We start from the raw sequence: 144,179 nt of genomic DNA on the forward strand, positions 1-144,179 counted from the left end.
CAAATACAAATTAACAAAGACTCAGTTGATATTTCCCATATTAAAAATCACCCATGGAGAATATTCTATGTAATGTCCCAGTGATTTTGCTAGAGACAAATGACACAATGACATTTTCATAATTTTATCAACTTTTTTGTCATTTGAAACTTAGCTTCAGGACTATTTTGATGATAATCAGTCCATGTCTGAAGCAAATGAACCAATCTGAAACACTGTCCAACAGTGTATCTATTGCACAATCAGATCTTCTGTATCATTATGCCATACCCCTGTATTATTATTCCATTCCTTTGTTTTTTTCGTCTCTGTATTGTATACAAAAAGAAACCTTTGTACAGACCGTGAGAATTATACACTAATAGAATACTTGATAACATACCTTTGTTTGGAGTCCAGTAGGAAGGATACAATGTCAAAATTAGCTGTATAATGAAATTACACAATAATTATTATGGGAGGTTACTGAGCAAATAAGATGAAAATGGTGATGTCATTTCCCAAACAAAGCTTATGGTAGCAAGAGGGGCCATGTGTATTCATCACACAGGGAAGTTGAGGACTTTGTATTTGATGAGAAAGTTATTGTTAAACAAAACAAACAAATCAGATTTTTTGAAGATGTTTTGTACCAAGTGTTATAATTTTGAAAAAGACATAAATTCTGTTGTATAAAACTATTCTGACTTAATGAGCCCAGTCAGGGAAGTTCACCGTTTCAGAACTGAAGTCCTAAGGTATCACAATAATATGTTTTCATGATGAATACAATTCCTTCTGAAATGAACTATTACTTGTCATATAGCTGGGATATTGCTGAGTGCGGCGTAAAACAAGAAACCAAACCAGAACCAACCTGTAACGCGAGCTCAGTTGGACCAATCTTCGGTTGACATGTGGAACATCATCGCCCAGGTTGTTTTCAACCACCTGGTGGCTTCAATGCACTGCTGCTTCCTCGCCTGTATCAACATAAATGGTGGTCACACCCGATATTGACATTGTTAATTAAGTTGTTACCCCACCCATCTTTTAGGGCGTGTCACTGGGTCTCTCTCAATGAATTTGTCATGGTACGCCATTGATCAGACGAATGACCAAACATTATGTTGTTATTTTAAATAAAATAACATTTTAGTTGATATCTAAAGGTTGTCTTACTACATTTTACGGTCCAGGGTAGAATAGGTCTTCAGTAACCCATTCTTGCCGTAAAATGGGTGGTCAGGCTCGCTGACTTGGTTGATGCATGCCATCGTATCCAAATTGTATTGATCGATGCTCATGATGTCCTTCATTTGATTGTCTGGTCCAGACTCGACTATTTACAGACCGCAGTCATATAGCTGGAATATTGCTGACTGCGGCGTCAAACAACAAACAAAACAAAACTATATTTTACTAACAACAATACCTTTACTTGTTAGATATGTCTCCTTATCCTAACATGTTTGTTCTGGAGGGAAAGACGGAGCGAGTGAGTTGGGTTTGATGCCAGTTTGAGCACTATTCAAGTTATATCACAGAGTGTCAGCTAAATGAGATGGGGGCCTAGTGGTTATAATAGCTACTTGACTGAACTGACTTTGGGAAGTGTAGGTTTGATTGTGGCCCACTATTGTGTCTATGTCCCTGATTTCAGATCTAAGTGAGCCTCAGTTTCACTACATTTGCTAAATCTCTAGATCTGTCATGAAACTGACATTTTGTGTGTGTGATCTCTTAGATGTGTCCACAAGCGTTTTCACTTAAAATTTGTATGACATTTATGAAGATCCAGGTTAGAATTAATCTTTAGCAACCCATGCCTCATTAGAGGCAACTAATGGGATCGTCAGGCTCGATGATTTTATCGTATCCCAATTGCGTGGATCGATGCTCAAGCTCTGATTTGTCTGGTCCAGATTTGATTATTTACAGACCTTCGCCATATAGCTGGAATATTGCTGTACAGCATCAAACAACACACAAACAAAGAAACTTGTTTGTAGATTATTCAACCCTATGCCATGAAGAAAATGGTTAAGGGTATATTGTTGATGTACCACCCTGCCTGCTGTTGGCCAATCATTAAGATAGATTCATTCTGTTCTATTTATTTTTTAATTTCAAGTGCAATCGGAGAATAAATGCGATAATATTTCGATTAATATTAATAAAAAGGTGGATATGCGTTTTGGTGACCTTTTCAGCATCAGTTTCTGACTCTATGACCTTTGACATCCACTCATTGTGCAGTTCGAGTATATCATGAAAAAGGCACATGCAAATTGTTCCATGGCAGACATGTGAATAATGTATAGTGAGAATGGGATCATTACATGTATATTTGTCGTTTGATTTGTGGCTAATTCTGACTGAAACTGGGGCTTTTGACCAGCTCGTCACTCACTAAGCTTGTAGTGACATTTACATCTTTCAAGGACAAACAATCGGTTCGCGATATTCGACAAAATTTCAGGCATATTATGTTAGAGTATTCGTTATATCACATATGTATGATTTTATGAAGCAAAGCAGTCAGGAGGTTTTAAACAATCCGATGGGGTGAAGAGACAGGTAGATTTCCGCTTTAGTAAACCAAACAATCTATACATGTCTGTGTGTGGACGTGTACTGTTTCTCGACTTTGTCACCTGTTTACAGTTTAGCCTTCTTCTTGTGTGACAGCTGGCACATCACATGATAGGGGTGCATCAACTGTTGAGACAGGCAGATATCACTGCCGTGATCACATCCTTGTCCGTGACGCCCCGTCGACTCCTATACATATGTACGCTCAACCTTCAGCCGGCGTTATCAGCTCGTGCGAGCACATTCACCTCTCCATGTGTTGCCAACAGTTAATATCTGAAGAGAAAGCCAGGGTCGATATGTAAACTTCACTGTGGTGTCCACCTTGAGTTGACTACAGCGTGACAGCTAGAAAAAAAACAACAAAAAAACTTTGTCATACACAGATTTGAAACTACGAAGAACACAAGTTAGTTATATATATAAATTATTTGTGTATACTTCGAAAGGAGGACGTATCTTCAGCTGTGAGTGTCGCCACCTACTCGAGTCGGATGTTTTAAGTGTACGATAATACACGTCAGAGGGTGTTAAATCTCATAAAAAGCGAGGGAAGTGTTTCATTTACTTATAAACCGAAAAAAATAAAAGGGAACGACATTTATCAACGATGATATTTCAAACGTACTTTTCACGAACATGGTGAAACGGACGTAAAATGTCTCTTGCTGGTGTAGATGTACTTGAAAAGGAGATTCTTGGAAAGTATTGTGTTTATCGTCGCCTCTGCAGCCTAAATTTAGTGGTTCGCTCACCGTGGGCTGCAGATACGAAGGTTGCAAGTTCGACCCACTGAAATCATTCCGGTACTACGGTGACGTACGTTCCCTGTGTAACGATAAGATTTAACACGATTGGAGAACAATAGCATTTCGTCACTGGAGGTTTATGAGCGAGACCAGATAACGTCTGAACCATGCACGGATCGCGAAGAAGTCAATTAACGCCTCGTCCAGCCGGCGAATGGACAACCCGGGGATGGAACCAGCTGGACACAGTGTGATGGATTGCAGGCATGCTGAGAGCTTGACCAGCGCATATATTTGGGACTCGTGTGTGGTCACAGAAAGCCACCAAGATTAGTGACTCACCTGTTACAATACACCCTATTGTCATCCCACAATATAGTGATTTATGTAGAAACAGCTGGTGTGTAGCACCTGCACCCCTCAATGTATGTATACATGTACTTCCATTACATACTGTATATGAGGCTAGTACTAGGATATATATCTGAAAAGAGGTGATGGTAGTGGCGTTCAAGAGTATTGCACTTATGTAACAGCGCCCTCGTGTGTGTTAGACTAACGCTTAGTCTCTGAAACTTTACAATTTTGATAGAAACAAGTAACTCCTTTTGTATTGAAAATGTGTCCCAGTGAGATTGGAGATTGAGGAATATCTAGACTTGCTTCATTTAGGGCTTTTACATTACAGAAAAGGTTGGACGGAAGGGAGAGTAATATGGTTCGGGGATTGTGAGACATTCTAGAGTGTGTGTGCGTGTGGCTGCTTCTACAAGTATGGACTAATGCCGATTTTATAGTGCTATAGCCCACTGAGATAAATACCACAGTTTAACATGGGTACCCCACTGAGACACGGTATACTGACTCCAGTTTTTGTTGGGTTCCCCTAGTGCCGAGCGCCAAGCAGGGTAACAACAAGTTCTATCAACTAGACCACGAAGGAGGCCCTGAAACAAGGAGCACACTGGTTACAAAACTATATTATCACTATTGTTGTTGTGATAAAGTTTTACATGTGTTGATACATATGGGCGTCTATTCAGTCCACATTGATTGAAATAAAGGTCACCAGTACACGGTAATAGTCAAATACTTCGAAAAGGTCATTATTTGCATCTGACGTCACACAGTGGTGTACGAGGAATGGCGTAATAAATGAATGCGTTGTGCTCCACATATCTAATTAAACCGATCTAATTCGAAATGTACAAATTGCAGCGCCATCTGGCGTCCTCTATCGTGAATGTTGTTCTTTAGCGTTTGGTGTCCTATTGTGTACACATGCATGTTCTTGTTTCAAATGGCGTCTTTTACGTCATGGTTGTTATTATTTGTTTTATACTTGAGTTTCATTATTCTTATGACATTTATCAGTAACATTTAATACTTTATTCGTAACATTTTGACTAATGTTGCGTACTGTATTTTGTCACCGAATGATCGCTCAAACATACAAACAACATTGTCAATACTGACAAGGTAGACACAATTTTGTGGATAACAACTTCTTTAATACTGTAAAAAGCGACGTTTCGGTATAGATCCTTATACCGTTGTCAAGCAAGACTGAATGAGGGGCAATGTACAGAATATATATAGTGGATGGAGGATTAACAGTACCACAATTGCATACATGAGTGGGATAACATGAGTAAGTGTTGACAACAGAAGGGTATAATGCTGTCAACATGATGGACAGAGAACACAGGTGGAAGCCAATGGGACGTGAAGCCAATTATACATCGCATTTTACAGTATTAAAGAAGTTGTTATCCATGAAATTGTGTCTACCTTGTCATCCGTCAACTTCTAAGTAATGCATATAAAACAATTTACAATCAACACTGCGACAGGTGAATACGTCCATGCTGATTAGCAGGTGATGCAACAAGTATACATGATACAGCATCACCTGCCTATCAGCTGGAGAATGCATATCCCGGTGCTTGGAGGAACATATTTACTGTAAGACTTATCGGGAGAGTGAACCTTTCCCCAGCCTGTCAAGGGGATTACATAACCGCCCAGAGGACCTTGACCCTGACCCTGACACCAACAGGCCCACAACAGATATCGACGTCAAAGAGACGCTTGAACCTAACCTGCTCCGGTCAAGGTTCACCTGTAGCTTTTGAATCCGTCGCATTTGTCTCTATAGATATATATCAGGAACAGGTGGGAAAGCATGGTTTTTTACCCCAGGTTTTGCAATAAATATGAAAATATAGGTTAAAAAAATAAAAAGTCCAGATATTTGTGCTTATCTGAGCGCGCGCGCGCACGCACGCACGCATGCACACACACTTGAATGTCAATAACGATGATATTGCAATCGTTTCTGCAGGCATGTGTGCGTGTTCCTCATTAGGGTACAAAAAAACATGCAGCTGAATGGACGCTAACGTGCGGGTTGAAGTGTAATGACAATTAAGTCTGATAAATGCATGCATCTATTCGGTCAGCCTTACGTATGGTTCTGTTGTAAAACAAGTTTCATACAGTGACATTGTATGGCGTATGGCCTTCCTACTTAAGTTGTAGCATTTAGCGAGTTGTTCATACATGGTACAGGTGTACACTGAGACAATCTTACAGAGGAAATATTAGAAACGTACAGGGTCATGATCATCGTGCTGAGCAGACGTTAATAGTCAACAGGTAAAGTACGATATTAGATAAACTTTGAACTGATCTATATACTTGACAATTTACATGGTATAATGTATCAGCCTACATATCCATTTACACATTGTCAAGAGGATATTAATAGTTGAATAATGCAATTGACATTTCGAGGTTAACTCAATATCGGGACATTTCTTGGCAGAATCGTGTTCACAAATGGCTTGCGTTGTACAGTTCGATACTGATTTAACATTGTACAGGAAAAGAATTTGGCCTACATTCATTCCTGGTCCTTATTATTTGTATCCTTGTTAACATGGTTAAATTAGATTTTGATATTCAATATCTTGACAGAGCACAGGATGTTAGGTTTATTTAGAATGTTCATAATAAACAAGTGTCAATTCATGTGTAAATAGAGGCCAAATCGATTTGTTAATGTATGATATATAGGTCTACGTGTACATTATGCTAAATGAGAGATAGAGATTTCCATAGTATTGAAGGGGTGTAGATATCCAATTCATTCCTATTGTATTTCATCAAATATTATCCTTGTTTCCCTTAACCTGTTTGGTAAGTCAGTCATATCTATATTATTGAATAATGTTCATGATTTATTATTCAAACACAAAGGCATCTATTCTTCTATCTGTTTGTAAAATGATTACCCTTTAGCTACAATAGACCACGCCATTGCACTTCCGTTGATCGACACCAAATCGAGGCTATGGAGGAAAATGGCGACTGCTATCGAGGGAGAAGTTGTTGAAATGACATGTCGTTGTATTTTGTGATGTGTAATCATCAACAATCGAGTAGAATAAACTGATTTCACACAAAGACACTATGGCTGGATTTTACAATTTGGAAAACCGTGAAGTGATACGTGTCAAAGTGAAGGTAATGTAAATTACTGGGCAAATGCATGACTTGCTGTCTGATGCTTGTCGGTGGCATCACGACAGTGTTTGGTTCCCTGAGATAACAGTAAAGCGTTTATAATTTCGTCCTGGCTAAATGATGTACCAGTATTCGTTGACTAATATATGTGGCCGAAGACCAAATATGATGATGGAATTGGCCACAGAATCCAAAGTTACAGTAAGAATTTATGTTTAGTCATTCAGACGAGATGGGCCCACTTGACTACAGCAGTTGGAGTCAATATGTGGTAAAGTATCAATATGTTCACACACCACTTTTGATTACCAGCCTTTCCCACGAAGATCCATGAAGATTTTGTAAGCATAATATATCCAGGCCATTTGATGACATGAACACATAATGTTACTTCTGGGTCTACATCTTGTGTACATTTCAATTATTTCAGTCACCCAAGAAAAAGCATGGCACTTCTACTGAGCACTCTTTGAATATCTATATTGAAAATGGGAATTAAGATAATCAACAGTGATCATTCAAACTCAAAGAAAAAAGTTAAGATGATACCAAGTCATAAATATAAGTAAAGCTGGCTATCAATATGGATCATAGAGAGTCAATAATCGCTAACTACATATCAATCAATTATCAATAAATATCAAAGGGAACTTTAAGTATAAATATGCAAAAGTCCAAAAAGAAATCAACTGGTGAGCAGTGACACATTTATGCATGGATTACTTTTTAGATATTTGAGATATAACAAAAACAGTTGCTTTCCGTCTTTGACAATTGACAATGACATTATTGACAATTGACAATGACATTATTGACAATGACAAGTCTATTTCTGTAAATCGAAACATTATTTCATCTCAATACTTTATATGAGTTATTGTTGATGACAACAGTTTCTTATCGATAATTGTTAATATGTGTTCCTATCAACGATAATTCCGATTATCAATCTTTTCAACCAGCCCCACATATGTTATATCTACACGTGTGTGATTATCAGATCGTTTTTTTAGAGGAGTAAACTACAAATGTATGCTGGTTCGTAGTCAACTATTTCACACACAGATCCATTCCCCCCAGAATTGGCATTCCCGTAAACAGAATCTGGCTGTCCCATTTGCAAAATTTTGTCTTAATAAAAGCCAGACTACAAAAATAATCAACTTGTCCACTCAAGATGCTAAAACAACAGCCTATCCACTAGGGCTGGGACGGGTAACTCGGGTACCCGGGTCGGGTGGGTACAGAGGAGGACCCGGGTACCCATCGGACTCGTGGTTAGTCACGTGATATAGTGTTTAATGACTAAAATTATCTGGAAATACATGGTGACACTACAAGTCACTAATGTTCGCTTTTCGTTCTGACACTGCACCCATTCCTTCTGATTTTTCATGTGGTTGAATAAAGATATAACTTAAGTCAACTTCAGTGTATGCATGACCAGATTGTTTGACACATGTATCCAAATACGTTTTGCCAGGGCTATGCTAAAAATATTCCCCATCGAACATTTTGAGACATCTCTTTGGACCTAGAGTGGGTACCCAGGTAGGTTCGGGTAAAAGGGGGGCAGGTACCCGGGTAGTAAATTTGGACTCGTCCCAGCCCTACTATCCACAAAGCAAACTCTCAACAATTATTTCACACGAAAGCTCTAAATTTGATTATCATTAGCCAAGGGTATAACAGGATGCAAAATATTGATGTATTCCACAGACGCTAGTATATGGTCCAAGGTAAATTCCTGATTAGCGACCTATTAAAGACACTTGTATCCATGGTAACAACACCCATTAAGGTAACAAAAACTTTTTTCTTGAAATTGTTATCATGGTCTTTCTTTTCAATTGAGTTAATGCTTTGTAATTGTATAGTACTTATTTATTAGTAATACATTCAATATCTCACTGGGAACTCATCAATAGGAATGTAATTGTTTCCTTAACAGCAATGATGCAAAAGTCTTCAATAAATAAACTACAAGTTAAATGTCATGTATTTATGTTTGTACTGGAATAGCCGAAAGAAATACTTGTTCAGTTCACAAAAACATGATTATCGATAACTGAATATTGTTAGTCATTTTGGATTATTATTATGTCAATGGACTTTCAAGATTGGTCAGTATGTGTACACAACAAAACTTCTGTCTACATTGGTCAAGACATTTGTGTAGACTATGTATGTTAGGGTGAAAATAAACATCACACTTGAAACTTTCCCTCCCCTCTGCTGCTGTACATCACTATATAGTAAACAATTACCAGAAATTGAATTTTTATGTATTTAACATATTGAGATCAAACTTTTGAAATATTGATAAAATACTAGTATACAAGAAATGGATAATTGGCCAATAATGTTCATAATCAACTCATTACTACCAGTGTAATGACATGTTGATTAAATTCAAATGCTAATTGCCTTGAAATATATTTGTGTATGAATAAACCAATTGATAATTTTGCATCTGTATTGACATTATGGACCAAGAAATAAATGTACTTGCAGATTGTGTAGTTTAGATGTACTTCCATGAGTGTGTATGAATTGACTATAACCCTGTATATTTACTGCATGGGTTTACATGATCTTTTGCAGCTGTTTAAATATTTGTTGATTCTAAATTATTAGAGCTGCGTAAGGGGTGTTAGGTAATTGTAACCTCCCTTCTCACTGGAATGTTGAACTTACAGAAAGTAGTTATCAAAGTGGAGCACTGGCGACAATGTACCTCTTCAGACAAACAGCCTCTTAATATTTTTATTTGTATTTATTATGTAACGTGAAAGCGGGCAATGAGTGTTATAAATATGATAGTTATTAATGTAAAATTACATATTTTATAGTCTAGTTAGAAAAAAATAGTGAAAACCAGAAGTTTTTGAGTTTTTGTGTGTCTTAATGAAGTTAGTTAACAACCAATGAGGCACCTAAATCTTTTCGTTTTGCCATTATTTAGAATCATGACAAGGACGCCTTTCATCTTTCTGATGCTAGAAGTAGTAGTCATGGAACTACTAGTTGCAGTACATTCAATATAACATTATCTTGCAAATATCACAGATAAACACCGATGAGCCACAGATGCTTTTGGTGCTCTTGGCTTTGTTCAAATCATAACACAACTATCACTTTCTATTTATCATGTGTGTTTAGTCGTGTTCTTTTTAAGATGGTGCACTGCTACTGAACATGTTTAAATAGGGGGCATGTTAATATGTGATGTAGACATTGTAAAGATAGCATTAGTCATGTTGGGATGTGCCTGGGTTATGTATTTTGGGGGTTCAGGTGAATCACAACCTCTAATTGTAGGAGTCCCATCAGCCATTCATGTGCACAAAAAATATGACGTCACCTTGATTCGTGGATTACGTAGTAGATTATTGTATCACTATGTACGAAAGCCAAGTACCGTTACTGTGTAATATTTTTTCATGAATTCAAATCTATAACTACCAGCATTTCTGTGTTGGCTGATAACAGTTGAAAAGCATAGTTATTCAACACACAACTCCAAAACGAATCTTGTCAATAAAGTTATGTACACTATTTATAGGTAAATTTGTGTCCTCTTGCAGTCCCTATTCGTTCGATGGTTTGCATGGCAGACCATGGCAAGGGCAATAAAATGTTGTCATGAATCCGAAATACGCGCACAATACTGTAAGTGCACCCAGTGTTTACTGTCATGATACATGCACTGCCCCCACTGTGTGAAAAACTGATGTGCATTTCGCCAGTTCAGCGGGCTGAAAGTGATGACACACACAACATGTTTCGCCATCAGATATTGGCGAATCCTCACTGTCACTGCTGTATAATAGATTAATCGCACCGGATGGTCCCGCTGCTAGTCGGTGGTACTTTTACTAGTTTAGGTTTCTTTTAAGATGGTTTAGCTGATGTATGTGACTTTGCTGGTCCTTTCTTGGTTGGTACTGGCTGTTTAGAAGTTGAACTTTTAACATAGTTTAACTTGAATTTCTATCTCTGGTTCAGTTATGGTTTTGCCGCTAACGATCTTATGGATAGATCTGCATGGTTTTCTTTGTTTCTTCTGAATGATGGGAAGCTGGTCAACAAAGAATTGGGTTTGGTCAAAGTTAGTGACAAGATTTTCCTTCTCAACGGAAGCGTTGGAACGTGGGCTGTGTACATCGTCAGTAGCTGGTACTTGCTGCCTCTTCATCGTATGATGCATGGATAAAAGCAGCTGGTTGGAATACAGATTTATCAATCATTTCTGTCGAAAAGGGATAGATTCCAGACTTTCTGAATGCTGACTGCAGGTGACCAGGTGTTAAAGCAGCAGAACATGCCCTGCAGGCTATGGAGGCGATGTTAAATCTGTTGACTGTGGTACCATCAGACTTCAACATATTCAACAGCTTGTGACAATCGGCATTGTAAATATTTGTAAACGGACCGAAACATCCCACGTCCATTGGCTGCAGAATATGACTTGTGTGAGCCGAGAGGACAAACAACACAATATTGTGATCTTTTGCCCAGTTTATCAGAGACGGAGAAATGTGCGACTTGTGGCCATCGTACAGAAGAAGCAAATGTCTATTCGGCATTGCTGGAGTTGCATATCGAAGGAAATGCCTGTCCAAGTAATCTTGGAATATAACACCATTTGACCATCCAGATTCAGAAACAGTTCCGTCACTTTGTGCTGTACAGCAATTCACTGCGCATTCTAGCACCCACAAATACAAAGAAAGGTGGAATAAATGTGCCTAAAGCGTTTCCACATCCCAAAAGTGACGACCAATGATCTCTCCAAAGAAATCTCGTAGGCCACAGATTTTTTTGAGCCAACAATTTTGGGTGCAACATGGGACTGGTTGATTCCTTTCTCATCTACGTTATAAATTGCTTCTGGTCTTGATTGGAAACTGTACTTGTCCATAATCATAGCAAGTTTATCAAAATACTTGTTGATACATTCCTCTGAACTAGCTTTGGCACAAAGTTCTGTGAGAAACTTGGTACTTATAACTTTCAACTCCGGCCATTGCTCAAACAGACCATATAAATACTTCACAGATAATGGATGGGCCAGTTCACTGTTTCCTAACTGACAAGCAAAGTTGGACCCTAATTGGATAACCTCTTTCCTGGTATATCCGTATCTGATCGATGCCATGTATCAACATGGTCAACAAGTCTAGTTTCTTGCTCTGCATAAAAAATTGGAGTCACACCAGACTTGACAGTGTCAACATCGATGTTGCCTTTTATCCTGTCTCTCAGTGTTTGCTCTGGTACAGAGAAGTTGAATGCTGCTTTATGAACTGCAACTTTTTTGTTTTTGACTTCTAAGTAATCATTACTCAAAGTTGTAGGCGAGTAACGTTTGTATCCCTGTCATACAGGCATCTGTGAACCCTATGAAAATGAGAAAGAAAACAGATATATTTTAACAGAAGGCAGCACCTCAAGTCAAGTGACGTATGTTTATTTGACATCTAGACAAGCAGACGACAAGATGTGAGAAGGGTGGTGCTTACGGTATATATTTTATTTGATGTTTAGTAGATATGAAATTTGGTATTAGTGATCTAGGGCTATTTATCTCAGTGTTGGACATTTGGTTTTTCTGTACTTTCATGTAATGCAGTGATTCGGAACATATTTGTCAGTAAGGCGTGGCAGTGTGTGTACATCAAAAGTACCGCTGTGTGACGTCATACGAGACTTAATTTACGAGATATCACGATAATTACTGCGATCCACGAATCAAGGTTATCGACGAATTTAGATCATGGTTCTGTATATAATAGCACTTGCTCAGAGAAACTTAATGTATTTTTTAACTTATCCTGCATTACTCCTGCATATTCTTGACAGAAAGAAGAGCTGTGTGAAGACTTGTTGAAGAAGTTGTTTCAACTAGACTTGAAGACAACCCTATCACAAGGCCTTCACATTACTACTGTCAACTAACAGTGGATAGACCTGTGTGATTTTCTCAGCATAAAATCCTGCTCCTCACTTTTTGTGTTGATTCTTAGTGAATATCTTGTGATTATGTTGTGCCTCTGGTTTGTGCCTTCATGTATCTCATATGATTTACACAATAGCATAATAATTTGGACACCTGGTGGTATGATTTACCACAGTAAGTTCAGGTGTCTTGTTGTTTCAATAGCCGTCTTGAATATTCTACATTGCCACGTGCATTTCATGGCTGGCGTTTTGTATTCTTTTCTTTGCCTGGTGCTTCGTTATCATGATTATTGAAGTATGCTTGCAATTATATTGTTTATTAGGGCTCCAAGCCGAAAGGCTGTAGAGCCCTATTGTAATCATTCGATTTATTATTATTTATTTATTATTCCGCTGATTTTTGTACCAGACCTAGCAAAATAACCACGGGCTAGATTTTGTTCAAATTTTGTATGTGTGTGATGACCTGTGAGTACTAGATTCCTCCAAAATCCCAAAGCCTTAGGCCCAAAGGCCAACGGCAGAAAACTAAAAAACAAGAATTTTTTAAAGATGTATTTCGCCCTATTGCTCCGCAACCGCTTATCTGATTACTTTGAAACCTTGCATGTATCTGCTACTTGAGCTGCTTGACATTTTTTGTTCTTTGACTCACTGGTCACATGGTTTGGCAGCCGTATTAGATTCAAGCTTTTCACTGTGTCTTTTGGGTACCTGTCTTCAAATGCAAACAACTTTAAAAAGTCCACTGCCTGAAATTCTTTCAAACTTTCTGATAATTGTCTTCATACATAACACATCAAACGTTAATAGCCCATTTTGAATATCTTTTTTAGTTGTGGCCATATTGGATTTTGATTTTGATCATTTTTGTCATGGAAATTTTACTTTAAAGATCATATCTTGTAAGGTTCTCCACAGAAACTATTGATAGTTTACATGAAGTTGGTGTGCCATATGTACCTCATTTTTTGTTCTTTGACTTTGGTCATTGGTCACGTGATTTGGCAGCCATATTGGATTCAAGGTTTTCACAGTGTATTTGGGGTACCTGTCTTCAAACGCAAACAACTCCAAGTCCACTGCATGAAATGCTTCCAAATTTTCTGAGAATTGTCTCCACACACAACACAGCAAACTCTTATAGCCGTTTTTGGATATCTGTTTTAGTTGCGGCAATATTGGATTTTGAGTTTGATTTAAAAAAATTACCGAAATTTTACTTTAATAATGCATCTTATTTTCTGTTCTTGGTGCATGGAAAAAGTGACACCACTTGTAGGTAATATTTGATTAATATTTGGGACACCCCTAGAACACACCAATTTTGTAGCAACAATGTCCTGCAAACGGCGACTATCTTTTGACAGAGTTGGTACAAACAAACCCTTTGAGGATTCGAACATGTTCCATGTCGTAAACGTGTTTAGAACAGACTTAGCACACGCCAGTTTAGTAGCGATGATACCCTGCAAGTTGTGCCTACATGTGACGGATTTGGTACAAGGAAACCCTTTGAGGATTCAAACATGGATGTTTGTGCACAGTGTAACTTGGAGCCCGCCATTGCTGCTTTGCAACTATATTTAAAGTTTTGTTATACATGTTTTTATAAACTTGTTTGTCATAAACCCACATGACTGGGACAATAATTATAGCATACATAATCGGACAGGGATGCATTGTGATTTCACTCTGCTTCATTGCATTTAACATGCCATCTTGTAGCAAGTGCTGACGTAACAAATCAGCATTGGGTCCCCACCCTGTCTGCCTAATTGTACGTCCGTGTGCTCCCAGTCAACAAAATGTAAAGACTGTCTCCAGCTTTCCCCCACAACTTTCATCCACTACCTGCAGTTATCCCACAAGCGTAAAACCCATCAGACCTGTAAACAGAGACATAAAATGTTGGACGTTTCAGAACTCGCCTGCTGCCCGGTCAGGTCACTCGTTGATCTAGTATCAAGCGCCTATACCGTCCGGATTCAGGCCCTACAGCTTTAACACACTTACAGACGCCACAGCAACAGACGCCCCTTACAGACGCCTCCTGGCTCACATACTTACAGTGGCTACAGCAATCTCTGCTGAGATTCCTGGCCAGGTAACCAAGATGTATGCCAGAGTTGCCGCCTTAGCGTGGGATGAGACCGCCCTCACAGCCCTTCGTTCAAACCTTCGAGGACCGGCACCTACCAGCCCATGCACAACTCCCTCCAGACACAGGGCCAAAATTCTTCTTCAACGCCCTTTCGGGGCAAGTCCAGGGGCAGGGGGAAGCCCGCTGGCTCCTACCAGTGTTGTGATTGCTCAAAGGGATCTCCCACCCCAAGTCTTTCAAGTCGACACCCCTGTAGGTATTTGGCGGAATTGGGAAATACTGGGGGAACCATATATCACCAACATCCTCCACCATGGATTCAGACTCACACTGATAGACGCCCACAGTGGACACATACAACCCTACTCAACAGCAGCTCCTCAAGTCAAACATAGACACACTGCTGGCCAAAAAGGCAATGGAGATTGTGCACGCCCTAGCCATAACACAACTCACAAGTCTTCCTTGTACCCCTGGCTCGAACCATTTTCGCATGATCCACAATCTCGCCACCTTCAGGCATTACCTGGCTCGTCCACCCTACTTCAGGATGACCAGGCTCCTCCAGTCCAGGATCCAGGATCCAGGCGATGGACGAGGCCGCTCCAACAGAGTGGAAGCTACACCCAGACGCCTTCACTCTTGCTTGTCGGCACATCGGTCGCCCCAAAATCAACCTATTCAACACTAGCCAGAATTACCAGATTTGAACCTTCGTGTCTCCGGTCCTGGACCCCCTGGCTTGGGCAGTCGACGCCTTCAGCATCCCTTGGAAAAGATTAAAAGTGTACGCTTTCCCTCCACCAGTGATCTTCTAAGGGTTGTCCAAAAGATCAAGCTCACTCGGAGCCTTGATCAGACTTTGGTCGTGCCCTGGTGGCCGGCAAGGGGCTGGTTCATCGATCTCAGAGATAGCCACCGACAACCCTCTGCCACTCTCCAGACTGGCTGAACCTGCTGGTTCATCCACACAGCAGGCGTCCACATCCGTCTCCACACAAGTTTCATCTACAGAGAGCACTAAGTGCCAAGGGCTACTTGGCTATAATTACCCGTGTTAATTGGAGGCACTCCCCACCTCTGCTTCTCAATTCCTGGCCGAGTTCCTGCTGTAGCTGCGTCACAAGCAGTGTTTAAAAGGCAGAACCATCACTACGTATCTCGTAGCCCTCAGACCCGGGTAGAATAGGTCTTCAGCAACCCAAGCTTGCCGTAAAAGGCGCTATGCTTGTCGTAAGAGGCGACTAACGGGATCGGGTGGTCAGGCTCGCTGACTTGGTTGATGCATGTCATCGATCCCAATTGGGTGGATCGATGCTCATGATTTTAATCACTGGATTGTCTGGTCCAGACTCGATTATTTACTGACCGCTGTCATATAGCTGGAATATTGCTGAGTGCGGCGTTAAACAACAAACCAAACAACCAACTCAATTGCGTCTTGGCAGTACCGGAAGATTGCAAGATGATGAAAACTCCAAGCACTTTTTCGCTCCTTCCAATTTGAAGACCAGAAGGCGAAGTTCAGGCTCCCAGCTCTGTACGTGCCATTATGGAAGGTTGTTTCTGGCGCTCAGACGCAATGTTCGCGAGTCACTACCTATGAGATGTCACCCTCAAAGACGTGCAAAAAATGCATAGCTTTTGCCCTTCAGTGGTGGCCCAACAGGTCACAGCTACAAGACGCCATTGACAAGTCTTCACCTATCCATAGCAGGCCTCTTGACCTCACTGGTGTGTAACACCCTTGACTATTCGCATTTCGGCTTGGTATGTCAATTATGAGAATATAACTTCCGTTTCTTTTCCCGTTGTTGAATTGATACCAAGATACATGGCATACCTAACTCCCTCCTTCCTTGTTAACTGGATTGGACGAGGGACTGGATGAGAGAGTTTGAATGAAAAAGTCCACATCTGAAGGTATACCCACCACCAGACTGCATTAAGGAGTGATGCAGGATAAGTTATAAAATCTAGTAATATACCTAGATATTTTTTATATTTGTATACACGAACCAACCCATTGCAGAGCTTCCTCCCCACAATGTCTCCAGATGTCCCGGCTTCCAGCATTAATGTGAAGGTCGTGACATCATCACTTCCATTAGTCACATGGGAGCTGTGTGATAGGGTTGTTCTCAAAGCTAGCTGAAACAACTTCTTCTTCAGCAAGACTTCACACAGCTCTTCTTTCTGTCAAGAAAAAGCAGTAATATGCATTAAGGAGTAATGCAGGATAAGTGTACAAATATAAAAAATATCTAGGGATTTTACTAGTGTAAGTCAAGTTATGAAATTGCAGCATTCATTCCTAAACATGCTGAAAAACATTTTGCATCATTGTTTTATGCATGTTAGATGTAGTATATCACATCCCAGGTCATGTATTTAGGAATTCATGTCCACATTCTAAAGATAATCCAAATATGATGTCATACATATTTGACTTATGTGGAAAGTTCTTTTTTCATTTTAGAAGTGCGATGGCATGTTGCAGCCTGAGTATAAGAAGTTTTCAGTGGATCCGCAAATTACGTCATTTGAGATGCTGCAGGGAATACTTGCCAGAGCCTTTGATATCAAGGGGTATGTCAGCCACATGGTGTCCGTCCAAATAAACCAGTGACTGTTACTATAGAACCATTAAATGTTCGTGATCATGTCAGATGTTTACTTTAAGAGTCACCGTATTTCCTCTATTAGACTCAGTGCCTCCAATTAACAATGGATCATACGTTATGTCCAAAAAATAGAAGCCGGGTGATTACTACTGTTATACGTTGGTGATAAATAATGACCATTTCCTGCAATACCCTTTGTATAACTGTAGAATTTGCGATTCGGTAAGGTATTGAGTTCCCACTTACCACCTAACTGAATAGATACCGGGTCAATGGCTTGTACAGATTAAAAGATACCTGGGTGTTTAATGGAGGAAATACAGTGGTTTTAAGAAAAAATGCAAATGCTGTTATCATACATGTGTGAAGGAAAAACTTAACGACTAAATACTTGATGTGAGTCTGACATTTGGCACTAAATTGCCACATGTTGGGATTTCTTGACCATGTCAAAATGCTTTGTAGAATATTATGAAATCATAATAGTGATAGGTCTTTGAAAGGCATTTAGAAGTGATACACATAAAGAAGAGAATACATGGATGTCAACTTTTTTATTATGATGAACACGTTTTGAAGTATATGCTTACTCCTTCATCAGGTGAATGAATGCCATGAGTTACTTACTTACTTTGGAGATTTAACGTGCGCTTTCCGACTGATGCGTATTTCGCACAACGGGCCCGGCCAGGCCATTTAATGTGTTTCCGAGAGGGGCGAAAGTGGTGTGTGCAACCCAAGAGGGGGCTTTAGGGGTTGCTTACATACAATTTGGGAATTTTGAGATTTGGAGTAGATGCCGATGGGGTTGGGGAGGAGAACTAAGGGAGCTGGGTATGATGGATGTTTGTTTGTTTATGTGATTTTGATTTGGTAGGTTATTATGTTTTTAGATGCGTTTTATTAGTTCCGTTTTTATTAAGAATACGCCTAAGGCCTTGAAGATGTCTAGTTTATTTTGTGGGTTTAGTATTGCTTCTAGAGTGAGAACCTTGTTTAGATTGAGGGTGGTTTGTAATGCGGTCCGATGTGTTAGGTAGTGTGTGCAGTGGATGAGTGTGTGTTCTGAGGTTTCTAGTTGTTTGCAGTGTGGGCAGTAACCTGTAGTGTGTTTTTTTAAAAATTTTTAGGTGGTTAACTAGGTTGGTGTGTCCTGTTTGGAGTTTAGTGATTACTCTGTCGATTTATTTTGATGGATGGAGAATTTTTGGTTTGGTTAGTGGTTTGCTGAGTACTTTTTTGATTTGGCTATTTGAGTTTAGATATAGGTTATGCCATTTTTTGGTGATTTTTTGCTTATTTACACTTTTAATTTCTGATTTTGAGATTGGTAAGTTTAAGCTTATTTCTGGGATTTTGAGGGATAGTTTAGCAGCGTTTTTATAACTGTATATTCCTACGTGGACGGGGATCCATAAGAATGTTATTTGTTTGCCTGCCTTAGTTAGGTCGTTGGAGTTTTTAAGTATTTGATTTATTAATTTAGCTCGGTTTTTGGTATTTTTGTTTTGGAGGGCTTGCAGTCCACTTAGGGAGTCGGTAAGTATTAGGATTTTTTTTGTGGTTTTTGGATTCTTGATTATGGAGGGCTGAGGCCATGCCCATTACTTCTGCCGTGAATATTGATTGGTTGTTTGGGAGTTGGAAGGATTGTGTGGTTTTAGTTGGTTGTGTGGTATGGACTCCGAAACCTGTGTGTTTGGAGGTCAGATCTGAAGATCCGTCCGTGTAAATGTGACACCAATTTGGCTAATTTTCGTGTATGCATGCTAGTGTGGTGGTTTTAGCTATGTATGGGTTGGTTTGTTTCTTTATTTGGCTAGCTAGTGTTGTGTCTATATTGGGTATTTTAAGTTTAGGGGTGAAGATATTTGATTGTTTGCAGTTTTGTTTAAGATTTTTAATTTGGTGTTCATTTAGGTAGTTTTTTATTGTTTGGGACATTGGGGTAAGTAAGGGGTGTTTACGAGCTAGAGCTTGGTTTTTGGGGCTGATGTTTTGGTTTATTAAGTTTTGGATGAGAGGGTTTGATTGGGACGCGGCCCAGAAATTTAAGCTTAGCTGTTCCCTGTGTAGACTTAGTGGCATTTCTCCTGTTAAGGCCTGAAGTGAAGTGTAGGAGGTGTCATGTTGGGTGCATGTAATTAGTTTGAGAGCCTGATATTGTATTGAGTCAAGTTTTTTAGATAGATTGTTATTTAGGGTGTTGTATATGTATAGTTTTGATCTAATTAGTGATATGTAGAGAGAGAGGAGGGTATCTTTGGAGGCTACCCAGTTAGAGCCAGTTAGGCATCTTAGCGTGTTTAGGTCTTAACTGCATTTAGTTGTTAGGTTTTGGATGTGAGCATCCCAGGAGAGATGTTCATCGAAAATAAGTCCTAAGAATTTGGTTTGTTTTTGAAATTTGATTGTTTGGTTGTTTAGCTGGAGGATTGGGGAGGCGGGTTTCATGTTTTTATGTTTGAATACTATTCCTGTTGTTTTTTCTGAGTTAAGGGAGAAGCCCCATTTGTCAGCCCATTGTTGTATTTTATTTAGAGATTTTTGGAGTAAATTTTGGCCATTTTCATGCTTTTAGTGCGGATCCAGAGGGCTCCATCATTTGCACATTTTGATGTGTTTAGTTTAGGGGATAGGCCCTCGAATAGATCGTTTATCATTATATTGAAGAGGGTGGGGCTGAGGATACTGCCCTGGGGAGTGCCATTTTCTAGGGGACATTGGTCCGATAGAGTTTGGTCTATACCCACGGTTATTTTACGATTGTTTAGGAAGTCCTGGATGTAGTTTATTATCTGACCTTTGAGTCCTATTTTTTTCAGTTTTTGTATTAACCCGTCGTGCCATACCATGTCAAAAGCTTTAGAGAAGGCTAAGAAGATGCCTGTGGTATATTGTTTATTTAGTTGTCCTGTCTTAATATCTTGCTCGGGCGAGGTTATCTGGGGTTGAGCGGCCAGGAGTGAAATCTGGGTTTATGATGTTATTTTGGGTTAGGTAATGTTGTAATCTATTTTTAGCCATTGATTCCTTTACTTTGCATAAGTTTGAAGTTAGGGATATTGGTCTATATGAGTTAGCTTGATTAGCTGGTTTATTATCCCCTGCCACGAAGTGGAAGAGGGGATATAGGAATGGGTGCCGTCCTTCCATCTTTCTGTCCTTCCGTCGGGCCGTCACATTTCGTTTCCGGAGCAGATCTTGAAAACAGTACCATATTTCTTCACCACACTTGGCACATAGATAGGTCTAGTGGTGAACTGGTGCCTTTTGATAATTTTGAATTTAAAAAAAAATTATTTTGAGTTCCCATGGCAATGACTTTGATTTAGACTGAAAATGGCGGTAGTCCTCGTTTCCAGATTTTGAAAACCGTACCATATTTCTTCACCAAACTTGGCACATAGATAGATCTAGTGGTGAACTGGTGGCTTTTGATAGTTTGGAATTTTTCAAAAAATTATTTTTCGAGTGTCCATGGCAACAACTTTGATTTAGACTGGAAAATGGCGGTAGTCCTCATTTCCGGAGCATATCTTGAAAACCGTACCATATTTCTTCACCAAACTTGGCACTTAGTGGTGAACTGGTGCCTTTTGATAGTTTGGGATTTTTCAAAAAATTATTTTTTGTGTTTCCATGGTAGCGACTTTGATTTAGACTGAAAATGGCGGTTAACTTTTTTTAGTGCTTTTTAGGCCATTTACATTGCACACAACCCGATATGTCATATTGGCGGGGGATGTGAGTATCTCATGCTTGTTAGGTTTAGGGATTGGTATGACTAAGGCCTGTTTCCAGGGAGTAGGAACCTGTCCGTTTAGGTAGATGAGATTGTATAGTTTGAGTAGTGCCTGGAGTAGTTTTAGGGGGAGTTTTTTAATTATTTGGTAAAAAGTTAGGTCTAATCCTGGGGCTATGCCCTTTTTCCTGTTTTGGATTATGTAGAGGAGCTTCTCCATTGTGTAGGGTTTGTTTATTTCTAGATTGTTATTGTTTGGTTCTTTTGTGGGTTTGTTTTCTGTTTTAAGTTTATCTTGGAATTTTTGGCTGAAGTTGGTGTTACTGCTAACGGCCCAAAAGTGGTTGGCGAGATTATTTGCTTTTTGGGTGGGGTTGGTTGAGTTGTTAATGCTAGGTGTTTTTTTATCTTGCAAGTGTCTCTGCGGGTGTCAGTCATGTTGTTTTGGGTGTTTGAGTCGGAGTGTTTGTAGGTGTGAGTTGTAGTGTGTGGTAATGGGGTGGAAGCTGGGAGGGTTGTTTTGGGAGGTGAGTAGATTACAGCAGGGTTTGTTGGTTTATGTGGATGAGTTTGGTTTAGGTGGTAGAGGTGGGCTTTGGTATTAAGTTTAGGTGGTGTTTTGCGGTTGTGTTGTGTAGAGCGTGTTGTTTTTAGAGGTTTTGAGGTTTTAACTTATTTGTGAGGTGGCTTGGGTGTGAGTGTTTGTGTGGAGTAAGCTTTGTATGGAAGGATGGATGAGTGAGATATTTAGTCGAAGGAGTGGAGGTATGTATTTAAAGAGATGTGTTGTGGGGGTGGGTGGTGAGTAGGAAAGAGTGTTTAAGGTTGCGTTTAGGAGATTGGGGGATTAGGTGTTTGTTGTCTTTAGGAGTTGGGACAAAGGGTGTGTTTGAGTGGTGTTATAGATGTGAGTGGTGGGCGTGGGTGGTGAGTAGAAATAAGTGCGAGTTGTGTTAAGGAGATAGGGGAGGATAAGAGTTTGAGGTGAAAGGGTGTGTTTGAGTGTTGTTGTTTTTAAAGATTTAGGGGTTTTGTGATTAATTCAGTGAGAGTGATTTTAAGAGTATGTGAATAAGGATGAAAGGATAACGTGATAATTACCTATTGTGGAGTTCTCCTTGGCTGGCTAACAGGCAATGCTCTGTGCTGGCTTGGGAGGTGTTGCTCGCTTGGAGTACAAACTGCAACTGTGGATGGCAGAGAGCATATATATGTACATGTAAGGACAACAAAATTTATAAGATAACAATAGGTGGAAAATAACAAAGGGTAGAAACTAACAAGGGAAGCCAACAGATGATTGGCGCTGATAGGTGATTGGCAATAGACAATGGAAGCCAACACCTTACAGTAATAAGCGCTGATGGTATGGAAGCCAGTACTCAAGTTATTTAAGTAATATAGATAAGTAATGGGTACTGGGCAAACGGGTGGCCAGGGGTAATTAGCACTGATAGGTGAAAGAATGGACATAGCAAAGGGGGAATTGAAGCCGTATAGGTAAAAAGCAATGACAATGATCAAAATAATAAACCAACTGGGTGTTCAGTTTTGACTGCAATGCGGATCCGTGAATCGTCAAACTTGACATCTGATTACAGGTTTATTCTATTTTCACTGTCAGCATACTTGACACTTCCATGTCAACAATATGTGGTGACTGTCATTACTTGAAGGAGCACTTTGAAAAGAGAACATTTGTTATCAAGATAATATGACAGAAGTATTATGGTCCACTGTTATTATTTTTGAATGACTGCTGGAACTACTGTAATTAAGTAAATCTTGTTATCTGATAATCAGTTGTTGTGTATGACTTTGGTGTGAGATGGGTGAGTAGACTGTGTTGTTGTTTCAGGGACTTCACAGTGGGTTATCTTGCGCCTGACTCAGAAGGCCAGGAGGTGTACCTCAGCATGCTGTCAGACTGGGACATGGATGCAGCCTTCCAGTGTGCTTCGGATCCCTATCTCAAGCTCAAGGTAGACCTCAAGCCATTTGAAGATGGTAAGTAAAATTCACCCAAGTTTTGAATGTTCAATTTCATTGTTATTCACTCAATTTTTTTTAATGATATTAACTCTGTGTGGTATATAAACTTGACGTTTAGAATTCTTCTTCATGTCATTATGACTAGTATTCAGTGTTTGAAATAATTTTAAAACCCTACAAGACAGTCGGGCAGGTGACCCATAAGTGTTCAGCAATGTTCAGATACACACTTACATTTGCATGGACATGATGAAAGAACATTACCATGGCAACCATATTGATAAAAACTCTACTTTGGGGCATTGTTGGGTCACTATTGTTCAAAATGTAATGAAATTGGTTATGAGTATTTAGTAGTCGGGCTCAACACATTCTGTTTTTTTACGATATTTCAAACAGTTCAAATATTGACCTTGGTTTGACCTTTGCACTTGTCCACGTTCATTAATTTTTTTATTTCCTTTTTCTGTAAACATGGTAACACAATCTCCTCAGGAACCACTTGACCAATGAAGCTGAAACTTCACGTGCTCGTTCCCGCCAATGATACCACCTGAATTAGTTCAAAAGAGGGCTTCGAATTCAATTTTGAATATGGCCACCACAGCAGCCATTTTGAAAAAAAGCTATTTATGGTCATTCCTTTTTTAATATACAGGATGTAATGATATTATTTTTTTAACCATGCTCATTAGTTCTTTCTAAACGCATATTCAGCTCTGTGAACTTCTTCTTTCCTGAAATTGGAAGACTAAGGGAGCTGAAATTTGGCATGTATGTTTCTCGTTATCATGATTATGATGACATCATATTTTGTTCAGTGCATTAGAGTTAGTTATTAGGGTTTATACAGAAAATATTTAAGTATCAATGCTGACAGGAACTTTTGTTTAGTGGCTATCTTTGTTCTTTAAACTGATGAATACATCCAGGTCAGCTTCAGTGCCACTACTTATTTTGTTCATCGATACATACAGATATTCAAGAGGAGCAAAGTTTTGGATGTGGATGTTTTTATATTTGTTTGTCTAACCATCCATTACAAATAAGTTGCTAGGGAACAGATGTTGCTGACATTTTAAGATGGGAGAAAATCAATGAGCATCTGTCACACTTGTCTATATATTGACATTTGGCAAAGTAATACATGACATAGTCTATAGGTACTTGCAAACTGAGTCATAGATAATGGAAGATATATACATGACAAGGTGAGAGTACATTTTCCCTATTCTGTAGGTTTGGACGACTGGGATGTGATAGCCCCGGCTGACATACCACAACATAAAGTAACCAACATCTTAGACAAGGCATCTCTCCTTGGTGCTATCACTGGAACAATCACCTCACAGGTTGGCAAGACTATGACCACTGTACAGAGAGCCATGGGTAGGTTGTACTTCCTGTCACATTCCTACACCTACCTGCTTCATGACTTGAGAAAGAGTGGTGCCCAATCTTTTATTGAAAGATCATGACAGGTTCCTTAAATTGTTTTTTAATTTTTATCCCCCGCCACGAAGTGTGAGGGGGATATAGGAATGGGTACCGTCCGTCCGTCAGTCACATTTCGTTTTCAGATCTTGAAAATCGTACCATATTTCTTCACCGAACTTGGCACATAGATAGGTCTAGTGGTGAACTGGTGCCTTTTGATAGTTTGGGATTTAAAAAAAAAATTAAAAAATCGAGTTTCCATGGCAACGACTTTGACTTAGACTGAAAATAGCGGTAGTCCTCGTTTCCGTAGCAAATCTTGAAAACCGTACCATATTTTTTCACCAAACTTGCCACATGTCAGCTCGCAGTATTGAATACATTTCCTTTCTTGTTGGTAAGTTCTGCGTTGCTTGAGTGTATGTTCCTCCAAAAGTGTCATGCACATGGTTGTTGCATTCACTGACTAACTTCATGCAGAAACACAACTCATTACAAATAAAACATTGGAACTGATCTTAAACCTACTCAACTGTATAAACACTGCCCCCTATCCTGTATATATTCTTGTCAACCATACTCTGTACTTCACTTGCTTGATAACGGTGTTAGAACCTACATCGAAACCATACTGAATTTGGGAACTCACCCCCCAAAACTGCCGAATATTTTAACAGAACATGTTCCATATGGTTCTATATGGTTCTGTCCACCTAAAAGTAATTTATCATTTTGAAGGATGATCAGCAGTTTTTAATGAAAATTACACCGATTGTGCTTCCCTTTACCCCTGAAATGTCTGTGCATATTTTTTCAAATGTTTACAGGATATTCATCATGTTCATAAGATACTTCATGACAATTATATGTATTGTGAATACCTCACAATGTCCACCACAGCAGTTGCACAATGTCTGGTGTGAAATCAGTATTCAATGCCGTCTACTTACTCCTCACTTGTTCTACATGTTCAGGGAATCTTTCATGATATATCATCAGCTGACTCTCGGGGGCACTAGTGTATTCAGTAAGCAAACAAACAGCTTTTGACCTAATAAAAATGTTAGGTAATTCAGCCTTAGAAATTTGTGGTTTCTCAAGACAACCGGTAGTCCAGAGAACTAGTGTAAACATTTATTTCACTGGTCCTCAGTTTGTCTCCAGTCCTGCTTGAACAAGACAAAATGTCTACGCGGATTCATACAGTTTGCACATCGATGTTTTTATTCATACCTCAGTGAACCGAAAAAAATACACATTCAATCCCTAATTCAAAACAGTATATTATGGTGTATTAAAAACTTGAACAGTAATATTCTCACAATGAAATCTCTTAACCTAACTTTAACTATCCAACTGATATTTCAAACCATGGCTACCTGTCAATTCACCATTAATTATATCTTTTACTTATCCTGCATTACTCCTTAATGCATTTACTGCTTACCTTAAGATGAAAGAGACAGTGCCTAGCAATGTTCCTAGGTGAAAGAGAAAAAGCTGTTTCAATCTCGAGTTCTGCTTTTGTAGAACAATCGCCGCTGTCATGTGACCAGATGTGACGTCACATCTAATAATATTACTGCTATTCGCCGACAAGGAAGGACGTGTCTCACTTGGCTCTTCAACTTTTCGTTTAATTTGGTGGTTACCACACTAAATTACATCTGCGATGGTTGATGTATTCCTTTCATATAACTTTCACTTGTTTGTCTATTGTTATTCGGGTGTTTTCCACGTAAAAAAGCCTGTCTTTTTTCCTGCCATATGTTTTCACGATTTTTTTTAATGGTGTACAAATTGTCGTGGTAAAAAATCTTAAGATCCTCATCCATGTTGCTTGGACTGCACTCAAGTATGCCCTCCAAATTTGAAATGTAATTTTTGTTCACCTTTCTCCATTTATGGAGAGGTCACTCATAAACATATTTTACAGCAGTCCCTTCGGCTATCCACCTCAGCCACCAGCAGGTCCTCAGGTTCAAGTTCAATGGGGTCCACTACCAATGGGTAATCCTACCATTTGGCATTTCAGTGGCCCCGTGGCTATTTACACGGATAATCAAGCCAATAACTAGTGCTGGCTATCGATACAGATTATAATCGTTAACTAAATATCGATCAATTATCAAGAAATATTGGAGAGGTATCTTTGAGCAAATATGCAAAAAAAAGTATGAAAGAAATCAACATATTTCACGTTACTGGCACATTTATGCATGGATTACTTTGTAGACATTTAAGTTATAACAAAAACTGTTGCTTTCCATCTTTGGCAATTGACATGATTGATAATAACAAGTCTGTTTGGTTAATTTAAACTTTATTTCATCACAATTGTTCATGTTAGATAGTATCTACAACACAATTTTTGTATCGATAATTGTTAATATTTCTTCCCAAAGACGATAATTCCGACTATCAATTTTTTTGCCAGCTCTAACAATAACTGCCTTTCTACACCTGAGAAACATCTGGTTCGAATCGTTCATAGACTTTCTCCTGTATCATCAGGACACGTTCACCCTGGTACGCCATCATGATTTCACCAGGCATCTGCTATTTAAATTGGGATGGATTGTCAACCAAGCGAAGTCGGAGTTAACTCCATCTTACTGGCTCCATTTCATAGGGGGCCTGTTTCAGAGAGATCAGGACCTCCTATCAGTCATGAGGGACCCATGGCTAATATCTTACGCCATCTGTCACCTGCCTTGCGTCAATCACGCACACTTCACCAATGGCAAGTGTTGCTGGGGTTGCTCACTTCAACCCAGGATTTGACAAAAGCAGAGACCGCCTACAACTGCGTCCAATACAACAATTCCTGGCTCCTTACATCAGGTATCAGGATCTACTCCCGGTCATGACTCTACCAGCCCACCTAAGGACTCACCTCAACTGGTGGACGATAGTCAAACATCTTAGGAGGCATCTCCATATCCGGGCTAGCCCTGAAGCTACATCTGTTCGTAGAAGCCTCCCTTCAGGGGTGGGTACTCACTTACAGGGCCAGACAGCCTCAGGGCTGTGGTCCGGTGCGTGACAAACTTGGCACATAAACAATCTAGAGTTGGAAGCGCTCATTCTTGCCATGTCTTATTGGCAGGAGCAGCTACAGCCCACCCAACTTGCAATATCCACTGACATAGCACTCCCAGATCCCCTGGGAAGGGCTAAAAGTGTACGGTTCTCCGCCTACTGTACTACTTCCTAAGGTGATACAAAAGATCAAAGAAACAAAGACCCTTGCTCTGACTTTGGCGGCCGGTGAGAGGGTGGTTCGTCGATCTTAAAAACCTTGCAGAAGATGATCCACTGCTCCTTCCAGGGTGGGCAAACCTCTTCATCCACCCTCACAGCAAACTATCTCACTCATCTCAAAAAGGCTTTGAGCGCCAAGGGCTATTCGGCATGGGTATCTAAGGCTATTGCTTTGGCACGTGGTCCCTCTACCAGGGGGTTTTACGATGACTAGTGGCAATCATTTGAAACCCCAATTCTTAGATGAATACCTTCTACACTTCCGTACCAAAAGATACTTGAAGGGTAGCACCATTACAACCTATTTGGTAGGGCTTAATTCAGTGTTGGCCATTCGCAAAATGACCAAGGTCCTGGAACTACAGGCCCTTTAACGCTCTTGCAGGCTCGAGGATCAGAAGGCCAAATTCTGTCCCCCAGCGTGGCATTTGAATGTGTTACATCAAGGTTTGTGAGGGACCCCCTTCGAGCCTGTCTTAGCGTCCTTATTTTATGACCTCACCAAGAAAACAATTTTTATCTTGTCTTTAGACACTGTGGCGCAGGTGAAGAGGTTACATGCACTTGACATCACCCATTTCCGTTTTGAGCATGGTACGCAGGGACAGGTACACCTCGAGTTGTGCTGGGATTTCATAGCAAAAAATCAACTTCCAGTCCAACCCAATTGTTCCTTTACCATTCAACCAATCTTGACGACTGTGGGGGTTGAAGATGAGGGTGAACTACTTTTGTGCACGGTTTTATCTTCATTATCTGCGCGATTATTATATTATTATAAGTCATTGCCTTCGAGATATCGAAGGCGTTTGCAGTTTTGGCCCCCGACACAAATAATGAACTTGTCCTGTCCGTAGCCAAATTTCCCTCCCTGCACAGCACTGTCCAGGAATGAATTTTCAACCTTTTTATCAGCTTTGGTTTGGTAACACAGTATGTAAAGATTTTAGCTTTCTCTATCTTCTGTTTTCCAAGTGTGTGTACAAAATTCTTACGTTCCGTCTGTAATAAGATAAAACCAGATGGAACCGGTGCTTTTATGCTTTTTCCTCCTTTCGGCTACTTGACAAATTGTCTTTTCAGGGGTTTCATTTATTGAGGGTTTTGACATCTGAAGGTATACCCTCCTCCATACGATCTGATTCAGATGCATTAAGGAGTAATACAGGATAAATATAAATTTTAGTAAAATCTAAACATTTTTTACATTTGAATACTTATCCTGAATTACACATCTAAGGGCCCACCGCCTCCACTATCACTTCAGAAAGCTTTTTTTTATAAGTTTGGGTGACATTCAGTAATATGATTTGATGTGATGACATCTGGTCACATGACGGCAGTGATAGTCGTACAAAAGCAGGACTTCACCCAGGACCATTGATAGGCGCTGTCACTTTTGTCGTAAGGTAAGCAGTAAATGCACTAAGGAGTAATGCAGGATAAGTATACAAATGTAAAAAATATATTAGATTTTATTAAAATACTAGGAGTTGTGGTTGTATATTGCATCTACCTTCTCCACTTCCCATCAGCAAATTCATAGCACTGTGTATTACAGTCATCACCTCCCCTCCATCCTTGCCTGTGTATCCATACTGACATCAGCTGACTCAAAACACAAGTCATTAGCTGTAGTGACTGATATAGGAATTATACTGGGGTTAGATAGTATTATTAGAAATAATGTTGATAGAGATCTTATTGGTCATAAAGATCAGGGAAAGTTAATGTGGAACAAGACTTGTTAATCATTATTTTATATAAGTATTGACAACAAAATCAGGATCTGATGTTGTGCTTCAGGACAAAATATCTAGTTTAGCATCTTAGCTTCTGTACCTCCGTTACACTGGTTAGCCATGACATTTCAGCATGTTTCATATGTGTCATTAAATATGCAGTAAGTATGTGGTCTGTGAAATAACATATTTTCTTAGGTGTTTCTATGATTCTTACCCTACTATGGCATTTGACCTACCTATAAAGCTGAGATTTTGTTGTTGTCAGCTTTGTCATGTATATTTGACCATTGAAGTGTCCTGAATCTTGTATGATTCCAGAATCAAAGCCCAGGGATTTCAAAATGGACTAAAACTACATAATATGGGCATACATAAATATTATGAAAGCCTGTGGTATCAATGTGATGAGACTCCATTCATGGGATCATATATCATGTATATTACTCATACTCATGTCATTGCTTTAGGGGACACAAGCAATTGTGGGTTTGAATTCCAGTTCTCCCCAATTATGTTTCCAGGTTTATCAGCACTATACATGTTGCTCATGGGTTTCATTTAAGTGGTAAACTGTCTGAGACCAGCAACACCTTGGGCTTTCCTCCTACATCAAGTGGACATGCCATGATATGACTGGAATACTGTTCAAAGCGGCATTAAACCCAACCCAACTCACTCACTCACTCACTCACTCTTGGGGGCACGGAGGTCCCAATTGTCTAAGGTGCCGCAATTCGCTGTGCAGAGTTGCGTCTCTTGGGCACGCTAGGAACCCATAGTTGTGGGTTTCAATCCTGGTTCACCCCGATTATGTTTTTAGGATTGTCAGCACCATACCCGTGCTCGTCGGTTTCACGGAAATGGTAAACGTCTAAGACATGCATCACTTGGGGCTTTCCTCCCACATTAAGCTGACACGCCGTGATATGATTTAAATACTGTTAAAAGCGGTGTTAAACCCAACTCACTCACTCATTGTTCTATTCTTACTGGTTGAAGTTTGTTACATAATTATAGTTTCATTTGTGTTTATAGATGATTCTATATTTCTTCTTTCAACAGTTTAAATGATTTACATATTAATGAATTTTTGTAGGCCTCAAGCAGACAGATGAAGAGTTGTATCGCCCAATGAAACCACCAATGTCTGACATGGAGTTCCACAACTACCTGGACTCGGGAGGGTTCATGATAAAACCGCAGGAGTTTCGACTCAGCATCTACCAGGGTGGCATTGAACCTTCGTTGAGACGTGTTACTTGGAGACACTTGCTAAACATATTTCCAGCTAATTTATCAGGCAAGGAACGCTTTGATTATCTGAAAGGAAGAGAGCGTGAATATTACCGTCTGCGAGATGAGTGGAAGGAGAGATTCAGTACAAACACTGCTACTGAGGAGGTGAAGTATGTAGCATCAATGGTGAAAAAAGATGTGCTACGAACTGATAGAACACACAAGTTTTATGCAGGCGGTGATGAAAATAAGAACATTCTGTCTTTATTTCACATTCTGGTAACTTATTCCTTGACACATCCTGATGTGTCTTATTGTCAAGGCATGAGTGACATTGCCTCTCCAATCCTGGTCACTCAGAAGGATGAGGCACAGGCTTATCTATGTTTTTGTGGTGTGATGAAGCGGCTCAAGGCAAACTTTTTGCCCAGTGGTGCTACGATCATGACAAAGTTCAGTCACCTTGCCCATCTGCTTCAGCTTCATGATCCAGACTACTTCACGTACCTGCAGAACATTGCGGCTGGTGACCTTTTTTTCTGCTACCGCTGGCTTCTCCTAGAATTGAAGCGTGAGTTTCCCCTTGATGATGCTTTGTACATGTTGGAGGTAATGCTAAGTACCCTGCCACCTGACCCACCCCAACATTCACTCGAACTCACTGATGAAGGCTTCAACTTTAAGTATCTTTCCACTTCCCCTTGCTCTCCATCATTTTCCTTTCAACAAACTGTCTATGCCAAGTTGCTAGCCATGCGACGCCAAGGTTCTTCTATTAGAAGTAATGGTGGAAGTGTACCTAATGAACTCATACCAGGAAACTCTGCTAACAACAATAGTGTTTCAACATTTGATGCATCTCCAATTGACGAGAGAAAAGAAATAACTCAAGACTACCCTCGTTTGGATGATCCTGATACCCGTGCAATGCAACGTCGTTCCACATCTATAGACAGACACCTTGAAGACACAGCTGTGACAAATGAATCTGGATCCTGTGAAAATGATGATGGCCAGTGTGCCAGTGGCAGTGTGGACAGCAGCGAACTGAATGGCATGAGAGGTGATCGCGCAGATGCTTCCTGTGAATGTGAAGATGACTTCAATGCCAGTTCTAATGACAGTGGTACAGGTGCTACACCATCAGATGCCAGTATTGTGGAAGATAACTTTACTGAAGTGGAGGGTGTTTCACAGGATGCTGACAAAGCTGATGATGCTGACCAACAGATGCAATTCCATCTTTCATTAGAGAACAAACCAGAAACTCCAGTAAACATGGAAAAGCAGACACGCACCTCTTTCTTTGGAAACATGAAGAAACTGATATCATCGCCAAAGCGAAGACCAGCCAACATTACAATCCCTAAGGAAATATCTAGTCATTCAGAAGGTGAAGCCAACAATAAGAGTGATGATATGCCTTCAGCCAAGGGTGCTGAACAGTCCCAGGGCAGTGAGTCAGGAGATGGAGAATCATCAGTGAATTCTAACAACATACTCTCAGCCTCAAAAATTGCTCAGAAGTTGCCACCTCCACATGAATTTGGCTGTGGTAACCCATTCCTCATGTTCCTGTGTCTAACACTACTCCTGCAACATCGAAATCACATTATGCGCAATAAGCTTGACTATGAGGAAGTAGCCATGCACTTTGACCGAATGGTGAGACGTCACAGTGTACATAAAGTGCTGCATACTGCTCGTCAGTTATACTCAGAGTATCTCCGCACACAGCAGATGTTGTCAGAGAAGGATGCCGATGACTCAGGACTTAGTGTGTGAGGAGAGCCTGATGGTGGTGTGCCACCCTTCAGCAGCTGTGTAGTTACATACAAGGCAGATGCCTCAAGGGCTTTGGATTATCATGGACCATACATTCACTATGTTGACCAATACTTAAGCCATTACAACTTTCACGGGTGAGGACAATAGTAGTGTCCACATGTTTTTATCTAGTCATCATATGAATACATTTGACTGCAGAAAAGTATTTCTCTAGCAGTATTGTGCAAATTGTAATAGTATCACATGCATGATCCTTCTTGAAAGGTGAAATTCTCCACTCATTCCCTGGCATTCTCAAAAGTCTCTTGCATGCATCATCATGTATCATGGATGTGGTGTCTAGTACCAAGATCATTTAATGTCCTTATAATGACAATTCTGAATAGTTGTAATGATAGAAACAATTTGTTGGGACAGAGAACCATGTTGCTTGTAGTGCTTGCCTGTTGCACATATAGTGTGTCAGGGTCAAATGTGTCATCTATCATGTTTATCATGTTTATAGCATATTGACTGTAAATACATTGTTATGTATGTATATGTAAGATTAAGTTTGATCTTCAGTTTTCTGTGATATTTTCAAGAATGAATGTGTCATTGATGGATCAATTTTCTAAAGCCATCATTACTGTGATTAACTTATGTTAACGTTTCTTAAAAAAAATTACGTCAGCTTTGAAACCAAAGTTTCATTACTAAATGTGCTTTTTTGGCCACAGCTGTACAGTTGTGGTACGAGCTGGTAATTGCTCGCAATCAGGTGCTGGTGGTTGTTGGGATTTTCTTACTGGGGTGGGCTTATGGTTGTAGTCTTGTCAAATATGTCTGTACAAAAGCAAGATGCTGTGTCTCCACCAATTTGACACAAATTGTACAAGAGGTTAATGTCAGTATTACTCAAGGGAAACAGTAGTCTGGTGGCCTGAAATATTATGACTAATTTTTAAGGTGACTTAAATGTTCCTTTAAAGGACCAGGCGGTAGTCTGGGGTGATTAAATTTGACCCTTGAAAATGGTATTTACATCAGCATGATTAGTGCTAATCAGATTATTAGCTCATTTGTTCTGAAGGGCATGCTTGGGCCTATCATCTTCTGTATTGTCATCAATTTCTCATCTGCTGAAACAACTATTTGTAACCACTTGAATTAAACAGATTCATACTGGTCTTAAGTAACAAAATCAAGTATAATTGCATTAAAGGTTAAGATTTGCAATCTTGATGACAATTGTTTCTTTATGTTATGTCATGCATTATGCAAATGTCCTGCAACCTTGGCTTTTAGTTCACCTGACCAGAAGGTTGAAGTGAGCTTATGTATGGTTTGACGCTGTTTGTCCATCCGTCTGACAAATTACATTCAGAAGTCTCCTCTGAAACCAAATTAACTATCAAGCAGAAACATTGTCCCGAAATAGTGCCAGTAGATATTTCTGACCTTAAACACTGCTGGCGTTATGGACTATTCAGTACATTGTTTTGTATCAAAACCTCTCTTACTTGTTTTTGGAAATCCTTTTTTATCTTTTCATTATGACCTGTATCATGTTTGTGATCTAATTATTTGACACAAAAGATCAGGTGAGCTATAGAGCCTTTACATCTTGTTTAACATGACAAATATTGGTTACTCTCACCCTTATCAACCAGCACTGTAGCTATTGTATGCATTATGATCCCCTAATGCTCTCTAGGAAATGCAACTCTTCCTCCATATTTGTGTCATATGTGTTGTTTTGCTTAAATTCCACACCATTATCAGAAACTTTTAATTTTCCTCAGTATGTGTTAATTGTAAATGAGCTACTGTGCCTGTGTAGAAGTGTGGCCAGTTGTGGTTAAAGAGGGAACAAATCGCTACATGTATATAGACAAAATGCCACAGGTATCAGGCTTAAAGGTGCAGGATCTAATTTGCATTTGTTATTCTATATGCATATTCTACATGTTCTTAACTTAAATAATTTTTGTACACAGACAATTTTGTATTTAAAAATCAAGACTGATGATGTCTTGTGAAATATCTGGTCCCATTCAATTAATGTGGTGGGCATGGATGGCCCAGTTGTCTTAGGCGCTGTGCAGAGTTGCATCCTTTGGGCACGCCAGAAACCTATGATTGTGGGTTCAAATCCTGGTTCGCCACGACTATGTTTCTTGGTTTGTCAGCTGACATGCCGTGATATAACTGCAATATTGTTAAAAGCGGCGTTGAACCCAACTCACTATACTGAACAGCCCACTTGGAATAGTATGTTTCCAGATTGGACTAAAATTAATTTTAGGAAACCTGATTTTGCAGTAATTTGATACGTAGTATGAACTGAAAAGCTCTCTGGATTAATGTGCCGTCAGATGACTCAAACATACTGTAAACTGATGGAGCTGAAGTGATTGATGAGGATCCTCGTTTCTATTCTTGATATTAAGTATTTGTTGCAGGCTGTGCTGTATTATATACCTTCATCAAATAAAATATAAAACCGAATTGTCACTTGTTGCTCACTTTGACTAAGATTGCATTTGTTAAATGGATGTTAGTGTTCTCAAAGACATTTTTTTATGTAATTTCATTTGGAATGGTCTTTTCCCCATCAGATGGTGCTGCATTTTGCTGTGCAGGATTGAGTTCTTGCCATGCCACTGCTCTTTGGTTCAAATCCAAGAGTTGCCCTGTTTTAATCCTTCGTTTGTGGAAATTTGCACATGTTGTAATCATCTATGACCTGCATCACTTGGGACTTTTTTTCACATATTAAGCCAACATGCGGTGATCCAACTTAAATCTCACTGCTTTTACGAGTACCAAGAGCAAGGTCAAATTCATACTGCTTAGTCCCCAAAACACTTACCATACATTTTGTTTGAAGGTGTAATATGTCAAAAGTTGGAAAACACAAACTGGTCGATTTCCCTGCATCAACAACTGTTACCTTTTTTTACAACACAGCAAATTAAAGAGATCTGACTCTTTCCGGTTCAGAAAAGTTGTTAATGTAAGTAACTATCTGTCAAGTCTCCTTTGACCACAGACTTATCAGAACATTTCCACAGGGAGTGGTCAAGGATTCCAGCTGCATCCTATGAAATCATTGGGTCTGTGGTATCAAGTATCATCATTAATTTGGAGTGGAACAGTCAAAATTTAAAACCTTCCTTGTCATGCTGGTCATATGTACCACTATGGTACTGTTGGAATTATCAACAAGCAAAACTGAAGAACTGGATATAACATTTATTCCTCATTAAATCGATTTATTTACACATAAATAAACAGTCCCACAAAAAGATTTCTTTGCTCCAATGATCAAAACACAATCTGACCATTGCTTTGAAGTTCAGTTGGTCACTGTTCATGACATAAGGACAACAGCTTACCGTTTCTTTTAGTAGTTAGATATCTTTCACTTGATATTCTAAGGCCATGGCTTCACTACAGCTATAAGGCAGTCACATCCTGTACTCGTCATACTTGGGACAATACAGTGGTGAATAATATGAACTTTCAAAATCCCTACACGAGGAAATAGATCAGCAGCTACTGTGATCACCCCATGAGAGATCCATTAAACAAATGTTATACAGACCATTTCACAAGACAACATTTTATGTCACATAATATTCTGTTGTATTATTGTAAACGAAGTATGAGAGCATTTACATCATGGCCCAATCAGCCAGTAGTATACTTATGAAGGTCTGATTTCAGCTGAAGAAACTGTCAGATTAAATGACACTGACATGTACAGAGACTGTGATGTCTATGCTATGGCTGTTGCAAGCACCTCTGATACATTTGGGTCTGTGGATCGGACAGTGAGCTGCATTGTCACACCAGCGTCAGTAAGAGCAAGTTTAGCTCTCACTAGAGCATCATGGCCACCACGGAATACACCAGCTAGGAATAAAGTATGTGAACTCTTGCCCTCGGCCACTTTGTCAGAACGCTCACAAGGTTGCATGCCCAGATACTGAATAATATTTTTGATGGCTTCTGAAAAGGAAAACAGATCTTTTGACCACACAATTATTTTTGTAACTAATATACACCAATTCTAAATAAGTCGTTTAAGTAAATTTGCAGAACTAACAACACATTCTATCCACTTTGTGCTACTATAAGGTAAACAACAGGAACAAGTCTTTTAGTACAGGTTAGTTTGCAATAAACATTCATGGGGACTATTGTACCGGTATATTATGGAATAGGCTATTGAGAGCAAACATAAGGTTGGCCAGCAACCTAAACTGTTGAAACTACTTGCAGGTACACTAGTCTGCAGTGAGTAACCAATAGCAATTTGCTACAAAATATTTTGTCATAACAATTCTTTGTCATGTATACAAAGTTCATACATGAATTTCAAAATTCACCCCCGAACAGTTTCTTTGATAAGAAGTGACAGTAGATATGATTGGGGATCAAATTTGTTTGAATAATATTGCTTCTATTTCACAGTAACAGTTTTCTTCATGCTTTTTCAAAGCCATATAATGCATATTCAGATGATAGACAGATCATATCAACAGTTTTGAGCTTGTAAGGTTCCAAGTGGTTGAACATGAGTTATCCACCAAGCAAATAGGCATGGCTATGATTGCTGTTACTGTACTAGGCATTTGGATTGTGGGGATGGGCAGTGTTTTGTTTTTAATGATGAAATAAGGAATGTAACTCAGAGGGTTAGTAACATTTCATGGTTGAAAGATTATATAACCATTGACCATTTTGAGTTTAGATCCAAAACACAGTCAGGCCTATTTCATGGCATATCATTTAGGTGGTGATTTCAAGGGTCAAGTTGGGGGATCTCCTAACTTTGAAGGTCTGACAATACTAATAATATATGGGAGTTGACGGGCTTACATGTACCACCTACCTTCCAAAGAGTTGATAGTAGACAGGGCATAGGTGTCCTCCAACTCATTCTCTGGGCCAACTTCCTCCCATGATGCAGCAAAATTGGGTTTGATGACTCGCTGAACATGGTCTGCAACGCTCACCTCAACATCCTCCAGCTGAAACATACAAACACCACGTCAAGAAAGATTCTCTGCTGACCAAGGAAGTAGCTACAACATACAAACACCACATCAAGACAGATTCTCTGCTGACCAAGGAACAACCTATGACACAAACACCACGTCAAGACAGATTCTCTGCCGACCAAGAAACAACCTATGACACAAACACCACATCAAGACAGATTCTCTGCTGACCAAGAAGTAGCTACAACATACAAACACCACATCAAGACAGGTTCTCTGCTGACCAAGGAACAACCTATGACAAACATCACATCAAGAAAGATTCTCTGCTGACCAAGGAACTAGCTACAACATACAAACACCACATCAAGACAGACTCTCTGCTGACCAAGGAACAACCTACAACACAAACACCACGTCAAACAGATTCTCTGCTGACCAAGGAACAACCTATGACACAAACACCACGTCAAGACAGATTCTCTGCTGACCAAGGAACAACCTACAACACAAACACCACGTCAAGACAGATTCTCTGCTGACCAAGGAACAACCTATGACAAACACCACGTCAAGACAGATTCTCTGCTGACCAAGGAACAACCTATGACAAACACCACGTCAAGACAGATTCTCTGCTGACCAAGGAACAACCTATGACACAAACACCACATCAAGACAGATTCTCTGCTGACCAAGGAAGTAGCTACAACATACAAACACCACGTCAAGACAGTTTCTCTGCTGACCAAGGAACAACCTATGACACAAACACAACATCAAGACAGATTCTCTGCTGACCAAGAAACTAGCTACAACATACAAACACCACGTCAAGACAGATTCTCTGCTGACCAAGGAACTAGCTACAACATACAAACACCACGTCAAGACAGATTCTCTGCTGACCAAGGAACAACCTATGACACAAACACCACATCAAGACAGTTTCTCTGCTGACCAAGGAACAACCTATGACAAACATCACGCCAAGAATGATTCTCTGCTGACCAAGGAACTAGCTACAACATACAAACACCACGTCAAGACAGATTTCTGCTGACCAAGGAACAACCTATGACACAAACACCACGACAAGACAGATTTTCTGCTGACCAAGGAACAACCTATGACACAAACACCACGTCAAGACAGATTCTCTGCTGACCAAGGAACAACCTACAACACAAACACTTCGTCAAGACAGATTCTCTGCTGACCAAGGAAGTAGCTACAACATACAAACACCACATCAAGACAGATTCTCTGCTGACCAAGGAACAACCTATGACAAACACCACGTCAAGACAGATTCTCTGCTGACCAAGGAACAACCTATGACACAAACACCACATCAAGACAGATTCTCTGCTGACCAAGGAACTAGCTACAACATACAAACACCACGTCAAGACAGTTTCTCTGCTGACCAAGGAACAACCTATGACACAAACACCACATCAAGACAGTTTCTCTGCTGACCAAGGAACAACCTATGACAAACATCACGTCAAGAATGATTCTCTGCTGACCAAGGAACTAGCTACAACATACAAACACCACGTCAAGACAGATTTCTGCTGACCAAGGAACAACCTATGACACAAACACAACGACAAGACAGATTCTCTGCTGACCAAGGAACAACCTATGACACAAACACCACATCAAGACAGATACTCTGCTGACCAAGGAACTAGCTACAACATACAAACACCACGTCTAGACAGTTTCTCTGCTGACCAAGGAACAACCTATGACACAAACACCACATCAAGACAGATTCTCTGCTGACCAAGGAACTAGCTACAACATACAAACACCACATCAAGACAGATTCTCTGCTGACCAAGGAACAACCTACAACACAAACACCACGTCAAGACAGATTCTCTGCTGACCAAGGAACAACCTACAACACAAACACCACGTCAAACAGATTTTCTGCTGACCAAGGAACAACCTATGACACAAACACCACGTCAAGACAGATTCTCTGCTGACCAAGGAACAACCTATGACACAAACACCACGTCAAGACAGATTCTCTGCTGACCAAGGAACAACCTATGACACAAACACCACATCAAGACAGATTCTCTGCTGACCAAGGAACTAGCTACAACATACAAACACCACGTCAAGACAGTTTCTCTGCTGACCAAGGAACAACCTATGACACAAACACAACATCAAGACAGATTCTCTGCTGACCAAGAAACTAGCTACAACATACAAACACCACGTCAAGACAGATTCTCTGCTGACCAAGGAACAACCTATGACACAAACACCACATCAAGACAGTTTCTCTGCTGACCAAGGAACAACCTATGACACAAACACCACGACAAGACAGATACTCTGCTGACCAAGGAACTAGCTACAACATACAAACACCACGTCTAGACAGTTTCTCTGCTGACCAAGGAACAACCTATGACACAAACACCACATCAAGACAGATTCTCTGCTGACCAAGGAACTAGCTACAACATACAAACACCACATCAAGACAGATTCTCTGCTGACCAAGGAACTAGCTATGACACAAACACCACATCAAGACAGATTCTCTGCTGACCAAGGAACAACCTATGACACAAACACCACATCAAGACAGATTCTCTGCTGACCAAGGAACAACCTATGACACAAACACCACGTCAAGACAGATTCTCTGCTGACCAAGGAAGTAGCTACAACATACAAACACCCCATCAAGACAGATTCTCTGCTGACCAAGGAACAACCTATGACAAACACCACATCAAGACTGATTCTCTGCTGACCAAAGAACAACCTATGACACAAACAACCACGTCAAGACAGATTCTCTGCTGACCAAGGAACAACCTATGACACAAACACCACGTCAAGACAGGTTCTCTGCTGACCAAGGAACAACCTATGACACAAACACCACATCAAGACAGATTCTCTGCTGACCAAGGAACTAGCTACAACATACAAACACCACGTCAAGACAGATTTCTGCTGACCAAGGAACAACCTATGACACAAACACCACGACAAGACAGATACTCTGCTGACCAAGGAACAACCTATGACACAAACACCACATCAAGACAGATTCTCTGCTGACCAAGGAAGTAGCTACAACATACAAACACCACATCAAGACAGATTCTCTGCTGACCAAGGAACAACCTATGACAAACACCACATCAAGACAGATTCTCTGCTGACCAAGGAACAACCTATGACACAAACACCACATCAAGACAGATTCTCTGCTGACCAAGGAACAACCTATGACACAAACACCACGTCAAAACAGATTCTCTGCTGACCAAGCAACAACCTATGACACAAACACCACGTCAAGACAGATTCTCTGCTGACCAAGGAACTAGCTATGACACAAACATCACGTCAAGACAGTTTCTCTGCTGACCAAGGAACAACCTATGACAAACACCATGACAAACACCATGTCAAGACAGTTTCTCTGCTGACCAAGGAACAACCTATGACAAACACCATGTCAAGACAGTTTCTCTGCTGACCAAGGAACAACCTATGACAAACACCATGACAAACACTATGTCAAGACAGTTTCTCTGCTGACCAAGGAACAACCTATGACAAACACCATGACAAACACCATGTCAAGACAGTTTCTCTGCTGACCAAGGAACAACCTATGACTAACACCATGACAAACACCATGTCAGGACAGTTTCTCTGCTGACCAAGGAACAACCTATGACAAACACCATGACAAACACCATGTCAAGACAGTTTCTCTGCTGACCAAGGAACAACCTATGACAAACACCATGACAAACACCATGTCAAGACAGTTTCTCTGCTGACCAAGAAATGTTTTACAGTCAAGTCTCGTTAATCCGACACTAATGATGTGAACAGATTAAATCAGTGCTATCTAGACCTGATAATTCGACAGTCTCACACTCCAACACTGACACATCTAATTTGCAACTAATTAACGAAATCACTCATTAATCAGTCTTGTTAATCTAATCAGCGTACACAACCCGTGTTTTGATGCCAGACGAGTCGGCTGGTAGCTGCATATTACAACAGCTGCAGAGATAAACTTGCTTAACAATAAACAATTGATGCTTTAAAGAAACAAAACAGGATTAATAACATGCTAAGATTACCCCAATCTCACTTAAATCAGATACCAGTTCTCGCTCCCACTGAGGACATTCCATTGCAGGTCATGTCAGAACGACCTTTCGCAAACTTTGACTGACCATTGAAAGGAAGTCAACATAAGCCATGAAGAAAGCAGCTTTCTTGAGCTTTGCAGCACTAGTTTCAAACTTGCAACTTCCTTTCCAGACTATGCTTTTTAAAGTATATTTTCATACACGCCCCGTAACCGTAGTTTTGTGTTAAGCTTTAGAGGTTGCATGATTAGAAAACATATTCTGCTAACAATGTAACATAATAATATGAATATTTCATTTGTCAATTTTATTACAACGCATTTGTATCGTTGTCTATCATGTAGTTGTTCGATTTTTCAATCACCAACGTTGATGCTACTTAATTTTGGATCCATGAAGATCCAGGGTAGAATAGGTCTTCAGCAACCCATGCTTGGCGTGAAAGGTTACTATGCTTGTCGTTAGAGGCGACTTATTGGATCGGGTGGTCAGACTCGCTGACTTAGTTGGAACATGTCATCATATCCCAATTGCGTGGATTGATGCTCATGATATCAATCACTGGATTGTCTGGTCCAGACTTGATTATTTACAGACTGCCATCATATAGCTGGAATATTCCTGAGTGTGGCTTTAAACAACAAAGAAAGGAAACAAACAAAACTTATTTTCATTCATCCGACATACTCATTTGTTGGATTAACAGGACTTGATTGATATCAAGCTGATGAAAGTTTTTTTCTTTTAGTCTGAGATCCGAATTATTGTCGTGTTCACCTTTTATCTTGAATTGAATATCGAATAATATTAATGAAATACATGAGAAATACTAAAACAGACATAGATTTTTTATACAGAAATATATTGTTTATACAGACACTGTTACAACGGGCCTTACTGGTGTATTTCAGTGTGAACATATTCAGAGGCTCTTTCTGGTGTTATCATGCTAGTGCTGAAACACACTGTCAGTGTTTATGATCCACACTCCTACACACCAGTTTAAATATGGGCGCATTATACACAGAAAATATTTTATGTCACTTGTGTCGTCAGGTGTTGATGGTTCAAAAGATACAAACATACTAATGAAATGTGTTTCATATGTTGTATTTTGTTTGTGAAGAGGCCACTGAATGACAGTGAATCTGGACAGACACTTACCACATACTCATCTTCATAACCTTCATCATCAGGCTCCCCAGTGTTGGGATCACAGTCCTTTACAATAAACTTCAGGGTGCAGGTGAAACTGCCTGTTACTGAAATTAATATGATCGGGATACAACATTACCTTCATTTACTTTCAACGGCACCAATTCCTAAATATAATAAAAATGGCAAAGTTATGAAGTCTGACTGACAGATGAGAGGCAAGTCTCAATGACATTAATTTGACACTGAATCGTGGTTCAGGTGAGCTAAACATGATATCATTACTGTATTAGGTATCAAATTCAAAGGTTCTTGATGTCTGCCATGATTGGTCAAATGTCTGTGAGCATTTAGATATGACAAATGTCATGCCAGTGATTTCAGATGAGCTGCCAGGGCATGTGATGTGGCCATACCTTGTGTGGGCTCCTGGGGTAAACGGACAAGAGTGTATGTGGTGCCGGGCTTATTGTACGGAAGACTGCTGCATGCAATATACTTCATCACCTCAAAGCCATCTACAGGATCCATCTGAACAGTGGCATTCTCCAGGACTTGATCATTCAGTGTGTTTGTACAATCAAACTACAATAAAGAGGAAAAGTCAATATGGAAGACAACAGGTTCAGTAGCTCACCCCAAATAAACAATTTACAATTTGATAAGGTGCAAACAATTCAGTTCAAATAAACTTCTTTGCTATTCAATCATCTTGACGATTTTGTTCTGAGCTGAAATAAATGGAAAATCCATGAGATATCTAACTGCTCCAAATCATTCATATTTCTGAGAGTGACCACCTAAAAAAAAGAAAAAAAAAGATAAGTTTTGTGAATGAGGATGAATTGTGGGCGAATACCTAAAAAGAAAATCTAGGTATGTTTTATATTTGTATACTTATCCTGCATTACTCCTTCATGCATTCACTGCAATAGCTAGATTTTACTAGATTTTTTAAGCTATCCTGCACTACTACTCAATGCATCTCTATCCGATGGAATGGAGCCGAGAATACCTTCAGATGTGTACTCAATAAAAACTCTCCTGACTAAATGTTGTGTCAGCTGCACCGAGCAATTCTTCTGTGCAGATCGGGAACTGATCAGCCAATCCTGTCCACAGAAAGGTACCAAAAGTATGAGTACGTCCAGGTAAACAAACACTAAAAAACAATAGCTACCTTTAGGTAGTGGCTGGAGAAGAACAAGTTTGACCTAAAAAAACCATCTTCCATGAAAGCTCTAATAGAACAATTACTGTGTAGAGCCATTGTCAAGGCAAACACCTGAATCTCATGGGGGTTATTAGCTCTTGATGGCCTGAGATTAGCAATCTCATAGGCCTAAAGGATGATAGGTCGCAACCATAAGGAAATGGTACTGCAACTGACTTTGGTCGTGGACGTCTGAGAGATAAACAATCGTTTTTGTGTACCACGCTTAATCTTGGAGCGGCGGATGAAAACTTGTAGACCACACCAGAGGCACAATTATAGTTCATCCTCATCTTGCACTCCCATCATGGACGATAATGGTGGGATAGTGAAAGACCAATCGGGTCGTCCGGGCAATCAGTTTTTAGCTATAAAATCCCAGCATAACCTGAGTTTCTGTTCCATACATACTCAAAGCGTTCACAAGTGATATCTAGCGCATGAATCTTGCTCACTCTTGCCGCTGTGGCTTGTGCCAAGAGAAATATTGTGTTCTTGGTGAGGTTGACAAAAGATGTTGCCTGCAGAGGCTCAAAAGCACCGACCCCTGACGCAAGCAGTCCAAGAAGCCATTGGTGAAGTGGGATGGGCTGCTGCAGGGTGGGGTACAGATGGCATAAATTTTTTATCCATATGTACCTTGGCACTGTGAGGTCTAGTTCTGTCTGAAATAGCCCCCCTATGAATTGGAGTTGGTAGGATGGGATTTGTTCCGACTTTGCCACGTTGACTACCCAACCCAGTTGATAAAGCAGGCGCCTGGTGACAGGTTAGGATCACCGCTACTGGATGATTCAGTATTCTGTAGTCTTTGTACAACTCAAACTGAATGTTCCTCAGGTGCAGACAGGCAGCTATTGGCCACAGGGCCATTGAAATGCTAAATGGTAGGACTGTCCACTGGTAGTGTATACCATTATACTTGAACCCGAGGAACCAGGCTGAGGTGGATAGGCACATGCAGGTAAGCATCCTGCAGATCGAGCCTGATCAGGGAGCCGTTAGCATTGATGCTGGCCCTGAGCAGTCTCAAAGTAATGAGTTGAAAGTATGGAGGATGCTCTGGGTTTGTTTGTTGTTTGATGCCGCACTCAGCAATATTCCAGCTATATGACAGTGGTCTGTAAATAATCAAGTCTGGACAATCTAGTGATTGACATCATAGCAATCTGGTGTGTCGACTATTGGGATAACTGGAGGTAAGAGATTCCAGTCGTGCTTGTTCACTTGGTCAATGTTTCCTCTTCCGGTCCCCGCTCCCACCTGGGGAACTACCCCTACGGGATTGATAGGAGGCTTGGCCTCTGCCCCTGCTTCGTTATTTGCCATGAAAGGAGGACAGATCAATGGTCTGGTCCTTGAGGGATGAGCGCCTGGGTCGATAATTCCCTAACTTTGACGCACGTTGGCCAAGGTCCTGGGACACGTTCCAGAGCCTTAAGTGCTGTCTTGTGTCGAGCATAGCTCAAGACTTTGGTGTGTGTGTCAGTTAAGCAGCCATTAAATAATGTTGAGGCAGAAAAAGGTTGCCAAAGCAACCGGCACTTAAATATAGAATCCCAATTGGATAAGACCAGATACCCCGGACGGCGGTGGTAATCTCAGCTCAAACCAACTTAAGTGATTACGCATGTTGTCAAATTGCCTTTGTTGGAAATCTACCACCATCAAAATCAATCCTATTTGCATTGGTCTCGGAAAGATCTTGGTCCATAGCACGAGACGACAAGGGTTTTAGGGACCGCCTGATTTCTGTTTCTATGAATGCGAAATTGCTGTCAGGGATCTTAATGGTAATAGGCTTGGACGAGCCTGTCATCCCATGGAGATCCTCGTCCAAGTCATCAGTGTGATCTGCTACCCCAAAGGCGTGTACGGAAAGTCATCCCTTCTAAATTTTGGCGCCTTAAAAGCTGTTGTGACCAGATCATGTCCCTCTTGTTGATGCCTGAGCAAGGGGAAGAAGGCGCTACCGCTGAGATGGTCAGCCATCAAATCTGGCATCGGAGTAGGACCTTGATGTGTATTCAGCTTCGCAGGGTATTCAACTCAGAGGGGTCTGAATGATAATGCTCCAAATGGTTGACAGGAAGGTGGCTCCTGGAGCACCGTTGGGACTTAGATGCCTTGGAAGATCGTCCAGATGCCCTGCATGGAAATAGTTACGTGACATGGACCAAGACGATGATGGAGTACCCAAGCCCACCCCTGGAATATCTGTAGATGGGACCATAAGAGGCACTTGAGGTATAGCACGAGCTTGGGCAAGTGTATTCACCTGAAGAGCTGGTGGTGCGTAAGACACCGAAGACACTACAGTAGTATGCTGATAGGCAGGCCCTAGTTACACGCACTGATAATAATTGGCCCTGAGGGTTGGATAGCACAGGTGTAGTCACTTGACCCGTAGGCACAACCATTATTGGATTGTCAGGTAGCGTAGGCATAGTCGAATTGCCTGTAGGCTTGAGGCGCAAACAGTGAGTAAACTAACATTTAATACTTTAATAACCGTACAATGGTTTAAAGTGCACATAACTAGCACCAATTGTTAAACAAATATGCAAAGGTTACTTTAAATACAGCCGCCAATTACGGAGAACTAACCAAGTTACAGTTCACAATAAAAGATAAAGAGCGCAATATATGAATAGTATTACACTATAACCGTGGATAAAGTGCCAATACAAAGGTATTTAAATGAAATGCTAATACCGGCCATGAAACACAGATCCATATTCGCGAAGGACAGCGATATGTCAGCAATGCAAAATGGTGGAACGGAACAACATGTGAAAAACAATGACAAACTGTCACTTTGATGTGCTAATAATACATATTAATTAAAATACTCGATACCGGGACCACCCATCACAGGGAGGTGGATATGGGTTCCTAGATAGAAGAGTTGAAAGTCACAGGGACAGCAAACAGCGAAATTAGAGGACCAATTAGCAGCACATGTGTTCAGCACTGTGACCAACAATAATATGGAGACATCAGTCGTGTACCACTTCCGGTATGACGTGGCAGCTAGTGATTGGGAGAGTCCTGCTTCAGAATGGAACACCACTTTACTCTCTTCAGCAGGATCAATCACAGGTAAGCAGTGAATGCATTAACCTTCTGGATGCCGAGTTTGTTTTTTATGAAGCACATTTTCCAAAGATCTGAAAAGTGAAGGTTGTGCGAGAATTGCAGCACTGGATCTACCTCTGGCTATAAAATATGCAGAGGTGGAGAATGTTAAATTTCCTATTTGAAGGTATAAGTTTAACTGCAAATATTAAACTGGTTTTAAAAAAAGACATTTCTAAGTGTTGTCCGAGAACTTATTCTACATTGAAAAACTAAATTTCTCCGCTTTTTATCGTACACCGACAAAAGTACTGTGCAACGATTTCTTATATTTAGAGGCTTTATGGAAACTGTGAGCGAACAAAATACTGCCTAATATCTGAACGACATAACTGTATTTCAAATGGTGTTATATGCGTATGTATAACGACATACATTCAATGCCAAACACAGCATGTCGTAAATGACAAAAAATGATTTTTCTCTATGACAACAAAAGGCGACAAAGAGGTCACACATGTGCAAAGAAAGGGGGGCATAACTCTGCTATGCTTAGCACTAGTTTATTGTAACTCAGGTCACTTTGTGAGAATTAGCTGTGGGTGAGGACAATATATTCTCATGGTGTTTTGTTCACGAGGAACCAAACTATTCCAACACAAATATCGTAATAATGAAACTGTATACGTTTAGTTATAAATAAAAAAAAACTTCATCAGAAAGAGGTAATAGAGAAATGGATGGCCCTATCTAACCTATAACCTAGTCCTTAGATTCCAAAATTCTCCTGAATGTGTAAGTGTAATTTGACTAATGTTGCACCATTATTAATGGAGCACTAGCCTTATCATCAAATGTTATGAAATACCAAAAAAATAACATCATTCTATTTGACCTCAGGGCTAGTTTTATGTCGCTGATAACTTCGGAGAAAGAAGACACTGATATTTTGATTAATATATATCTCCCCTAATTTTTGTTCATGGTAAATCTTGATGTGTAAAACTGAATTTGACGCTTTTTCGACACAACATAAAATGACTGCTTTCACCAAGTAAATAATGTATTGAATATATATACAATTAGATAGGTTATCGTGTTTATCTTAATTGGACAAGACACATACCTGTTTGGCATCAATTTACGTAATGAAATACTCAAAAGAATATTTCAAAACAACCAAAATTATATTTAATATTGGACATATATTTGTTCATTATTATGCTATTATTTCTCTTCATCTCGTCTCAGAATTACACAATGAAAGATGCGAAGAAAGCTCTATTGGTATAGAATTATCAGGATAATCATATATGGTTGAACCAACAGGGTACGTGGCATGGGTTTTATTTTTTACAATTCCTGGAGAAATAAAATGTAAACAGTTTAATATCTTGTGATCACAATAGTGAAAAAAGAATGAACCAATTGATTATATAATGCAAAATTGTCTGTGGCTAACGTGCACTTGGCGAATCGTTAGAGTGAGTGAGTGAGTATGGTTTTACGCTGCTTTAAGCAATATTCCAGCAATATCACGGCTGGGGACACCAGAAATGGGCTTCACACATTGTACCCATGTCGGGAATCGAACCCGGGTCTTCGGCATGACGAGCGAACTCTTTAACCACTAGGCTACCTGACCGCCCATGAATCGTTAGATATCACTGTTCTGTGTATCAAACGACATAAAAAAACAATTCCAAGATCAACACAATTCTTTCAGAAATGTGTGCATATCTTTTAACGAAAAATATTATCCATTTTGTTAAAGTAATATATTCAGTTTTAGTTATAAAATAAAATGAAACGGTTATTCCGTAATGGACATTGGTTATATGAACTTATAATATGGACTATTACACATCCAAGAAATACATACATGCTGCAGTTACATTTACATTTCATCTTGTAACACTTGTCCAAAAGAAATACCGTATTTGACACTATAAACTTATCAATTGTTATGTAAACAATGTTCAAAAAACAGGAGATTATCAAAGGTTTCTCCATACATGTTGTGGCCTATATTTACGTATGATATCATTTTGAACATTGACAAATATCCAAAGGCATAATTAATTGTGTGAAAAAATGTATAAAAGATATGAAAAATCTACATCAAAACTGAAACTGTAAACAGCATGATACAATGACCGTGTGCACTCTCATTCAAGGACCTTCACCTCAAAGAAATTACCAAATATGTACAACAATGTTGACTTATGACATCACTACCGCTGACCGACTTTTACAAAATGGCGTGTTCACTGTCAACAATACGCAGGATTTTACGAGGGGACTTTCATTGATTCAGGGATCGTATATACATAAATGTGACATGTAAGTAATCAGAAACATTATGACAATCTATTTTCTGTTATTTGTTGTTATATTTTTCATTGACACCAACAGAAATAAACAGAAATTCCGATAAATACTGTTGTCATTTTGTGTGATTTTGCGTCCACACAGGACGGTAACTTTGACAATTTCTGTTGAAAATATCAAATCATTGCAATGTATCTATTTTAAATTCCCTAATTCTCCCTACGATTCTCTTCCCATGCATATTCTGAAAAGGTTTAGACCATATCTTGAACGAATAGACGAATGGATATCTCAAAATTGGAGAAAATGCTACACTGTGTAAAATCTGAATTTTGCTTTGTTTACAATTCAAACAAGTACAGTTTTTTGAGCACAGCGTTCGTTTTCACACGTAACTTATTTTGCTTGATTTCATCTAGGCAATTTGTATTAGTGACAAAGACCATTCGTCATTTGATTCTAAAATGTATGAGGAATTCAAGTATGTTTGCATCGCAGCTAAGTTTGAAATAAACGTGATGTTACAGGCGCCTCATTAAAGGTGTACCTGAAACGTGATTTTGTAAACAATATCCAATATGGCGGCAAGTTCACTTCGGCATTTGTGTTTGCGTAGCAGGGAATTCCCCACATTCTTCAGTGAATTCAACAGTGAAGTGTATCTGTGTGGGTGATGTATTTTGAATTTTATTCGACTTCAAAGTGAGGGTTTTAGAGGAGGGAGAGACATATATGTCCCTGTGGCATCCAGGGGGTTAAGGAGTAATGCATGATAAGTTTAAAAAATCTCGATTTTAGGTTTCTTTGTTCAAATCAATAATCTGACAATGGGGAAATGGTCATAGTGTTACAGTTGTGCTACAGAGTTTAAGCTATTGCTGATCTCCACACGTGTGAATGTGTGTGTCCAGTGTCTGCCTGGAATGTGGGCAACTCACCTGGAACACAATGTAGTTGCTGAACGTATGCTTCACACACTGTACAACATACTCCGTTTCTGATTCTGTCAGTTCAAGAGGCTGCGAAGACCGGAATAGGGGGCCAAGGTTAGCAAGTTCTGGTACTAATGCGATTTGTTCTGGAAGAAAGAAGAGTTGTTGTTGACACATACTACTCTCTACATCACTCTCAATGTTGGGACAATTCCTACTTGCTTAATAATCTGGCTGATTTGTTCTTAACTTGCTTTCCAAGTCTTTAAATCCCATGAGGGAATTATCCTGACAAGAATTTATGAATTTGTCTATATGAAAAATTGGCATCATGTTTATGGAGCTGCTGCTGCCCATGATGATGCTGGGAACAATCTTGAAGTTATCTAGTTTCACTCTCTCACTCTGCACCTTGATTCCAGAGAAGAGGAACGACAAGTCCCAGTACTACATACAAAATGATTTCACAGTTATCGATCAAATAATAAATAACTCTCAAATTTAAGGGCTTAATTTGCCCTTATTGTGATCCAAGGGCAAAAAAGATCCTTTGTACGCTCAGTCTAACATAAGTCACTTCCTGGCACACTGGTTGGAATTATCTTGAGATGAAATCTGTTACCGTTATACTCAAAGTAGCTAGAATGGTTTTGATGGGTCATTTCAAAGATTACTGAGAAACATATACATGTGTCAAAAAACAGATTCTGTTACCACTATATCCTCAATCAAACATTTTCCCATATTGTGTTGCATACTATTCATCAGTGCTTGTTCTGGCCAAGACTAGAACATTATCAGGCTGCCTTGACAGAGTTTGGGATATTGCTGACCATCTTATTATACATTTATATACCTCTCTTATCCAGATACTAGTGACTGCTCAGATGCGGCATATTTGTTCCCTGACCAGTGGATCTGTATGCATTCCAGTTATCATTCTCAACTCCCAAGGGAGTTATACAACCCAAGCTGCTCACAGGCGCTAGAGGTTTTTATGTCCACCTCACATATCCGATGCCCATTCATTGCTAAGTTAACAGGGACACATTTGGATTAATTTGACAATTGTGTTTTGGGTGTTTGAACATATTTGTGTTTCCACCATCTGGTCATCTAGCATCAGATGAGTGGGTTCTTTTGAATGCACAGAGTGAAAGTACTGTACAGTGACAAAACTGTAAAGACCTGTAAACATTGTTGATCACTAGCGGGATACCTTCACATACCTGGCAGTTTAGGGCACCTGCCCACTCCGCCCTACTCCACTCAGACTGTGTCATAAAACAACATTTACTGGTCTAGAATAATAACATTCCACAAAGGTTAAAAAGCAATAGGCCATAAAATAGTCTTGAATACCTGGAAGTTCGCCTTACCTGCAAATACATCTTGTCTGGAGGCTACCACCTTCTCTGATGTCTTGGCACCCATTTCACCCCCATCTCGCACTACCGCAGAAAACAAACATGAGCATTTCATCTTATCATGCTTAGTCTTAAGGTTAATATTTCTTTCCTTAACTCATGACGTCTCTTGAAGATGAGGTATTCCACATGTTTGGTTCTGTAAAACCTAACTTTGTTAAGGCTGAAAACCTATACAGTATCTTAGATAACAAGAACATTGAAATGATTCTCATTGTATAGAGTCTTCTGTCTACCATGTAATTTGTGCCATCAAGATTCGTTCTTTTCTGATGTTGTGTTGTCAACACTTTGGTCAAACTCCATTACATTTGAATCAGTTTATGTCACAGCACATGCTGTAACCTTGTGGCTAAAGTCCAGGATAGTAGGTAATAAGTCGTAACATACACCCTAAAGGTAAATCTACTGGTGATCTTTTTCTACATTAAACATCTTGCCTAGATTACTCAACATACTGTCCTTTTATCTTTCAAAAAAGTGTTAAACATGCATTGTGTTTTCAGTTGTTTACTACATAGTGTTATAGTCCTCCCTTCACTGTCAAGCACAGCTGTTGTACTCACCTGAGGGTCTCTGATCCTGCATGGGCTGTGTGTCCAGTGGTACAGACTTCAAGTCAAAGGGGGTGTCTGTAGGCTCCAATGTGTAGTTGTGTAGTGCTCTCTCAAGTCCAACCACAGAAACCTGAAGGCCTGCAAACACACCAAACAATGGCCAGGTCAGTGCCTTTATACGTCTGCCACTCAAACCTCATCCTATTCCTTGGTTCTAGAAGTTTACAAGTGACACTGACTGGTGTCATCCTATTGTTTTCACAATTACGTTATCCGTTCAGTGAGACTTGATTTCAAAGGGAACATATTTGAAACAAACATATATCATTGATTTCTCAATTAATTAATATAAATGTTTAAGTTGTAAAATAAATGCATCAGTGTCATCCATTATAATACAGTCACCAAGGCCTTATTCTCATATAACTGCGATGCTCCTATTAGGCTAAAAAAAAAATAATAGTCTTGGTTCTCAGGTACCGCCCACATCATCAAGTCCACTGCACATTTCTTTTTTATTTCCATTTTTTTCAAAAATTAAAAACCTTAAATATTCCGCGTCTCCAACACACAATCCCAGTAGGGAAATACTGCAAAACTTAAAAACAATGTGATCCAAAATAGTGCGAGTTTGTGTGCTTGTTTTGCAGTTTGCAAATTTGGTTTATGAAAACATGAAATTTACGATAAAACATCACTAGATAAGATAATTTATAAATTCAATGGCATTTGCGTACTGTTTGCTGGACAATGTTTCATACGCAGAGATTAAGATTACATGAGTATATGTCTCATAAAATAAGCCGGGAATAGTTATCAGCTGTTCACACATTTTCTCCCCAATCTATGGGTGATTTAGTTTTAAACCTAGTAAAATCCTAGATATCTTTTATATTTGTATACTTATCCTGCATTACTCCTTAATGCATATTACTGCTTGTTCTTGACAGAGGAAAGAGATGTGTGAAGATCTTTGCTTGAAGAAGTTGTTCCGACTAGCTGAGAGGCGAACCCTATCATGCAGTTCCCATGTGACCAGGGGAAGTGATGTCATGGATCCTCACATTACTCCGGAGTCCGGACATCGGAAGGAATCGTGAGAAGGCTGGATAATTATGCAAATATAAAAAATATCTAGGATTTTACTAGACGTTTTATTTATCCTGCATTACTCCTTAATGCATCTTTATTCAGGCGGGGCATGAACCTTTTACTCCAGGGCACTTAAGCCAGGGGAGGTCGAGAGGCCAGCTCTCGACTGGAGGCGAGCTCAATGGCGTCTAGTTGTGGTGACCTGCAGGGCCACTACTAATGGACCAAAACTCTGCATGCCTTTCACATCCTCCAAAGCGATGTCTCGTAGGCAGTGACTGGCGGAGACTGTGTTCAATCACCAGAAACAAACCTCCATGAGGAAACACAGTTGCTGTGTAGTGCCATAGTGGAGGCGACCGCCCAGATCTCATGCGGGTTGTTGAAGCTTGGGGGTCCAATCCCGCAGCTTCATAGGCCAGGAGAATGATGGCATGCAGCCAGGGGGCGATTGTGTTGCAGCTGACTTCCGCCGGCGAGTTCGCTGATGCTGCTACAAAGACGCGTTGTCATTGTTTGCGGTGTTCCTTGGACCAACAGATGTAACAATGTAATGCCACCACCGGGCACAGGAGAAGCTCTTGTTCGTCTTCCGCGTCCACAATCGAAGATAGGGGAGGGATGAGGAACGATCTATCGGCTGTGCTGGAAGCTGGTTCTTGGCAATAAAGTCCCAGCACAGTCCCGAGATGAACAGCTCCATGCACTCCATGCTCAAAGCGGACGCGCATGACGTCCAGAGCGTGTATCAAGTGCCAGGAGGAAGACTGTCTTTATCGTCAGATGGTGGAACGACGCCGTGTCAAGGACTCAAGGGCACGTCTCTTGCAGCAAGGTGAGAATGATGTTCAGATCCCAAACTGGTGGACAAAATTTCGCCTTCTGGTTTTCCAACCTGAATGAGCAGAGCAGAGCCTGTAGTTCCGTGATTTTCGTTATGCACCGATCTCCCGGAACTGCCAGGACAGAGTAAAGTGCCACAAGGTAGGTCGTTATGGTACTACCCATGAGGCTACACTTGTGGCAAAGAGTAGGAACTCGGCCAGGTATTGAGGTTATGCAGTAATGGGGTCTTGCTGTTTTCCCCTGCAAAAGCTCGAAGGATAGCCACTTGTTGTCGTCTGGGCTCCTGGTGGTCGGGTGATAAGCCATCGTGATGGCCTTCATGGCTGTCCAAGTAACCTTCTCTGTAGATGGACCAGACGTGAAGAAATAACCTGTCTGGTCCTGGATCCAGACGTGAAGACAACCTGTCTGACCCTGGGTGTGGCTGCCTGCTGTGTGGATGAATCAAATGGTTTGGCCAGTCAGGGAGTGGCAGTGGGTCTACATACCAGGCCCTTGCCGGCCACTAGGATGCGACCAAAGTCAGATCGAGGCTCTGGTACGAGCCTGAGGACATGCCTTTGCCTCTGCCTTAACACCAAAAAGTTGAGGAGAGTGTTGCGTCATGGCTGGTAGGAGCCAGACTGGGACGGCTTAAAGGAGGCTGGCTGTGATACCCTAGCCAGGACCTTGAGAGCAGTCTCGTCTCGGGCGAAGGCTGAAACTCGGGAGTGGGTCTTGGAGACCTGTCCATTAAATAGGTCAGAGGAAGACCAGGGTTGACGAAGCAGGTCCTTCTTGATCTCTGGGTCCCAATCAGACAAAACAAGGTAGCCCAGGCGCTGTGTGGTTGTGAGTTCTATCAGAGCGGCACGCATATGGGAGCGATATGCTCGACCTGTCATTGAAGGAAGTATCAGACAGTGGTAAGGTGGTCTATCCGGTGTGGATTATCCTCCTACAGGTCCTCGAGAATGGCTCTGGAGGTCGACGCAATAAGTGCGAGTTGTTTCCATATAAGCCTGTTTGTTGTTGGAAACTCATACAGAGGTGGGACGGTTGGACCCTGTCATGCGGTGGAGATCCTCATCTAACTCATGGTCGTGGTCTTCAACCTGGAGAGAGTGGACTGGATAATCACTCAGTCTGTAGCGTGGAGCACAAAAAGACAGAATCAGTGAGAGCTTGCTAAAGTCCTCATCAAGTGCCAAGATCATGTCCTTGATCAAGAATCCAGTGAGAGGGAGGTAGGGTCCAATCTAAGGGCGTCCTTACTATCAATCTCTAGGCCAGGGGAAGAAGCGACTGCCTCAAGTCTGTCCACCTGCTACCTGGTCTAGCCCAAGGTGGGACTCGCCATCATAGCATGGGACAAAGTCATCCCTCGAGGAGTCCGAGCGGTATCTGTTAGAGCATCTATGGACGGGAGAGTGGCTCCTAGATCGGTGAATCTGGCAAGACGAGCGACTGTCACTCCAACGGGAGGAAGTACTGGGCTAAGCAGAGTCCTAGGAGTAATGGGAGGTCGACGGTAGATTGACGACCGATAGTAGAGAGGCGCTGTGGGCGGCGCTTGTACAGGCGTCTGTATAGGCGCTGGGGCTGAGGCTGAGGCTGAGGCCGAGGCGTCTGCTGCATGGCCTGCAAGTACTGGATGTACTGTAGGAGAGAGGCATCCAGCATAGGCGGCCATTGCCCAACGGCATCTGTCCGGTGGACTGGATAGGCGCCATCTGGTAGGGGAGCACCCCCCTGGGCGTCATGGTGGTGGTTGCCACCATGAAGATAGACGTGGTGGTGGTCTTCAAGGTGCTCTTGGTAGAGACTGAGACCGAGGAGGCTGACATATAGCACGAAAGCCAGTTCATAACCGCGCGGCCACGTAAAATATTCAAGATGGCTACTTGAAACAAAAAGACACCGTGTATTACGACGATTACCATTGTTTTCTTTTTTAGAAAACACCAGCAGGTGTCAAAAAAAGTTATGCACAAGTTAAAACATACAATGTACAAAGATACAAACTGTATGCACAACACAAGCACAATAAACATTAACTCAAGAAGCAAAACATGTGAGGGCTTGAACAAGTTTATGCTACAGGTCAAAAACAGGTTTTCACTTATCAAGTGACAAGTGAGTGAGTGAGTGAGTATGATTTTATGCCGCTTTTAGCAATATTCCAGCAATATCACGGCTGGGGACACCAGAAATGGGCTTCACACTTTGTACCCATGTCGGGAATCGAACCCGGGTCTTTGGCGTGACGAGCGAACGCTTCAACCACTAGGCTACCCGACCGCCCCTATCAAGTGACAAGAGTAATGTGAGGATCCGTGACATCACTTCCCCTGGTCAAATCAAATTATTACCGAGGGATTCTCTGTCTGAAGACACGCAAGCATATGGATTGCTTTGTCGCAAATAACATTCATTGATAGGGGGACAAGTCTTCATGCAGATTACGGAAAGGGGCGAGTGGTGATGAATGGTTCATTGTATGCATGTATTATGCACACTGGAAGTCCAACGCTAGTCAAATACTGTATTCCAGTGTTTTACTCATCAAGGAATACATGTATGTAAGAAGACCTTTTCCTAGGTTGAAACACAACACGACTGCTTATTTGGTTACATACTAGTTTGAACAACAACAACAACAAAACACCGCCTGCAATACATTTTCAAAAGTCATTGCCTGAGAACCAATTCTTATATTTTTGTAAGCTTTAGTTCTGGCAATCAATTGCACACTAACATGAACACCATTGCTTGTATGCAATGGAATACATTTTGACAATGTTTCAAATATTCCCATCAGAAACAGAAAACAATAAATTCAGTCAAAGCAAACATATGCACATGCTGTGTATGTCATGGAGCTATATGTCTTGGTTATCATCTGTGAATTACAAAAACACCAAAGGTTATGTATAATTAACCTGGTAATAGGAAATATTGAAACTCAGTCAAGAAGAAAAAAGGGACCTAATTATTACAGCCCTCCTCACTATGTGTACAGGGAATATAGAGACCCTCTAGTTCCAAAATCCTTCTTAACTGATAGGCATGTGGAGATGGTAACCACAACCCTTGGTATGAAATATGAAAGGCTTCAAAGATAAAATTCATAACTCAGTTCAGCTACTGTTCAAAAGGCATTGAAATGGCATGCTAGAAATCAGACAATAATAATGACATACAGATTGTATTACTTTGGATATTATGAACACATTGCTGTGTTTAAAAAACATTTCAACCTATTCAATGTCAGCCGAAAGCATTATGACAAGTATTAAATCCTAGAGGATGTTAGATAGATCCACTTACCATTCAAAATGTAGGCAGAATTGAGAGCCTTCTGCTGCTGCTTAAGGATGTTGACATAGAATGTGGCCCGGTCCCGAACCTCATCATCACTGTCAAGCTGACATCTGTAATGAGCGACAAGCAGCAGTGCAGGGGACTGATAAGACGGGACCACAACAGCTAAATTAAAATAATCACAGTTGCTTTGAAAGTATTAAAAAAAATTGTGAATTCATTGCAACAGAATATACAAGTATTTGTCACAAAGTGACGAAATGTCCCCCGCCTGTATATATACCACAGTACCAAATATGAAGACAATCCAGCAATTAGTTCTTGAGATATTGCGGCAACACCGTTTTCCAACTCAAAAGCAGATTTGCCTGCTGTGACCTTGAAAATGGGGTCAAGGTCACAAAAACGACTGGTGTCTGCAGTGTCTGTATATACACCATAGTTCCAAATATGAAGACAATCCAGGGATTAGTTCTTGAGATATCGCGGCAACAAACAGGTGGGACGGTCGTGAATACTATATCCCCCGCTTCGCACTTTTGCGCGGCGGGGGACAATAAAAGAGAAATAAGGTAAACACATTACCTCTCCAGAAGTACAATGCAGCTTGGTAGGAGCTCCTCACAGTGGCCACCAAACTTGGCTAGAGCACTCACAGCAGCTGAAACAAGTGTCACGCTACACAACGGAACATAGCATTTTAACAGTTGTTAACAGAGTTGGATTCAACCCCCTTTCAAACATATTTCAGAAATATCATAGCATGTCAACTTAATGTGTGTTGTGTTGTGAGGAATACCACATTGGCAAAACCAATTACAATGGGTTTGGAGTTGACAGACAAAGGATCAATTTAAGGTGATACTGTGATTTAAACCAAAGATAACTAGAAAGTGTTTTTACTCGTAAAAACATATGTCTCCCCCCACTCCCCTAACCCCCATTCATTCGTTTACTTCACGTTAAACCCCATCTCTTCATTCCCACCCTCCATTACTAAATAACAGAGACAAAAATAGAACTCCTAGAAATTTCAAACAACTAATGGGCACCACTTCAGGACTTGGTTAATATGTTACAACTTCATGAAATAATATTGAACAGTTTTTGAGTTATGGTCCGGAAACCAAGCTTACCGCCATTCAGAGTCTATGTTCAAGTTATCTCCATGGAAACGAGAAAAAATAAAAATGTCAAAAATCTCTAAATAGCAAAAGGCACCACTTCAGTGCTGGGTTAATGTGTATACAAAGTTTTGCGAAAAAATATTAAACGGTTTCTGAGTTGTGGTCCGGAAACGGTGGGAACGCCAACACCAACGCCGACGGGAACCGTGCCAAAACAATATGTCTCCCTCCATTCTGGGGGAGACATAATCAAAGCTTAGCACTACAAGGGGACACAACTCTGTGCAACACACTGCAGCACCTAAGGTCCCCCAAGAGTCAGCGATGCCAAGTTTCATGTATGTTTTTTTGCAGCTTTTATCAATATTCCAGGAAAACCCCAGAAACTACCACTGACCTGCCCTTACTGCTGCATTTTCCAGAATAACCCTGTTGTAAATGAACCGGATATATTTGGAAGGTGTGGGGGTGCGTGGACCCTCACGACCCAGCAGGTGTAGGATGCGTGTGGCCAACACAGTGTGTTCACAGTCCTCGATGAACTCGCAGAGGTGGGCCAAACCTGAAACACAGAATACATCTGGAGAGAATGTTCCACATGCATGCCACACAACACTATTCATGTATTACTAAAGTATACACTTGAAGGGGACACCACAAGCAGTAATGGTCCAACTTACCAGCTTCCTTTGCCTCTGGGTTCTCCTCAATGATGGTTATTATACAGTCAACAATGGCCTTCTTGTAGTCAAAACCTCCCTGAAAACAAACAATTTTCAAATTTTCATCAAACACCTCTTGTGTTAGATACTTTACATATATATATCATATTGATAAGGTGTGGCTTGTTGGTGTGAGGCTGGTGTGTAGCTGATGTGAAGACTGTGACGAGCCTCACCTCATCTCTCAGCATTGAAGAGAGGAAGTTCATCAGCACGCTGTGTTTCCGTGGGAACTTTGCACACAGTGACCTGAATCAAGAAACACCACATATTATCTATATCGACCTACGCAATTGGTATACGATAACATGCATCAACCAAGTCAAAGAGCCTGACCATCAAATCCCGTTAAGTCGCTCCTTACGGCAAGCATTGATTGCTATTCTAATCTGGATTTTCATGGAGTTAAAATTGATAGGTAAGGTTTGAAAAGGGGCAAAAGCTTACATAGCATTAATAAACTCAACCTACCTGATAGCCTGCACAACGACTATCTTAAACTCATCAGAGATCTCAGACATGAAGGATGAAATCTGCTTCATCAGGCGATCTACACTGCTCTCATTTCCAGTCTTAAGTAATGTGGTGATGGCCAATGTTGCAATGCTGCGGTTGACGTCAGTGATCAGGTTCTCCAGGTCCAGGTTACAGGCAGTGACCGCAGCAGGGTGCTTCATGGCCACCTGGAACATCACCATTCAGATAGTGACTACATCACAACATCTCAACACCTGATCACACAGCTCTTTTTACTCGAAAGTATGTCATTGCATCTGCCCTCAACATTACCGTATTTTCTTGAGTATAGTGCGCACCCTCTAGCGGATTCAGTATTTTCGAAAAAAAATATTGAATATTATGTGCAGAAAAATTACACAGTATCACTGCAGCAAATTCCGGTAAATAAACGGGTGATGAGAAACTTGGTCAGTACAAATTTGAAACTTGAGATAAAAAAATCACCAGACATGTTGATTTACTGTTTAAATTGTATTTGTTGTTCTGCTAGGCATTGTTTTACATCCGGGGATTAAGATTACCTTGTGTATTTTCTCGTAAACTAAGCCGGAAACAGCAATCAGCTGCACACACGTTTTCTTGGAATCTACTGGTGATTCGGTCAAGACACACCCAATGATATAACTTTACAGGATTTTAATGCAAGGACTGGCAAATTTTTTATCTGAAACTATTTATTTATCAGGAATAATATATTTTAAATATTTTGTTATTTTAGTTGCAGCTTTTACTAAATATATCTAAAATAATTATAACACTTAGCGAAGCAGCTGATCGCTATTGCTGGGTATTATTTTTCATGTGGAACCAGTTTGACCAGTCACCGTCGAGCCTCCCGCGCACGTGATTGTGAGAACTACATGTTGACATAGAGTCGTCAAACTATAACAAATATGAATTTTAACGAGTCAAAGTATGGCATTTATGATATATGTATCCATTCTCTGTCAATAAAGGTCTTTTCAAGCGTCAATAGCGATAATCTGACCGTGGTTGCTGTTTATAACGGTGAGTTGTGCGATCTTCCAATCACTTCACACACGATTTCGCCAAAATTGATTAAAACAATATTAAAAGGAATTTTAAATAAAATTATGAAATAAGTTACAAACATAAGTCCAGATATACAAAGAACACTTTTTATAGCCAGACAGTGTAATTACATGATTAATTTGCGTACTTCAGTATCGGAGTGAGTGAGTATGGTTTTACGCCGCTTTTAGCAATATTCCAGCAATATCACGGCGGGGGACACCAGAAATGGGCTTCACACTTTGTACCCATGTCGGGAATCGAACCCGGGTCTTCGGCGTGACGAGCGAACGCTTTAACCACTAGGCTACCCGACCGCCCCACTTCAGTATGGATTTGTTGACATGGTATTTCTGGTGTTACGTGCTCACGGTAATGTCTTTGTGTTGGAGGAAAAAACCATCAAAACATTATTGCGTGTATAAAGAGCAGCCCCATCTTACACAGCTGTGTTTTTTGGAAAAGATGTGCGCAGTATACTCAAGAAAATATGGTATGTAAGTAAAAGTTACACAAACTTTGTCATAAATGAACCACCTTTGAGCTATTTTGGATCACAGACAATTGTAGTTTGTCCTAAATATATTAACCTAATTATGGCAACTATCATGCTTGCAAAATAATAAAATGGTGGATATGAAGATTTGAGTTCAAATTTACCTTGTTGAGTGTGCGGACAGCAGCAAATCTGAGAGTTGGTTTTGGTGAGCTGCAGAAGAGTTGAAGCACAGACACAGCTGGAGCGAGGTCCTTTGCAGTGGTGTTCTTCATGTTGACAATAGCATGGGCAGCCTCATAGATAACCATCTCACTCTTGTGGCGCAGACAACTCTCAATGAAGTCAAACATTGGACTTTCAGATCTGAATATTTTCAAAATATTCTAATGTTAATCATTCATCTTCTACTTAACAAATCCAAAATAATTCTGCTGTGCTGTCATGCTGCTTCCACTATAGTAAAGACACCTTATACACACTGCTTACCTGTCTGGAGCTACGATCATGCTGTTTCCACTATAGTAAAAACCCCTTATAACACTGCTTATCTCTACTAGTGTGGAGCTACGATCATGCTGTTTCCACTATAGTAAAAACCCCCTTATAACACTGCTTATCTCTAGTGTGGAGCTACGATCATGCTGTTTCCACTATATTAAAAACCCCTTATAACACTGCTTACCTGTCTGGAGCTACGATCATGCTGTTTCCACTATAGTAAAAACCCCTTATAACACTGCTTATCTCTAGTGTGGAGCTACGATCATGCTGTTTCCACTATAGTAAAAACCCTTATACACACTGCTTATCTCCAGTGTGGAGCTACGATCACGCTGCTTCCACTATAGTAAAAACCCTTATACACACTGCTTATCTCCAGTGTGAAGCTACGAACATGCTGCTTCCACTATAGTAAAAAACCCTTATACACACTGCTTATCTCCAGTGTGAAGCTACGAACATGCTGCTTCCACTATAGTAAAAACCCTTATACACACTGCTTATCTTCAGTGTGAAGCTACGAACATGCTGCTTCCACTATAGTAAAAACCCTTATACACACTGCTTATCTTCAGTGTGAAGCTACGAACATGCTGCTTCCACTATTGTAAAGACACCTTATACATACATTGTAACATCCATGCTCAAAATGTGTACATAACCTGTTGGGGAAATCTTATGTAACCTCTGACAGCACATAACGTGTCATAATAATTGTCCAGACACCACAGCATGTTTGGATGATTAAATGGAATTCAACTTGTCTTTGAACTAGTACATGTAGTTTCAAGAAACTATGTTTGATAAAATTTGGTCATACTGCCTCGGATCATTTTTCTCTGGAAAGACGAGCCGCTTTAACTGCTGGGTGTATGACCTGGGATGTACATGCAATAGATCAATATTGCTGGCTGGAGATGTCTTTTAACAAGAAGTGCCTACTAACTAATCCATCTTTGGTCAGAGTTACAGTCTTGAGACCACAGAACATTTATTGGTCATATGGCCTTAACTAATTCCACTTTGGTTGGGCACTGTAAAAGGAGAAGAGTGGTAGAAAACATACCCAGCGTCTTCCTCCTCGATCAGCTTGCTGGCAATCCTGATCTGTCGACATACACAGCTCATTACCAGTCACACACAAATAACACATCATTTCAACACACACAGTTAAATGTTGTCAATGTATTGTCAATTCAGACAAAATGGAATGGGGTTTTACATATAAAACTTTACAAAATTGGAACTGTTTTTTTTGGCTGTTCAGCATGATATATCTTTAGAAATGTCATTCCTGTCAGAAGACATAAATTAGTCTTACCAGCAAACAGTAAGCATATGGTGACTTGAGTGTATGCTTGCTGAACTTGCTGACCAGCTTGTTCACCGCCAGTTTGTCATTCTTCCTGATGTGGTACAGCAGCCCTAGAGCATGATACTGAAGAGAACAAAACCATACCATGAAACTGTGAGCAGTACAAGATCAATTAAGCAAGGCAGGGGACATAATGATCACAATCTCTCTTTGCAATGAAGGCATACCTAGTTTGAAGTTTTCACCTATATTCAAGGAGGCTGAAAGCTTCTACAAGACAGTATGAGACTGAAAGACTGTACCTGCACCATGACGTTGTCACTATTGACAGCCTCCTGGGCTTCATTCACCCAGCGCTTGGTGATGTCATGGCTTCCTTTACTCAGGTGCTACAAACATATACATAACTTTGATTATGCAAAACAAAAAATACATCACCTGGATATGCAGTCAACAAATAAAAATGTCAACAATTGCAGCTGCATAAATATGCAATACTTTCTGCATAAATACTGAGGGAAAAAAATCAAAAGACAATAATACATATACCAAAGTTTAGCTTCCTCAGTCCAGCAATTTCAGAGGCAAAAAAGCATTTTGAGAGAATAAAAGAGCATGGTCAAAATACAAAGATCAAAACTAGTTCAAACTTTAAAATATTGCATAAAAAAGAATACATGAATTAACTAAAATATACCATATTTCCAACACTGAATGAAAAGGGGGTCATGTAGTGGCCAACAATAGGACTAGCTTTATCAATATGAATCATGACTGTTGTGAACAAAATGAACTCAGGTGAAATCATAGCTGGAAACAGGCATGTGAAGTTTCAGCTTCACTGGTCCACAGGTTAACAAAGTAAAATCAAGGCCAACATTCAAAATATCACAAAAAAATGGAAAATATGTATTGAGTCCCCCTACTAAATTAAAATATACCAAACTTCATTACATACTGAACAAAAATATCTTAGCAAGTAAATGAGCAAGTTAGTTTAACGCTTCACTGAACAGTATTTGTTGAAAGCCAGGGGTGATCTAAGTCTTCACATGTTACCACATGAAAACCATGGAAACTGCCATGTGTTACAGGATCACCTGTGCCCCCCAAAATGTCTCAGTAATGGCCACAAATATGACTATAAATATGCTTGTCAGAGTGGCCATATTGGATTCAAACTCCTTGAACAAACTGGGGTGTTGTCACTGGTGGAAACAATCACATGGTTTCTGAGTGGATGATGTTTACATTGTGAAAAACATTTTGCGAGAACTTGGGAGCATAGACAGTGTAAAGTTCAAATCAAGGTCAAACTTTCACTAATGTTCTAATACTGCAGAAAACTGCTTTAGCAACCATATTGAAAATCAGATTCAAACCATATTAACAAATTGGGCTGTGATCACTGATCAAGCATGATCAGTTGCAGCTTCATAGGTACAGTGGTTTTAAAGAAGACAGATGTTGGACAATAGGTAGACATTCTTCCCACTTCCAAGTACATTGCTGTCAAAGCTGACCTACCAGAGACGACACAAGAGCAGCACTGGACACTGCTGGGACTTTGTCCACAATGGCCTGCTTCATATACCTCTCAATACTCTGCAGCATAGTGTTCTGTAAACAATTGCAAGGAGGTCAGATGCTACTTCAGCTTCGGTAAGTTGTTTTGCAACCTTTTTATCTATATAGACATAGAAATATCAGCAAAATCTAAATATTGTTTACATATGTACACTTACTCTGCATTTACTGCTGTTTTTTGAAAGAAAGACGAAGCTGTGAGAGGTCCAGTGGCAGAAGAAGTTGTTCCAACTAGTTGTGTGGCAAATAACCTCGCAGAGCTGCCACGTGACCTCCGAAGTGGAGACGTTTTGTATGAGCACATTACTACTTGAACATAACACCTGAAAAGTTTGTGGGGAGGTAGCACTGCGATGGGAGGGGAGGGTACTTTGAACCAAGTATACAAATGTAAAAACTATTTAGATATTACGAAATGTTTTAACTTACTCCTTAATGCATCTTTATCAGACGGTACAGAGGGGGGCATACCTTCAGATGTGATCCCCAAGAGACCCTCGGCAAAATGTTAAAGGAAACATGAAAGCATCCTTTGTGATGACCAGAACCGTTTGACCATTCTTGTCAGAAAGAAACGAGAGTGTGGGGGATGCAGGATATCCGGGTAACAGTAGAGTAATAGAAAAAAGCGTGAGATAAGGTCTAGAAGTAATGTACCGAGCTAATGCCAGTAGCACGTAAACCCTTTCAGTCTTGGGTGACAGGCACCACAGAGGTGAAAAGGTCAGCTCTGGGCATCAGGAAGAGTCAATGGCGCTTGGGATAGGTGACCTGCTGCAGTAGCCATGAACCAAGAGCAAGATCGACTTCTTGGTGAGGTTGTAAAATGAAGCTGAGTGAAGTGGCTCAAATGGCTCAAAAGCAACATTTAAATCCCACACTGGGGGTCTGAACTTGGCCTTCTGATCCTCCAATCTGAAGGAGCACAGCAAAGCTTGGAGTTCTGTAATCTTTGTCATTCTACCAGAAGGAAGAACTGGAACTTCTGTTAAAGGAGGGAGTGACAGTGTGTCGTCCCAATTGTGTAGGCACCAAACCACAGTGATGTTGTCAGTGGAAAAAAGAGTTGAGTGTATTGCAGGTGCTCCTGCCAGTGTCATATCACCAATATGTGCACCTACAAATTTAGTTTGTTGATGTGCCAAGGGGGCTGTGCATCCGACCACATCCCTGAGGTCAGCCCAGGGCCCTGTGGTCATCTGGTCCCAACCCTGTACAGAAGTATCTATGAACAGCAGGGACATTGGGGATAACTCCTAACTCATTAAAGGAGACACCTCCTAAGATGTTTGATTCTACCACCCACCAGCTGAGATGACTCCTGAGGTGAGGAGGTAGAGAAATGGATAGGCAAGGGTCCTGATGTTGTATGTAAGGTGCAAGGAACTGTTTAATCGCACCCAGGTGTGGGAGACTTCTGCTCGTCAAATCCTGAGGTGCATTCAATAAGCTGTTGGGTGCCAATGTGCCAGCATGTGCTACGGAATATAACCTAATGAACAAAATGTATGCTGTGCATGATTTCTAGAGCCATCATTCATACTGAGGAGGAGGCACGACGAGGGACAAAGATGGCGGACTTGGACAAATGCGGAGCCTGTGAACATTACATTTTCAACATGGAAGGACATGTTAGACATGGTGAAGTTAAATACCTTCACATTAGTAAATTACATTTACTGGAAGACCCAATTGCTATAGCTGCATTTTTAAACCACTTGAAACACAGGGTATTTTTCCTTGCAAACCCATGTTATTTTCAGTACAGAAAAACATCCTTTTCATGCATTTGTAAACAAGATACATGTATAATTTAATTTGGTTTGAAGTTAATAATATAAACACTCATAAGATTTCTTTTTGTAAACATTGGACATGTATTATTGTACAATATAAACCTTGAAAGAAAACGTAAATTCATACATTTTCATAGGTGTTTGTCTTTTCTTAAATAAATCTAAAACATTGCAGTTTCTTGGATTATTTGTTTGTTGTTTCGTTTGTTGACCGCCGTCGTTGAAAACCGCAATCGTTGAATGACGTCAACAGTCTTCAGCTATGACGTCATTTCTAGTGTCAGAATAAGATCGGAATTGCCAACAATGCTGTCCAGAAGACACAAACAACATACCAGTGTGTGTGAATGACAATGCACCAATGAACATACGATTTTATTAACTTGGTTATTTGAAATCCTATGGATAATAAATTATTGTTATGTGATTTACGAGACGTTTTTCGTGATGTTTTGGCAATATCATATGTCTTACCCGATGTATTTAATTTATTCCCCTTAATAACTGTCCAGAAAATACTGAAATTAAATAAATATGAATATTAACATCAAACCATTATCTAAGTTGGTAAATAAAAAAACCTGGAATGCCATTTTAAGAAATAAGATTTTATTTGGTTTCTTAAAATCCCCATTTTCAATTATAAGGCTGATAGCTTCAATACAGGTTTTCTTGAAGGCCTAATCATTTCAATTTCTCCCCAACATCGGCAAATCTGGCGATTCATTAATTTTATTACCCACCCATGCAAAAAGTAATTCAAGAGTATATTATTTCATTATTTATTTATAGTTTGGAATAGTTAATATATTACATTCGACCCATTTCAAGAGGATATGTAGTGAGACAGAATGAAAGTCAAATACACATTCTGATGTTTTTTTATTCTATAGCAATTTTCTGTTTGATTTAAGAATAGTATGGCATCAAAGCTTTACACTTAGTGGCACAAGCCAAAACTCTCCCTGTCAGCATCCCCCCTCTCACTGAATCTGATACTCTTTAACCACTACAGTGACCAAATCAACTCTTTGAAAAAATGTTTTTGAGGTTATAACTAATAAAGTGTCTATTCACTGGAAACTGATAACCCTTGACCAATATTTGAATTATGTTCAATGTGGTAAGCATTTATATATATCGGGTTTAAGCCCAATTAGGCAATTCACTAACCATTACTAATGATGGTAGTTGTGGGTTAGACTCATACTTAGGTATGTTTGTCAACTAACGCTTAGAATCTGAAAATATATAATTTTGATAGAAACCAATAACCCAATAAATTGAAAAAGAGCCACACTGAAATGAGAGATTCAGCTTTTGGAAAATTTTACACTTGCTTCATGTTTTAGGGCTATAGCATTACAGTAAGGAGAAGGCAGGAAAAAAATAATAAGGTTCAGGTTCTGTGAGGCAGACTAGTGTTTTAGTAGTATTCTGTTCAACTTTGAAAAAAGGATTTATACCTGGAGCAAATTTACAATATGTTCACCACTACAAATAATGTTCAAAACTGTTTGACTGCCATGAACAAAACAATGACATTTAGAAAGTGGTCAAATGTAACAAATGTTATATGTTGGATATACACTGGTAGTCAACTAGTAGTCTAGATCACTACTTTGTGTATCCCTCTGACAAGTGTAAATTGGCAGGGCCAGTTATAGAACTTTCATTTTTGTGGCAGCCTCGGTGGCTGAGTAGACTGGCAGTGTGGGTTCGAATCCCGGACTGGACTCAATCCAAAAAAGTATGAGAATCTGTACTTTACAAAGAAAGTGTTATCCCAAATATAACATTTGTCATGCTTGACTGCCACTTCAGATTATTAAATGGAGATACATATGCCTCAATAACTTCCTCAAAATCTAATGTAAACATGTAAAATGGAACCTCAAACCTTTTTGAGAATAATATGATGGGTAAAATGTTAATCTTTATAATTAGTGGGATTAATAAGTAGCGAACATATTGCAAAGTTGTACACGTGCCAATATACACTTGTCAGAGTGGTACACGAAGCTTGTGAGTACCATTTGTCAAACTTCCATTTTTGTCCCAGATGGGACTCAACTCCAAAAATTACTAGGATTTCCACTTTACAGAGAAAGTTTTATCCCAAATATGACATTTGTTACTTTGTACTTATTTATGTTTTAAATACTCTTTGCCATCAAAGTTAGAAGAAATAGGGGTGACTATGGTATTTACATGAAAGGAAAACCAAGATGAAACTATTTCTATATAGTTTGTTTAACAGAACTTCTCGTATCTACTTGAATGTCACCAGAAGACCACGTGCACCAATTCCAGTACTGGGCAGTAACATGGTGTCCATTGCACCTGCAGGTTTATGAACACGCTTATAGCCCTTGAAAGATATTTCTTATTATGTCAAATGTTGAATCCAGTTAGTATATACTGTTTCTGCTTCATGTAAAAAAAACCTTGATTTTTTAATTATGAACATTTGTTTTAATTATTCATCAATGTCTACTGTACTTTTGATATTTTCGTACACAACTGACTTGATAAATGTTTCTTGGCAAAAGCGTTATACTTTGTAATATGTCTTGCCTGCTTTTGAAAGTATTAATAAGGCCATTGTGTTATGCACAATAAATTTAAATTTAAATGGGTTATCTACAAGTTGACCAATATCTTTTTTTTTAATCTGCAGAAAATTTAAATGTTTCAAAAGTAGTTTAAAATAACCAAACATCAATTTTTTAAAAGCTGATAATTATTTTTGGACTCACATGTCGTCTGCCACAGAAGAGCTTGTGATCACTAATCAGCTGTGACACAATGGGTAGCTGGCAAGACAGCGGGAGTTTTGGGGGGACTGGAATGCAGTTAGCTGTTCCTCACTTTGAGGATTTCAGAGACCCTTATTCCACTAAGTGTTTAGGGGAATTTCTGGAATCAATTAGAGAACCAAAGGGATATTGGATTTAAGGATTTCCAAAATACTTGGAACTTTTTCAAGCTCATGAATTCTAACTCATCTCTGATTTATGGATTGCTGAGGGAACAAGATATTTTGTCAAGTCAAATGATATGTGATCACTGTTCGGTGGAAAGTTAACTTACCTCTTTTTACGTTGTGGATATGATATAAGATATACAAGTTTGTTTATCATATGTTTATTATAATCAATAATACTTAACATATACAATGTTAAAAACATATTACTAAAATCAGTTTGCAACCGCGTCCCCTGCCGGCGGAGTTGACACATCATTCGATAGAACAGAGAGCTGACTAAGCGCTCAGAAAGCGCCTCCGACTATTGAACGCAGGCCTGGGCTGACATGAGCAATTCCATGAGCACTTGTCACCGACAAAGTGTAAGCGGCTGTTGAAGAGCAGGTAGAAGATTTAGATTAAGCTATCTACGAGACTGTAAAGTTGAAAAGTCAACTTCAGGAGGGTTTCTGATCGGGTCGGGCCTTGACAATATGCAGAAAGTTGTGTTTATCTGTGAACCAATGCCAGATCCCATGAAAACAAAATAAATGTGCTCCCTTACCGATCACCGAGGCATCAACATAACAGTCGGGGGAAGTCAAAGATGTATTCAGTTGACAAAATCTGAATATAAACATAAAACATTGGTCTGGAAGATCGTAATATTTAAAGAAAGGTGTTCATTTCAATCCCCTTGGCACCATATAAGCAGTAACGTTCTTATATGAAGGGAGGTTCATTACTTCCAGTGTTGTCATCGGAGGTCAACATAAAGGTCGTGGGAAGAATTAAAAAATCAATGCTGTATCTAGTAGAAGATATAATTCTTTTGTCTGAACGATCGTTCCATTTAAGTGCTACCGTTCTTATATCCAGGTCATGCTGAAGGGCAGTGTCTCATTACTGTGCATTTAGGCATCAGAGGTCTACTCAGATGGACGGGTTGCTGCATTGAGTACAAGTAAGCATGCAAACCAGTGTGTACAAATACACTGCATGGCTAGCATTAGGTCAGTTGACCTAAATCTGTTCGGAGATGTTTACAGTCAGAGAGTTCTTGACATGTGACATTTAAATAATCCTGCGCAGTAACCTAGAATAACGCATTTAGCTGGAGATGAGTCTCAAGCTCTACACATGGACAATCCCCTGTGAACTGTGTGGTCTAGACAAGTGACGTTCCAGTGTTCTGTGAAGAAAGTGTGACGTGGCCGGTATAGGAGCACAATGATCTCTATGATATTAATGACGCCTTGTCCTGACCTGTCCACGGCGATCCCGAGGTGGGTACCCAGTAGTTTATGACGAATCTGTCAAATGGCTAAACGAGCCTGAATAGTGATGACCTACAAGTTCTGGTACAGATGATGTCTACAAGAAGCCACATGAACCAAGTTCAATGAGAGCACTATCACCTTCTCCATGGAATCGTTCTCCCAACTTTGATCGTACACCAATGAGACAGGAAAAAAGGCAGAAATTTTCACCATGCCAGGCTGAAAAAGGGTTTGAGGGAAAAAACTGACCTCCATTTGTATGAAATCCAACAGTGAATCTGGGATCTGGATCTGGCTAAGGAAACTCTGTCATTCAGTGGAGATCTTCATCCTGGATGTGTGTCCTGTCCGCCATCTCCCAAGCATGGATGGGAAAACGTCCTTCCTAACTGAGGAATGTTGTACCAAATTTGTGTCTAGTTTATCCATGCCTGGGCCGGGTGATAGAGTAAAGGCGTCCTAGCATGACTGACTCATGAGTCTACCAGGCCTTGTTTTAGCCCCTTAATGTCGACCGCCAGATAGAGTAGAGTACCACTTGACCACAGAATAGGGTCCTTCATCCAGTCAAGGACTTGGTTACAACTTAGATGAGTGTCCTTCTCAACGGAAGATTTATCATACTTAGGCTCAAAAGATCCTTCGGACAAAACTGAAAGGAATCCATATGATCTGCGCACATTATTAGGGGCACTACCTATGAACACAGGTGTATTGTATCAGATGTCGAATACACAGGCTGAGATGCTGCTGTCACCAGCCCCTTTGTTGTCACCATGGTCGCTGGGATTGCAGGACATCTGGTTAGCTGGAAGGTCAGGGAAGTCTGAAAACAAGGAGGCACTGGAGCTCAAGTGAGCGGACAACGACGACATAAGGGAAGCGCAATCGTCAGCGTGGTCATGGGGTGTAGACAGGGGTATAATTCAAAAACTCATTTGTTGAATGAGAAAATTACGCAAAAGAAAGTGCAAACAAACACTTAAACGCCCGCAGAGAGAATAGGCAATATACATGAAACAACTACCAAGCAATAAGCAAGAATTCAAGATGCACGGCACGAGAACATGACCATGTGGAGGATTGAACAGGGCGAATTGGAAGAATATGATATGCCCGATATTACCGTGACTAAGAGCCACTATCGAGCGTGAAAGATTAATGCAACTAAAGGTAAGACATGAAGTCACCAACCACAAGCAAAATATAATCACAAGTATAACGTAGAGATAGAAATATCAAGCGAAGGATGCTAGTAGATTCTAGAAGTGTTGTTCTTAAACATGTCTAGTAGGGCTAGGATGGGTAACTCGGGTACCCAGGTCGGGTGGGTACTGAGTAAGACCCGGGTACGCACAGGGCTACCCGGACCCGTGATATATTTTGTGATGATAATATAAAAGACTTCTATCAACAGTTTACATACTGAAAATGCTTCAAGTGTAACGATAGTTGAAACTTGATGTATGATATGACCACCTAGCTGTCTCAACAGATACATGATGGTCAACATGGGCACAGTCAAGATAATGAGGTTTCATTGTATTTTGAATCACAATCAAACAACTTTTCCAGACATGTAGTATGTGTAATCAAATCATTTTTTTCCATTTTCCACCACAATGAAAAATATTTACGTCATATACAGCAATAGCAGATTGTTGACAGACATTCTAAAACTAATCTGATCATTACAAAAGCAACCAAACATTCCCAGATTCCCAATTAGGCTGCACCAGATTCAAATAAACCCCTGCCTTGAGCTGTGGTTGAACGGTAGTTTTGTTATAACTTACATCTGTGATGGAGCAGAGAGCTCTGATGGCCGGTCCACGGAACTGGTCCTCCTTCCCTGTCATGTCCTTCATTAAACTGCAACACAGGATGGCTCACCACAATCTTATTAAAACCAGATCTCAGTTCTCATAAACAAAAATCTGAACACATCACATTATGGGTCACATCTGAACGTCCCACTTACCAGGTCAGAAAAGTGACAGACGAAATGAGTTTTCTAATCATGCAACCCCACAAAGGTTCATATGGTGTATTCTAAACGACAGTTACAGTTCCATATTTCATGTTATAAATTTACCAACCTCAGGCAGAACCAAGAAATGAAGGAAATGTTTGTCACATAGTTGGATGCATGTATGAGGTTCACAACTGTTGTAAGGGACTGTAAACAGCACCGATGCACTCAATCACAATAGTAGGTCATTGTTTGTTTAACAAAACTCAACTAAGCCGAGAGTGATGTCCCTTTTGCTTTGCTTTCAATTTGATATCCATTTCATTTATTATATTTTCTGTACAACAATGAATGTCATTGTACATGAACTTCCCTTTAACTCTTTCAACACCAGTCAACCAGAAGCGTTTACTGCTGGGACACTGAGTTCCCAGAGGCTCTTGTGTGATAGATGAAGCCAACATTTATCAAAGAAAATATCTGCTTGTAAAACATCTTTGCTGCTACATGTTATGCACCATTTGAAAGGTCTGATCCTATGGTTTATTAACATGAAAGTTATGTTTTTCACTTTATTTAAAATAATGCATTTACAACTTAATTAAGTTTGTTGTAAATAAAAAATGTAAGCTAACACGCTAACGTCCAGATTAAGGACCAAGGAAGCAAAAACTTGACGATTTTCGGCAAATATAAGATTTCATAAAATCCACTTACCTATTTCTGTTTTATTTTCATTGTTTACGACATTGGAAAATCATATTAAACAGAATTATAAATAGTCTCTGTCATCACACATTTCCCGATAACAGCAGCTGTCCGCTCAGTAACATGTTTTTCAAGGCTTTGTATGAATAACACGCAGACCTGTCAACCCCTCATCATGACAATGTGGGAGATTTGACTTCAAAATGGGGGAGATTTGCCTCCAAAGGGGGAGATTTTTAAGATAGTGAAGATAAGATAATTTCCAACTTTTTTTTTAATAATGTTACAAAGAAAACCAAATATTTTGAAACAATAAATAATCAATAAGTTTCTTATACGTACAGCTTGCTTAATTTCCGTTTGCATTTTCCTCCTCCAAAAATAAACCCAGCACAATCTACCCATATAACTTTCGTTCAAAGATCATCTCAGATAAACGCAAACAGATATTGAAATTTCACAATCGGTAGCTTGACCAATTGCAGACGTGTTCAATCCGACCAGTTGTCAGGCTTCGTTACGATGCAGGTTTTCTGAGTATTTGGCGCGATGTTGGTTACAAAATTCGCCAAAGAAATATCAAATGCATTTATCCTGACGCAACATCATCGCCTTTAATTTCAATAAGATATACTGGTTTTTTTCTGTCTGCGGTAGTCTGTTGACAGTCCCATTACTTCACTTCTTAAATTTCCTAGAAATGTTCACGTTATTCCATTCCAAGAAATGTATGCCATATTTGGAAGTACTATTACGTTTTACTACATTTTATGAATGAAATGAGTCTCGTCGTTGTTGACCTTTCTGACCTTGACGTGTATTAATCTCATTGGTTGACTAGTACTGTTGTATGCAAATTAGATTGCAGATCTGGAACGCAAGCAAACTATTAGCCAATCAAATCGTGTAAAATAATCACATGATACATTCTCGCGAAATTTGATAAAGTTCTGTTTTGATATTTTGTGTGCACACAAGTTACGATGTCAGTCAAAAGGAAATTCATAAGTTTCAGTTTAAACTTTGACTTTGAAATCCTAGCTGTGAGGAAGCCTGATCGTGTAACTCATTGTTATTTCGACTACCGAATCAACCAATCACGCATAGTGTTGTTTCTGAAGACGGCGCTTGCAGGACATATTTTGTTTTCATTTCCAAGAGTTCAATGACGTAACTTTGACGTATGTTGATGTTTTAACAAAGTTTCTGACAAATCTGATGACCAATAAAGTCATGTATAACTGGACCAGCCATATGTATCTACGTTCTTAAATTATGGAAGAATAAACACGCTAAGAACATGAAGACAACAGTTCATTTCATGAAGTGATGAATACTTGGCTGATTTTTCATTTCAAGTTCACCCTTCAGGCACCTGTTAGGACTATCCGAGTTTTCTGAACAGTTTACATTGCTCAATCATTCACCATATGAATTTAATTACCAGTTGATTACTGGATTAAGGCAACATCTGGGTACCCCTGCTGGTGGCTGTGATAAGGGTCGCTAATCCGGGAGCCTACCGGACAGATCGGGATGCAAACTTCCCGTTCATTGTTTTCACTCACGGGACAATGGAGGCAAATTTTTTAAATAATGAAGAATTCTGTTTTGCGGGAGAAATAGTCCATCTTGCGGGGAGACTGGGAGATTTCATCAAATTGCAGGAGGGTTGACAGGTCTGAACACGTTTACATTGCTAGAAAACTTATTCCTTTATCAGGGATGTGAGCAGATTTTCCCGAAAAAAGAGGAAAAGTCTAGGGGGGTCTTTTTAAAACATTTGATTGCATTTTAAGCAATTTCGTGCAGTTTGGACAACATTCACACCAAGAAATGTAATAAGTCAATGGCCAAAGTCAATAAGTCAAATAAACAAGATGGCAGATGCAGTAAAATTTCGAAGTTAAATCAGTACTTTAAAAAATTGGGCATAGCTTTCACGCACCTGGCTACCCGCCAGGTCTGGGAGCAATACTGCCATAAACTTCAACCCCCATCCCCCAGACACAAGGACAACTGTCACAAGCGTGCAATGTCTGACCCTAGCTTTCCCCATGTTGAAGCATATTGAAAAAAACTTACCTTGTACTTACCTTTTGATGAAAAAAACAAAACTCCATTGCAAACATGAGACATTAATACAAAATATATACCCATGACTTGGGGTTTTGGACGCTGAAGAAACATTCATAGTTTTCTCGCTTATCACATGAACAACTGTAAAACATCTCATTCACTTACAGGCTAAAAGACAACTTTATCTTAAAAACAAGCCATCAGCTGACTCTGAGTATTTGCAATTTCTGTGTGACGCCACATCCCACGTTATAGTGCAAGTATTCGTGACAGAAAACGTATGATGTCCGAAAACCTATGCTGGTGAAAGCTCTGATCGAAAACAGGACAGTCCGCGCCAATTGTCCGGTTTTCGATCACATTTTTCGGAGCGTTTTTTTTTTTTTTTAAATTATTAATTTTTTACGCGGAAGATGATTTTTGCCGAGGACTACTGTTTTAAAAAACGTGATTTTCCGCGTTTCCGCGGAGATTTCACATCCCTGCTTTATCTACAGGCTCATTACATCACCTGGAACTTTTTCATAGTTATAAAAAGTGACTTCATTGGATGAAAATTGGTTTCTAATGACGCTTTCATGCTGAAATCTGCTACAAGGTTTGTCATTGGTAAAATTTGAGCATGTGACCTAAGACAGCCAATCATATTACAGCTGTGGTACAAAGCTGGTTTTTGATAAATTTCAGAAGTAGACGAAAGATTTTTGTTAAATCGTGTTATTCTGAACGTTTTGAGCAGGAAATCATGATATATATTAAAAATGTGGAACTTTGTGAATGTATTGTGCTAGGTTACGAGCAGTGCCAAATATGTTTCATGCATATATTTTTGCATTAAACAACGTGTCTGAGCCGAGAATTCAAGGTGACAAAACCCGAGATGTCATTTGACTTACAATACACGCAATCGCACGAAAAGATGGAAACATTAACTAAGATGTAAGTTTGACAACTTTAAGATATATTTTTGTTGATTTTATTTATTACTTTGCATAATATTTTTAAAGATTTGCTTAAAACATCATTATTTTGCTCTTTGACATGTTCGATGTTGACCTGTTGTCGAAGTGTGTGTCCGAGATTTCAATAACACTGCGGGAAATAGTGAGTAATTTTTTTTTAATTCATTGATAAAAAATGATAAATTGAAATGGAATACGTATTTCAGACATTGTGAAATGTGATAGATATAATAAATTAATGATATTACAGGTAGGTCCATAAAAATATACTATTTTGATGTGACTACGGCTTGGCCGGTATACCGGCCTACGGTGTCTGCGGACTCGATGCTTCTTGGTCAGTATACCGGCCTACGGTGTTGAAGGAGTTAATGTAGCTTCATTCAGCTTTGTTGGACAGTCATACTGTAAATACAGAAAGGTCCCTGAGGCATACCTGCTGGTGACAATGATGACATCCTGGGCGATCTGTGACATTTCCTTTATACCGAGGTACACAAGACGACGCAGTGTGGTCTGCAACAACAACAACAGCACAGATGTCAATACACTACTCTTACCACGCCCACTAATACTGACACTCACACAACATATATTTGAAAAGCAAACCATACAGTACCATAACTAATACTTATGGTTGATGTGTAATTCACATGGACAATACATATACAAATAAGAGGAGTGGTTTAAAGGCAAATATAACATGTTGTCGATGTTGGATGTTTGGAGAATAAGCGTAAGTGCTCAAGAGTATTAAATGTACAAAAATTGGAAATTTTAGTATAAATTGTATATTTATATACTTATCCTATCTCAAACTTTGCATTTCTCCTTCTTCGATCCTATGTGGGAACGTGCTTGAATCATGTTTCGAGCTTCTAAAACTAAAAATAGCCAACCAAGGCCCCCTGCATCTCCATGGTTACATCCAAAAGCTAGGTCAATTATGTGCCTCTCGTGTCGCCAATCCCTGCTTGAACTGACAACATGTGCGCCTCTACAAGTTCATTTTCTTTCACAGAGCTTATTAGGCTAGATTAAATAAGACGCGGGGATGGTCGGGTGGGCTTATCGCGTGTGAGATAGGATAAGCATATAAATATACAATTTATACTAAAATTTCCAAATTTTTAAACTTATCCTAACTCACTTTGCCTTTTGAGACTGACCATATAATCACTGGGATGAATGAGCGTGGAAAGTCTTCATGTTGGAGATGAGCCTTAGTTTTAACGTGCTCCCAAGCCCGAGCGTCGGGGATGGGAGATACGAATCGGGATAGTTGAGCGTTGAATCGGTAGGCGAAGAGGTCTACTTCCAGGGCCCGATAAAGTTGACAAATCCATTGGAACGATTGTGGATAACGAGACTACTCGTTTGGTGATGGTCTGTCTGATGGGGACGTTGACGTTGGATATCCCAGGAATGTGCCGAGCACATGAATGTTGAGGGAGTCGATGAGACAAAAGAAATCGAGAGCAAGTGAGAGTTGGGACATCGACTTCGTGGATCCCATCCTGTTGATGGACCACACCACCGCCGCATTGTCGGACTGGATCATGAGGGAGGAAGACCGGAGGAGGTCTGACCAATGCGAAATCGCAAGAATTGTTGCCTTGAACTCGAGATTGTTGATGTGAAGGCAACGTTCTACATCGGACCACCGCCCTGCTACTTGCCGATCTTGAAAATGTGCTCCCCAAACGACGGTTGAAGCGTGGACGAACAGATGGAGAGACGAATGGAGTCAAGGAGACCCTGTCGCAAACGTTTGACGCAACCAGCCACCATTGAAGATGAGGGTGGAGATTCAGCGGTAGAGAAATCAGTGTGTGACAATCGTTGATCCTGATAAAGGGCGCAAAAAACATTGGAGAGGTTGCAAATGAAGTCGACCCCGTACAGTGAGCGCCTGCGCCCATGTTAGGAGGCCCAGGAGTTGTTGCCATTGGCGCAGTTGAAGCAGCTGTTTGAGTGCTAACGGTACGAGACGTTGAATCTTCACCCATCGGTCGTGGGGAACGAACATCCGACCTTGCCGAGTGTCGAACAGGGCTCCTATGAATTAGAGACGTTGAGTGGGAATGAGCTCCGACTTTTGTTTGTTGATTAGCCAGCTGAGTTGTCTGAGAAGACGCATTGTGAAGGAGAGTTGTAGACGGAGGAAATCAGCATCTGCGTTAACTTGAATGCAGTCGTCTAGATAATAATCGAACACGATCCCGCAAAGATGTAGGAACTTCGTGATGGGTCAGGTCAGGCCCATGAATGAATGTACGAAGGAGCGCGATAGACGTTATGCGAAAATGTGGTGGGGTTTCGAGGTACGTAGCGTTGAATGTCTTCATGTTGGAGATGAGCCTTAGTTTTAAACTGTCCTTTTGGGGGACAAGAAAAATGGGGGAATAAAACCCGGGGGTGGTGGAAAGTGTGACAAGACATTCGATAGCGTTTTTTACTAGTAACGTACCTACCGTTTCGATCAATGTTGGTAGCTGCCTGGATGGATACGTTCTCGATAGGGATGGAGTGTCGTAGGTGGTGATGCGATCATCGGTAATCGATACCTTTGTTGAAGCAGCTGCGTCACGAAGGGGTCTGCAAGCATGGTCAAATTGCTCGCAAAGATCTGGAGTCTTTATACGCCGATGAACACTGATCCTGTGAACTGTGTACGAGAGCACCAATTCCGCGAGCAGGAATGCTAATCCTTGAAAAGAGAGCGCCGATTGTGGGAGCGGGAATGCCTATCTGTCGTCTCGGAGGGTGAACGTTGTACCGAAGTGTGACTATCTAAAACGACCCGAGATGAAGTCGTATCGACGACCGTATCTCTAGCTCCCAGGGGGGATGCAGAGCTAGCCGAATCCAAGAGCAGGACTTTGAAAGGACTGGAGCAATCGGTCGTTGGTATAACGAGAGCAGGACCCGGGTCGGTCAGACAGACAGAGCGCACATCGACCTGCATATCTTCTTGTGGAGTTGTAGACAGGTTGCGAGAGGACGAGTCATCTGTAAGGAAGCTGTCCGAGAGGGTTTCTTCTGTGACAGAAATTACAGGTTCGACAGGATTGACTTTAGGCATGAAGAGTTGGTACTAGTACTGACTACTAGCTTTGGAATCCCCTGCTTTGGAATGGTGATCGGCAATAAGACGATGACAACATTGCAGGTAAACTTTAAAAGCCGAGTTAGTTAGTTAGTTAGGGGACATCTTCCAGAGGCAAGTGGGTGTTAACTGACTATAAAAGTCCAGTTTCCACCCTTGTCGAACTAGGCTGGTATTATGGAGTTACATTTTGGCTGGACTAACGAGTCTATGCATAGTCCAATCAAAATCGTGCACCGAAATAGAAATTCTGGTTCGTAAACTGTTGTGCAGATTTCGATCGACTGCAGGATTGGAAAGAATGTGCACCGCTAGCTCGTTGTCAACAGATATTTTCTAAATCTTTTCATGCTTTTAATCAAGGTGCTCACATGATTTGATGCACTTCGCGATGTAAGACTTGTTTTATCACAATATGGATCTTGATTATCAATCTTGACTGGGCGCAACCGTTTTGTTAGAAGCAAATGCAAGTGATACGAGAGGTTGAATCTGATTGGTCAATAGGAGAGGCATAGAAAGGGCATAACTCGTAATAGCCACTGGTGGCGCTACGATCGAGCCCAGGAATTCCAGCCTAGTTCGGCAAGGGTAGAAACTGGACTTTTAAAGTCAGTTAACTCTCTTAACGCGGGAAGATGGTTAGGGAATGACATTCCGCACATCGGGAATCCAGGGTGCACTGTCCCCGACAGTCGCAACATAATGATTGGGGATCCGACGTGGAATATGTATGTCTGAATTCCTTACAAGCAGGACGTTGATTGTCCTTCTTTCCCATTCTAGTTTAGAGGTGCACACGTGGTCAGTTCAAGCAGGCACTGCATGCACGAGAGGCAAGTAATTGACCTAGCTTTTGGACGTAACCATGGAGATGCGGGGGGCTTGGGTGGCTATTTTTAGTTTTAGGAGCTGGAAACATGATTCAAGCACGTTCCCACATAGGATCAAAGAAGAAGGGAGAAATGCAAAGTGTGATATTGGATAAGTTTAAAATTTCCCCAAATTTTTAAAATTTGGGGATTTCCTAATTGACACTTAATTCCTAACTGAAATCAGTTTACTAGCGAATGTAACCCCTTGGATGTTGGCTGTCATGTGAAGCTCATCCAAACAACCATCGTCACGCATTGACTCTGTCCCAAAAGTGGAGCACATAGTGTCCAATTGCATTGTCGGTTAGTGAAATACATTAATACATGATTTTGATTAAATGTTAGTAAAATCTAAACATTTTTTACAATTTGTATACTTATCCTGCATTACTCCTAAATGCATCTATTGTTACCTTACGACAAAGAAGACAGTGCTTTGCAATGGTCCTGGATGAGAAAAAAATGTTGTTCTCGTATCAAGTGCCCTTTAGCAGGACCCATCACCACTGTCAACAGAGGAGCCTGTGGTCAGAAGGATGGATAGGTATATGCAGGTAAGCATCCTGCAAGTCGAGGCTGATCAGGGAATTGAAAGCGCTGATGCTGGTTCTGCTGAAGGTTGTGAGGCGGAAGAAAGGTGGATACTCCAGGTAGCGCTCGTTGAACACAGAGAGATTGTGCATCATCCGCATCTTGTCAGAGTCCTTCTTGGGTACAAGTAGGATGGGAGAGTAAAGCCTGGTGTAATGCTGGGGCGTGTACAATCTCTACAGCTCATTTCTTCAACAAGATGTTTACGTTGGATTTCAGTAGCAGATGTTGTTCCCTTGGATAAGCCCAAGGTGGAGGAGCTGTGGTCAACAGTGGATCTTCAGCTAAGTTCAGAAGGTAGCACAAAACATTGAGTATGAAGGTGTCCTTCAGTACGGACCAGTTCTGGCAAAAGAGGGTCAATCTCCAAATTGGGACAACCCGGGTAGGGAGCTGCCAGTCGGATTGTACAACACTCCAATGTTTCCCCCTCTCATCCCCACCCCTGCCCTGGAACTTGTGCTTTGCCTCTGCCACGCCTTCTGCCATGAAAGGAATCCTGTCTTGATCCTTGAGCGAAGATCATCTCAGCCTATAGTTGCCAGACCTGCCTGCTTGTTGGGAAAAACTCTGAGAAACATGCTCCAATGCCTTAAGAGCAGTCTTGTCCCAAGCATAATTAGAGATCTTAGCATTGTGTTTCACCCAGGACCATAGTGAAGCGCTGTCTTTTTTGGCATAAGGTAAGCAATAGATGTATTAAAGAGTAATGCAGGATAAGTGAAAAATATATGAAATATATCCTTGAAGCCAATAGTTATTCTCAAGAAGGGTTGGACTAGGAAAAGAATACTAGTAGAATGTTGTCGCTGCTTCTTCTAAACAATTTGTTTTGTCCTGCTACACAGATATAATATGTTTAGAGCTACAGACTGTTCCAAGAGTCCCGATTTGGAACATACGCACTAACAACACTGCCATATAAAATGTACATTTTGAATATCTTTATAATTATTGGTTAAGTTTCCAACGTTGTTACATGATTTAAAATATAAGCATTTGTATTTGAAGTCAGTTGTCTTCTGAAGTGAACCATATATCAATGGTGTTAGATCACTATGAAGACACTTTGCTGAATCATATAAAGTTTTATGCAGATTTTAATAAGGGATCTGTTTGGAAAACACTATTGGACAGCATGTAGCTCTGTAGCGAAGATCAAAATTGTTCATAAGGAGCAGCATAGAGATACGGTCACCGCAGCTAGGAACAGAACTGCATCAAATATGTTTTTCTCACATCTTTAGACTGAAAGAGCTTGGTCATTGCGAAAAAAGCTTCTGTTGCCTCTTTCGATCCAATACTTTCTCCCTGCAAATAAAAGAAATAATGTTACCAAGTAAAGTCCTAAAACAAAGTTGGCAAATTCATCTCACCATGCTAACAAAACAACATCAAGGATCAGAAAATCTTTGGGATTGTAGCTCACTGATTTTCTTTTCTGTATGTAACCTGAACAATCCTATAATCATGAGACTCAAGCAGCTCTGAAAATGTTTAAGCCAGAATAGCTGGAAATACTTAAGGAAGGTTGTCAGCTTTTATCAACAATTCTGTGAAGGCCCCCAAGCATTCGTTCAAATAATCAGAATTTGTATCATAGAAACATGATAAGACATGACTGAATACATATAAACAACCAGCTTTGATACTGATAATGATATGTTTAATGTCTTGACTGACCTGATTGATCAGATAAAGGAGCTTTGTGAGGATGTGGCCACATTTACGTGGGTTGATTGGAGTTTCATTAAACATCCGAGCCTGAAAAACAGAAATATAAACATCCAATCAAGACGAAAGTAATCCATATTATTCATTTATATATTGTCAATACAAAAGATATGACATTACGGAACATTTCAACAGAGTAATATTACTGATCAGGGTCCATATTCAAAAAGATTATGTAGTCAAGTCTTGTTAATACGACACTCGGCTTTATCTAATACAAATGATAGGAACCAATTAATCAGTGATATTTAGACCTGTTAGACACCAAATTACCAAAATCACTCATTCATCTGTCTCGTCAATCTGACACAGTGATCAGTGCAAACAATTTATACTTTAAATAAACAAAACAGGATCTTAAAAAATCACATGCTTACATTACCTCATTCTCATAAAAATCAGATACAAGTTCCCTCTACTGATTAGGACATCTCATTACACGCAATGTCAGAACGACTTTTCGCAAACATTGAGCAACCAATGAAATGAGTAACAGGAAGTTTATATAAGCCACTAAGAAAGCAGCTTTCTTGAGCTTTGTGGCACTAGTTTCAAACTGGCAACTTCCATTCCAGTCTATTCTTTCAAAAGTATTTTGAATCAGACAACAGTAGTTTTGTGTTCAGCTTTAGAGGTTGCATGATTAGAAAACATATTCCGCTAACAATGTAACATAACAATATGAATATTTCATTTTTGTTATTATTTGTTTGTATCGTTATCTATCGTGTAGTTGTCCAATTTTCAATCACGAACGTTGATAGAACTTAATTTTGTTTATCCGACATTCTGGTTTAATCCGACATAATCATATGCAACCAATCATGTCAGATTAACAGGACTTGATTGTATGTGAAACTGCCTATAATAATTCCTCCCTAAGATTTTTAAGAGCAACTTTGAGTTAAGTCCTACGCATATCTAAAGTAAATTCTGTGCTACTAATACAAATATTGATACTCTTTGACTGTGGAGGAATAAATTGGAGGGAACATTACATATCATGTGATGTGTCATGTTGCGCGACAGGCAGTGATGTGAAGAGGTGACCTTGATGACCTGAGGTCACCTGTTTATTTCATATAGATAAACAAATTTCAATCAATTACCGTTTACTGTGAAAAGAAATGGAATGAAAATACGAAATGAATTTTGCCAATTTTCAAAATATGTTACTTTTTAATGTGATTTACGAGATTTAATACACATTAAGACAGTGTTCACGTTTACCGGTAATTACCAGTTTCCTACCCGTAAAATTAGGCTTGGACCAGTAATTCATGTGACTGCCAGTCCCTGTGGACCGGCAAATAAAGTACCTAATAATTCTTTGTATATGAACAAAACATCGGCAATATTCATGTAAATATATTCTTCGAATGAAGTCAGCTTGTCTGTTACAATCAGGGTTTCCCCTTGTCTATTTTTAGTTATTTCTTCAAGGTTAAATATATATTTGTTGCGACTTTGTCTTGAAATATTCAAACAAAAAAGAGAAAATTGTGGCTGAAATTTGAAAGGCAAAGCCAAAATGTTGAAACACTTTGGTCTATAACAAATGGCTGGTAACATTGATGAACCAAATATTACAGTCTGTTACGAGTGCGCTTCGGAATTTAAAAATTAGAATAGCCCATCCCTTGTGTCTGAATGTCATGCATTGTATATGAACAACAAAACTACAAAATTCAACTTGTCCCAAAGTCTAACATACCAGGTGAGGAAACTTGGAGTGGGCATGATACTTCTGCACCCTGTAGTCATAATAATCAGTTTTTGTTTCCATAGTAATCACTCAATTAGTTGATTTATCATGACAGATAATGGCATAACTGAGAAAAACATTTCAATTTCCAAAACATACCTCTTGCAAAACAGTGCTCTTTTCCAGATTGCCAAACGGATTCCCTCCACCTGAAATGAATAGCAAAATAAAAATGCCTGATTATTTAAATTGGAAAAGACATCGTTTATTCATTCTAGCCAATGTATCCAACAACAGAATACCAAAGGGCTGACAGCAGGAAGTCACAAGCATGAATAACATTCACACGATGTAAACTATATTCCCCACATTGAATAATAGACTGTAGAACAAATTAAGAACAAATTACTTATAAAAAACATAAAACTTATGCTTAAGAATAAATTTCACATGCACTGGAAAAGTTTCATCAGTCAACTTCAGTGTATGCATGATCAGAGCGTTTTGTATGTATATCTACACAGTTTTTTCCAGGGCTCTTGTAAACATGGTGAAACAATTTCCAATCCATATTTTTTACCAAACTTTTGAGACCTATAGTGTTAGTGCGATATTGTAGAGCGTGATAGCGAGGGATCACTGTAAGTTAACCTGCGGTCTTTTGTTTCAAATGAGTAAGCTAGTGAAGGATAGAGTAGCCTCCCTTTGCTTCATTAGCACTTTATCTACAATGAACAATTTACAATGCCAGTACCGCACATGTCAGATCATGTCACAGCTAGCGGTCTATTTAAGTTTCTTCAGCGGTGGGGACAAACTTAAACGGGAGGCGGAGCCAAATTCTGAAAATTCAAATGAATCTATATCGGCCAAGAAGTATGACGAGTGTAAACGAAAACGACATTCATCGCTGAGTGGAAAGACCATGACACGGCAGAAGTCATGAAGTGCACCATCTGTTCCAAGAACCCAAACATACAAGCTTGCGATCGAATACGACCTTTTATTGATGGATGTTTAAATTTCAGAATTGAATGAATATTTGAAAAGTCACAATACATCAGGTATACACTAACATTTTACTGAATTTATTAGTTTGATTTTGAGCAAGTACATTTTAAAATGTGGCAAGTAAGATTGTTGGTCATACTTGCCCTTGGTAAAGTAACATATTTCATAAATTTTAAACATCTGAACTTAGCTTTTTTTGCCATACTAATCTTTCCAAAGTAGAACATTGTTATGTAAAGATAATAGCAGTGGCACCCTTCAGACATAATTGAACACAAGGCCTACTTGCATCAATCATACTTTCTAACTCAAAAAAGCAAAGCTGTGTAAATGACTTCAGATGAAAAGTATCTAGTAACTTGACAATGCAATTCCCGCTTCAGATACAGGAATGGGCAAGGTTGGCCACATAATGGGATCATGTGTTAACTACTTTCTCATTGGCTGCTCGATTACTGCTTTTTCCTAAAGCCGAAAGTTGTCATGTTGTGAGTTTGTATCCTTGACCTGTTGAAGATAGTATTCCTTATGCCAATTAGTCCCACAATATGGCTGAAGGAGTCGTTGCCAGCACAGGTACTACAGATAGGTAAGTTTCTGTATACAGAAATGTACCCTAGCCACAATCAGAATACAGAAAGGTACCCACTGCCCTAAACGGCGGAAAGTCCATGTTCCTCCACCTGAAACTGGTTGTTGTTGTCGTTCTGGTCTGCCTGATGAAGAGTGCATGCTGGTTAATGCTGTGCATCATGGAATATTAGAGTAATGTATTTATGTCACTGTGTATGCTCGTTTGTTATACGACATGCTGGAATGTATCTCATATAATAGCAAGACAATTCAGATCCATTTATGGAAAGGAAATATACTAATTTAACTGCAGTTTGGCAACCGCGATGTGCCGTATATGTAAGCACTCAAGGAGCCAGTTAAGCGCATTGCACAATACGGCCTGCAGCAGAATGGACCCATCCTTGGGTGCCTTTCTGTATTCGGATTTTAGCAAGGGTACATTTCAGTATACAGAAACGTAAATGGGGTGCATATCTGTACTATCTGTGTCGACAATGACCCCCTCAGCCACAATATGGTGTTGAAAATGCTTGACAGGATAGCTTATTTTACGTGATTAATCCCCCTATAAAATTGTGAGCAAGACATAGGTTGGATCCTGGATCGCATGTCCTAGATATATCTCTGGATAACTTGTGTGAGAAAGCCAGAACCCATCCTGGCTCTTGGCTAGATAACTCGAGGATACACAAGTGATTATTTACCACAGGGTTAGAAATTAATACTAGCCCGCTAGCACAGGGCTAGTTCAAATTCTTGTTGGCTAGTACCTTCCCCACTGTTTTGACATTACATGGGCATTTTATCTTTTCCTGGGCTAGTAAAGCTTTGAGTTGGGAAATTCTCACGCATTCATATAAAATGTTGATAAAAATATAATTTTTCAAAATACATACTCTCTAAGACCATTAAAATGGTCTTAAAATCATTCAAAACCAGTTTTCGTTAGCCGATGGGCCGGCGGATGGGGTTCGACAGTCAAGACATGATCCAACATCAAGAGTCTTGGCTACAATAACATATAGATCTACCTTAAAACATACATATAGTAAATTAATATCACTCACCATCTTCTTCTTCTTTCTTGTCTCTCTTAAGCATATGCATCGTTAGTTTTCTTTGCTATTTCAACTTAAATAGATCTATATAACAAAACAGTGTGACTTCCACATACACAGATTCCACGTCACTTTGATCTACAATGCGCATGTCGGAAATGACTTCCTGTCGGTGGTAGGGAGTAATCATTGTGTAAATGTGCATTCAACGTGATCACTGCAAGACCGCTCTATGTGGAACCACGAGCTAATATTACATTAAGACAATGACATATAACGACAACGCCATAGGATATTGAGAAGCAGGAGTTCATATACTTAAACAGATGCCCGACAGTCCATTACCAAGAGACTAAGCACATAAAGATCTAAAGAGTCCTTGAGGAGACTGAACAAAAGGTCTTCTTCCCTTTGACCACGAACTCGGAGTCTAGAAACTTGCATATTGTACATCAATAATAATATTACTAAAATTAATTAAATGTTTATAGGGTGAATAAAGGAAAGAAAACAAACTTAAGTAATAAAAAATACGTTGTTTATTTGCATTAAATAAAGTATTTAAGTGTAACTCCATTGCATATTTAGCGGAATCATCCCCAACCTCACCAAACGAGCCATCAACCTTTCTTCTGATGACCCCAAACCTGAGATCGAACGCCTCCGCCAAGTCTTCACCCACCTCAACAATTATCCACCCAATCTCGTCGACAAAGTCATCTCCTTTGGACTCCACCCCACGCCCAGATCTGCGACCCTTAAACAATAATCAGCGCCCTCCAATTCATAGGAAAAGCCTCCCACATCATCAGCCGCCTCCTCGAACAGCAAGCCAATATTGACACCTACTTCAAAAGTTCTACCTCCCTCAATACCCTACTAAGAGCCAACGGCAGGAGCACAACCAAACCTAAACATACCAGGTGAGCCTAAAGGTGTAATTTATAAAATTGACTGCAACTGTGGACAATCTGATGTAGGTGAAACATCCCGTCCCATCAACACCAGAATCAAAGAGCACAAAACCTCAACCATCAAATCAGACAGCAAATCAACAATCTCGGACCATATCAGCAACTGCCCTAATGACGATATCAACTGGCACAACGTCCAAATCCTCTCCAACAACCTCCATGATTTTACAAAAAGAAAACTAACAGAAGCAGTCCACTTTCGCCGCCACAAGCCATCAATCAACAGATACCAAGGCTATTTCATCCCATCCGCCTACTATGAACTCATTAAGCAATAACCACTACACCTATACAAACTTGTCCTGTTTAGTTGGCTTCATGTCCCATTGGCTTCCACCTTTATGTTCTCTGTCCATCATGGTGTGGCAGTATTATCTTTCTGTTGTCATTACTTACTCTTGTTATCCCACTCATGTATGGAATTGTTGTTACTGTTAACCCTCTACTGTTAATCATCCACCTACCATATATAGTTTGTACAATGTTCCTCATTCCAAATCTCAAAATTCCAAAATTCTATATAAGCAACCCCTAAAGCCCCCTCTTGAAACAAATAGAGTTCATTTGGATCCCCGCCCATGTAGGAATCTTTGGAAATGAAAAGGCAGATAAAGCAGCAAAATTATCCCTTAAACTCCCAGAAATAAGCTTAAACTTACCCAGCTCAAAATCAGAAATCAAAAGTGTCACTAAACAAAAAATTAACAAAAAATGGCAAAATATATACCAAAACTCAAATAGCCAAATCAGGAAAGTACTCAAAAAAACCCTAAATAAACCCAAAATACTACACCCATCCAAAAAAATCGACAGAATAATTACCAAACTACAAACAGGCCACACCAAACTAAATAATCACCGTAAAATAGCTAAACTACACACAACAGGAAACTGCCCACATTGCAAACAACAAGAAACACCAGAACACGTACTCATTCACTGCACACACTACCAAACACACCGAACAACACTACAGACCACCCTAAATCTTAAAACCGGACTTACACTAGAATCAATCCTAAATCCACAAAATAAATTAGAAAAATTCAAAGCCTTAGGCATATACCTAATAAAAACAGGACTAATTAGTCGCATTTAAACCCCAAATAAAATATTAAAACCAAACCTACCTTATTTGATAACCACCCAACACACACAGCTCCCTTAGTTCGTCCCCCACCCACTCTTGGCATTCTTTCCAAATCTCAAAATTTCAAAATTACTATATAAGTAACCCCTAAAGCCCCCTCCTGGGTTGCACAAACTCACTTTTCCCCTTTTTGGAAACACATTAAATGGCCTGGCCGGGCCCGTGTGCGACATACGCTTGCAGTCGGAAAGCGCACGTTAAATCTCCAATATAAGTAAGTAAGACCCCCTCTTGGGTTGCACACACCACTTTCGCCCCTTTCGGAAACACATTAAATGGCCTGGCCGGGCCCGTGTGCGAAATACGCATCGGTCGGAAAGCGCACGTTAAATCTCCAAAGTAAGTAAGTAAGTAAGTCCTCATTCCTCAACAGTATAAGGATCTATCTATACCGAAACGTCGCCTTTACAGTATTAAAGAAGTTGTTGTCCATAAATTGTGTCTACTTTGTTATATTTAGCGTATTTAAACAAAAACTGTTTAAGCCAATACTTTCGCATTTTGATGCTACTTTGTAAAAGGAAATTATTTAGGACTTGTGGTACGAACTTACATATACATCCATTTCATCTACATCTATTATGATGTTTGATTATGGTTCAATAAAGGATTGACGTAACTCATGCTGAGTCACATTGAGATAACGTTGTTTTTCTTAGCCAAGGATGTTGAAATACTGTTTGTTTGTTTTATTTAATTAAAAAGACATGAATAGGTAAGTGTAGTTTGGTTAAACGTTGCTTTGAACAGTATTTCAGTTATATTACGGCGTGTCAGCTGGGTGTGGGATGTCTTTGCATCATATATATATATATATATATATATATATATATACGAATTGCGGTGCTTTAGACGATTGGGGCCGTGCCTGTATGCAAAATGAATGGGTTAACTCGAAAATAGATGACCATTAAGACAAAAAGGTTGAAAACATTATGATATAATGCTTATATTGATTCGTTAGGGAAGAGAATATATGGATGTCAACTTCTTTATTATGATGAACACAACTTTTCGGAGTATATGCTTACTCCTTCATCAGGTGAATGGATGCCATGAGGCAGAGAGCATATATATGTACATGTAAGGACAACAAAATTAGTAAGATAACAAAAGGTGGAAAATGACAAAGGGTAGAAACTAACAAGGGAAGCCAACATATGACTGGCGGTGATAGGTGATTAGCAATAGACAATGGAAGCCAACACTTTACAGTAATTAACGCTGATAGTATGGAAGCCAGTATTTAAGTTATCATAGGTAAATAATAGGCAATGGACGAGGCTCTAAAGTCCGTGTGCGAAATACGCGTCAGTCGGAAAGCGCACGTTAAATCTCCAAAGTAAGTAAGTAAGTAAGTAAGTAAGGCTCTAAATTATTAGTGTATATTACACACTGGCGGACCCAGGAGTGTTAGGAAGAGGGGCGTGTGCATGTTACATGGGACTGAGCTTCTCCACAAAACCTGTCCCATGTACAATCAGTTGAATTACTTACCTGGTCCTGCAGTGACGAGACGCATGGGTGCATTGCTTTCAAGAGTGACACTACCTAGGACGCATACTGATATATATATATATATATATATATATATATATATATATATATATATATATATGTGTGTGTGTGTGTGTGTGTGTGTGTGTGTGTGTGTGTGTGTGTGTGTGTGTGTGTGTGTGTGTGTTATAGTACTTAAACTACACATGCTTGTCTTGGCATTGTGTTGATTGCAGATACCTTTCCTCTTCACAAACTCGTGTCAATATCTGAACTTTAAGTAATCGTAAAATATGAAGCAAATATATTTCAGTCGGCTTCATTAATATAATAGCGGCCCATATGACATAGTGTTACAATATTTAACAATGTATCGGTTGAGTTCGAAAACCTGAATAGACTAGTGCTTCATTGCGAGACAAACGGTTGACACATCTGACATAGTGTGGGATGCGAAATGGAGGTTAATTAAAGTGAGAACTTCGCGTGATGGTGAAAGTAGCAAGTCTGTCGTGTGAATAAATTATCAAGCTTAGCTGCGTATGGATGAACGATCAATACAGACAAACACTAGCTTGATGGCACAGCGAAGTTGGCTGCTGTGCTGTACATGTTTAATTAGTATGAGCATTGTTTTTCACCGTTTCTATGTGTGTGGCAGTACACAAAACTGTATACTCCGCGTCGGCAAGCCTGTAAATTAGTATCGACCTGTCTGTGTAGGCATGCAGACCCAACATTGTAGACTGTCATGCCCAAAACGTCTTGAGTGTGTACACAACCATGGCGACAATAAATATATAACATAATATTCACGAGAAAACTGGCGTCATATGTACATTATATTTAAAGTACACCCAAGCCCGTGCTAAAGTTGACGAATCGATACAGTGCAAGTGATAACCAAAGCAGTGAGCATTGTCTTAGCTGTAGACATGCACCTGATAGAGTACATTGTTCTCCGACGCCGCCTGTGTTACATTTCACTTTTATGTATATACACTTGTGTACAGCAGGTCGATAACCCACAGTAACGATCATCAGCACAGACCCGAGCCAATCTAAGTCTGGCGTTGTTTCACAGATAATAATATAAGAGCATTATTCCTTATACATGACGATTTATGTCGGCGAGTGAAAGGCGCTTAATTACCTACCCATATCCATGCATGCATGATGCACTGCTGGTATACATTTCTGTAGTTTTTGGTGGCAATTAAGTGTTAATAATGAACAGTTTTAACTTCATTGGTTGTTGGTATTTCGTGTTATGTAACGTTCATTGTTTGTAGGTTGCACTACCCTTTTTTAGCAACACTGTGTTTAGAAAATTTATTTATGCCTTGACAAGACTTAGTGTTATTGATATTGTTAGGTATAAGGAACAGTCACTAATATAATACTAAAATAATGTTTACAATAACACGAATCCATTATATATATATATATATATATATATATATATATATATATATATATATATATATATATGCCCAAATGACTGCCTTAAACAACTATACACACTTCAGGAACAGCGTAACCAAGATGAAATATAATCTGTACTCTCAAAGAAAACTTGACACCAGTAATTAATTATTCCTATTTTGATCACTTGTCTGTACATATGTAATAAAGCCTTTGTGAATCCATCGGATCTTATTTGGCCCAACGTAAATATTGATTTTACATGTCATCTGTATTAGAAGGACAATACGGTACTGACACAACAATGGGATATTCTTGTAAATTAATATCAGTTGTAATGTATGATTTGTAAATATGAATAAACCTCTGTATTACAACCGTTCGGCGAAACTGAATAACACCTCGTCGAGTAGGTAAGGCAAGTTATGTTTCCTCTGCTTATTACGTGACATGACATGCGCTGTGTTGTGTATGTTATATCCCCCGACCACAGCTTTGTTGACTCACGTGACCGCAGTTTCCATGACGTCACGCACATGACGTCTCGCCAACCAGGGTCTCACTTGGCAACCGGAGTCCATTCTTCCTTTCGAAAAATAGCAACACTCTGTTGTGGAAATTAGTCCGTCAAATCGGACCATAATTTGCAGTTTCGGACGTAAATCGGCATTTTGGACAACGATTTATCACTATGACACTGGGGATGTAGCGGTATCAGACTTTCCGTTGTGTAACGGGTCGTTTCAATGGAAGAATGTCCATACGGGTCATCCCTCAGCCAAGTCAAAGGACTCGCTCTATGCTAACAACGGGAGATATGTTCACCACACACAACGCAATCATTGACCCTGCGACTCATCATCTCCCAGCTATAACCGCCAACCAAACAGTCGGAGGTGGGCCACATGTGAGTAGCGGAGGGGTAAAGGTACAGCAAATGTATGAAAATAAAAACCTCCCTGACAAACGAGAGATCCAATATGGCGGCGACCGCGGAGAACAAACCGATCATCCCCATCAGTCTACCGGTCATACTCAGTCCCTCCCGTCCGTACCTCCACGGCCAAGCTCGAGCGGAGGTAGTGTCACGAGTAAAGGCGGGTCGGCAGCACGTAGAGGTAACTGTATGAGCCCTGAAACTGCAATGAAGCAATACATGCATAAACTCAGTTCATTTGAACATCATGAAATTTTTAATTACTCTCAAATATTTTTCGTGGGCCAAAATGCAAAGAAAAGACAAGGGGTTATTGGAGGTGCAAATAACAATGGATATGATGATGAAAATGGTTCATACATTCATGTCCCACATGATCATATATCTTATCGCTATGAAGTGCTGAGAGTCATAGGAAAAGGTAGTTTTGGTCAGGTTGTCAAAGTCTATGATCACAAGCAAGGACAACATGTTGCATTGAAAATGGTCAGAAATGAGAAAAGATTTCACCGCCAAGCTAAAGAAGAAATTAGAATATTAGAACATTTGAAGAAACAAGATAAGGATAATACTATGAACATTGTCCACATGTATGAAGAATTCACCTTCAGAAATCACACATGTATCACATTTGAACTGCTGAGTATGAACTTGTATGAACTAATAAAGAAGAACAAATTCCAGGGATTCAGTTTGCAGCTTGTACGCAAATTTGCACACTCCATATTGCAATGTCTAGATGCTTTGTACAAGAACCGTATCATTCACTGTGATCTCAAACCAGAAAACATTCTCTTGAAACAACAAGGCAGAAGTGGCATCAAGGTTATTGATTTTGGATCTAGCTGCTATGAGCATCAGAGAATATATACTTACATACAGTCAAGGTTTTACAGAGCACCAGAAGTGATATTGGGTGCCAAGTATGGCATGCCGATCGATATGTGGAGCTTGGGGTGTATCCTTGCAGAATTGCTAACTGGATACCCACTGTTTCCTGGTGAAGATGAAGGCGACCAGCTAGCTTGCATTATTGAGCTTCAAGGCATGCCACCACAAAAACTCCTGGATGGGTCAAAAAGGGCTCGCAATTTCATCAGTTCCAAGGGATATCCTCGATACTGCACAGTGACCACATTACCAGATGGAAGCATTACACTCCATGGGGGTAGATCTCGCAGAGGTAAAGAAAGAAAGCCTCCAGGAACTAAAGATATTGTCTCTGCTTTAAAAGGTTGTGATGATCCAATGTTTTTGGACTTCCTCAAACGTAGTTTGGATTGGGACCCAGCTACAAGAATGACACCAGGCCAAGCACTGAGACATGCTTGGTTAAGACGTCGCCTACCAAAGCCGCCTCCGTCAAATGATAACAGGTTGGACTCCGGAGCTCGACGAAATTCATCAGGGAACCGAAGCTCGGTCCAGAAACTTGCCAACACCACAGTTACAACGAGTGGCAAGTCAAGACAGATAGGCCTACCAGATGATGTCATTAACACTAGAACAAAACTGCCACAAATTGGATCAACATTATAAATTTAATTACAGAAGAGTCAGGATACAGTGTTGTGTCATGATTAATAAAGGTTGAAACCTAAGCCGTCCATTGCTGCTTGAAGCTTCAGTGTGATAAAATCTTCACAAGCCAAATTCCTTAAGGCATATCACGGTGCAAGATCTTTTAACTTTTAATCATGTGTAATAGTTGTGAAGAAACTTTACAAATAGTCTGAGATCTGTTTGAATTTGTGGAACACCAAGGATACAACAAGGATGAACCGTCTGCAACAAGTATCAGTGTCTAAAAGCATGATGTGTATTGTTTTCATGCACTCACAGGAAGTACAGTTTGTGCACCAACAGTTTGTTTCAACATGGTTTTCTTTTAAGTTGTGATAAAGCTTCATGGAAGTGAGTTTTATTTTTACCAGCCAATATCTGTGATGTGACTAAATGCAATATAATCAGGGTCCAGATGGTTGATAATTCATGTGTGTGGAACAAACTATCTTTTCTTACCAATGGTTTCAGTGCCCAAGTTGAAAACCACAAGTAGACTTGTAACTGACAATTTATCTAAATTCTTTATCCTGTGATTAAGGACGAATTATAGTGACATGCACTATGTGATTAGTCAGTGTAAGAACATCACCAATGTGCAGCAGTTTGTTACTTGAGTATCAAAATTTGGTATAGTTAGTGCATAATGTAATTAAGTGGAACCAGGTTGTCAAGTGTTACTGCACTTTCCTTCCTTTAGCCTACTGCAATGCACAATCGAAAGGTGTCTCAAGATCAAAATGTGATATCACTACTAAACTAGGTCACTTATTTTACAATCCCATCATTTCCAGTGTGTGCTACTTGTGTTGATTATTGTTGTTTGAAGTGGTGAATGCTCTGTGTATAATATTAAGTCAGCTGTTAATGGCTCATTGTACATATATGACATAGTTATATCCTTGTACAGTTTTAATATAACACATATTATTATCATGATGAATGAAACAGGATTTTAGTCTGATTTGTATTTTAGGAGTGATAACTCTTTTTAGATTGTCAATAAAATATTTTTAAATGAAGTGTAAAACAAGTTTAACTCAATTAAATCAGTAAGAACACTAATGGTATGTCTTGTTCTGAAGTAAGTGCTTATCTAATGTGTGATTTGTTTTACTGGTTTTATTCTGACAACCATTTTGATAACTGAATGTTTTTATTGGGCATTTATTTTTTTATGTGATTCCTGAAGTGTGAAGATTAGATATGGTTACTTTCTAATATGTTATTATTGTCTCTTTCACTTTATGTATGTTCCATTTCAAAACCAGAGTTTGAGCTATGAGTGTAGATCATAATGAAATTTTAAGTTTCGTTTGCTCCAGGTTATTGGTTAACTTAGAAGTGGAATGAACCTACAAGTAAGGTATATATTTGTTTTGAATAGGTCAAGGAAGTTTGCCAGGTATTGTCAGCATAATCAACAACACTTAGATTAATGAACTGTATCTATATCTTATTCAGTTTATTGATAAACAAACAACAACAGTCATTAAGTTTCTCTGTCAATTTTGTTTCTTTGGACATGTTGTTCAAATTGATTCATCAGGGTTCTCAAATGAAAGCTTTTATTTAAGTTGGTGTCCAAGAAAGAGAAGGGTAGCAGTGGGACAGAAAATGACGAGGTAAAGGACTACATCAGTGAGCAACTTTTTGTAATGAGTTTATGAAAAACTCTCATGGTCAGGCCCAATGGAAACATTCATAAAGTCTTCACTGATATTGTGAAATCATATCACTGATTGTCGTATTAAAATTATTTTTCAAGGACTCTCTTTTAACATTCTGTCACAATTTTATTATGACCATTACATGGTTGAAAGAATATTATTTATATGTCTACCTTATGTTTAATAGAGAAATATAAACAAATCGGTGGCAATTTGTAGTTTTTTGTTCAGACTTGTTAGATGTCTACACTATGGTTGAGAAAACATGACAATAACATGTGTGGAATGTTGGTGCATAGGTGTTACAATGATCCGAGACTACACACACCCAAAGGATTTGGAGGCAGAATTATAAATGAGGAAGGAAGTGGTATTAGTTGATACTTAGGTCAACAGCATGGTTTGTTACTTGCTAACAACCACTGACATGATATGGCTGGAATGGCAGAAGCTTCAAACAACATTCACTCGCTCATTGAGGCTCTACAAGTGTTACAGTGACAAGATCCTAGGTGTAATCCAATAACATTCTGTATCGCTGATTCTGCTATCCATGGTTCAAAATTTAAGTTGATGTATGAGACCATATTTAAATTGATAGGGCTCATCACTGAATTAGAAAATATCTAGTGAACGTTTTAAATTTGACTAAAGCTTCAGCGACCTGAAGATTTTGTATACAAGTATGTAATTTTATGTAATCACTATCTATACTGTGCCAAAAAAAGTTTTGCAAAACTGTATTTTGTATGTACACCAAGTCAACTGAAAGGTCTTTCTCTTGTACAAAATTTAAGTTGATCAACATGGTCAAGAGTCCCATGTTTATGACATCATAATTGAAGAGTGGTGTTATGTTGTGCTAAAATGATATGAGTTCACAAAGATTATGTATTGTTAAACTTACACTAATTTGGATTCAACTTTGCGAAAGAATATAATATTTTGATGTTTAATATGCCCCAAAGTAGTTCAGTGGGGTGTTGTTTTATGGTGGAAAGTGCATAGTTTCCGGACTGTAACTTGCTACAAGTGATTGCAAACTTATTAGAATATTGGTAATATTGTAATTTCACCATTACCATGAACACAAGTTGGACTTGGTACAAATGATGGAAGGGTCTCTTTTTTTTCTTCACTTTTTTTTTTATCATTAGACTTTCTGATATTTTGTGTTCAATCTTGCACAGATATCAGTCAGCTGTAAACTGGTGCCTTTTGCATTTTTGGAGAAAAAACCCCCGAACTTTTCAGGTTTCCATGACAACAAATTGAACTTACGTTTTAATCAATGAAAGGTTCATTAACAGATCATAACCTACAGCTCCTAGTGATTTCACAGTAACACCAGTCAACTGGCATCATCATCATCATCATCAGTGCTTGATTCAGTGTTATTGACCGTCCCAGACTGCTTTCGTGGACAGGGGCTGGAGTCTTACACGCAGTAGAACCCAACACATATACAATTCAGTTCCTTAACTTTTATTGACCTTCGTTGATATATTTGACATATTTGATACAAGTGAGAATCTATTTAGCAACCCATGCTTGCTGTAAAAGGCGACTATGCTTGTCGTAAGAGGCAACTAACGGTTGGTTAGGCTAGCTGACTTGGTTGATGCATGTCATCGATCCCAATTGCGTGGATCGATGTTCATGATGTCAATCACTGGATTGTCTGGTCCAGACTCGATTATTTACTGACATCATAAAGCTAGAATATTGCTGAGTGCAGCGTTAAACAACAAACCAACCATCAACCAACATTCAAAATCATCCTTCATACTTATTTAAGTTTGTAGGATGTAATCACCAGTGTAAGCTAACCAGCTTCAGTGGCGTTGCTATAAGTATTACCCACTCACTCACTCAATGGCAGAGAGATTAGGCCTGAAAAGATTATTAGATTCTCATCCATTTTTTAGAAAACGTGAGGAAGGGGAACATTTTATTTTTTCTATTTCTGAGGCCAACAAACTTTACTCTCAACAAGGAAACAAATGCTTTAAATCACAGGAATTGTTCACAACTTCACATAAGCAACAGCCAGTCAACATATCCATAAATAATAAGACTGACTAGAGTGCAACCATTTGATTTACAATCCAAATTTGCTAGGATCAACTTCAGAAAGTTCATGTTTCTGTTTTCCAATGCCAACCTGAATGTATGCAGGTAACCATTTGTGTCATCAATTGGTTGTGAATGTTACCACTTCCAAATTTGTTTAACACTTCAAATAGGGAAATGTTTTCTGGACAGACATTTCTGTAAATCTATGGCACTTGTAATTAACAAGTTGAAAATTTCTGAACTTGCTGCATTGTTTTGCATTGATTAACAGCTAATTATAACATACCAAAGGAAGCACTCCTACTATGTCCATTTGACACTAGGAACTGCATTCGAAACAAACCCCATTTCATCATTATGCAGCATTGTTTTGCTGCCTCTGTGATGTTATTTGATTGTAACAGCATGGTAACAGATGACCTCAATGGTCCGCAAAGCATTCATTTGTGTGAGTGTATCAGATTTGCAGAGTAAAAATGTCCCAAACATTAATTGTTATTGTGCATACACATTAATATTGCATTTTACATTTCATAATGATGCTAGGATTTTTCCAGAGGCAAAGTATTAGGTCCCATACACATACAACAACTTGAGCATGGAGGCAAATAATTTACTCTGTCAGTGACATGGGATTCTAGGTGTTTGAATGATCAAAACCAGTTCAATGTGAAGCCACTGCCTCCTTGATTATTATAACTCGCCACTTCTTCTTTTTTTAGTTTTCATGGTAACGACTTTGATTGAAATGGCGGCAGTGCTCGTTTCTGGAGCAAATCTTGAAACATACAATATTTCTTCACCAAACTTGGCACATAGCTGGGTCAAGTGGTAAGCTGGTGCCTTTTGATAGTTTGGCATTTTTTTAATATTTAGTTTTCATGTTTCCATAGCAATTATTTTGACTTTGACTGAAAAAGGCGGTAATGCTTGTTTCTGAAACAGATCTTGAGAACCATACAATACGTCTTCACCAAACTTGGCACATAGATAGATCTAGTGATGAACTGGTGCCTTTTGGCAGTTTGGAATTTTTTCATAATGTTTTCCTTGGCAGGAAACTGGACTTTGGCTCAAATACATGTAGCATTTGTTTCCGGAGCATCACCAGTTCTCAGAAACCTTTTGCACTTTCTACAAAAAGATCTATGCACGGTTGTCAGTGAACCATTACCATAATTACCTAGTTGAGATGTACGAGGGGTGTTCATTAAAGATTTCCCCTGACCCACTTCCAATGGACCTAGTGGAATGAAACTTGGCATAGGTAACAGTCTTTCTCCACACAGGAACCACCAAGAGTTACACACTTCTCCCATCGTTTTATGCAACTATGGAGACCTCGCTTGTAAAAGCCCTCATTTTGAGTCTCAAACCAGGTCTTGACCTTAGAAATCAGAGTTTCATCATCTGTTAAACGTTTTCCCTTCAAAAATGACTTCATGGTTGGAAAGAGGTGGAAGTCAGATGGTGAAGGTCAGGAGAGTAAGGAGGATGTGGAAGGATTTCATAGCCATGGACCGCGCTTCTGTCTGGGAGTTATGTACTGGAGCATTGTCTTGCAGGAGACGGACACCCTTGGTCAGCATGCCACACCTCTTAAGCTTGATAGCGTCCTGCAATTTCCGCAGCAGTGAAGCATAATAAGCTCCTGTAATTGTGGTACCCTTTGCCAAGAAATCCATCATCACGTCCCAAAATACGTGAGCATGACCTTGCCTGCAGAGGGTTGGACACGTGCCTTCTTTGGGGGGTGTACTCCTCCACATGCTTCCATTGCACCGACTGAACTTAAGTCTCAGGATCATAGTGATGGACCCATGTTTCATCCTGTGTGATAAGTCTGTCAAAAAAGTTTTATTGGCACGTCCAAAAGATCCTTTGAGCAATTGACTCGTTCCTGCTTTTGGAAAGGCGTGAGCAACCTTGGAATCCATCGTGCAGACACCTTATGCATGTTCAAATTGTCCTGGATGATTTTTTCCACAGACCCTACACTGATCTTGACATCTTGTGCTAACTGGCGAACAGTTATACGTCGGTCTGCCAAAATGGTGGTCTCCACTTGAAGGATAGTGTCCTCATCAATGGCTGAATGGGGGTGACCAGGAATGGCAGCTGATTCCACAGATGTCCGACCACACTTGAACTGGCGATGCCAGTGTTAAACAACGTCATATGATCGATGGGGCATCTTCCCATAAGTTGCTTTCATTTCATCGAAAGTTTCTTTTGGTGTGGGACCTTTCAAATATAAAAACCTAATCACTGCTCGGTATTCTACTGGCTCCATTGTCACACCCTACTTGATCATAACACCTGTAAAAGTGGTAAGATTAATAGTTCGGTGCTGCAAATTCAGACATAACCCATAGATACATGTATCATTACACATGTGAAATATTTCAACCAAATATGATAACCCTAAGTGGTTTAGGGGAAATCTTTAATGAACACACCTCGTATTACCAATTGACTTGAAATTTAGAGACCAGCCTGGTCAAGTGTATACAATGCTCAGTAGAGTCAAATCAAGGAAAGGCCTAAAACTTGTAGGTTTTGATGAACACAAAATTGTTGTAAACAAAAAAGCATTGGATGAGATGACTAGACTGCGGAATAAAATACTTCACCTGGAGCCCCACCGTTTCAGGAAACAAATATTATAGTTTATTTGAATGTTCAGAATTACGTCCCTTCAGTCACTGTAGCGGTATGTGACTATAACGCAATGCGATTTTAACGGGCACTACCTATCCCTAAAATGCTATGATCAAATATGAGTGTACTTAATTGATTTTTAGAATAATATAAGGGGAACGCTATTTTTCAGGGCATTATCATGTACAGAAGCCCGAGGCCTTCCATTACTGCCCGACGAAGGAGGATTGTTGAAAAGAACGAGGGCTTCTGCAAATGATAATTCCCTGAAACATAGCGTTATCGTTATTGTAGTTAAAATGGACAGAATTTGGTATACAAATTAACACCAATATCGGTTTTAAAACATTTACTGCAATCTACACACAACGAATGTCACTGACCCACTTTTACAAATATGGAAACGTCATAGAACAAACCAGATGACGTCACTATTGAACACCAATAAGACGTCTACCAACGGGCGTGATAGACAATGGCCCATCTTTAGCAATATGAGTGCATTGTCAAGTTAACCCTCTGGATGCCGAGTCTTTTTCTGACGCCCATTTTCCTAAGATCGTAAAAGTGAAGGTTGTGCGAGAATTACGCTCACGCGGCACTGGATAGACCTGTGCCTATAAACTTACGCAGAGGTGGAGAATATTAACCCCCTGGATGCCAGAGGGACATATATGTCCTTCCTCTACAACCCTCACTTTGAAGTCGAATAAAATTCAAAATACATCACCAACACAAATACACTTCACAGTTTTGAATAAGGTGGGAAATTTCCTGTTCTGTGATATCAGCAAAAGTACTGAAAATGACCTTTGAAAATTAGGTACATTGTAAATGTCGCCATTTTTTACACATTACTAAATCACGATTCACGGCGTTATTTACAGCATGTTTTGAAATCAATATTTAGGATATTTACTCGGAGAAATGAATTTTAAAAATAGCATATTAGTGATCACGGGTATCTGTCTTTTATGAAATCACCAATTATCACTCCAAAACGTCTCCGATAACCCGAGAATCGTTTCGAATGTTTTGGAAAAGACGCAAACACGAACGCCGAAGTGAACTTTCCGCCATATTGGCTAGTGTTTACAAAATCACGTTTCAGGTACACCGGTTATGAGGCGCCTGTAACATCGCTTAATTTCAAACTTAGCTGCGATACCTACATCCTTGAATTCCTCATACATTTTAGAAGCAAATGACCAATGGTCTTTGTCACCAATACAAAGTGGCTGGATTAAATCAAGCAAAATATGTTAGGTGTGAAAACGAACGCTGTGCTCGAAAAACTGCACTTGTTTGAAATGTAAACAAAGCAAAATTCAGATTTTACACAGTGTAGCATTTTCTCCTATTTTGAGCTATCCATTCGTCTATTCGTTCAAGATATAGGCTCAACATTGTCAGAATATGCATGGGAAGAGAATCGTAGGAAGAATTAGGGAATCAAAAATAGATACATTGCAATGATTTGATATTTTCAACAGAAATTGTCAAAGTTACCGTCCTGTGTGACGCCATGACTGACGCAAAATCACGCACAACGACAACGGTATTTATCGGAATTTCTGCCTATTTCGGTTCTTTTCAATGAAAATTATAACAACAAATAACAGTACATAGATTGTCAGAATGTTTCTGATTACTTACATGTCACATTTATGTATATGCGATCCCTGAATCAACGAAAGTCCCCTCGTAAAATCCCGCGTACTGTTGACAGTGAACACGCCATTTTGTAAAAGTCGGTCACAGGTAGTGATGTCATACGTCAACATTGTTGTACATATTTGGTAATTTCTTTGAGGTGAAGGTCCTTGAATGAGAGTGCACACAATCACTGTATCATGCTGTTTACAGTTTCAGTAATGATGTAAATTTTTCATATGTTTTATACATTTTTTCACACTATTAATTTCCCTTTGGATATTTGTCAATGTTCAAAATTATATCATACGCAAATATAAGCCACAACATGTATGAACGAAACTTTGATAATCTCCTGTTTGTTTGAACATTGTTTACATAACAAATTGATAGGTTTTTAGTGTCAATTACGATGTTTCTTTCCTTTGGACAAGTGTTACAAGATGAAGCGTAAAGGTAACTGCAGCATGTACGTATTTCTTGGGATGTGTAATAGTCAATATCATAAGTTCATATAACCAATATGTCTTTGAATAGCTGTTTCATTTTATTTTAAAACTAAACTTGAATAGATCTATATTACTTTAACAAAATGGATAATATTTTTCGGTAAAATATATGCACACATTCTGAAATGTCTTGGTCTTGGAATTGTTTTTTTTATGTCGTTGGATACAGAGAACAGTGATATCTAACGATTCGCCAGGTGCGCGTTAGTCACAAACAATTTACGAATTATTCCTCTCGTTTTGCATTATATAATCAATGGTTTCATTCTTTTTTTCAATATTGTGATCACAGGATAGTAAACAGTTTATTTTATTTCTCCAGGAATTGTAAAATGTAAAAAAATATAACCCATGCCAGGTAACCCGGCCGTTGGTTCAAACGTATACGACTATCCGCATAATTCTATACCAATAGAGCTTTCTTCCAATCTTTTATTGTGTAAGAAATAATAACATAATAATGAACAAACATAATTGTCCGATATTGAAAATAATTTTGGTTGTTTTGAAATATTTTTGGGGGAATTTTATTACGTAAATTGATGCTAAACAGGTGCGTGTCTTGTCCAATTAAGATACACGTGAACTATCTAATTGTTTACATATTCAAGACATTATTTACTAGGTGAGAGCAGTCATTTTATGTTGTGTCGAAAAAGCGTCAAATTCCGTTCCACACATCGAGATTTTCCATACCATGCAAGAAAATTAGGGGAGATATATATTAATCAAAATACCAGTGTCGTCTTTTTCCGACGTTATCAAAGACATAAAACCGGCCATGACGTCAAAAGGAATGGTGTTATTTTTAGGGTATTTCATTACATTTGATGATAAGGCTTGTGCTCCATTAATAATGATGCAACATTAGCCAAATTACACTTACACAATCAGGAGAATGTTGGAATCTAAGGACTAAGTTATAGGTTAGATAGGGCCATCCATTTCTCTATTACCTCCTTTTTATGAAGTACGATTTCAAAATTTCTTATGGGTATATTTTTTAACTAAACGTGTACAGTTTCAATATCGATATTTGTGTTGGAATAGTTTGGTTCCTCCTGAACAAAACACCACGATAATACATTGTCCTTACCCACAGCTAATTCTCGCCAAGTGACCTGAGTTGCAACAAACTAGAGCTAAGCATAGCGGAGTCATGTCCCCTTTTCTTTGTACGTGTGTAACCTCTCTGTCACCTTTTGACGTCATAGAGAAAAAGCAGTTTTCGTCATTTACGGCATGCTACTTTTGGAATTGAATGTATGTCGTTATACATACGCATATAACTGCATTTGATATGTAGTTATGTCGTTCAGATATTAGGCAGTATTTTGCTCGCTCACAGTTTCCGTAAAGCTTCTTAATTAAAAAAATTGTCGCACAGTACTTTTATCGGTGTACGATAAAAAGCGGAGAAATTTACTATTTTTCAACGCAGAATATATTCTCGGATAACACTTAGGAGTGTCTATTTTTAAAACAGGTTTGATGTTTACTGTTAAATCTACACAATCAAATAGGAAATTTAATATTCTTCACCTCTGCGTAATTTTATAGCCAGGGGTAGATCCAGTGCCGCGTTAGCGCAATTCCCGCACCACCTTCACTTTTGCGATCTTAGGAAAATGTGCGTCAGAAAAAAAACTCGGCATCCAGAGGGTTAAATTTCCTATTTGATGGTGTAAAGGTAAATATAGAATACTAAACGATCTCCCGTGTAATACCGATTTTATGAAACGAGTGAATAGTTCTGGTATCTGACGAGCGAAAGCGAGTCAGATACCACAACTATTCACGAGTTTCATAAAATTGGTTTCACACGAGAGCGAGTTTAGTATTTTATTTATTACTTGTCATTTATAATGTTTTTAGAATTATACTGTTGAGTGTAAATAGGCTGACACCTACACGATCCATGCATGGCATAATCCAATTGAGTTTAACAGAATAATACTTCAAACACGTCAAAAGTTGAAACGTATGAATTTAATATCATACAATGGTCCACCTTTAGATTTCAGGCGTTCGTCCAACAAAATTATCGTAGTGCTAAGGCTATCACAACTCACATAATTTAACCTAGACTAACGACTGTCGTTGCGCTAGAGTACGATCGCCTTGTGGAACGGGGCCTTGCAGCTCAAAGTTTACAATGACGTCACAATACCCGATGACGTAATTTCTTGAATTTTGTTGCAAGATCCATCGGCGAAACAATGCCATGTGACGTCAGCCTAGCAACAAGGTTGCTGGGGTCATCGAGTGTACATAAGCTCCTCCCAGTGATCTATCATCTCCACACACAATGTCGTTGAATACGCCAAGGGATGTTAGGTTTCAATATTTGTTCGTGAAACGTGTTCCGAGAGTACATAAGCACGCGTTTTGGTATTACACAATGTGTAATACAGCTGTATGTTTATTAAACGGGTGATCTCTTCACGGGCAAGTAATAACTGTAAATATTAAACGGGTTTAAAAACAATACACTTATGAGAGTTGTCCGCCCCAATTTGCTCGCTAGGTGGCGCAAATGTACTAGTGGTTATAAGTCACAACCGGAAGTCAGCTTTCAAAGTGGCTCGTATCGAAGATTCACTCGACCGTTATCAGCTATGCCAAGATACTGCTCTGTTCCGGGTTGTAAAAATAAGATTGGAGGACATAAATACCCTTCAGACCCCGACCTGCAACAAAAGTGGCGCGTGGCGGTAAGAAGAGTTGATGTTGCAACAAAGAATCTGTGGAAGCCAGGGACAGGCGACGTAGTCTGTAGGGCTCACTTCACTGATGATGATTTCGTGGATACACTATTAGGTTCGTAAAAACAGTATTATTTTGTCTCTTGAGAATGATAAATAATTATTTGTGCATGGTTTTCTCACTGTTTTTTTGTATGTTGGCAAAGAAAAGCGCAAAAGCAGAATATATTAGCCTATAATAAATATCGAATAGCCAATATCCTCATACTGGTAACTGGGCCCTGTTTGTCAGCTGTTCATTCACAGACCCAAACATTAATGAATAGGCCTAAACATTTGATTGTATATTTATTTATGTATGTTATTATGTAACTTTAACAACGAAGTAAATTTATTCACAGACAAAAATATACTTGTCAAAATGTGATTTATTAATATTGAATAGCCAAAATCCTCATGCTACTGTTCAGCAGCTGTTCATTCACAGACCCAACCTTAGTAAATATGATCAAGTTTCTGCTTGCATAAAACAATGTAAAGATATTTCTATAATCAGCAGCTCAGATCAGAGCTCCAGATAACTTTTTTTGAGCAAATGAGTTTTTACTCTAGGGTTTCTATTTTAAATGGGTTATAAGTATAACATTTTTCATAGGGTAACCAATATTATTTCAATCATCCATTCATGACTCTATTCGGATTTTCCCAAAATTAGTGAACATTTATCATTAGATGTATATAACTGTACTTAATATATAGGCTTGACTCAGATAGTAAATTAGCTCATAATTGTGTTTCGGAAATTAGCCCTGTTTTACGATTGCTGAAAAAGCTTCATTGGGTATTAAAGGGGCACTGATCTAACGCAATTCCCCGGGACTGGTTGTTGCCTTTGTTATTGTTTTTTCCCAGTGAGTACTCGGATGTATAGCAGAAATCTAGACTAGTTCGCGACCTCTGCTGCGCCTTTCGTAAGCGCATTAGTCACGTTTATGGATACCGGTAGTAATAAGGGCGTATGGTCACATTGATCAACAAAATGAAATACAGTTTTCGAGATATTAAGGAAATGTAGGTATCTTTGGGGGTAGCATCGGTAATGGTGACGAAGTTTTGATAAGTCACTTGCTTGGTAATTTTGCGATTTTCGTTTACACTATTTTTACTTGCAACACGATGTAAATATTTCACCTAAGCATTGCTTTTTTATAGTGTGTATATTTTTTTACTGTCAAAATGTGTAACATATTTATTAAACGTCTAAATATTTTACAAAGTGACTGAAAAACATTTCGTTGAAAAGTACATGTCTATGTTGTTTGGCTTCTAATCCTACATAATAATCTGTTGTGATGTTTGTAGGCCCTTTTGTTCGTCTTAATCAATCTGGACAGATTTCTTAGTCAAAATGGCTGAAATATTTACACATTTTATAAATTGCCTAAGAGAATCAAATTTTACAAAATGACGGTAATAAATACACGCTTACAAAGGAAAAGACCGAAGAAAACAACGTCTATCGCGCATTGAACGAATCGGTTCAAATGAAGGAAAACAAAATGCAAATACCATAATTACAACCCACCACATTTATGTGTATAAATTTTAGGCAGCTTCCTTGTTCGAGGAATGTATCCGTGAATATCCACACAAAGGAACAATATCCCACTCGTCTGCAGCTGTACAAAGAAACTTATTCGATGTCACGTGTCTCTGTAACAATCAAATATTTTAAAAAATATATATCGTTTCGGGATATTATAACCCGTGTCCGTTTCTCAACTGATCACTTGGATTGTTTCGGGTGTTTCTCATAGGTGTCAAGTCTTCAAGGGTCGGCTGAGAAAGCCCACGTGACAACTATTTTCATAACGTCCACGGTTCCATTGAGTGACAGATAACAATGATCAATCAATCAATGTATTATCAGTTAACCCTTTGAACAAAGTATGTTGTTTTAACATCAGCACTTCACGCCATGATATGAGTGTATTCCCTTTGTTTTAGTAAACCTAGACATGTAAACACTCACTTTTGACTTATCCACTGTGCAAGATAACAGTGATTAATCAATCAACGTATTTTCTGTTAATCCTTTGATGACCAGGAACGATCCGTTGATATACAAAAAAAGTAAATGAACTGATCATTCATCTCTTGCTTGGCTGCCACGTGCATATTACATAACACACATTTCACCTCACTTCCAACCTGGATTTAGATTGAATAATTACCCCAGACACAATAAATGCCAAATGGGAACCTTTGTCAGGTAATCTAAGTGGTGCTACCACTAATTGACAAATGACGACAAATACACAAGTGTAGGGTTATACGAGAAAACGTGGATGACAACAAGGGAGTAGTAATCGTATTATCGACGCAATCCAAAACCCGAAAATTCTTTCACTGCATACTTTTTTTAGTATTAAACTATAACCATCTGGGGTATTTCCAAATTACGACATCCGATGAGCTCCGCCATACTTTTTGTCTCTTTGTTCAGGCCGAAGAAATTAATTAACATGCGCCCTTTGTCGAAATCTTTATAGATCACAGTTAACCAATCAGTGTTTATGCAAAAATGCGTAAAACAAATATTGCCTCCAGCCTTCAAGTTCATTTAGCTGTCCTTGCAGACGGTAGCCCAGTCTCTGGTCACGCTCAGTTGCGTTGCGTATCATCCGGGTACTCACGGGGAAAAAAACAATAACAAAGGCAGCAACCAGTCCGGGGAATTGCGTTAGATCAGTGCCCCTTTAAGGCGTACTGTTTTTATACATTTGAGTTTTTCATTAAATGCATGCGTTTGTGTACACAAGATAATCAGTGTGTAATTGGGTTTTTAATATTTTTGGGGATATTTTTACTCAAATATGCATGTTATCTGTAGCTCTGTATAGCATACACACATTTTGATAATGAATATCATAAAAAACAACCATGAATGTGTCTTCAACTTGTGTATTGTTGATTTATGCCATGTTTGCAAGTGAATTTAGATATTATTATTTTGGTTGATTCCTTGTTAATGTTTGTTCTTGTTGCTTTGTGTTAAATTCCTGTTTTTAAGGAGCCATACAAACGATGACAAGCCTGAAGCTTCCGACAGAAGAATTACTCAACGAGGCCTGGGAAACTCAGTTTTGTACAATTTTCTATTATTGGTAAACTCTATAAGTAAATCACTAGAGGAATTTGAGGTCGTTCAACATGTGACATTACTTCAGTGTAGTTATATTTTCAGCTGCATTTTCATATAATTAATAAGACTTATAAAAAATTAAAAGCTACTTGCTTATTTTCTTAATTCTTAAGAGGAAAATCACCTCAATATGCATTTGTTTTCATTTCAATAAATTGGAACCTTTCATTTTTCTGTAACTTATGTTAAATGTATTTAACATAAGGTGAACGAAGTCGTCTCCGGGCAGCTTCGGTTCCCTCCATCTTCCCACATACATTATGCACCAGTACATCAGCACTACCAACGCGACCAAAGAGGGCACATCAACTCCGTGAAGAAGAAGCCAACATGGCTATATTGAATGTGTCGTCGGAGGTGGAAATCGGTATTGGAGAGGATTGTGCTGTCACAAGCCCAAGTAGCTTGAATGAGCCTACTGAAACATGTCAAAGTGACTCTCAGTCTACTCAGTGCAGTTTGTTAGGAAGTTGTTCCATAGAAACCTACATCAATAATCCCAAAGCTGTTTTGTACTTTGCTGGTTTCCAAGATTATGACCATTTCATGTTTTTCTTTCACTCGCTTGGTCCAGCAGTTTTTGAACTGAACTATCAATGTGAACTCTTGCACCCAAAAGACCAACTGTTTTTAACTCTAATGAAATTAAGACAGGCCAAGGATGACATTGAATTAAGTTTCTTGTTTGGCATATCATCATCCACTGTTTCCCAAATTGTAATAACATGGATCAATTTCTTATATTTCCAACTGAAGGAACTACAGTTATGGCCATCAAGAGCAACTGTTGATGATCACATGCCAACAGATTTCGGTAAAAAGTTTAAAAACACTAGAGTTATTTTGGATGCAACAGAGATACCAATAAAGAAGCCATCTCATGTTGATGCTCAGAGCATGATATGGTCCAGCTATAAACATCAAAACACATTGAAAACCATGATCGGTTGCACACCCAGGGGGGCAGTCTCATTTATTAGTGAATCTTTTGGGGGGTCTGCAAGTGACAGACAGATCATAGAACAGTCTCCTTTACTTAACCCATCACATGGTATGTTTGAAAAACAGGATAGCATTATGGCTGACAGGGGCATTATGGTTCAAGACTTATTTGCAGCCCAAGATGTTCAAGTAAACACCCCAACTATGTTAAAAGGCAAGTCACAGTTAGAACCAGAAGATTTTGTTAAGGATAGAAGAATTGCTTCTAAAAGAATCCATGTTGAACGTATAATTGGTCTGAGTAAGACTTTCAAAATTCTGAAAAAACATCTCCCACCAAGTAAAGTAGTACTTGGATCGCGGATTGTTTGTTTGTTATGCTATTTCAAATTTCAGAAATTCCATTGTAAATGAATTTGCTTGAAGCATCTCTTCTTTGTGATATCTGTGACTGAAATTTGTAGTAGTAGTAGAATTTTATTCATTAGTGTGAGTGATTGAGAATTGTTTTGCACCGCTTTTAGTAATATTCCAGCAATATCATGGCGGAGGACCCCAGAAATGAGCTTCACCCATGTTGGGAATTGAACCCGGGTCTTCGGCGTGACGAGCAAACACTTTAGCCATAAGGCCACCCCACTGCCTTTTACAGTAGTAATATAATCGGTATGGTCACATGGCCTATAGTACAGTTTTTCGTAATAATAACTGGTCATGTGAGAGCTTGTAATTTGAAAACATGTTTCATATACAGAGCAACAGATTTAAGGAGATGTACATTTCTTGTATTTAGCTTATTGACCATTGAATGAGTGTTGTTAAAGCTATGAAAAGGTAATTTTAATCACAGAGTTCCTTGGGCATATAAACCTAATATGATACTCATCTTCAACAAAATCTAAATGACAGTAGACCCGGGAAGATTCCGGGGTAGAATCGGTCTTCAGCAACCCAAACTTGCCGTAAAAGGCGACTAACGGGATCGGGTGGTCAGGCTCGCTCACTTGGTTGATGCATGTTATCTATCCCAATTGCATGGTTTGATGCTCATGATGTCAATCACTGGATTGTCTGATCCAGACTTGATGATTTACAGACCGCTGTCATATAGCTGGAATATTGCTGATTGCGGCGTAAAACAACAAACAAACCAACCAACTAAATGACAATATGTATATAAAGTATTAAAGTTACCTACATTTTCACATTTATGGAGCTGAACTGAATTCATTAAGGCTTTAAAATGTGACTGGTGGTGTTGAAAATTCAATTTGTAAGGTAAAGTCTAACAATACCTAATATGATGTACATAATCAATACTAATGACAATCACTTGTGTGATATATATAGTCCTACATTGTCTGAAAAATACTTCATTATTTGCACCAACATTTTTCAAAAGTTGAATCATTTCAATCAAACATATGTCATTTTTAGTCAAAGAGACAGTTTTTAACAGCGATGGGCTCACAATATTTCAGTTATTTGAGGCTTATCCCACTGAAAACATATTCATACAAGGCTAACCTTACATTTGTACTGGCTTCTGGCTTTCAACTGAGTGTGAAAATCTCCTCACGACCCAAAAAGTGTATGGAGTGTAACTTGTGACACAAGCATGTCATATTAAAATGTGAATCTCTCATGTGTCAAAGAAATTGCTTCTTTTCATTAGTTATTTATGCATATGGTAAGCTTTGAAATGAAAGATAAAGGTGACATGCTGTGATTTTGTTTGGTGGTATTACCATATTTAGTCAAACAATTGATTGGCAAACCAAAACCACAATATTTTAACTTTGCCAATGACTTGTAATAGTCTCAAACCACAGCAGATTATTATTTCTAACTCTGTGTACTGTAGTTACCCCTGAGCTCAATGTACCGCTCCATTGATGCTCTTACAATGTATATGTACATTGTGGTAACAGGTTGTAAACCTGTTCAGTGAAATCTGGAGGAAACCCAAAATCTCTCTTATGAGCGTCTGAATAAACATGTGTGTATTAGTTGAGTACTGTGTATATTCTTCAAATGGAATCTTCATGAATCTTCAACTTCACACTAAACTGTCTTAATGGTAGCTAAATCATATTGGACATGTGTATGATTTACAATTCAAATTGCTTATTCATTGCAAATATAGATCAAGGCACAGAATATGCATGATGTATGCACAATATAATAATTTGTATTAATATAACATTTGATGTTGACATGAGCATGTGAAACAAATTGATATTTGGAAAATATTTGGATTTTTTTTTCTTAAGTGATACAGAGTTTACACCCAAGCATAAAATGATACTTTAGTTATAAAGACTGACGAACAGTCACCATTTGTCACAATAAGTTTCCAAAATGTTGATTTGACGCTGGAGACCAATTACCGAATAAGAGAAAAGACCATCATCAACAAAAAGTCCAAGGAATATTCCTATTAGATCTGGATATAACTGTATGACGTTTTTAGATTTTGAGTTAATTTCAAGAATAAGACAACCTGGTTGTGCTTAATACACAAACACAAACTCCCAATGGGAATAAAACATATGGTTATTACATTGGTACATACACAAGCTCGGACTCATAAATGCCTTAATGGTGTTTCCAAGGGAAAAAACATGATTTACAAAGTAGAAGCAATGTATGGTCTTAGATGTTTGGTATAGAACAGTTCAAGTTTTGGAATTAATGAGTACTGACAGAAATCTTTATCAACACTGACCTTTTCTACAAACATGTCACAGAATGTGTAAACAACAAAATAGCAAAATTGACGCTTTGCTAAGTACATCTGTCCCTGTACCTGACAGTAGTAGTGACTACTGGGATTTAAACAAATCTGATTGTTTACATTGTAATGAAGATATGGAAAATGTTTACCAGGTTTAATGTAATCATTTCTTCCAGCATATGGACATTTCACCTCAACCAAGATATCAGCATCAATAATGGCATCTGGCGTAGCACCCAGATAGGGTTCAGAACAGGAAACAAATAGACCTGCCTTTTTTGTTTTGATATTGTACATGGATTCAAATTTTGAAAGTGCTCTTTTTTCATATTGCTTTCCATGAATTACAGGCTTACATGATAAAAATTTTGTGGACACAATTGATTTACATAACTTCTCCTTATTTCTTCGGTTGGTCATTTTGGTCACTTCACCAAACCTTGAGGCTGTGAGGTGCCACTTTCTTTCTGTGTGCCACACTGGGCTCCGGGACTGGTCTTGCGTTGCTGCCTCAATGTCTTTCGCAGATTCCTCAGTTACCTGTAAAGAAAACAAAAGTCAAGACATAAAAGAGATGTCCCAAACAATATTTTTTCACATAGTTTGTTTTACATGACAGTAATCTGAAAAATGCCTAATATACAAGTCTATATTTCTTTTACAAGGGAACTAATCTGCTTGATCATGATTAGGCATTTTCAAACTTAGTTAATTGCATTTTACAAATGACTCACAACCCCAAACATTCAGATGTTGCTATGTTTCCTCACAAGTTATGATTTTAACTGTGTATTACAAAGATCAAATCTGAAAGACTTTAGGTTTTAAAGATTTTTTACATGTATTATACAACAGAATTTCCATTGTTGTGTACCTTCAGTGCCATGTCAACCATGTACTCTGTAAATGGCTGTTGAAGGTAGTGATGGCCCTCAGCAGCTGTCTGGACATCAGCCTTTGGGTGAAGATATCTTAATGCGATATTATTAGATGACTTTGAGCAGTAGTTTGTCATCATGTTGCGCACATGATCATTGTAGCCACTCATGTGTCTGTATTTTTGTGGCCTTGGATCGTCCAGCATATGCTGTGACCATTTTCTTTTTGACGGCAGTTCTGCAGCTGTTACGGGTGATCCTGAATACAATATTTTGATACTACATTGCCATAATAATCCTGTTCAAAACAACACTTAAGATTCAAGTCTGAAATGAAAATTAAATATTTTAACTTGTGCAACTACTATTTCAGATTTGCATAAGGGCATAATATTATAGGAAAATAATTCATATCATTATCACTATGACTAATATATCTCATAAATGACATGCATCATGAATAAGCAATGAAACCTGTATGATTAAACTGTGTTTGATAATCTCATGCCTATATAGCCAGAAGACACATTTTTACCAGATATACTGATACTATTTGAAAACACATTTCCTGTTTTATAAAATACCTGGATAAAAATATGGTAATTGTTTATGTGACATAGAGTCGCCAAGTTTCAATAATCATTTCATGGACACAGAAATGTCAGTAAGCACTGCACTGTACACCTATCATAAGTCATTCAGAATTTTGGTGCCCATATCATGCAAAAAGGAAGAGTAAAATATAACACTATAATTTGAAAAACGTCTATATTTTGTGAATACAACAGGTTTCAAAGTTGTATAAACCTTCTGTGTTTTAATGCCGACTTGCAAGCGTTATGGGAAAATCTTCCGCCCGAAACCCCCATCCTAAAGTAATATGTCCAATGCATTGACGCTCAGTACTTTTAATTATTTTTGAAAAAAATGTTGGCGGATACGGGCGGAAGTCGTACCGAATTTTGTTGAGAACTACGTGTCAAAACACTGCTGATCATATTCATAAAAAGCCCCGCTAAACAACAAAAGCAATCGGGTGTTCGAAAACAGGTGACGTCTTAGGAGTGCGGTGAATGTTAACAGACGACGCAATGGAGACTGCGCCTTTTATCGAGGATTTATATAATCTGAGACCGGGAGCCACAGTTAGTACTTTGGTTATGGGTAACTATACAGTAGGTCATGGTTTAATGGAAGGCAACAACTGAAATATATCGATAGTTGATTTTGTCAGTCACAGTAGGCCTGATAGTGACAGAGATGGCACTTATTTGACAAGCAAGAAAAGGGCCTAGTAGAAATTGCGGTGCATATCGCAGATTATGAATGTAAGCATACTTGATAACTAAAAAAATGGGTTACATACCTCTCGATCAGTTCAAGTTTCCTTCCAGCTGTCGAAGCTTTTCGTTGAAAGAGCGCACATTTGAGTTTTGGCACGGACCATAGCAGGTACTGGCTGGCCATATTCACATAAACTTGGCTACGGCTCTACTTGAAATTCGCGCTAAATGATTCGCAGCGCATTCTAATCGCGGAACCGTCACAGAGTATGACCGCTAGTACACGCACGCCCCTGGCGGATTAGTACGGCGGTACTCCCCATTCCCTTTCTGCTCACGTGTATCGTCATGCACAGGACATTTAGCGACTTTCATGCATATTCATTGTCCAAACAACCCTTTGAAACCGAAGGCCGAGAATGAATGAAACAGCAAACGTGCAGGCTCGCTCGCCTGTTTTTTTCCCGCTCGCCCCGGTTCAACTTTCATTTATTACTAGCATTTCTCCAACTGTGTTTTACCGTAATCAGGGAAGTAATGTTTGAATCGCGCAGTTAATGTCACTAAATGACCATGTTATTTGAAACAGCCGCCTTCTCTCGGACATATTTCTTCCGGTTCGTTAGTCTGACTGTTGCAGTTCCTTTCGCCTCTTGCCTTTATTGACAGGTCCAATGAACATTGTTTTAATCCCACTCTCCGTTGATTGGCTACTGACTGTTTAGGCGTGTCAAGTTATGTGCATAAATTAAACGATCACCTGATTCATGTCACGCCACTGTATGTATTCGTACACCTGGAATGTTTATCAATGTCGTCATTTTTGTCTGTTTTGATATATGCAACTGTTTTGGGTTAAACTATTGTAGATAAGACATGTTTTACGTTGTCGAATTTTGTCGGATTCATACAGTTTGCACATCGGTTTTTCGATTCATACCTCAATGAACCGAAAAAAATACACAGTCAATCCTTAAAGCCCCATCTGCGTTAGGAACTACCGCACTCTAGTGGGCGGAGCTTATACGAGTGATCTGACAGGTCAATATGACGTCATGATAACACACATTTCATTGGTTATTGCGTAAACGGATGACGTCATGTAAACACACACCCACGTGAGCCGTTTGACAACAAGGACGTAAGTATTAATGGTAATAAATATCTATCAAACGATTCCAAGACTTTTCAACAAACGCGTAGGTCTTTGGTTTCAAAACCTACCTGCCATGTCGTCTTCACATCTTCATAAAATGATACCGCGGAATGCCCACGATATATCCAACGCACTCCAACACAGAAATTATAGACGTTCTTGTTCTGAGCTATCCTAGATCTCCCGATGACAACGAATTGATACGTTTGTCGTGATGAATATGAACAGTGTAATTGAACCAAAAAAAAACATAATATGTGTCACGGCACCAATCGTTATCCTGTTGTGTACGGTATATCTGCAGTTTATAAATAGCATTTCTCACATATACAAGGTAATCGGTGATTTCAACAGTGTTTTTCTTCGTTGTGTTCGTCTTGCCTTCATCTGGAATCTGGATGACAACGATCGTGTAAAAAACCCTGGTAATGGTCAAAAATATTTTCACGTGATCAAAGTAGTTTTTTGTCGTTTCCGACTATCCTTGACATTTTTTCATTGCCCAGTAGAAATGTATTTTGGCAAAGTCACACTTGTCCGATGAAGCTCTTCGTGCCGAAGTAACTCGATCCGTGTAACTTGGCGGGTCCCAGTGACCCAGATCCTTCTTGATTGGCATGCCAAGTGTCATTTGCATAAGGCCATCCATATTTTTTGTATGTGTTTCTCCCTTCAAGCCTAAACTAACCAGAGAGCGGCCGGACGAGATAAAATATATATTACTTATCAAAAAATGTCTTTCAATAATTGTGTAAGTTATTATACGACATTCAAAAAAAAAGTTTAAACACTTGGTACTAGAATCTAGTCTATGAATTTGTTTATTATGTAGATCGATTCGCTTTGCTTCGGAAGCGAATTTTTAATAAACAACGGAACAAAGATAAAGTTGATCTGGTTCTTTTATAAAGTTGAGCTAGTAGTATTTCTTTTAATAGATCGGTGCGCAATTTTCCACAGCGGCAACAAAATTAAGACACGAAAACATTATATTATTTCACGTCGCAATGGAAATAAGAATATTAAACTACGGAGAGCCTCACAGACTTCGAAACGATGTTAAATAAATATTTGTTCACATTAATTCTGTCATGTGCGAGAAAATGGATTTCAACATTATTTTCATCAAGCTTATTCAGGTCGCTGGCTGCACAGATCATCCTCTCTTGTAAACTACTTCGGCATGAACACAGTTTTTGTCGCGAAGGTCAAAGCAACAATGTTTCTCTCAGATAAATTTTTTTCTCCATCCATGACGAGCATCTGTCATAATGTGCCTCAACAACCTTCCTGGTCAGTTGAATTCACCAATGTGATACACACGGCCTCATCACAAGATTCCTTCCAAATACCCACCACGTGATCAGGGTTACGACCTTGGGATAAATTAATAAATTAATTTGCACTTTTAGAAAAGAATTTGTTTTCGTGAATATTATTTTTCAAAAATATCCTGTACGTGGTACTTTGGGATTGCACGGCGAATTTCTTTTATTACTTTATAAAACTTTTTGTTTTCCCCTTTCTGACCTCGCGATCTCCTAGCAACCACGCCCCATGAGTGCATCGAGTTGCTGCTTACAACTGACAAGAACTTTGCAATTTCGCTTGTCTTCAATATGAGCAACAAAACATTTTCATGTAAATCCTAATTTGACGAAGAGTTGTTCGAGATAATCAGGGAGCCTTTGGTCATTTCGATTGTGACATTGGTGAGTATATCGTGGAGAAAGTTCCAATTCAAGATGACTTTATTCCGATTCACAACTCGAATCGACAAGATGGCGCCTCTCTTCCCGCCCTTGCAAGTGCAACAGAAACTTTGATAAATTCAGTGCCGATTCTTGGGAGTAGTGAATCAGTGTCACAGCGATATTTCATTGTGGAACGAGATGAAGTCGAATATGTATGTTCACACTTCTTTTGTCAACCATGCGTGACACGGCACAGACAATCGCAGTTAGGGAATGGTGCGGCCACCATGTTGCAGAAATTCGTCGATTCGAACACATTGTTTCTGGACTGAGCTAAATAAACGAAGTTTTTGGAGAGATCGTAGATACTTGGACTTGAAGAAACGGAATTATACGTTGCAGCAAATGAAGGATTGGTGTGGACAAAACGGGAAAGGCATCCCAGATTGTATTTTTAAACTTGTGCGCGAAGTGTATCCAAATTCCCCGAACAAAAAATACATGGGACAAGTGTGGATCTAATGATCAAACTCAGTTTTGTGTGTGAAAATTCTGTGAAAGAAAAGGAAATTCATAATTAAAGTTTTCTTGGAATATGTGTATTGGAGTTTTCGTTTATGGTAAGTACAATATTATATCCGGATACGCCTTCTGTAGGCCAAAACATCAAGTATATTCAGTTACTTATTTACCAGTTGCTCATGTGCATTGTTATGTTGATACACGTAACATATTCATCTATTGTAGTCAAGCTGAGAAATATTGGCGCAACTTCTGGTGCTTCAAATTAGGCCCCTTCCTAAACACTAGTTGAAAAATCTCTGTAATAATTTACGTTTTATGAATATAAGCTGATTGTTGTGTGGCACAAATCTAACTGTTGAATGCAAATGACCAAAACTAAACAAATATCTGTAATTTTCGGATTGAACTGAAAGAATCGCGTCGTCAATTTCGTATTTAAGTATCGTTACTGTTACATTAAAGGGGAAGTGTACACGCAAAAATCACTTTCTTTCTTTTTCTAAACAAAACGCAATTTTAGAAGTAGTTAGTATCTGTGTTTGAAAATATACACTAATTTTTTTTCACAGTGAAAGTAGGAAGCTCACAATAGTGTGAAAGTGATATGCCGTTATGAGGCCTTCGTTTAACGAGCGAAATAGGCCTGAGTTATCCCCCTTAGATTATGACGTAATTGGTGCCAATTCAATTGGGTCCCTGTCTATTCTCAACGCAAAAGATATCAAGGACCAGTTTGCGGTAAAACAACATGGTCTACGACACACTACGGCGCAGTGGTGACTCAGCATAACACAATTCTGGCTGGCATCTGAGATGCTAGAATCACAAAACTGTACCTACACCACGTGAAGCGGCTCTAACAAAGCATGATGACGTCATAATGTTTATCAATTGGCACCAATGACGTCATATTGCAAGGGGCATAAGCCATGGTGTTTTTGTTATGGAAATAGAACACTTGGTAAATGTGAAAAATATAAATCGTTTTAGTGCAAAAAATATGATAATTAAATATGATGTTTTTATATTTTTGTCTATGACACTTCTATGTTAACACATTTGATGTGGAAAAAGTACAAGAAAAAATGGTTCATTTCCGTGTGAACTTGCCCTTTAACTGAAACTGATGTTCTGCTGCTGTTCTGCCGTAAAATTATACAACACAATACACTTTGACAACAAATGCATTAAATGTGCCACATGTACACATCACCATGTGCTTTGCTATTTACAGCGCAAACGTAAATAAGCTCCACCCACTGTGATCGATGCAGACGCCAAACACGATCGATTCGATTTTTTAGGATAAAACTACAGAAAATTTATTGACTTATATCTTGATATGGAGCCATTTGTTGTATCCATGGTTTGTCATTCAAGTTGATACGAAGTTTGACGGTCAATGGTGATCTTGTTCCCGTATGGTTTTCAAAAAACGTCTCCCGACACTCGGTTGTGTTTACATTGTCAGTCATTGTTCGAAACTGAAACACCGCCACCTTGCGGGCTATTTATAGTCAGGGTGGGTCTAAAACCCCATCTGCGGTCGTAGCTACCGCACTCTAGTGGGCGGAGCTTATATAAGTGATCTGACAGGTCAATATGACGTCATGATAACACATGCATTTCATTGGTTAATGCGTAAACGCGTGACGTCATGTAAACACCCACCCACGTGGGTCGTTTGACAACAAGGACGTAAGTTTTAATGGTAATTTATCATCCAAAACTGGCTCCCACAGGAGATATCGCTTGGATAAGATCAAGCGATATCTACACTGTAGATAACGCTGCAATGAAATTACATCACAATGCTTTGCAGACCATTGTGACGTCACAATCAAATGACATCATTAATGGCTCTGCTACTGAAGCTGATAGCAGTACTTTTTACACTGAAGACCCTGCTAATTACTGTCTACAAATTGAAAAAGTTGGAAGAATGATATTGGATGATAAATAAAATCTCACCCTTGTGTCTTTTGATATCAAACATATCAACACTCGTTGATGAAAGTGGCAAAGATCCACGGCAAGCCTCGGAATTTTTCCACTTTTATCAACTCGTGTTGATATATTTGATATCAAAAGACACTCGGGTGAGATTCTCTATATAAATATCTACCAAACGATTCCAAGACTTTTCAACAAACGCGTAGGTCTTTGGTTTCAAAACCTACCTGCCATGTCGTCTTCACATCTTCATAAAATGATACAGTGGAATGTCCACGATTTATCCAACACAGTCCAACACACAAATTATATTTCTAGATCTCTGGACGAGAACGAAATACGTTTGTCGTGATGCATATGAGCAGTGTAAATGAACAAGAAACATACTATGTGTTGGGGCACCAATCGTTATCCTGTGGTTTACGGTATATCTGCAGTTAATATACAGCAATCAGTGATTTCAACAATGTTTTTCTTCGTTGTGTTCGTCTTGACAACGATCGTGTAGAAAAACCTTGGTAATGGTAAAACATATTTTCAAGTGATCAAAGTAGTTTTTTGTCGTTTCCGTGACATTTTTTCATTGCCAAGTAGATCTAGCAATGTATTTCGGCAAAGTCACACTTGTCCAATGAAGCCCTTATGCTGAAGTAACTCGATCCGTGAAACTTGGCGGGTCCCTTTAAGTGAAAAACGTATGAACGTCAAATTGTGTCGTTCATACACGTACGAACGTCAACTTCGCGGTCATGTGATCGACCTCTCGTCCAATGGAAAAGCCGTATATCGTGTAAACGTCAAATTAAAAAAATTATTCTGCGTTGAAAAACAGTTAATTTTTCCGCCTTTTATCTTTCACCGATAAAAGTACTGTGCGACGATTTTTTTTTATTTCGAGGCTTTACGGAAACTGTCAGCGAACAAAATACTGCCTTATATCTGAACGACATAACAATATATCAAATGACATACATGCAATGCCAAAAATAGCATGCTGTAAATGACGAACACTGATTTTTCTCTATGACGTCAAAAGACGACAGAGATTACACGGGTTCAAAGAAAAGGCATAACTCCGCTATGCTTAGCACTAGTTTATTGTAACTCAGGTCACTTTGTGAGATTTAGCTGTGGGTAAGGACAATATATTTTTGTGGTGTTTCGTTCACGAGGAACCAAACTATTCCATCACAAATATCCATATTGAAACTGCATACGTTTAGTTATTAAGAAACCCCATAAGAAATGATCAAATCATACTTCATAAAAAAGAGGTAATAGAGAAATGGATGGCCCTATCTAACCTATAACTTAGTCCTTAGATTCCAACATTCTCCTGATTGTGTAAGTGTAATTTGACTAATGTTGCACCAATATTAATGGAGCACTAGCCTTACCATCAAATGTAATGAAATACCCCAAAAATAACACCATTCCCTTTGACATCATGGCTGGTTTTATGTCTTTGATAACGTCGGAAAAAGACGACTCTGATATTTTGATTAATATATATCTCCCATAATTTTCGTTCATGGTATGGAAAATCTTGATGTGTAAAACGGAATTTGACGCTGTTTCGACACAACATAAAATGACTGCTTTCACCAAGTAAATAATGTCTTGAATATGTAAACAATTAGATAGTTTGTCGTGTATCTTAATTGGACAAGACACGCACCTGTTTGGCATCAATTTACGTAATGAAATACCCAAGAGAATATTTCAAAACAACCAAAATTATATTCAATATTGGACATATATTTGTTCATTATTATGTTATTATCTCGACTACACAATAAAAGATGGGAAGAAAGCTCTATTGGTATACAATTATCAGAATAATCGTATAAGGTTGAACCTTGCAACTGGGTACCTGGCATGGATTTTATTTTATACATTTTACAATTCCTGGAGAAATTAAGTAAACCGTTTAATACCCTGTGATCACAATATTGATAAAAGAATGAACCCATTGATTATATCAGTGATTTTGACACAAAAAGCTGTATACAGGTCAATGACTTGGACCCAAGAAATGTAATAAGTCAGTGGCAAAAGTCAGTAAGTCACTTAAACAAAGATGCCGGATGCAGTAAAATTTCGAAGTTAAATCAGTACTTTTAAAAAGTCGGGCATAGCTTCCGCACACCCAGCTACCCGCCATCCCCCAGACACAAGGACAACTGAGTCTCGATTGGCACTATACTTTTTGAGAGCATTAAAATCGATGGCTACAAAATAATCCTTACTAATTACTATTTAATCATGAAATTATGACACGTGTGATGCCTTGCTTAGCATTTCTATCGGTCAAAAGTTCGACAACTTAAACAAACCATCAGTCAAATAGAAAGTTTATCGGTCTATGACCGGTGACCAAGGGCCATCTGAAACCCTGTATATAATGCAAAACGAGAGGAGTACTTCGTAAATTGTTTGTGACTAACGCGCACCTGGCGAATCGTTAGATATCACTGTTCTGTGTATCAAATGACATAAAAAAAACAATTCCTAGACCAAGACAATTCTTTCTGAAATGTGTACATATATTTTACCGAATTTTTTTTATCCATTTTGTGAAAGTAATATATTCAGTTTTAGTTATAAAATAAAATGAAACGGCTATTCATGGACATTGCTAATATGAACTTATAATATTGACTATTGCACATCCCCAAAAATACGTACATGCTGCAGTAACATTTACACTTCATCTTGTTACACTTGTCCAAAGGAAAGAAATATCGTATTCGACACTGAAAACCTATCAATTGTTATGTAAACAATGTTCAAACAAACAGGAGATTATCAAAGGTTCGTTCATACATGTTGTGGCCTATATTTACGTATGATATCATTTTGAACATTGTCAAATGTCCAAAGTGAAATTAATTGTGTGAAAAAATGTATAAAAGATATGCAAAATCTTCATCATAACTGAAACTGTAAACAACATGGTACAATGATCGTGTGCACTCTCATTCAAGGACCTTCACCTCAAAGAAATTACCAAATATGTACAACAATGTTGACGTATGACATCACTACCTGTGACCGACTTTTACAAAATGGCGTGTTCACTGTCAACAGTACGCGGGATTTTACGAGGGGACTTTCGTTGATTCAGGGATCGTATATACATAAATGTGACATGTAAGTAATCAGAAACATTCTGACAATCTATGTACTGTTATTTGTTGTTATTATTTTCATTGAAACAAACCGAACTAGTCAGAAATTCCGATAAATACCGTTGTCGTTGTGTGTGATTTTGCGTCAGTCATGGCGTCACACAGGACGGTAACTTTGCAATGATTTGATATTGTCAACATAAATTGTCAATGTATCTATTTTAAATTCCCTAATTCTTCCTACGATTCTCTTCCCATGCATATTCTGACAATGTTGAAATAGGAGAAAATGCTACACTGTGTATTTGCTATCTGTATTTTGCTTTGTTTACATTTCAAACAAGTGCAGTTTTTCGAGCACAGCGTTCGTTTTCACACCTAACATATTTTGCTTGATTTGATCCAGCCACTTTGTATTGGTGACAAAGACCATTGTTCATTCAATTCTAAAATGTATGAGGAATTTAAGGATGTGTGTATCGCAGCTAAGTTTGACATATACGTGATGTTACAGGCGTCTCATAACCGGTATACCTAATAGGTGATTTTGTAAACACTATCCAATATGGCGGAAAGTTCACTTGGGCGTTCGTGTTTGCGTATTGTCCAAAACATTTTAAACGATTGTAGGGTTATCGGAGACGTTTTGGAATGATCATTGGTAATTTCATAAAGGACAGATACCCGTGATCATTGATATGCTATTTTTGAAATTCATTTCACGGAGTAAATATCCTAAATATAGATTTCAAAACATGCTGTAAATAACGCGATGAGTGGTGATTTAGTAATGTGTAAAAAATGGCGCCATTTCCGAAGTACCTAATTTTCAGAGGTCATTTTTAGTACTTTTGCTTGGCCTAAAATGCCAATGGATGATATCCCCACCTTATTCAAAACTGTGAAGTGTATTAGTGTGCATGATGTATTTTGAATTTTATTCAACTTCAAAGTGAGGGTTGTAGAGGAGGGACATATATATGTCCCTGTGACATCCAGGGGGTAAGTGGCCCGCTCATATAAGGGTAACGCTATTTTCAGCGCATTATCATTATCATGCGAGTGTGTTTGGGGATGGTAAACATCCTGCATTAGAAATAAACATTGTATTTAGCCAGCCTTGGCGAGCTATGTACATAGTGTTCATTCCTAATACAGGATATTTACCATCCCCAAAGACACAAGTGTGATAACCTCTTTATCATATATAATAATGTCATTCTTTATTCTGTGCTAGAAAATTGTTTTCCCTCTCACGAACATTTACCGAAACGTTGCGAGTTTTCCTGGAATGCGCGCATTAAATATTTATTACGTCACAAGGTAAGTGATGTGTCAGTCGGACAGTGACAGTAGCCAATATAGTTCCAACTGAAATCTGTTTCTTATACAGTGGCGAAGCCACATATACGCAAAACAACAATTGGTTTTACTTGCATTTCGCGGCAATCCATCGGCCTGTCCGCTAGAGTAACTGCCCTTTGTCAAAGGGAAGCTACTCTAACCCTAATCTATGAGACGTCACGGCCACGTTCAGACGAAGTTGACAGTCGGCCTGTCCTGTCATAACGCAGTCAGATGTACACACAGCGCAACAAAGCGAAAGAATGTAACATATTTCGGCCAAATCCAACTGTTTTAATTTGTGGAAAAGGTTTCAAGCCGCAGAGGACTACAAACACAAATATGGCTACCGATTCCGCTAGCCTAGGCCTAGTGCCCTCGCAAAATTGTTTCGAAATTTATATCTCCAAAGTTGCCCAAACTTATAAATTGCCTTTTTATACGTCACAGTTAGACACTGATTTTCAGTATATTAGATTTCTTTTGATAATGATAGCAGTTATCCCATAGTTTATCCAGATTCCCGATGGGAATGACAAGGGAGACGCCATGTTTGTTTATAAACACGTAAAGTAGTCTTACTTGACCTTTGATATTTGCATCCACACTCCGGCGCAGTGTAGTGCTGTAGGTCACATGTCTCAAAGACAAGCAACCAGTTTTTGTGAGAATCCGTCATACGCGAACTCGCCACCTTCGGATTGTTAGCCAGGCCGCTAATCGACTGAGCTACGTCCACAACGCCTACGATGTTACGGAACTGAACGAAAAGGGTCGAATAGGTGACGGACACTTACGAAGGTTACGGGTAGGCATGGTGTCTTGTGACTTTAGTCTACGGACACTTACGAATGATCCCGATGCCATTGGCACTCGTCCCATTCCGTAATCTACAAGATACCGAGTGGCGAGGAATGATCCGATATGGCGCGAACTGAAAACGGCATCAGGCGTCAGACGTCAAACTCATGTATTCAATAATTCGTCGGGTGGATTTTGTGGCAGAAAATTGTGGTAGGGAACACTGTAAGGATGATGTGGATAATAGTAAGGAACGAGGGAGGCATGAGTATGGCTAGTGATGACACAACTGTGAGTTTTTGAATAAGTACTGAAAAAATGTAGCCGGTGAAAGTGGTTTGTGTGAATGTTCCAGGACAGTTTCCAGTAGCCAAAGTATTCGACACAAAACCATTTCATCCTTTTTACTCGACTCGAAATAAATAAAAAATAAAAGTGCTTCCGTAAACTAGCGCTTGCTATAAAATGCGCCGCCGAAGGCTATATTTAGTAAACATATATTCAAAACCCTCAACACCGCAGGGCGTATTCAAAACATTGCGTGTGGAGATGATAGAGCACTGGGAGCAGCTTATGCACACTCGATTACCCCCTTACGTCACAGAATATTGTTTCGCCGGTGTAACTAGCAACAAAATACTACAAATTACGTCATAGGTTATTGTCACGTGATTGAAAGGTTTGTGGTACTGTATTCTAAAGGTAGACCGACTCAGCATAACACCACTGTACTATGCTGGCTGGCTGCCGGCCTCATGGAACTCTGGGTAGGGGAGTTATTTGCATCTCTATCTGCATATGACCGCAACGGATATCGTTTTTATCCGTTGGCTTTATCCTGCCGAGAAACCTACCCATTTATATGATAAACAACAATATCGGTTTTGAAACATGGAAATGTTATAGAACAAACAGATGACGTCACTATTGAACGTGACTTCACCTATCCCTCCCCTATGACGTCACCTAACAACGGGCGTGATAATGGCCCGGCGTCAAGCAATATGAGGGCATTATCAAGTTACAGTGGCCCGCTGATTTTTGATAACATGCGGGCGGTTTAATGATAATTCTATACATTTTAGCTGTAATTTCTGATAACATGCGGGAGGTTTAATGATAATTCTATCCAGTTTAGCTATAATATAAGGGTAACGCTATTTTTCAGGGCATTATCATTTGCAGAAGCCCGAGGTTTTCCATTTACTGGAAACGTTACCGTTATTATAGCTGAAATGGATGGAATTTGTTATTAAGTAAAAAGAAACAACAACATTGGATTTGAAACATTTACTGAAATCAACACGAATGTCACTGACCACATTTTACAAATATGGAAACGTCAAAGAACAAACCAGATGACGTCACTATGATATGTGACGTCATTTTCTCTACCCTATGACGTCACCTAACAACGGGCTTGATAATGGCCCGTCGTCAAGCAATATGAGGGCATTATCAAGTTACAGTGGCCCGCTCATTTCTGATAACTTGCGGGCGGTTTAATGATAATTCTATCCATTTTAGCTATAATATTCTTTATAGGTCACACTGGTTTCATTTCTTGTGTTTCAGAATTTCTTTCCCAACATACCAAAGGGCAGGGAGCAATATTTAAAATTTATTTCACATCATAAATCAATAGCTATCTTTTTCTCTTTCTTTTTCTCTTTGTTTGTTATTCAAATCAGTAGATTACATACTTTCACACAAAGGAAGATGTACTTTTCATAAGTGTAGGTTACATACATGTTCATCAAGTAGATAGTGGTAGCTTATCAGGATGCAGGTGTGCATCTGGAGTCAGGGGGGTGAAAGTAGCAGGCTGTACTTATTGGGGTCTTCCTTGACTGACTGAAGCTACACCCTTACAACACAGCAGTGGGAACTGATCATGTTAAAAATAGGAGAATTAACTAGTCAGTTCATTTGCGACTAACAGGATCGGGTAGAGAGGCTCGTATCGCAATTTGCGTGGCTCGATGCTCATGTCAATTACTGGATTGTCTGGCCCAGACTCGATTATTTGCAGACCACCGTCATATAGCTTGAATATTGCTGAATGCAGGGTTAAACAACACACAAACCAACATTTGCCAAATATTCCCATTTCTGTCAAACTGTCTCAATGTATTGTTTGTGTGTGCAGTTGATTTCTCTATCTGAAATATGTATGTTCTAATCTGCATTAAGTTTTCAGAATGACAATTCGTTTTTATCTAAATTTCATTGCTAAAGTATTTATTTTGGGCTAATGTGATTTGATTGAAAAGAACATGAAAGGTAATCCTAAGATAGAATAGAGCATTTTGTAAATGTAAATACTTTGTACATTTTGCATTCAGAAAACATTCTGCTTTGGCCCAACACCCTTTTAACATGCTGGCAGTCCCAGTATGCATGAAGTACAGTTTCAGAATTAGTTTCACAGAATGAGCTCAGATCGTCAAACATTTTCAACAGTTCTTTGTATAGATGATGTGATGGATATATTTGCACTGGGAATCTAGTAAATTGACATCTTTTGTACATTTTCTATACAATAAAAACATTTTTTAAGTTCATTGAAAAACATCACAAAAATCTTTAATAAATTACATTCACTTTAAAAAATAATTCCTATCAATATAATCTGGTTTTGTAAGTTGATGGTTATAAAAAGGAGGCGCTTGTAATAATTCTCCAATGTTTATGACCATTTTTTATGTCTCCTATAAACTATTCCCCATGCAGCTAATAAATCTCTCCAGTAAGGGTTACTTAAGTATATATTGTTTCCAGTACAGGTTCTAGTGAAGAATATTACTTTTAGTGGACAGATGCTAAAGTTATGACTTCTGTTTTGAATATGTGTTTTTAGAACTGACAAATTTAGAGAGTTTATACAAGCCCCCACCATTATTATTCTCAGTCCTCCATTATATTTTCTGATTCATGTTGTGCGTTCTCTTTTGTCCCGTTTATCATTCCAAGTTAAATGTTTTGGATAATTCATTAGTAAATTCACTTAGAGGGTTTTGAAGAGAAGAAAACATATGTACTAACCGTGATTTTACCTATCAGGTTTATGTCTTCCAACTTCCAAAAGTTCTATTGATGATTTTCAATCTTTGTTTTGTGATTATTTAGTTAGAATTAGCTTTATTTCAAATATTTCAAAGTCTCCACTGTGTTTAGTTTCAGATCCTGGCATAATCTGATGTCACAGTCTGTCATTGAGCCTATCCCTATTGCTTTAATTTTATCAATATCAGTTTTAAACAAGTTTGATCAAGTGAGTTAGTGAGTGGGTTGGGTTTAACGCCGCTTTTTTAGCAATATTCCAGCAAGATCACGGCGGGGAACACCAGAAATAGGCTTCACACCGCTTTAACCACCAGGCTACCCGACTGCCCCTTGTTTGATCAAGACATTTTATAAAAATGATTGCGGGTGTCAATAGCTGCACTCGAACTTTCATCTGTCACATCTAGAAGTATGTCAGTATCAGCATATTGTTCCACATGATTCAGTTTGATACCTTTTATTGCATAATTATCACAAATCATTATTCCCAATCCTTTTTGTAACTAGCAGGAATATGGAGACATTGTTTCTCCTTACCCGTTAAGATTCGCGGCCATGCTTGTCGTAAGAGGCGACTAACGGGATCTGGTGGACAGGCTCGCTGACTTGGTTGATGCGCGTGATCGATCGCAATTGCTCATGATATCAGTCACTGGATTGTCTAGTCGAAACTCGATTATTTACAGACAGCCGTCAATTAGCTGGAATAGTGCTGAGTGTGGCGTTAAACAACAAACAAAAAAAACATATGGTCTCCTTGTCTGCCTCCTCTCTCATTATAGAAGAATAGTGAGTGAGTGAGTCTGGTTTAGCAATATTCCAGCAATATCACGACAGGGGACAACAGAAATTTGCATCACACATTGTACCCAAGTTGGAAATCGAACCCGGGTCTTCGGCATCACGAGCGAACGCTTTAACCACTAGGCTACCCGACCGCCCTACAGAAGAATAAGATAAGTGTCCATTTTGTGTGATGCAAGATGAAAAGATGAATCTCTTTTTTTTTCGTATATATATTAGTATCCTCTTTTTCACACTTGTCCCTAAGCCAGGTTTCCCAGAGTCAATATAGTAAAAAGAATTGGAACAGTATCGAAAGCACAATACATGTATTTATTAAGAAGTCATCTTCTTTGTATTTACCACTTTGGAAATATTATTTCAAGAATATACACTTTGATGACAATGGGGATGGGTGCACCCTGCCAAAGTGACCAGGTGAAGACCATCATGGTAGATAGACAATGTTTTGGTATAATATTCAACGAGTGACCAACAAGATTTGAAGGCCATGATTTCAGACAACATATCAAATACTACACTGTAGGAAAACAAACAATCTACTTACTTTTCAATATTTGTAGCATTCCTAGACATGGTGATTAGGGCTGCAACGATACAGGAAGGTCACGATACGATACGCATCGCGATATTCTGGTCACGATACGATACGTATCTCGATACGCAATGATAAAAAAACAAGACTTAAAGCATGTCAAGTTTGAACCTTTCATGATTTTGGAACAGTCAAAATTATTTTATAATAACAAGACTACTAAAGTTGTTCAGCTTCAAAGTGGAACTTTCTCTAACTTTCCTTAAAAACAATTCAAAGTTCAAACACCAGAAAATAATTAATGTGCTCCACCAGTGATACAACGTCAAAGAATTTTGATGCAATGGTCAGGAATATCAGGAATAATATATTCAATATCGTGTTACCTTAGTTGCAGCTTTTACTATATATATATTTAAAATTATAAGAACCACAAGTGTAGCATTTTGGTACTGGTGATTGCTGTTACAGGATATTTGTACGTACATGTATGGAACAATTTGACCAGTCACCCTAGGGACTTCCCGTGCTACATGTATTTCGATTGCGAAAACGTTATGTTGACATATATTAGCCAAATTGCCACAAATATGACCTTTGACGAGTCAAAGTAGGGCCTTTTTTCATATATGTATCCATTCTCTAGCAACTAAAGTTCGTTTCAATGCGTCAAAAGCGGTACTCTGACCGTGGTTGCTGTATCTCTTCACACACGATTTCACCTAACTTAATGAAAACAATATTAAATGAAATTTTGAGTAAAATTAATAAAATATACTACAAACACAAGTCCAGATATATAATGAACACGTTTTAATAACAAGATAGTATAATGATGGTATTGAATTGCGTACTTCAGTTCGGACTTGCTGACTTGTATTTCCATTGTTATGTGCTTGCGGGCATCAGCTGATAATGTTTAATGAGATGGGGAAAAACATCTGTCGGTGTAAAACCTGAGCTTATTAAAAATGTAAGTACGTTTTGGGGAGCCATGCGTTACCGCGCGCTATAACCAAGTTTGCGGTTTATTGAAAGGCACAATAGCGAGCAAACGCTGTACTTGAGATTTGCGTTCCGTATCGTGGCGTATCGATAAATGGGCCCACGTTTATCGTATATCGTATCGTGGGTCAAGTATCGCGATGCATCGGAATATCGGTGTATCGTTTCACCCTTAATGGTGATCATTTACATACACAAGCATATGCTGAGTAAGAACTCTCCGCACCCACCACTTTCACGTGTACAAACACAGCAACAATTGTACAACTGGAATACAAATACAACCTCATTCTTCAAAACTGTTCTTGTTTAATTGTACCTCAAAACACTTACGTTAGTTCTTAAAGAAATCAATTGTCTAATGACATGTTTAGTACCTGGCGCTGCCATAATGGTTATCTGTGGTACTTTGTGGGGTCGATTCAGAGATTCACCCTCAGTGTCACTCTTGGTTGGTGCCAAGCACCATACATACATTGTCTCTTAGTTGTAATCCTTGGGGGACGAGGGATAACGTTTCGGTCAGTTGTTTAAATTGTACATTTTTTCACTCTGACAGGAGGATACCAACAGATCACACCATTGGTTGCAGGGATCTTCTGATGTTGGCTCAATAAGCATTTGGGTTTCAGAGAAACAAAATATGCAGTATTAACTAGATATACATAGGTATGTGAAAAGGTCAGAGGGTAAAAACTCAAATACGCCTCAAAACATAATGTAAACAGCTAATTACGTAAATTTATGTGCCACAAAGTCCCATAATGACTCCTCATATCCTTATCATGAAGCTTTAGCTCTATGGAGGGGGCGGTAATGCCGAAGACCCGGGTCCGATTCCCGACATGGGTGCAATGTGTGAATCCAATTTCTTGTGTCTCCCGCCGTGATATTGCTGGAATAATGCTAAAACCATATTCCGCCCATCGGCTCAACATTCTACGTTGCAGCTGAAAAGGCAACAGCCATTGAATTGGTTGACCAGTGGTTGATTGAGTAGTGACTTAGACTGTGAGGTCATCATCTGTGGGGACCTGAATGCCCTTGTAGGCGAGGGAAACAACCCACCAGAGACACTTATTCAACGTGGCCTCAACAATGCAGCTTTTCCCGAAGAACCACCTGTTCCAGTAGAAAAGATACGCGTTTGGTCGTAAGCTACTGGAACTGTGTTTCACTCAGGATTTCTATATCTTCAACGGCAGGACAACTGGAGACAAAGATGGTAGTTTTACTTACATAGCAGATCAAGGATGTAGCGTAATCGGTTATTTTTTAGGTTCAGTTAATGTTCACAACTGTTGTTAATCCATGTTTGTGGATACAAGAGTTGAGTCAAAACATATGCCTGTATGTCTACATTTGGACATATTTCTTCCTAAAGTATCTACAAGTGATGATTATCTTTCCACTAAAACACACAAATATAAATGGAACCCTCACAAGCCTGGTGTGTTTATAGGAGGTATAACAAATCTATGCCCAACAAGGAAGTATAGCAAATCGAGCCTATCGATCTTTTAACTTTTGATTTCAATCTTGCCCTCGAAAAATTTGTCAATGTTTTTCTTAGTGCCGCTGAATGTATGAAGGTACCTTGTGTTAAAACTTCACGCCGAAATACGGGGTTTTATAACAGTGAATGCAGACGAGAAAAACGGGAAGCAAGGTGATACATGAGGAAATTCAAAGAGAAGAAATCTAACGAAAATAAGTTAATCTTTTGTAAAATGAGAGACAAGTATAAACATGTTTGCAGAACAGCAAAATCAAACTATCAATTTATGACACGAACAAAACTAAAGCTATCTCTATCTGATTCAACCACATTTAGGAAAGAGTTACGGAGTATATCAGGTCATAGGGAAACAAAGAATAACATAAGTAAAGAGTGCTGGTTTGATCATTTTACAAACGTTTTTCAGTGTACAGATGTATTACATGCTGAAGTCGAATGTCAATGTGATGAAGATTTTATACTTGATGAGATTGACCAGTGTATTTTGGAGTCGCCCATTACTGACTCAGAAATCCACAAGGCTATACATCGTTTAAAGAATGGCAAATCCCCTGGTGTTGATGACATGGTCGTTGAAATGTTAAAATGTTGTGAAAATGTAATAACTCCTTTCCTACGAAATTTGTTCAATATTTTTTTATTCTTGATTATGTCACGAGAAATGGACGAAAGCTATCATCCTTCCACTACATAAAAAAGGTAACAAAAATAATCCAGATAACTTTAGAGGGGTATCTCTATTGTGTAAAATTAGTAAGGTTTACACAAGTGTCTTAAACTCTAGACTTACAAACTGAGCTAATACAAGAAGTAAACTACCCGAGACACAAGCAGGATATAGACAGGGATATTCTCCTGCTAATCACATATTAACGTTGAATGCAATTGTTAAAAAAATGTTTTTTGAAAAGAAAAAGGAAATTATACGTTGCTTTTGTGGATTTTAAAAAAAGCGTTTAATTCAGTAAATCATCTTAACCTATGGGAGTGTCTGCATGATGTAGGCTAGGGTGGAAAGATGAGGAGAGCACTAAAGGGAATCTATGCCTCCGTGAAAGCGTGTGTGAGATGTCATGATAACATTTATACAGATTATTTTGAGTTAAACAAGGCTGTATATTAAGCCCTCTACTATTTTCCTTTTTCATCAATGAACTGTCAAATGATGTTTCATCACATGGGAAACACGGCGTACAATTATTTCCAGACTTGTTTGAAATATTATTATTATTGTTTGCCGATGATGTTATTCTTGTCTCTGACACAGTAACTGGTTTACAGAAGCAACTTAATATTCTTGAAAAGTTTGCAGATTCACACGGATTAACGGTAAATTTAGATTAAACGAGTGTTGTTGTATTTGGACGAGGAGGGCGGTTATCTGTTAATAAAAAATGGTTCTATAAAGGCAAACGTGTTTCAACCGCCAACGCCTATAGATATCTTGGGTTTGTATTCTCATATACATCAAAGATGAATCAGTGTGTTTCAGATCTAGCATCAATAGGTAAACGAGCTTTAATGGAAATATTTCGCAATCTACGGAAGATTGGTTTTGTTGACACTTCATTTTTTTTTAAAATATTTGATACTCAGATTCAACCTATTCTTTTATATGGTGTGGAAATATGGGGTGTAGACAGATTTGAAAAAAATAGAACAAGTGCATATCATGGCTTGTAAGAAGTTTCTTAACGTTGGTTTGCAAACACCAAATGCTATTGTGTATGGGGAATGCGGTCGATACCCACTACATATAAATGTTATGTGTCGTTTTGTAAAGTATTGGCTAAAAGTGATTTAAATGGACGAAGATAGGATACCAAGATTTTTTTTATAATATGCTTGTATATAACGATAAGTGTGGCCATCATAACTATGCTACTTCTTTTCGTTCCATATTATTTTCTCACGGATTTGGAGTAGTTTGGCTCAATCAAGCTGTTGGCGACAAACCATCATTCATTAATAGTTTTAAAAACGTTTTGATAAATATGTTCTACCTATCATGGAATAGTACTATCAAGGCTAGTTCTAGGTACATCCTGTATAGAGAGTTTAAAAGTCTCCAGGAACCAGAAAAATACCTTTCCATTATTACTGAAATAAAGTATCGAAATGTTATGATAAGGCTTAGAGCCGGGCTATTAAGACTTAAGGTAAACAAAGGTAGATGGGCTGATATTGATTTACGTTTACAGCTCGGCCCCATATGTGAAACAAGTATAGAGAATGAATATCATTTTACTTTAGAATGTGAATATTATAACGATATTAGACAACTGTTTTTTACCAACAACTTTTTGTCATAATCCAAATATGCATAAATTTAAAACGCTGCTGTCATCCTCATGTAAACAATTACTTGGAAAACTATGTAAATACCTGTATTACAGCTATGAAGGAAGACGTATTTATGAAAAGCCTGTAAATCTGTAAATTTGTTCCGGACATAACTTTTTTCATGTACCACACTAAAATGTATGTATTGTATATGGGCCAGTGGCCTTAGTACAAATAAAAAGACTTCTTCTTCTTCTTCATATTCACTCACTCAGCTCCCTGGAAGTGTGGTTTAAACGAAGACTTGTAAACCTTTTTAATAGTAATACATTTATTTACAGTCATGCACGAAATCTAGGCACCATTCAGTTTGCGAAACTATGCCAAAAGCATAGATCTGCAAAAAGGCATACGATCAGATAAGGAACATCAAAAACATAGGTAGATATAAGGACAAAGACTGTCAAATGCCCAGTCAGTGCATAGCTACCAGGCTCATCACACCATGTCGAATGTGCGACCACATAACACCTGTCATCAAAGAGAACTGGCGCTGCTCCATGGAATGAGCTTCCAGTGGATGTCAACAACTTCTGCATTTATTTTCTGATAACTTTATAACTTTAAAAGAGCCAGCGCTGTGGGAATTGAAAACGATCCCTAGCAGTATGGGATATTCAGAGAGTTCTAGACTTGCTTCATTTGGAGGGATGGGATTACACACTGGATAATGGTGGAGGAAAAATGGTGATTCTGGCACTGTGAGGCAGCCTAATAGATAGCATGAAGATGAACATACACACCTACATGTAGGCCGCCTCACAGTCCTTAAATCATATTATAATTTTAAAGGTAAAACCAACATTTAGATTTCTTTCAGATTTATACAATTCCGTAATACTAGGTGTTCCTTTGTAATAATTTCTTTTTACTAATCGATACACTTTTCAGAGTCCCAGCATCAGTTGAAAGCTAAATACGTTTTCATTATAAACTTAGAAGAGAACATAAGATATATTGTTTGCTAAAAACATTCTCTTACAGAACAGAGCAATTTTAGTAGACATGCGAACAATCAGCTGACATAAACATACATGTACCATATAGGGCGTATTTACAGAAGAGGTACAAGAAAGAATCAAAATATAACATTTGCACAAATATATAGACACATGCATTCATATATAGTTTTGTTAGGCAGATAATTTGTTAATTTGTGTCTGATATTGTAAACACGGAGACAGATACTAATCATTGTGTTTGAGTCCTTGTTTGCTGAGAAGAAATCATGTACATCAGTTTGTCTATAATTATTACAAGCTTTGTCTAGCACTTTATATCGAAGAAATGTTGGATGACAGTGTAATTTATAGCTTTTCATCTTCAATAATGGCACAATTAGAAATTCTTTGATTTAAAGAAACTGGGTGTGTGGAGAGTTTTCCTAATTCAATGTTTAGCTCGTGGTCATATTCTGAGACGTAGTTTAGCCAAATGAACAATGTATTTTCCGAGTTGACACTGCCTGAGATATGGTTCTAATATGATTTCATATTTCACTAATCTGTATGTCTCAAGTTTATTTCCCGTACCTTAAGAAGTTGTATCCTGAAGTGAGTTAAGGAATAATGTATTGAATTTAGACTGAATTGTAGAGTATTGATTATCGATTTTGAAGTCAATGAGGATTAGCTAATATTATACCTATCTAGGAAAGTGGGGAGCTGGTACACCCAACCTATCTGTTTCATACCATACCGAGTATCATATTGTTGTATGTGTACATATGCATTTGTATAATTATCCTGCATTACTGCTAATGTATTTACTGCTGTTTGACAGAAAGACGAAACTGTGAGAGGTCTAGCTGCAGAAGAAGATGTTATAAACATTTATGACCTTTTTGACTACTGTGTATAACAGGGTACATCCCTAATTCTGCTCTACTGGCACCATGATGAGTGCAAGTAGAATTAAATGTATTTATTTGTGACAAGCAACGCAATTTTCCAAATTTCTTCTAACCTCAAGCCTACCAGGATTGCCAAGTACCACGATATTTGTTTTATCATAGTTGACTTTGCAGAATGTACTGTGATTAACGAGTAGTTCTTGTAACCTTTGAGATTATTTTCCAAAAGCACTAAGTCATCTGCAAACAAGTGACAAATACTGACACCAGTTAGTTATAGTCAATTGTCTAAATTATGAAAGGTATTGAAAATTGTTCGAGATAAGATGCACACCTATGTTTAGTAGTGTTTACTTTATAAGATACATGACTATAAAGGGATGATATAACTGCAAAACATTTTCTGATATTGTATGGAACATTTGGTGCATGTCTGGTGCACGTAACTCAGGGAAGGTGACGTGTCCACCTTGGTAACAAATAATTTCATTGGATGGAAGGTCTAGGTTGGCATACGTTAATATTACAGGTTGCTCAGTTATCTTGTATTTGGTGTTTGTAATTTGCCGTGTATGTGTTTGACATTTAAATGTTTCAAACAGTAAATAAGTTAACATTACCGTCAATACGTCAGTATACTTAACTATGCTTGTGTCGGTGCTTATGTCAGGAACGCATGACGATGGCGTATCCTCACCCGCTCGCCCAGAGTACTTTGCCGCCTATGGTAAGATCCTTCAGTGGACGCTTTGTTTTTAGGCAGGATGCATAGAGACGGTTTTTAACAGTAGATGATAACAGAAGATTTGAATCTATTGTGTGAGTAGGTTTTTAACGCCGCTTTAAACAGTATTCCAGTACATGGCTTGTCAGGTTAATGTGAGAAGAAAAGCCCAAAGGTCCGTGTCTCAGACGTTTACCACTTCGGTGAAACCCAAGAGCACGGGTATGTTGCTGACAAACCTAGAAACATTATCGGAGTGAACCGGGATTCGAACCCACGATATTAGGTTTCTAGCGTGCCAAAGCGAAACAACGCCGCACAGCGAATTGCGACGCCTTAGACGACTGAACCACCCGAATCTATTGCCTTATTTGTTGTCGGTAGTTTTTGAAGAGGTTGATTGATTTGTGCCGTTGAAAATTCCTGAGGCAGTTGCAGCATCCCTGCTAGAAATTATGGCCGACACCTGACGCTTCTGTTTAATCTGTGCAGAGCTCGTATCCCTGACAGTACGATGCCTGTGCGTTCTTACTTCCACAATGTCTGAGCAGGTCCGTGCGGAGGATGGGAAAGATGCTAATGCATCCGCATCTTTTTCGCTGCTTCACCTACTGAGTTCTTACATATAAGCAGGCCACGAATAGGCGGATTACTTCTGATGCAGCTCAAAGCAACATTTACTTCCTCACTACTGACATACAGACAAGGTTAACTATGTCATCAACGTCACATTACCCCAACTAATACTTACGTGAATAAAATACAATTAATTAATAACTGAATACGATTATACAACAGATGTGAGGACACAACCAATGTGCAAGAGAAAATAAACTGAGAAAAAGTTTCCTACAACAGTAAGAAGCGAGGTTTTTCCCCATATTGCACATGCGCGAGACTTGTTAGCAGCTATGTCCTCATACAAGTACAACTACTCATGGCTAGTTGACAGTGCAGAAGAATTGTTGAAAATATGAAGACATAGTTAAGGTGAGTTGACAGCCAAAATACAGGATTATGGCAATGGTATAGAGGTAAGGCATTCACAAAAATCATAATAGTCTCAGATATAATTTCTTCCGACCATTGCATCAAAATTCTTCAATGTCTTATTTTTTAGCAGAATCATGGCAAATCTGGGAAAATGTATGTGAACAGCGGATTACTATTTCTGGCCTCGTTTTAGGATAAAATACACACTATTATGTTAATCTTAAACGTTGCTTAGCAGAACAGGAAATACAACTGAAACGGTAAATTATGTCTACTGATGTTTGATCGCAAATTTCTAAGTTTACTAAGTTTTATGATCACCTGTTCGTTCACTTAAAAGGGATAGAATTATTTGTTTTTACTGCACATAGTCCTCGAAAAAATCATTTTCCACTCCCCTATGTGGAGTGTTGTGGGACTGTGCACTATAGTATATTCTCAAGAAACTATAGCAATTGCTCAAAACACGCAAAACATGACACAAACTGGATACCGCTTATTAGCTACTTTCCAGAAGCAAGAGCGTTGGCGGGAAGAATGTTTCTTCGTGGCAAAATGTCACAATGTATATCTTGTTATTTTTTTTATGTACTGATATTAGCAGACAAAAAGCATTGTGTGTAAAATATGTTTTGTTGATGTTTATGCTCAAACTGGAGTAACAAAACTAAATGTGTACAAATTGCAAAACGTTTTTAACCACACCATATTTTTACTGCAGAGCAAATTTCAATGACGCATACAGAAAGTGAAGAACAAAATTAGTAAAATATAAATTTTTTTTTTTTCATTGTATACTTATCCTGCATTACTGCTAATGCATTTACTGCTGTTGTTTGACAGAAAGACGAAGCTGTGAGAGGGCTAGCTGCAGAAGAAGACCATTCCTGTCGGCAGGAAACAAGAGTCGATGCAAAAAGGAAAACCCAAATAGGTGACAGAAATGGAATGAGGTGGAAAGCCAAAACCTAGAACTGACCAAAGAGCGAACGCGGAACGCAGTTGAGCCCTCTAATCTGGGGTGATAAACACCAAAGATTTTAGTGTGCCTGGAGAATGACAGACCGAAGTCATAGGGAGATGGTATTACGGTTGACATATGCGAAGTAGGAGTGATATGGACTTTCTGGAGTTTTGGAACGTCTGAAGAAACATCGTAAAGCATGCACTGGGCATAACAAAAACTCCCCTTCTTCTTCTGCGCCCACGATCGATGAAAGGGGAGGTGAACTGCCCCATAAGCTCCCTACTCTAACCATACACGGGAGACTTTTAAGGCTTGTAGGTCGCTGACCCGTGCAGCGGTAGTCAGAGCCTACAGAAAAAACGTTTTCTTGGTTAGGACGTAAAAAAAAAATGTCAAATGCAAAGGTTCGAAGGCAGCCGTCCGGACCAACTATAAAAATACGTTCAAATCCCAGGCTGGGAGTCTGAACTTTGCCTTTTGATCTCCCAGACGAAACGACCACAGCAAGGCTTGTAATTCCGTTTTTTCGTCATTCTGTGATGTTCTGGAATGGCTAGCACCAAACTAATGGCAACCAGGTACGTAGAAATAGTAGAACCTTTGTAGTCACATTTGCTGCGTTGGAAGAGTAGAAATTCAGCCAAGAATTGGGGGGAAGCAGAGGTGGGATCCTGACGCCTGTCTTTACAAAAAGACTCAAAGGAACGTCATTTGTCATCCTACAGACCCGTGGTGGAAGAAGCCATGGCCTTAGCCGCCCTCGATGCGTAGTCCTTGGCATCTAATGCTCTCGGCAAATATACCAAGCGTGTAGACAAAACCTGTCGGGGGTCGGATGCGGCAGCTTGCTGTGTGGTCGAAGCAGAAGGTTTGGCCAAAACGGAGGTTCAGTCGGATCGTCCCTGGCGAGATTTGTGAGCTCCACGAACCAACCACCTAGACACCACTTAAATCAGAACTAGGTTCCGAGTGTCTCTGATCTTTTGGAGAGCCATGGGAATAAGTACCGAAGGCGGAAAAGCGTATGCTTTTTGTCCTTCCCAGGGAACGTTGAGGGCGTCGACTGCCAGTGCTTGCTGATCTGGGGAGATGTATGTCCGCAGTTGGAAGTTCTGAAAAAAGTAAAAAAGGTGGACGTTGGTTTGGTGGATCCTAAGGCAAATCAAGGTAAATACCTCGGGATTTAACTTCCATTCCATTGGAGCGACCTTGTCTGGTCTGGACAGAGCATTCGATAAGACGTTCCGGTGTTGAAGGTCTATCACATGAGAGAAACGGAACATCTGCAATAGTAGAGAGGAGGAGTGGAGTCCCCCGATTCCGAAGACACCACACCACGCTGATGTTGTCCGTGGAAATTGTCAACTGGTCGTTTCGAAGAATGGCCTGGCAGTGTGTGACAGCCGAAATGAGCGCTTCCAATTTGTTGCTGTGCCAGAGACGCTGATCGCTTGAGGTCGTTCGGTCTCCAGTACAGCTCACAATCTTTGTTTGGAGACGTCTATAACGAGATGTAACATGGGTTTGAACGGATGAACGGGTTTGAGACTCCACCGTCCACCAACGAAGGTAAGGGTGCAGGTTGTAAGACGATGGAGATCGACGGGACCTGATGAAGGGGGTGAGAAACTGCTGAATTAGACATAGCTGGAGACGTCCCCTGGCTTGAGTGAGTGAGTATGGTTTTACACCACTTTTAGTAATATTGCAGCAATATAAAGGCAGGAGACACAAGAAATGAGCTTCAAACATTGTATCCATGTTCGGCGTGACAAATGAACGCTACCTCTCTCTCTCTCTCTCTCTTTCTCTCACTCACTCACACTCACACACTCACACAGAGGCTTGATGAAGAGCTGGGAGTAGGTGATTGAGCCACCTGTCCCTGGTTACTTGTTAGAAGTCCTTGTCGGTCAGAAACGGGCCTCCAATAAATTGAAGATCGAAGGACAGAGTGAGCTCCTATTTGGCCTTGTTGACCAGCTGCCCCAGCTGATGGAAGAAGCAACGGGTAAAATCCCTGTGGTGGATGAGGGTCTCCGAGTCTTGATGGTTAGGAGACAATCATCTATGTTAGACTTGAAGTTGATGTTCCTCAGGTATAAGTAGGCAGCCATAGGCCACTGGTAATGGTCACCATAAAAGAACAGGATGAACCGTATATCGCTTGGGTGGATGAAACGCATCCTGGATGTCGAGGCTGATCAGGGAATTGTTGGCTTTGCTTCTGGTCCTGAGCAATGTCAACTTAGACATCTTGAAGCAAGGTGGACATTCCATGAAGCGAAATTGTGAATCATGCGCCCTCCCTGGGGACCAGAAAAACTGGGATGTAGAATCCCGGATGTCTGACGGACAGAAGAGTGACTCCCTGGACAGCCACAAGATCGGGATGATTTAGAGCTGATTTAGAGGAATTAGGAGAGTTAAAACCATGAGATGATCTAGTATGAGTAGAAGGCGTAGTATCTCTGTCCACAAGAGGCGCCAGAGGGACCGGAAAAGTTTGTATCCAAATAGGATCCATAAATGAGGCAGGCAGGACATGCTGTGACAGCCACATTTGGCATATGAGTTGTCACGGTGACAGTTGGCTGTGTTGACATCGGCTGAGGGGTTGTGGAGGCGGCTGAAGACAAAGTGGAGGTAGACTGCAACTCAACTGTTGCAACTGGTGCATCAGTTGTAGTAAGTTAGACGAGGATGCAGCGAGGTCAGACATCATAGGGTGATGGCGAGCACAATGCATACTTTATTTATGTGAGCCTTGCAAGTAGAGGGAGAAGTCCTTCGGAGACAAGGGGCTGCAGAAACAACACTGCAACGATGTTGAACAGGGGACTGTGCAATTGAGACAGAGAGGGTGATGATCCCTGCTGGACATGGTAGGTAAATAAGTTTAAAAGAACACTTAAAATGTACACATAGAGACAGGTAGAATGAATTACCAATACAAAAGAAAAGAATTCACAACACACGACACAAGGTGGCCACATGGTGAATTCAAACTGGCAGAATGGAGCAATATGTCTGTAATTACTGTGACTAAAGGCCACAAACGAGCGAAAATTTAATATTAATATGTATGGATAAGACCAAAAAGGCACAAACCACATTAAACAATACAATAGCAAGTGAAAACAAAGTTTAAAAAAGACGCAAAGGATGCTGGAGAACTTCAGAGGTTTATTGCACAACAATGTGTCTGACCGTGTTGACTGACAAAACAAAAATGTGCTCATGTCACATCACCACTTCCGGGTCACGTGGCAGCTGTGTGAGGGTACTGCTATAACACTGGTTGGAACAACCTCTTCTGCAGCTGAACCTCTCACACCCTTGTCTTTCTGTCAAATGAGTGAGTGAATGAGTTGGGTTTTTAACATCGCTTTTAACAGGATTCCAGTTATATCGCGGCGTGTCAGCTTAATGTGGTAGGAAAGTCTGAAGTGATGAGGGTCTCAGACGTTTACCACTTCGGTGAAACCCACAAGCACAGGTATGCTAGGACAAACCTAGAAACATAATCGGGGCGAACCCGGATTCGAATACACAATCACATGTTTCTGACGTGCCCAAGCGATGCAACTCTGCACAGCGAATCGTGGCGCCTTAAAGACGACTGGGCCACCCGTGCCCCCTCTTTCTGTAAAAACAAAAAAAAACAGCAGTAAATGCATTAGGGAGAGATACAGGGTAAGTTGAAAATTTAACATTTTCAATGTGGCTACCATGGTGGCAATGTTAAGCATTTTTCAGGTTCTCACCCAACCACCTTTGCTTGGATAAACATTTCAGCTTAATAAAAACAAGTGTATTCAGTGAGTGAGTGAATAATAACAGCAAATAATTGAGTCAGGACCTATTTTAGTTGGCCCTTACACACCCATTATGATCAGAAAGCTACACAAAATTTAGTACACTAAAAGTCTAAATAATAAAATAAGAGATGTTGAAAAAGTGAAACTGTCAAATGGATGGACAGACAACAGATGTTGTGCCATGACTCCTGAATTTCTTCTCTACTAACTAGAGACACATTCCAACTACTGTGCCTCTAAGTAATCACGAAAACAAGGTACCATTTATCACAGATGCAGCATATATACATATATAGGGGATTATCAGTGGCATCAAGCACAACTCAGCTAGGAGGCAAATGACAATGACACATGAACATGAAATCTAAGAGAGTAGCTTCAGGGTAGGATATGAGCAAACCATTCACTGGGGCAGACCAAGTTAATTACTTAGTCTACAGATTTGTATCCAAAAAAACACCTGTGGGCAAAAGGGAAAAACTAAAAATAGGTTTTGGATATAAAAACAAACAAGTCA

General features: G+C 39.2%; 5 protein-coding genes and 1 pseudogene across 6 annotated transcripts; 3 read left to right on the forward strand and 3 right to left on the reverse strand.

The window, feature by feature from the left end:
• The first annotated feature begins 5,748 nt into the window (after window positions 1-5,748).
• Window positions 5,749-35,230, forward strand: LOC139445155 (TBC1 domain family member 25-like). Of its 2 annotated transcripts, none has more exons than XM_071226261.1 (5): window positions 5,749-5,981; window positions 17,399-17,508; window positions 23,147-23,295; window positions 24,520-24,669; window positions 30,823-35,230. In XM_071226261.1, exons 2-5 carry the CDS (start codon window positions 17,411-17,413, stop codon window positions 32,745-32,747), a joined length of 2,322 nt encoding a protein of 773 aa, XP_071082362.1. In that variant the 5' UTR covers window positions 5,749-5,981; window positions 17,399-17,410; the 3' UTR covers window positions 32,748-35,230. The 2 variants fall into 2 exon arrangements, with proteins under 2 accessions (XP_071082362.1, XP_071082361.1); XM_071226260.1 differs by lacking the exon at window positions 5,749-5,981 and adding an exon at window positions 6,647-6,851.
• LOC139444842 (uncharacterized) lies at window positions 11,242-12,532 on the reverse strand (annotated as a pseudogene).
• A 742-nt stretch (window positions 35,231-35,972) lies between the features above and the next one.
• On the reverse strand, window positions 35,973-87,717 carry LOC139446052 (coatomer subunit gamma-2-like). The gene is made up of 24 exons (XM_071227320.1): window positions 87,574-87,717; window positions 85,079-85,128; window positions 83,164-83,244; window positions 82,720-82,791; window positions 77,342-77,421; window positions 72,981-73,056; window positions 65,081-65,173; window positions 63,856-63,942; window positions 63,560-63,676; window positions 63,305-63,345; window positions 61,899-62,100; window positions 60,159-60,370; window positions 59,864-59,936; window positions 59,646-59,724; window positions 59,363-59,527; window positions 58,424-58,499; window positions 57,845-57,948; window positions 52,607-52,735; window positions 51,993-52,064; window positions 50,620-50,759; window positions 43,476-43,644; window positions 43,069-43,166; window positions 37,633-37,771; window positions 35,973-36,746 (listed from the first exon to the last, which is right to left on the reverse strand). The coding sequence occupies exons 1-24, from the start codon at window positions 87,611-87,613 to the stop codon at window positions 36,514-36,516; spliced, it is 2,628 nt and encodes an 875-aa protein (XP_071083421.1). The 5' UTR covers window positions 87,614-87,717; the 3' UTR covers window positions 35,973-36,513.
• A 5,414-nt stretch (window positions 87,718-93,131) lies between these two features.
• LOC139445220 (dual specificity tyrosine-phosphorylation-regulated kinase 2-like) lies at window positions 93,132-96,880 on the forward strand. Its single transcript, XM_071226358.1, has one exon. It carries the CDS (start codon window positions 93,365-93,367, stop codon window positions 95,084-95,086), a length of 1,722 nt encoding a protein of 573 aa, XP_071082459.1. The 5' UTR covers window positions 93,132-93,364; the 3' UTR covers window positions 95,087-96,880.
• Window positions 96,881-106,297: 9,417 nt separating this feature from the next.
• On the forward strand, window positions 106,298-110,945 carry LOC139446055 (uncharacterized). Its single transcript, XM_071227322.1, has 2 exons — window positions 106,298-106,499; window positions 109,795-110,945. Exons 1-2 carry the CDS (start codon window positions 106,298-106,300, stop codon window positions 110,943-110,945), a joined length of 1,353 nt encoding a protein of 450 aa, XP_071083423.1.
• A 2,215-nt stretch (window positions 110,946-113,160) lies between these two features.
• On the reverse strand, window positions 113,161-116,660 carry LOC139446444 (uncharacterized). Its single transcript, XM_071227766.1, has 3 exons — window positions 116,654-116,660; window positions 114,143-114,405; window positions 113,161-113,808 (listed from the first exon to the last, which is right to left on the reverse strand). The coding sequence occupies exons 1-3, from the start codon at window positions 116,658-116,660 to the stop codon at window positions 113,161-113,163; spliced, it is 918 nt and encodes a 305-aa protein (XP_071083867.1).
• Between the last annotated feature and the right edge of the window lie 27,519 nt (window positions 116,661-144,179).

Source organism: Haliotis cracherodii, unplaced genomic scaffold, assembly GCF_022045235.1.
Source record: "Haliotis cracherodii isolate W230 unplaced genomic scaffold, xgHalCrac1.p SCAF_6, whole genome shotgun sequence".
Lineage (NCBI taxonomy): Eukaryota > Metazoa > Mollusca > Gastropoda > Lepetellida > Haliotidae > Haliotis > Haliotis cracherodii.

What these genes read in the sequence shown, in the direction of transcription:
- LOC139446052 (XM_071227320.1), bottom strand. Translation starts at nt 87,613, where the DNA reads ATGCATATGCTTAAGAGAGACAAGAAAGAAGAAGAAGATG. An exon ending in AAATGCAGCAGTAAGGGCAG is followed by an intron (nt 58,500 to 59,362) that starts GTCAGTGGTAGT and finishes CACTTGTTTCAG; the next exon opens with CTGCTGTGAGTGCTCTAGCC. An exon ending in TTCTGCCTACATTTTGAATG is followed by an intron (nt 52,736 to 57,844) that starts GTAAGTGGATCT and finishes GTGTGTTTGCAG; the next exon opens with GCCTTCAGGTTTCTGTGGTT.
- LOC139446444 (XM_071227766.1), bottom strand. An exon ending in TGGTTGACATGGCACTGAAG is followed by an intron (nt 113,809 to 114,142) that starts GTACACAACAAT and finishes TTTTCTTTACAG; the next exon opens with GTAACTGAGGAATCTGCGAA.
- LOC139445155 (XM_071226260.1), top strand. Translation starts at nt 6,798, where the DNA reads ATGGCTGGATTTTACAATTTGGAAAACCGTGAAGTGATACGTGTCAAA. An exon ending in TGATACGTGTCAAAGTGAAG is followed by an intron (nt 6,852 to 17,398) that starts GTAATGTAAATT and finishes TTTTCATTTTAG; the next exon opens with AAGTGCGATGGCATGTTGCA. An exon ending in AGAGCCTTTGATATCAAGGG is followed by an intron (nt 17,509 to 23,146) that starts GTATGTCAGCCA and finishes TTGTTGTTTCAG; the next exon opens with GGACTTCACAGTGGGTTATC.
- LOC139445220 (XM_071226358.1), top strand. Translation starts at nt 93,365, where the DNA reads ATGTCCATACGGGTCATCCCTCAGCCAAGTCAAAGGACTCGCTCTATG.
- LOC139446055 (XM_071227322.1), top strand. Translation starts at nt 106,298, where the DNA reads ATGCCAAGATACTGCTCTGTTCCGGGTTGTAAAAATAAGATTGGAGGA. An exon ending in TTTCGTGGATACACTATTAG is followed by an intron (nt 106,500 to 109,794) that starts GTTCGTAAAAAC and finishes ATTTAACATAAG; the next exon opens with GTGAACGAAGTCGTCTCCGG.